The sequence below is a fragment of the Phoenix dactylifera genome, chromosome 6 (assembly GCF_009389715.1).
Source record: "Phoenix dactylifera cultivar Barhee BC4 chromosome 6, palm_55x_up_171113_PBpolish2nd_filt_p, whole genome shotgun sequence".
Classification (NCBI taxonomy): Eukaryota; Viridiplantae; Streptophyta; class Magnoliopsida; order Arecales; family Arecaceae; genus Phoenix; species Phoenix dactylifera.
Window position 1 is genome coordinate 5,435,621 of NC_052397.1, and position 122,584 is coordinate 5,558,204.

A 122,584-nucleotide genomic window follows, 5' to 3' on the forward strand; every position below is an offset into this window, starting at 1 on the left:
CAACATAAATAAGGAGCTGCGCAGCAGCTACAAAATAGAAATTCGATAGAATATAGAATAAAGATATACAAACAAAAACCAATCCCAATGAAAATGCAGATCAAAGTTGAAATTCTTTTCAAATCCATTTTTTTTATTTTATTCCAAAATTACTTAAATATAATTTAATTGACCTCCCCTACAGTATCGTCACCGTAGTAGAGTTTAACCACCAAGTTCGGGATGGATTGATGTGGTTCCTCTACGTCTAAAACATCAGAATATCAAACCATAAATGAAGAAAAGTATGAGAGAAAAGCATATTGGCTAGTGATTCTGGGGCCCCAATTCTTGACTGGAAGGGACACCAAAGGCCTCTGCCCTTCCATCCCTTGGATAGATAAAGGGGGAGGGCAGAGCTTTTGGTTTTTTCATGTTGAAGAACCTTTGGAATGATGCTATCTTGTTTCTGGATTGGAATTGAAACAACATATATTGCACGTTTGGTTGCACTGAATTTTATTTGACCATACTTTATGAAAGGCAAGAATAGAAGGAATGATGGGCCTAATGGGCCTACGGCAGAGGTTGAGGATGAGATATCCTAATTCTATGATTGATTGCTTTTCTTATAAAACCATAACATAAAACTTATACAGATCAGCGCGAGGACGACATTGACATTATGTTTTGTTATTAATTTGTCAATTTCTTAATTTTAAGCATCGCGCATGGTCCTTAAACCTGTGGTTGGAGTAAATGATGATGTCCAGTGTTCCAATTGAAGAAGACTAAGTAGATTCCTTGGTGTCAAGACCATAGAACATTAAGTTGCAGGAAAAATTAGGGAGACCAAAGTTTATCTTATAGTTGGTTGTTTTCTTGTAACACCATGACATGAAATTTATATAGACCAGTGGGAGGGTGACATTAACTTATTATATTTATTGTTCATTTTCTCAAGAACTTTTAGGCACCGCAATGGTCATTAAACTTGTTGTTGGAGTAAATGATGATGTCCCATGTTCTAGTTGAAGAATACTAAATAGATTTCTTGGTGTTAAGATCATGCATGGAACATAAAATTATGGGGAAAGTTAGGGAGACTGAAATTTATCTTATAGTTGATTGCTTTCCTAGTGGGAGGGTGACATTAACTTATTACATTTATTGTTCATTTTCTCAAGGACTTTTAAGCACCGCAATGGTCATCAAACTTCTTGTTGGAGTAAATGATGATGTCCCATGTTCTAGTTGAAGAATACTAAATAGATTCCTTAATGTTAAGCTTGTGAAACATTAAATTATGGGGAAAGTTAGGGAGACTGAAATTTATCCAAGTATCACAGTGATCAAATCAAGGCAATCGAATTAAGGTCGTTGTTTAGTTGTGAATTAGGCCTCTTACTCAACAGAAATGACCTAGGGCTACTCAAGGTAGTATGGTAACCAACAAAACATCATAGAATCCAATCCAGGAATTTCTTGTTCATCAACTTGCATGGGAGATAGATCTAGACACATGATGTAAAAATTTGTGAACTGAGCTATAATCCAAATGAGCGAAAAATGGACAGGACAAGCTACAGGTCCAGGCATGAAGTGAGGTTAGGAGAGGCCTTAACCTAACCCTCTCAAGTCCCCACATTTCTAACGGGCTTAACATTTAACTTAAGCAACAGGCTTAATGCACTAAAACTTTGAAGGTTTGCCAAACTTTAGAGTTCTCTAAGGTACAAAATACACGTCGATTTCAGAGCTTTCATGATTTCGATATTATCTTGACAAATGATCCATTGTGATATTTTCTTGGCATATCTGCAATCCTTGATAGCATGACCTATTAGGTTGCCGACAGAAACAGTTGGTAGCCGAAAAAATGGGCTTTATAGCCTTCAAAGAAAGATCTACTATGCCAGACAACTGTGGGTAAGTTCACAAACTATTAATTAATGCAATGACATGAATGAGATCTGTTGTTGTTAAGCATTAGATGTTGGAATTGGCAGTGCTTCCTCCTAAAACTAAGAAATTTCAAGATATATGCTGCAAAGTGTTACAAGCAACCACTATTAGTTTCTTTAAGCTTACAAATCAAAATTTGATGTCTTCATATATACCAAAATTTGATCATTACATTAGTTCTTCAAAGCCAATATATTAACATCGGATTAGTTACACCCCAAAACTAACGTGTTGCAACTTCGAATTTTTGATGTCTTCGTAGGTACTAAAACTAGGCAGCTTCCTGAGGTCCATAGAACTATGAAGAAAATAGGATCTTATGATTGTTTCGTATGCTAAAGGATGAAAAGAAATAGATGAAAGCGAAGCAATCCAATCAACAATTGTGATTCCCTACCAATCATGCCATTAGCCGATGATGTCAAAACAGTAGGATGGAATTCCATTGCAGCCAACTGACAGTGACAAAGAAGAGATCGTGTCCAAATTATCGATCCAGCATTGTCATCTTGTGACCAATCTCTTTAAGGGATAAGGAGGAAAGGGATAGACAGGTAAGTGCACAACCACTTTCGGCATACTTTGATTGGTTTAGGATAAGATCCTCTCACCTCTGCCAATCCTCAGCTCCAATCTCAACAGTCCTCACCATCCACCCTATAAGGAATCTTTGTGAAGAGTGTCGTTGCTTTAGGACAATGGGCATGAGTGCCACCAATCCATGACTGGAGGCATCAACAAGGAAGTGCACCACTTGGGTGGAATAGACTGTTTGAGATGGTTGTTTACTTGGTTTGATAGGCTGGCCAAGGTATCATTGCCTTTCTCCTTCACAAAGTGGCACTGTACCCCCATGTGTATGAACACTAGAAATATTCTCTCAGACACTTGAAAGAATTCTCACATTATTCACGATTTTTCGCTTGACCAAATGACTCGAGGAATTAATTAATCATGCGGTTATCGATGAACCAAGAATTTCTAATGATTTATGAGCTTTACAGCATTTGTAAACTTTTCATGATTTATATTAAAGACACTCATGGATTGCTTCTTTTTTTTTTTTTCCTCATTTCTTCTGAAAAAAGAGTATGTTGGCAGCCTCACATTCTTTAATTTGTTAGATTTTTTCTCTAATTTTTAGCTCGATCCAACTTATTTCTGAAGTTGTACTTAGAGGATTCTCCAAATTTCTGAACACCGAAATTGTGATTATGGTTATGAGGAGGAGCAGAAAAGGAGACTGATAGATGTGATTACAAAGTATCAAACACAGATATTCTTTCTCAATGCCATGCGCGCGACAACCCTCTACCTTTTAGCGGTTCTCCTTGATTGACCATTTATAGCCTAATAATTGGACCATGTCTTTTTAACACTAAGCAAGGGAGCTTTTCATAGTTCACCAGGATGGAGATCTTCTTCGAAATGGAGGTCCACTACTTTTCTATTGCACCGCCGATGTTGATATGAATAAACACCGAACCTGGTAGCATTTAGTTCATTGCTTCTACACCAAATTTATTATGTTCGAACTTTCATCATCTGAGGATATGTCCTCACTTGTTACTGTTTGTTTGCATTGGATCCTTTTCCCATACAATGCTTTAAATTGGATTGTCACCGACCTAAACGCATCATTAAGTAGTAGAACAGTAAACCATCTGCACCACTCTCACGAGGAATGAGGACAATGTTAATCATAATAAAGTTAGAGCAATGAGAAACATAGACTAGGATATATGTTTGCTATCTATAATTTTCTATGGTTGGATAGAGACACATAAACTAGCATATATGTTTGCTTTGTATTGTGCAAAAAGAATAGATCTACATATAGCAAAGCAAACAAAAAGAGAGGGAGAACACATGGATGATAGAACAAAGCTTCGCTAATAATAGAGAAGGTATAAACAAGAGAGATGAAAACCCCCAACCAAAACTTCCAGGCACCTGAAAAGCCCTAAAATACAGGTGTAATCCAAGGGTAGGCGAATCTTATTTGGGTATAGGCATCTCGAATATTCGGCCTGCTCCCACTCCCCCAAAACCCTCCACAAGCCCTTAAGGGAAATAAATTTGCCGCTGCAAATACCAATCAAGTCGAAGCAATGCTTACACTTAGCTATAAAGACAAGCTTAATCATCATATCTACCATATTCTCTACTTTAGAAATTTTCTTAACTGTTACATATCCATCTTATCTAGCATCAATATGCTTAGTTCTCTTATGATACATTTGATTTTTATAACTACATATTGTAACGACACCTTCTAACTAATAACAGAACCTAAGAGAGTGAAAAGATAGCCTGTTAAAGACATGCTATCAAGATCACAGAAAAATTTAAGCCTAAAAACCCATAACTGCATGACTACTATCATTGTTCCTAACACGTATCAAACATACATCTACAGGCCTATCGAATAGCAAAGACTATTCTTCAATGCATGCTAATGTGCCTTTTAGAGATGCTTCTTGTATCTACTAACTGCAATGACCACATGTAAATCGTTTGCATGTTGTAGCATACATAATGCTTCCAATTGCACTAGCAACCTATGGGTACGGAAATCTCTCCCTTCAACTGTTTAAAATTTAGGCTCGAATCGAGATCTCTGTAGATGATGAGGCTGTTGATGCGAAAAAGTTAGATGACTCGCTAAACTAGTTAGAGACATACTTTATTATCTGTGGAGACTCAAGTGTCCAGAAGGTAGCTTTTAACTGTCTCAAACTTTCTAGTAATGCTCTTACCTGGTGGAATTTGTACATGAGGAACAACGATATTTCAAATTTGACATAGAACAAATTTAAGAGCTTAATTAAGAAGCAGTTCTACTCAATTGGCCACGAGAAGGATCGATGGATCAAGTAGCAGACTAGCAGTACTTATAGTGGAAATATAATCAATCTGTCCAGAACTATATCACCAAGTTCCACAAGCATGCAATCTCACTCAGAAGTTTCATCGATAATCATGCAATTTTCATAAAGTATGTTGGACTTCTCCATGAGAGAACCCGAAAGAAGCTGAAACTCTTCAAAGTTGAAGGCATTAACAAAGCAAACGTGAAGGGCATGGGGATTGAGAGAAGAATCAGCCTAAGGAAGATAAAAAAGGGCGACAAGTTTAAGAAAGGCAGTAGAAAATCAAGTCAGAAAAAGAAGCAGGGCAAGAAGCAAGCTAACACGACTTACAGAAATTATTGCAATCATTGTAACTTTTGTGGACACACTCAGGAGAAGTGTTGGAAACTTCACCTTGAGTTGTGACCGAAGAGGAAGACGTAGAAGGATGAGGATTCCAAAAAAAAGAAAAAAGTGATTCTCAATGCTGTAAAAGTTGACGAGCTAGCTGAGCTTGCGAGTCCATTCCTTTGGGTTCGAGATGCAGGTAACACTGACTTTGCAACTGCTTTCTAAGCAAAGCGACTTGTTAATGCATGCAATAAGTTTGTGATGATGGTATGAGAACTCGATACCACTTATGAGAGGCAAAGCTCTCATCTCTTGGTTCCACTGACCGATCTTCCAAGATTAAGACGAGGATCATCGTAGTCATCATCAACGAGGAAAGATACCAAGAAACGTTTCTTCTATGAAATCCAGATGCAGAAGCAGAATAAGTGGTTTGCTAAGACTCGAGAGCAAAGAAGAGCTAGCCTAGAAACTATCTCCAAAAAGCTAGGTGGTTCAGCCATGAGACGGGGAAGCAAACATTTTTTCACCTTCAGTTCTAATTTAGTAGGAGCTAAATCTACTAAACAGGAGGAGCCCTAATCTAGAAAGATCCTCAAACTTAATGTAGAACACTTTTAGCACTTCAAGTATTCAGAAGGATCACTAGACTCAATATGAAATATTTTGGCCACTACGAGTATTTAGGAGGATCACTAGACTTGATGTGAAATACTTTGGCCACTACGAGTAGCGCTGGACAAGGTCTAGGAGCAAGATCGACTATATTGGAAAGCCGAGTCGTATGCCAAACTTCTGAAGGCTATAACTTGGTCATATGATGCCCAATTGAGACGATATTGTTTTTGAGATCTACAACTAGAAGGTTAAATTGGGACAAAATTCCACCGTAAAATTTAGGTCAAACCGAAAATTTTCTTTGTTGGTAAAACTTTAATCGGGTGTACCTCTCTATCCGAGGAAATTAGGTAGAGTGACAGAAGGCAAAGTTGATGTAAAAGTCGAGATCTACCTCTTAAAAAATTTTAGTTTTTCCTAGAATATTTCTAAATTTTAGCTTTTTAAAAAATATTTTTGTTAGTTATAATTGTTTTAGGATACCTAGTCCTATTCAAACTAAGAGAGGAGCCAATCCAAATTGTGAAAGTGAGGGCTTTGTTAGTATTATAAATAGGGGCCATGCACCTCAGTTTAAGAGATGTGGAGAATCATCAATGAAGGAAAAGAGGACTTAAATCCTACTTTCGCAATTCTTCCATTTTTCTTTTGAGAAATTCGAGTTGAAGAAAATTTTTCTTCTCTTCGATTGAATTAAATTCCGCATTATTGAACATGATCAATGGTTCCATTATCCGGCAACATTATGATATTTTGTGTTGGAAAATACATAAAAAGCCCTAAAATCAAGTTTTGTCGACCTTCAACCAATGTTGTGCGTTTGAACCACCAGGCTAAGGCCTAAGGGCTCGATTGAAGAGATTTTTTAAGTAGTCTATTGTCCCAAAACAAGATACCATAACACTTTACTTAGAAAAAGGATTATCAAACACTTCACACTGTTTGCAATCCGACAGGCTTTTGGTTCCTTCGCTCTCAACTTGCAATCTTTTTGTTGAAACAAGATTCAGGAGCACTCGTGCTCTTAAAACACAACATAAACGTCAGGAATTAAAAAAAAAATGCTTGAGGTACATGATAAAACTTGAAATAATCGAGCCAAGTAAATGTCCAGTATCGGTAATAAGGGTAACAGTAGTCATATTATCACAACCTAGGACCTTGCCCAAAAAACTAGCTGAAAGTTATTATTTGGGTTCCTTGCCCCTATATAAGTACCCAAGATGTACTTAATGCATAACCAATGTAAGACTAAATACATGCCCACACATATCCTCATACACTCCCTCCGTTTAAGCCCCGTCGTCTTCACTAAGCTAAATGTTCAAATTTATTCAAATTTAATCACAAATACCACAGTCGACCTGTGGTCCACCCCAATGGGTCTGTACTGCAGTATCCCTTAGTCCACACAGGCCATATACCGAGTTTGCTCTGATATCATTTGCCACATCTAGGATCTCGCCTAAAAAGGCTAACTGAAAGGTATTATTTAGGATCCTTAATATGTATAAGTACCTAAGATCTATCCATTGTATAGCTAATGTGGACTAAACATACGCCCGCAAGGATCCTCACACATATGCATCCTTACCCGTTATCCGACATGGTCTCTCAAACTACTGTGTTGGATTCTTTAATTAGGAACCTATGAGGACATGAACAAGTTTTACAAGGTGCCCTGATACATCAATTGACACCAACCCCCATGAAGTGTGCAAGAAGAGTGCAATTTATTCAAATAAATTTGAAAAAAAAAATTGAAAAGAAATTCCACTTTATAAAATGTTTAGCTTATTCCAATTAATCCACTTAACCAGAGTGAAGAATTTTTGCTTATAATCTGGAGTACTTCAACAGAAAAAAACACATGGAAAATAATCAAAAGAATTATGCAACCTGCACCCAGAAAAAACTAAAAAAACATTTTGGGACATGCAATAATGCATATAATAACAATTACATATCCAACCAAAAAGAAAAGAAAACAATTTCATATATTATGTTTTCCATCATGCCATTTTCCAAAAAAATAAAAACGATTCATGGTCCCATGTCCCTTATGTTTCACACATCGATTACTGCCATACTAATTAAGCAGGATCACAAACACCAGGAACTTAATTGGATGGAGAAGCTGATGCTCAAACCCAAGAGCAAGAATGATATGGTTTGAGTCCAGAGTAGCTTCCTCCATCTAATCGTTTTATTTATTTTGCTTATTGGGCGTGGAGGGTTAAGACTTATGTTTTATTTTAGCTTTTTGCAAAGCGATTTGAGTATGTAGTAGATTGGCTTCATGAAGGTTTCCAACTAAGGCCATCATGTGTTGGTGCAGAAAAATGCAACAATGGAAGCAAAAATACAATAGAAAATAAGAATTTTTCTTTCAGGTGGCAATACTAATCAAGTTGAGGTGCAGAAATCTTGCTTTTTTACACAAAATTCAAGTCCTCAACGGTTGGTAAAACCTACGAACCGATGTGGTAGACCTCTTTGGCTTGTCCCCTCCAAGATATAACAGCCCAACTACATTGTTGTATGTCTCAAGACGGACTCTGTGAAAAAGATTGAGCCCAAAGCTTTGGCAAAGCACAGCCCTAAGAGGATGATGAGCCAAATAAAACATTTTTCTTGCCTTCAGTTAGGCTACTAAAACTGTGCATGGCTATCACCATAACTAAACTCATCTTCTTCAAATATAGCCAAATTAGCTTGTTGTGGACTCCAAGCTTCGTATGTCATCTCCTACGTAAGATAGTTAAGGTAGTGCGTAACAACAAAGAATTCATGCACACAAATCCAGTTCCTCCCACTTTAAGGGAAAGGGTTTGGCATCATATAGGGATTGACATCACCTGCCAACCTCCTCATCCGAAACCCAAAGAAGATAAACTTAGAAACACCACCAGCAGTACAAAATAAGGATGGAGCTAGCAAAAAGGAACTTAAAGCCAAATGCCTTAAACAAACCCTGACCAAAGCAACCCCAAACAGGTGGTCAAGGAAAAGAAGAGAAAAAAAGGGCAAGTAAATCAAGTTTTTTATTGATTTATCTGACAATCACTGGATAACCTTTCTAATTATAGAAAGTTCCTAAATAATACTTTATTCTTGTTGGTTTGTTGATTTGAGAAAGTGGCAAGATAAGCATCTGTCTTTTCGAGGCTCTAATTAATAAACTTATCATGAGAGGAGATGTAATGAGAAAGGAGCAATTTTGAGGGTTAAGATATCACATGATCCCCACCAGCCCGACACAAAAATCTTAAAGATATATTTTTCCCACACACTATTGTGTACCAAAGAAATTAGGAGGACGGGAAGCAGCACAGTGAATGATGAAGCTCTAATAGGGAGCCAAAAGTAGCAGCTGAGCAAGGGGGCAGAAGGCATCATCACCAACACCTACGGAGGAAACAATGGAAAGCAATAAGCATGGTTTTTAACTCGATTAGCTTACTAGATTAAAAATTGAGCCACCATGACAAATGATATGTCACAACTCACAATCTCACCCAAAATAGGCGTACGGGTTTCTCCTATACTCTCTCCTTTTAACTCATGAGACTAAAAATTCAAATTCATTCAAATCTAACCACAAACACCACGATCGATCCACGATCAACCCCAATAAATTCATGCTGCAGTGTTTCATACCAACATAGGTTATGGATCGAATCCGCTCTGTTACCATTTGTAACAATTTAAGATGTCAGTCGGAAGATATTATTTGAATTTTCCGATCCAAAAAAAGTATCCAAAATCTATCCATCTTATAGAGCTAAACACAAGATTAGAAAGCCAAAACCACACAAAAGCATAAGGGATCAGAATTGCACGGCAGCATAGGCAAATAATTCAGGAAGGAACCACACATGCTGCTGCTGCCGCGTCACAAGAATCCCAATATCAAAAGCTTCAGCGCATGATTCCAGAAATGTCTAGAATAAAGCAAAACCTGCATGAACTCACATGAGCTGCTCTGCCCTTTCAACATCATTTCAGGGATCCAAGGCAAAAAATACCCTGCCAAACTCTCCCCACAATCCAAACCCGAGACGCAAGACCCCAACCACATGCCTTCAGCATTATCAAAAAGTAAAAAAAAAGGAAGAGAGAGAAAATCTAAGAAGGAATAAATAGCCCATAGAGTTCGCATTTTCTTTACTTCTTGCCTTCAGAACGTCTAAAACCACAAAGCCAAAATTCCGGTTCTGTAGCTTATTAGGTTCCATTCTAAGAAGTTTAAGCAAAATACCTATCAACAATAGTAATTATGCTGAATTAATTAATTGCGATGTCAAAAAAACGAAGAAAAAAAAGGGGCCGAAATATATAAAACCCAGTACCCCAAGAACTTAAAGCACCACAAAACTGGTGTCATTACAATAATTACGTACAATACCAAACGGCAAACAGATAACTTGATCATACTTAATTACTCGATCGATCGTTAAATATTCCAGAGACGACAAGCACTCCAAATTATGACTACATGTTGAAACTCGAAAGCCCCTCCGTGTCTACATATGTATATATCTCTATAAAGCTTTATTGGCAACGCAGCGTTGGTGTGTGCATGTGTGGTGGCATTAGGGTGTAAGCGAACTGCTCAAACTACAGTGCATCTATAGTAGCATTAGACTCGGCAAAGACTCATTAAAAGACCTTCGAAACTTTCGTGTCTAATCTCCGGATACTACGTCGCAATGGAACCATACTTTGGATTATGATCATAATCCAACCATATGCCAAAAACCAAGAATATTTTTTTAAGTCTCCTCCTAGGAAGTTCCCTTCCAGTTTCCATTGTTAAAAAAGCAGCAGCTTAAATCTAGTGGGTGCATTCATCTCCATCAGGATCAGGAGTTTTAAGACCAAAAACACCAGATTAACCATCAACACCAACTGAGACAACTAACAACAACAAAATAATTCTCCTCGACTCTCTCAAGGGGAAGGAGGAGGAGAACCATTCACCACTTGGTCGTTGCCAGCGCCGCCGCTGCCAGCGCTGCCATTGCCGGCCGCCTCAATCCCACCACTATCTCCACCACCGCCACCGCCATCGCCGCCGCCGCCGCCGCTTCCATTCCTAATTTCCGCCTGTCCTCTCCTTGCTGAACCCAAGAAGGTGTGCTTGTTGTTGTGCATCCACACCTTGAACACACCCTTTCCGACACCAATCTCCTTGCACCGTTCCTCCACCAAGCCTTCGTCCCTCTTCTGCATCCTCCACCCCAATCTCTCCGAGAGCTCGTGCATCCGCTTCTTCTGCTCCGGGCTGAACTTTGTCCGGAACCTCTTCCTTGGCAACACCGCCGCCGCCTGCGGCGCCGCCGCTGGCCTCCCCGGAGAGGGCGCCCCAGGGAGCCCGGAGCTGAGGGCGAGCAGCATGTGGGGGGCGGGGGAGAAGTAAGGCGGGGGAGAGGCGGAGCTCCGGCGGCGCCGATGGTAATCCGCGTTGCCGTTCTCCTCATCATCCCGGCCGTCGTTGTCCTCATCGCGGCTGCCGGCCATGTCGTCCTCGCCCTCCTGGCGGCCGGCGCCGTCGTCGAAGTGGTGGTGGAGGAGGAGGGGCTCCGGCAGGCGGCGGTGGAAGTTGCGGTGGCAGCCACAGGCGGCGCACTTGAGGGAGGTGGGGTCGGCCGGGTTAGCGGCCTGCGAGGGCATGAACTCCCCGCAACCGTCGAGGGCGTGGCCGCCGAGGCTGGCGGCGTGGTTCTTGAGGCATTCCCGGTACAGAAAGTCCGCCGCGTCGGCGGCCTCCGCCAGCGACGACAGCCCGCGGTGGTGGCGCTTCAGAGAGCCGTTGGGGAAGGAGAAGGGCTTGGACTTGGCGTCCGGGTCTAAGATTTTTGTGGCGGGGTCCATTCTTTAGAGGGCCAGGGGAAGCGCTCTTAGGTTAAGGGTTTTGAGTTAGATTGAACCATAGAGAGAAGAGCAGTGGAGGGAGAGAGGGCTAGAAAAAAAAAAAGAAGAGGTGGGCAGGTGAACAGGAGTGATGTTGGAGATAATAAGAGGGGGATAAAAATTAGAGAGAGAGAGGGTGGGGATTGGAATGACGGAATGATAAAAGCGAAAGGGCGAAGAGGTAAGGGAGTACAAGTGTCAAGGGCCCCAAACCACCCGTTTTGAACCGGGGGTTGGGTAATATAGCTAGGGTTAGGGTTTGGGAGGAAAGATTAGAAAGAAAAGTGCAATAAATATTATCCGGTGCTCGTTACTGTGGCGAGCATGTGGTTGTTGGAGGGTAATTATTGGAGAGGGGAGGGTGGGAGGAAGCACACCAAAGCCAAAACACAGTGGCTTCACTTGTAGCTTGGAAGAGAATTTCTATAGTAGTGACATTCCGAACTAGTCAATAATGCATGAAGGAGAATGGCATATTCGGCGGTCATCATCAATGATAGATGGGTATCAAATATACTCTGCGATGCAATAGGCAAATAGCACATTGTAGAGATTTCTAGATGTAGAACCACTACTATTTTTTTTTATTTTCTTTGCATGCGGACGTGGAAACTAATCTAACATTGCCATGTCATGGACACTGCTGAAGTTGTCATACCATGTCTGTTCGTGCTCGATTGGAAAACACCTGTTTACCATCGCTGCCATCCATATTTGATACAATTGTTATGATTGAGCTGATCTACTATAGCACATGAATGGCGAATCGTGTACGCATTGCTTATTCTCAAGTATTACACCAAACAAAGATGATCGTGATTGACTGACTAGCTTTCTTTGTTCCCAATTTCAAAGACGGCCTTCACATGGTAACACTAAGGTAGCAAGATAACCACAAGGTTTGAAATAAAATTGTCATAAAACAACACTTTGATCTCACTCTCTCGATATTTTTAAGCTATGCTTAGAAATAGAACTGACTGTAAATAAAGGAAATAAAGTACTTCAACGGCAGCTGTTGAGAGCTTTGGTAATAAAGCAATATTATAGCATCAATCCTATCCGGCTAGTGCAAGTATTCATATTTAAGAAGAGATTCATTTACAAGAAAGGCATAATAAATCAGATATATGGGAGCACTAGCAAGCATAAGCAAACATTTACGTATAGTTATAGTCAGCTAGTACATATAAATTGGATACATAGCAACCAATGAGAATAACATACCTCTGATTGGTTGTTCAGGCATGGCATATGTTACAACTTAAGATGTAGAGGATGCATGCTATGAAAAAAAAAAGGATATCATATGCAACCACACATTGCATTAACTTATTTTATTGTTTAACATAGTGTCAAAAAAAAAGGAAAAAAAAATCGGTTTCTTCCTTGTGAAACATTCATAAAGTGACTTCATTGACACATTATAAAAATCATGATTTATTTTCTACAATTCTTCTCCTCCTCTTTTTAAAAATATTTGCTCCAGATTCTCTCTTTTCAGCTTACATCAACTAAAAATATTTCATATAGTTAACTGCAACTGTTCACTTAGCTACTGCTAGGCTACAAGAATTGAGTTGGAGTGAATGAGTATTTCTTGAAGCCAAGTATAATTAAAGAAGTTTTAATTCTGTAGCTAACCTAAAGCCAAGTACACCATATAATCTTTTCTCCATCATCTTGTGAGTCTTCATGATCATTTTGCCTTTGCAATCTTTTGTATAACTTTTTTCCTTTACAAGTTCTACTAAAGAAATATATCAAAATATTAAAATTAATTTACAATACTAAATGAAAAATTTGAACTATAATGTCTAGCTCTTGATATTTTATTATGTGCTAATAGAATTGATTCAAGAAATATAAGGAACTATAAAATTACGGTTAAGCCATCCACTTATTCTTGTTCCGCCAAACAAATATTTTATAGAGTACTTTTAGAAATATTGTTAGCACAATTATACTTCAAGGACCTATCTGTATTATTTATATAAAGATAATTTAATTATAGAGAATATATAGTCGAAATATCTATGGAAGATACTAACAGCTATCTTCTTGTGTTAACATCCAACGGAACATAAAGTTATTACCTATGGACTTAGAGAAAAATGATGAGATTAAATATAGTTCTTAGGGATATTGCAAGTAAAGGATGCATATAAAGAATCTACAAAAAATAAGAAAATTGCTAATAAATGGCATGCATATATTACAAATAATGTTAAAAAATACTCCATGGGTGTTCTTGAAAAAAAAATATAATTATGGGACACTTTACGAATGCTAGGATACATCTCGATTACATACCAAGTCCACACTTAATATTTTATCATGACACAAAAGTTCTATGTACTTAACTTCTCAATCTTTTGAGTGATAGCCTACAGTTTTCACTCTCATAAGAGATGCCCCAACCTACCGCTTCCAAGCATACACAAGAAGGTAGAGGCAAGGGACAGCAGGGGTATTCTCCTAACGTTACTATAATTAGTCCATTTCTTTCCTTCCCTTATGGCAAAGTGCTTTCTCTATCTACTAAAGCAATAAGCGCAGACCTATCTTAAGCTAGCGTAGGCTTTTGCTTTCGTAATAAGGGCAAGTCAGGACTAAGAGCCCCCATTCATGCAATCCGAACATTTGAGGATGTGTGCAGACTTATTCATCATCAAGTAGTTCTGTAGTTGCACCCAGCAGATCATCCGCTGTGCTTGATTTACTAACGCTATTAATTTAACTCGGTGCTATTAATTTCAACTTTTTATATAAAGTAAACAGTTTTACTAACGCTATTAATTTAACTCAGTGCAAGTGTAGATTTTACAAATTATTAAATATAAGTATAATAAATATAAATTTCAGAGAAAATTTATAATTAAACCTTGTCCAGGTTTGACTTGGCCTATTTACACCTGATTTTTTCAATTACATATATCTATGAATAAAAATCCATACCATTGATTTTGATTCATAATCTATGAATAAGTATACCTGTTAAATTTAAGTATATTATGATGTCAGATTTTGTTTATATTTATTAAATGTCTATTGGTAGTTCTATGCGAGAAATGAAGATAGACTCATGCACTCTAAATTACTCAAGGCCAAAACACTTGAGAGGCACCAACAAAGACTGGTGCTAAAAAATCTTCTGTTTGTAAGGGGAGTGCAAAACTAGCCGACTTCACCACTTTTGGAGATAAATTGATATGTATTTATCAAGATATAGAAGATAGATGACATAACACATTTTTTTAAGAGAGCTAGAACTGAACTATCCGAGGTAATTTTCTACTATTTACGAATTAATTTAATATATATATATATATATATATAATTCCTTTCTTTTGAATTTTTAATTTACTTAGGGGTGCACCATGAGTCTAGTTAATTCAAGTTCCAGGTCAATCCAAAATCAAACTAATATCGGAGTTAGTTGTTAACTTTCGAATCCATCCCAAACTTATTAAGGTTAGAAGTGAAGTAAACCAAAGCAACTAAGACATGTTGGTTCAAGTTGACTCTTAGATTACCTAGAAATTCTTTTTTAAAAAAAAAATTCAATATAACAATTTATTGATTTTATCCAAGAAAATATATTTAAAATAAATAATATAAAAACATAGATCAATAAATAAACTCTCGTGTAATATTTTAAAATGACAAATTCAGAAAATGAAATACAAATTTATTCATATCATGTCACAACAAGAAAAAATCCAACATTTTATATAACAAAGTAGAAGTTAAAATAGACTATTACTCTATGATAAAATAGATCACAAGGTGATATATACACTGTTTTATTGATCCATCTACAAGACTAAATAATATGCATTGGTTAGATTTAGTTTGAATTACCTAGTTCTTGATCTGCAAGCAAACTAATCAAAATTGGGTTTCTGAAGGGCCAAACCAATCAAAACAAATGAGGCTAATTTGGTTTAGTTTCAGGTTGACTTGAAATCATGTGTACCCCTAATACAACAATTCGTGATCGATCCATTTAAAACTCAAAGGTAATTAGAAAATATTGGCTCATAAAGTAGCTACATTATTCTGCATACAGATGGGACATGTATGGATCTAACATATCCAAAAGCTGGGTACCTCAACACCCTAATAAGACCATAGAAACTTTATGCCTTCTTCATTGCTTTAAGATATTCCAATTCCACTTTTCAAGGGACACGTCGCAATTCCTCTAATGGCTTGAGATAAGAAAAATCACGGTATATAAAGCTCATGCCACTTTTGAGTCAGAGAAGGAACAAATGTACTAGCTTTCCTCCACATCCAAGAGATTGTTCCTATATTTTGAATCTATAGATTTTGATGGCTTACATATCTAAATTTCCAACTGATGGAAAAGTAGTTTTTTCAGATTCCTCATAGATTTTTTTTATAAAATATGAAAATCTTATTTTATGAAAATGCTACTCCCTTTTTTTTTGTGAAAAACTCCAGCGAAATAAGAGGTCTTTCTTCCATTTTTTTTATTAACTATACTTTTCTCTCCTCTCTTCCAGCGAATCAAATGAGTCCTAAATGAATTTAATCTTCTTTTTTTTTTTACAAAGAAGAGTATGAATATGTTACAGAGTCGGATAAATTCTTATTGATCGTGATTCTAGCCGACATCCAATTTACTAGGACAGAGTGGTTCTATGTGGAAAGCTAATCTCGTTTTTAGCCTTTCTTGGACTATAGAAAATCCCTTTTTCAGAAAAAGAGAAAAAAAGAAAAAAGCATGGTCCCTGTGATTTCTTTCTAAACTATACTCCCTAAATAATTATTACAGAGTATATAACTAATATGAAAAGCATATCTATTAAATCTTTGCAACCTAGGAGCATATCCATTGATCAAATGCCCCTTCATAATAAATAAGCCACATGATTCATGCTCGCCAAGAACTAGTAAAAGTGAAAGCTTATCCCAAACTTTTTTGAGTGGGCTGTACGAGATGCTTGTTCGTTGAACCTACCTCCTTTAGAATCTAGCAATATGATTTCAATGTATTCCCATCCATCACCATTAGCTTCCCAGTACAGCCACAATGTGGCAAACAGGTCAGGTTAGGCTGGATTGGATACGAGTTCAGTCGGATGCTGGTCAAATCAGAAAAAAATCTAACAACTCAAAGATCCACTTAATCCTTTCAAAACTCATTTAACCTATTGGAAATCTGCTTAACCTATTTAATACATCTAATCTAATTTGATCATTTTATCAAATAGGTTATAGAAATTGGGTCAGATTACTTATTTAATAAAAAGTTCGTGTTCGAGTCTAAATTTTTGACATGTTTAATAAATGAAGATCTAAACTTGTATCTGAATTTTTTTAACAAAAAAGTTTTGGTAAGTCACCTCATTTATGCCAAACATGAACTTATTTAAAACAAGTCAGTTGCAGGTTGCTAAGCCTGTACAATAAATTGCCACCCTTATATGGCACCCAAAGTAAAAATTTTGAATCTCTCATCATTAATTCATGCATACACCACATGTTTCTTTTGTAAAGCCAATCAAATTCTTTGGGTGATTTTGAAGTTCAAGTTGTATAAAAACACCCATACTTCGATGTTTTACATCTTCAAATTCATCCTCTATTTCATGTTTAAATAAAAAATTTCAACAAAAACAACTACTAAAGTGCAGGTTGTTATTGGATAGAACCATTGGCCAGGAAACCAATAGTTGGATTCATAAAAAGATTGACTAATTATAGTACAATCTTAAACTAAGTATCTAGTCTTAGTGGTAATTAAGAATAGTGTAATATATATATATATATATATATATATATATATATATATATATATATATATATATGTTGCTCTTCCAACATAGTTGATTGATTTCAATGTCTCTTTTTAAATAATTAATTTTAGCTTATCCAAACTATAAGCATATCAGCTCTTATCATTGTTATAAGATGCAATCTTGTGATATCTAACAAAAAATTTCGAAAACATACAAAATATCTTGAATTATTGTTCACAAAGATGTTCCAAATAATAAGTTGTTTCGATGAAGCAATGAGGGTGTTGTGTTGCCCTAGTTATTATGGCTGGCATGAATTGTTTGAGGTCATAGGTTGACATGGAAGAGCTGGATATTATATATATCCGGTTGTGATTAGTGCTAATTGATACAATTCATACTAAATGCTTTGGCCTGCTTCTATATAAAGCCAATGGTGAAGGGAGGTTGCTTTGATGAACTCATGAAGAATTCTCAACCAAGTGTGGCTTACAAGCAAGCGAGGTGTCTTCCTGCTTCTCCTTCATCCCTCAATTTTATTTTTCTCCAACTAGACCCAAATCTAATCCAATCCATAACCAATCCAAGCCCAACCCATAACCAATTCATGTCCGGCCCATATAAGCAACTCAACCCATCAACCCCACCTAGCCCAATATAAAGCTCGATTAGATTTAGTATGATTTATTCTACGTCAATTGGCTCTTAGAAGAATAAACTAAACTACCCCAACCATTAGCCACACAAACCTATTTCATTTTTACTCATTTCTCTTCTTTGCAAACGACTCCCATAGTTTCAAGCTCATGCTAGCTCTCTAGATTAAATAGATTAAAATTTATTTGGGACCTTAATGGCCATTAGCTCATGCGAAGCCGAATTTGTGTAAATAATCTCCATGTGTTAATCTCATGCTTCTGTTCAATTATTTGAACTTACTAGGGGAATTAACAAACTCCCACTACCTCTTTTCCTTGGCCATTTCAATGAATTCTAGCCCATTGTCCCATTCCCTCCAATCCAATCTTGCCACTTGGAAAACACAAGCAATGCTTACCAAATCACACATGCTTTTCATGTAGTGAGATAAAATCTTAACCATGTATCCTGATCCTCATAACTAAGCCTTCACATAAGTGCTGACTCTAATCCAAGATTATATATAAATCCCCCTATTCATGAAAAGAGCACCAAGCAAGAAAGCCACCAATTCTAGTCTTAACTCTTTCTCTTAGCCTCCTTCCTTTGTAGTTTTTAAAACCCTAAACTTTGTTCTCCAAAAAAATCTTGGCCTTAAACTAATCATCTAAATCTTAGAGTCTTAATATGCCCAACTTCTCCATCACCTCTTACAAACTAAATGATCCCAATGCATCCGGAAAGCATCTGTGAAGGAGAAAGACGCGGTCCACCTATTAAAGTCTGGCATGCAGAAGGCTTTTAGCCTTAAGGCTTGGGCTTCCTTCCAAGCCTAAGAGGGATCCTACTTGCACACCATAAACAACAAGGAAAGAACAAGAACTCCAGCATCTCTTCCCTCTCTCTTCTCTGTTTCTCTTCTTTTTTCTCATTTACCCTTTCCTTTTACTTGCTTGCTTACTACCTTGCCAACTAATTAACTCACTCACTTTTATTTACTTGTTGTTTTACTTCTTTATATTATTTTTATCTCATCACTTTATTTATTTGCTTGCTTTCGTTTTGTTTTTACTATTTGGCATCTCAGAAGAGCTAGCATCATGTATATCTATATATATTTTTAGTTTTATGTCTTTTACAAAAAACTCTCATTGCTATGTTGGTAAATTTAACATGTTAATATGCTTAGAAGTGACTCTAGTGATTGCAGAATTAATGAAGGAGGACATGATCGCAGAATTAATGAAGCCACTATCGTGGCATCTCTAGATGAATATGAAGTTATAGCAGTCAAGATATAAGAGATAGGTGCTGTACATGTATAAAGAATTAAATGCTGAGGTGAATGGGTATAAATATCTTCTATTATTGATGTTTATACTAACAGATCTGGACATGTGTATGATGACAAGTTGTCCGAATGGTGAAGGAAGACTTTCTTCAGTAGGGTTTGATGGGGTATTAGAAGAACTTCAACTGAGCATGGCTGATGAGAGAGGAGCCCATCAAACCAGCAATGGGGAAGCTTGAAGGAAGCTCGTGCACCGACTTTTCCAATCCAATGTTTAAAAATTGTTGTTGAAACAGTTGAATGCAATGAAGCAGTACGTACAAGACCTAAATGGCTTTACCATTTTTTTATGATTGAAGAAAAGATTATTGCGAGTGTTTTAATACACTTACAAGGGAAACAAGGATTGAAAGAAAAATGTCTCTAGTTACTATGCAAATTACAGTTTGTAAATAGATAACATGTTATATGGTTAGCTTATTAATTAACTAGATTGTGGTAGTCAACTTCTACTAAATATTTTTACCATTTTTGTTACGCATGATTCATCGCCATGTTACTGATTTTTCTTTCTTGTGTCCATCCAAAATGAGATGAGACATGCCTCTAAGCTATGCCTTCCATTGATTCATGAAAGCTCGCTTGCATTCGCAAAATATAGGAACTCTTGTGCCTCATCAAAATGCTTTGAGATACTTATTGCTCAATCCAATGGCCAGATTGTTTTAACTGTTTGACATACCTTTACCTCACCAAAAAAAAAAAAAAAACTCCTTTTGACATGCCTACATATTAATTAATTTGGATCCGAATGAAGTCATCAATTAAAAAGAGTTCAGACAAGAATAGGGCTGTTAATGAGCCGAGCTGCTCGGGCTCGGCTCGGTAAAAGCCCGGCTCGGGCTTGGCTCGTTAGTCAAACGAGCCCGAGCCCGAGCCCAATATGAGGCTCGTTTACACCCGAGCCCGAGCCCGAGCTCGAGCCCAAACGAGCTCTAGTCTCCCACTGAAAAATTTTATTTCAGCACTATAATTCATAAAAATCTGACCACATAGAGAAAAATAGCCTGTTATCAAGCCCGATTACGAGCTCGAGCCCGATTACGAGCCCGAGCTCGAGCTCGTTCTGGAGCTTGTAATTGAAACGAGCTTTACGAGCTCAAGCCCGAGCCTTTGCTTTGCCAAACGAGCCCGAGCTCGAGCCCAATATAGAGCTCGTTACCGAGCTCGAGCCCGAGCCCGAGCCCGAGCTTCTGTGAAACGAGCCGAGCCGAGCTCTCCTGAGCTCGGCTCGGCTCGTTAACAGCCCTAGACAAGAAGACATGAGTCATAATACCTACAACGTGAGCATGTTCTTGATGCATGTGGTGGTCTCAGCAGCTCCCATATGCTATCTGAGAGACTGAAAGCAGCACCTCATCTTTTTCGAGTAGTGTAGGCATCCTTGGACTCTTTTGATTCTCCCACATGGTAGCCCACAACCTTCACCACCTCATCCGATTGTAAAGGAAACCTACCTCGATCTCTTCATAAACAATACCATGTCACGCCTTGAATATATTCTCTTGTAGGGATAATATCCTACCAATCCTTAAGACCAGTTCACACTAAGATGCAACCAATGGCCTGGCCAGCTATAAGAGAACAAAAAAAGTTCTCTCAGATCCTTGTTTGTAAAGCTTGGATATAGGTTCATGTTTCTTTGATCCAATGTGATATATCAAGCTAATTGAATGAAGTCTAACTTGTATGATGACCCAAATTTGCTAGCTTGGTCTTGCCAGAGAGCCTACTTTGTTCTCGTCCTTAGGGAAGTAGAACGAGCATTTCGTTTCTTCGATTAATGGTTGTAAAGTCTTCACCCCCTCAAAAAACATTGAACAAACAAGATCGTATTTCGACACCAATTCAGCTCACTAGGTTTCAATATTAAGCCGGGCTTGCCTCAGGTTATGGATTTGGACTAAATTGACTCATGCTAATCATAATCAGAATTTAAGGGAATGAGAGATTTATTATCTCATGCTTTCTCTTCATGTCGTTTTTAGAAAACAATGTTTTTTTCCTTTAGACAACGTAGGGCTAACTCTTCGGTCGGATAATGTTTAGGATGATTCTCCTCTCCCACACGCTTCCACGCCAAAAGAATGGGTTTAATTATGATCTGAACCTACTTTTGATTCCTTGAGAAGGTGAGTTTTAGATCTAGCAAAAGTGGATTTAATGATGTTTAAACCTGACCCAACTTGTTAAAAGAAAAGCTCCAAGTTAACTCTATTTAATTTAGACTCAAAATTAATTTAAACTAAGTACTTAGCCCCCGCCCATTAGAACCCCTAATATATGATCCTACAGCTCATTACTAATCCAAATCTTGAATGGGTCCACCATCACCTTGGGTTCACCAACCCAATCAATGCAATGTGAAATGGGTCCCACTCTTACAGGATAGTGATCAAAAGGTCATGTGGATTTGGGATCATCTTTTTTGGTTAGGCCATGGCCCATGAATCCCTGTGAGATAGGATCTCTACCGCGTTGGGAAAGCAAACAAGGTGGAGTTTTTTTATATAACGGGCAGGGTCCACCATATAAGGTTATCATGCAGCCGCACCGCAGGCTAGCTGTGTACCGCGTGATGGATTGAGAGCACATGCACCGGCCTGCCACCCTCTTCCATGGACCCACCTTGGGCCCACACGCATTAGCTAATCTCATGACTACAAATGCCCCTCAATTTTTTCAATAATTTTTATAATAAATGTATAAATATAAGATATGTGAAACCGGCTCGAATCGAATAATGCAGGACATACTGTACTGCATCCATTCAGTATCGATATTCGGTACAGGAGGCTTTCCGACGCTCGTTACGCCACCGATAGTGTACTAGTGTGACACTGATATGAAGTTTGGTATTAAAACTGCGAATCTTGCATAAATACATTATGGGTAGTTATATTATATGGATATAATTCACTGTGCTGATGGCGCTGGTATGATCACATTCTTAATTAAATATTGATATTGTTAAAATAGCCACTATATAACTTTATTACTCTCATTTCAGTGCTCACCTACTTCAAGTGATAATTTTAGGCACGTCAATTCAACAAATATTTTTTTAATTCTAGAAACAATAATAATCAAAATGGCACTATTCTTTTGTCATTGTCAATGATTATTTCCATTACAACCTCTATATATGATGCAAAATGTTCTACAGTTGATTTGTATACCTAGTCTATAAGAAGTTCTGAATAAGACAACTTTCAATAGGTTTTCTGTACAAAAAGAGGTCAAATTCATACATCTTTTTCATTCTGGCTCTTGGCTCAAACCAAGATATTGTCGCATGCGCAATACTAGTAGTTGATAATGTTCATTATAATTAGAAAAATTTTATCTATTAAAAAATAAATAATATCTTGACTGGACATACACTGGCCACTATTTCATTGTATCATAAAATTACTTGAAAACGTATTTGTTATATATATATATATATAAAATGAGAACCTTGCTTTCTACCCAAGCCACCTTCATTTAGGTGCAAATAAGTTCAGTGGAGATAGATTTGGCTTGAGATTCGAAGATATGTATCAGCAACTTGCTAATTTGTAGAGACTAGCTCCGATTTCTTTTTTTTCCAATTAACTCGAGTAGGTTTTATGTGATCTCGATGGTTGGATTGGGTCAAGTTGGATTTAAATTTTACTAAAGCTTTAACCTACTTCAATTATACTTTAAGCAGAAGGTTCGAGGTCACTAGAACCACAGGTCCAATTTATCGATTTTGCTCAATTTGCAGCTATGATCCTAATTTATTTAGCCCATTAATCCTCGAAAAACTTATTTAACCCTCCCAGATAACTGTCTCCATTTGCTAGATTCTAGTCCTTGGTCCTTCCAATTTTGATGGAACAGTGTCACGGTTGAATCTGCTAACGGCTAATGGTGTAGTTTCACTGAAAGGCAAGGTTTAATGTTAGGAGATATTTTAACCATTTTTGCCATATTCTTTTACCTAGATTCTTCTTTTTACGGATTGCTGCCTGCCCATTCAGTCTATATATAAGCTCTGCTCTCCACCCCAACTCCCACCACTCGTACCATCCCCTTAGCCTGTCTCCTTCGTTCTCTCTTACCTTGAGCAGCATCGCAGCAATGGCCGTGGCTAAGCTACTTGTTCTGTTAGCCATTGCCCTCCTTTCCATTTTGATGGCTGACTCCAACTCTAAGGTGAGGATCTCCGTAGAAAGAGACACCAAGCTAGTGTACCAACAAATGCTCAAGCTTGAACAAGGGTCCCCTGATCCATTATTGCTTCTATTTGCTTTAGTATATCTATCTGATGAATATATTGCAAGTATAGGTCTTGCTTAGCTTCTCTCCTTTTGTGCTGCAGGTATTGGCCAAAGGAACTGATCACGCTGGAGGAGAATACCTCTTGGACAAGGTGTGAATCTTGTTTCTTTCTCCTTAGCTTTCTAACCATATATGGACAAATACTTCCAAGATTTTTCTATTCCATCGTTCTTATTTTCTTGTAAAACTCTCTTATTTCAGGCTTCATACGGACCAGGAAGCCTCAAAAGCAACCGTAATTCTCCGCAACGCTTGTCTCATTTTGAGTTATTTGGTTAACAATAACATAACCATAAGGCACAACCACCAAAGCCCTGCCCCAACTATCAAGAACCAGCATTATGGGTCCCCATCCTCCAAACTTTCCTGTGAAAGGCTGCCTTTATGGATCCAGCAACCGTAACAAAATGAATAGTTATGTACAATAAAAGTTCACTTTGTGGGTCATATAAAGTAACGAAACCAGTTGCTGAGAACCACAAACACAAAAGATGAGTAGTTTAAAGCACCAGAGGAGCCCATCAATTTCTTGGACCATACAAATTAGGCCATATGACTTAGGAGCAGTAAACTTTCCAAAATTTAGCTCTTGGATCAATTGTTTTGAAACTATTGTAGTTTTTTTTTTTTTTTTTTTTTTACCTTGTGTAACTTCTGAATTTCTGTAATCAGAATGCCCCTCTCAATGCTCAAGGAGATGCTCGAATACCCAATACCACAAGCCATGCATGTTCTTCTGCCAGAAATGCTGCATGAAGTGCCTCTGCGTGCCCCCAGGCTTCTATGGGAACAAAGGTGTCTGCCCCTGCTACAACAACTGGAAGACCAAGCGTGGAGGACCCAAGTGCCCCTGAATTTTAACCTTTCTTTACCATAACTTATTCACATTGATGCTTGTTTTGTTTTCTGTCACTAGATGTGGCATCTACTGCCCTTAATTACCCAACCAACCTTGAAATTGGCTGTACGGCTTGGTAGGAGGCACTCTATGATTTGTTTTCAATCATGTGGGTATTCCAATATATAATGTAGTTTATATTATGAACATATTTGGCATCTCAGCTACTTGAAATGCAATGCACATCACGAACTTTTAAGAGATTCTTCTGTGTGTAGACAAGCATGGATCCGGGCCCTTGTGCTCCAAGGTGCTCTCAGCTTGTAATTGAAGATAAGCATCAAATTCTCTGAAAACAAAAAAATAGCCAACAAATTTCAGGGAGGACTCTCATCAGATGTCACCTAGTTGTCCTGATGCACTCCTTCATGGTGAGACCCTCGGTATATATTGCAATTAGTTACTTGATCGCAGTAGATCTTGCTGAACTCCCTGTTTGAGCTTGTATTTGCCATCTCCCTGTGGGTGCCTTGCACTTGAAGCAGATCAAGTTTGCTACTTGCTTTGGTTTGACATTGGATGTCATAGAGATTCAGAACTGCAACTCCTTTAAAATCGATTTCAATGGAATACACAAGTTATCCTGTGTCTTACTCGACAGCCGATCAATGATGAGAAATCGGCAACCAAGAAAATACCTTTATGATTCTTCCAGATTTACTGAAACAGTTTAGCTATGTCTCCCAATCTTTACTTTGAGGTTAGCTCCAGAGTTGGTAAGAATCGGCCAGATAATTGCAGCAGCTGCTGGACCAAAATGAAGTAGGACATAAATACTTTGTCCTTTCACCGAACCTTCTTCCATCTGCAATCATCCGGAGAGAGAGTGAAATCCCGCCCCTGCTAGCTAAATACAGTGTTTCAGGTATTCAGTGTGTGCGCCATATGTTGTATAGTGGTAACTGGACCAAAGCATTTGCAGTAACGATAAACTCGCCTGATGAGCCAATTTCCACAAAGGCATTCACGAGCGACATGAGGAAGATGCTCGACAGATCTTCCTCCACTGAAACAATAACATACCGATGTAAAGCAATCACCCAGGAACACAATTTGTGAAATAGCCCAGCTGCAAATCCTAGGTTAGTAGGTTTCTACTGGATCACATTTTTAAAGAGAAGATATACCTGTTGTTGAGAGATGCATAGAATGTGATTCCAGATCGAGGCCCTTTACCCCATCGTTTACCGAAAAGATTCATCAGTCGCCACTTGACACACAAATTGGTATACTCAGGGATGGATGGAGGTTCAAAAACCATGGGCGCACACTGCAATTTAAATCACAACCTCCAATTGTATGAATTTGTGACCTTTCTTACCCTGCTCTCTACTTCAGGTGTGTCTCTCTTGCAGAGGCAGCTTACTTCAACATATAAGTCCCTTTGACCATTCATTGAACTTCTTAAGGACCTACTTGGAATTTCTTACAGAAATGGGCCAGTACAACCAGCAAGATCACAGGCTGCAGACTGGGCTAGGCAAAAATCCAAAGATAGCTTTGGAGTGGGCCAACCCAGACACAGGCCTAGCCAGCCTGTAGCCTATGATCTTGCTGGTTGTATACTATAGGATTTTTAGCCCAATCCTGTAGAAAAATCCAAACAGGCCCTAAGTTGGAAAGGAAATTAGAATTCTGCATTCCGTCTCTTCACATCAAAATTTGATGCTGCAATATAGTTCTCCACCTAGGGCAAAGATAATTACAGCATATACAGGATTCTTTACCAATAATCCCCACAAGAACAAACCCCATCACTGAAATGATGAAATCTATGAGAATCTCTAACCACAATCTCCCTCCCTGTAATTTTAGAGATGAACTTGGTGGCAGTATGACAATCCCCACAAACCCTCAGATTCTTACGGATCTGAATCACACATCCAGGTCCTGAGTTCAAAAGTCCAAAAACAATTGCAAGTTTCTCACTGTGCACATATAGTGACTTCTCTTTTGTCTCTTCCTCCACATCATGCAATGCAAAGTTGGTATTCGGCACATAACCTATCATGCGAATCCTATCCATCAATCTTTCTAGCTCTTTATAAATCAAATGCGATTGTGGATTCATCCGATCTCCAACAAAGAACTTGTAAACCTTGTTCTTCACTTCTATAATAGTGTAGCCAGCTATTTTTCTCACTCCTCTCCGTCTCATCAGAGCTCTGATTCGGTGAGCTTCTTCAATCTTTCCCAATGAAGTGTAGATATTCGACAATAAAATGTAACGGCCTGAGTTCTCTGGCTCCAATTCAAAAAGAGATTTTGCTGCCAATTCTGCAATTTCTGCATTTGGATGTATCCTACATGCACCAAGCAAGGATCCCCACACACTAGAATCTGGCTTTATTGGCATACGCTCTATAAACTCTCGAGCCTCTTTCAGCTGCCCAGCTCGGCCCAAGAGATCAACCATACATGCATAGTGCTCAGCTCGAGGAACGATGCCAAACTCTGCCACCATGGAATTAAAGCATTGCCATCCTTCATCAATTAATCCTGCATGGCTGCAAGCTGAGAGAACCGAGACAAACACAATATGGTCTGGTTTCACAGACCCCTTCATACAGATAAAGAGTTTGAGTGCATCCTCTCCCCTCCCATGCATTCCATACCCAGAGACCATTGTACTCCACGAAACCAAATTTTTCTGTTGCATCTGATCAAATATTCTACGAGCATTTCTTAGGCTCCCACGCTTCACATAGAGATCAATCAAAGCTGTTTGCACCATCAAATTTTGATCCAACAAGTTCCTGACAACAAATCCATGAATAAATTGAGCATGCTGAAGAGAAGCCAACAATGAATTCGAACAAGCACGAATGATGCCAAGAAGAATCACATGGTCCAGAAGAATTCCAGCTAGCTTCATTTTTCTAAATAGCTTCAAAGCTTCATCGAACATATCAGCTCGAGCATAACCTTCAATCATTGAGCTCCATGATGCCAAATCTTTCTCAAGGATCCTGTCAAACAAATGCCGAGCAAATTCAATCTTTCCACACCTTGAATACATTCCAACCATTGCATTCTGAACAAACATATCAGAATCAAGACCCTGTCTACCAATAAGCTTATACAAGTCATCAGCCTCTTCAGCTTTAAAGACACAGGGCATCACATTCAAGAACGTTGCTCTGTTGGGCCTAACTCTCCCATCCAGCATTGAATGAAATAAAGATAAAGCCTCCTCAGTATGCCCGTTTTGGGCTGACGCCCCGATCATGGCGGTCCAAGTGACGACATTTCTCTCGGACATTTCATCGAATACTCGTCTTGCGGTTTCTAAGGCGCCACCTTTTCCATACATGGCGATGAGAGAGTTCCCAACAAAGACATCATAACAGTAGCCGAACTCAACGGTGTCGCGGTGGACCTTAGCCCCGGTCTGGAGGTCGCGGAGGTGGCCACAGGCCTTGAGGACGGGGGGAAAGGTGAAGCGGTCGGGGCGGGCGCCGCCGCCGCTCGGGTCGCGCATCCGGCGGTAGACGGCGAGGGTGTGTTCGGGGGCGCCAGCATCGGCGAAGGCGCGGAGGAGAATATTCCATAGAAAGGGGTCGCTAGCGGAGGGAGGGGGAGGGGGCGCGGAGGAGAGGACGGAGAGGGCGTGGCGGGAAGAGCCGAGGAGGGCGTAGCGGGAGGCAAGGGTAGCGGAGAGGAAGAGGTCGTCGGGGTGGAGGCGAAGGACAGAGGCGTGGAGGGGTTTCAGGGCACGGAGGGAGGTGCAGCCATTGAGGAGGGAGGCGGAGGACCGGGGCTCCGGCAACCGCGGGAGCGGCGGCGGCGGCTCGTTTGGGATGGGGTGGACGGAGTGGAGGGCGCGCCGGAAGGCGGCGGCGTTCCGGAGGGTCATAGTAAAGTTGGCTGTCGGAAGCGGAGGTCGGCGCGACGTGGAACTGCCGACTTGGGAATACGTTGAGGTAAAATTATTACGACGTTCCAAGATTGATATATTATTACTTATCGGTCCCTATTTACAGGTCACACTAAATAATTATTTATCTACTACAGATCTTTCTGATTAATTTTTAAATTTTTTATTCTTTAATTTCCAGATCTACGTTTAAATGATTTAATTTATTCGGTTTACTAAAAATTTAATAAAAAATACAGAGATGCTGAACTGAGAAATATTTGCTTAGGGGCTCCTAATGAGATGGGAGAACTCGATTTCTCCTCCACTATTCTCAAACAAAGAAGAAAAGAATAAGTTTGAGACACAGTATTGTTTAAAGGAAGTGGATGGCGTGATTCGCTCTCTATGAATCCTTTTCAACTAAATATGGTTATTATTTACTGGTCACCTATTCACAGGGTACAGTGCATCCACCCGTTCGAGAAGGAAATTACTGAAAGGTCCCTAAATATGTGCAATATTTATTTAATAGTCCCTGGTTTGTAAATGATATATTCGTTGTTTTTTTTTTTTTTTTTTTGCTGTAACACCTTAACAGCCAAAATCGGCAACTCTATTGCCGTCTCAACCTTTAAAGTGGATAATAGTCCGGGGAAGCTCATATCAATTAAATCAACCACAAGAGATAACATTGCAATGCATGCTTGTGCTCTTTTTTTTTTATTTTTTTCTTTCTATGGGTAGCACCAAATGAGGAAAATTATGATTCTTTTATTTTTTTCTTTTACCTCATTATATAAAAGCTTAAGAATATTTTTGAAAAGAAAAATTACCTCAAATTCCAATCTATGAAAAAGTGATTTTTTTCATATCCTATATAATTTTTTCTTTTTCATAAAATATGAAAATCTTATTTTTTTAAAAAACTATTTTTTCATCTCTCTCATTTAAAAACTCTAATTAAATATGAAGTATTTCTTTATTTGACATTTTTTTCACTTCTTTTTCTTAGAAAGCACTCACTAAGTTAGTTACTGAATGAATTGAAGAACCAAGGACGTTTCCAATAATGATAGCCCACACTTTCCTCCTTCTCTTCCTATGAACTAAACAAGTTCTTAATATTTTTAATTAAGATAAAGGCCTCCTTCAAACTTTGGTACGAAGTTATTCTCAAAATCTTTGTCATTATATATTAGCACGCTCCAAAGATAGATATCTAAGACAAGCCAATGCATGGCCCAATATGACTAAACCAATTAAAGATATAAAAGAAATCTATAAGAGACCCAGATTAGTTCAGGATTTCGACATCCACCACTCAAGATGGCACCAAAAAGTGCTTTATATTCCTTCTCCACTCCGTCAATCACTTTAGAAAGTATGAAAGATAATGCCGAAATCGTCACCATGAGCTGTAATCACGGAGCTTTTAAAAGAGAGTCCCACCATGCCTCTCGCCAAGATCGGTCAAAGAATACTCATCTCGCCTCCATGAACGAGATAGAGACAGAAAGCATAATCTTCTTGACCGGACAGTCAAATCTAATTCCAAGTTGATGCTGCCCGTTGTCTTGGGAATGTGTTGAGAAAAGTTGGTACAAGTTTCCTAAAGATTATAATATCGAATCCGTCCCCTTGTTAAAAAAAAATAATTAATCATAATTCCTTGGGCTACTAGCTACAGGTCCTAAAAACTTTGGAATGGTTTATCTTACGAATCATAATTTATTCCACACTAAGGCAGCTTCCTTTCCCTACGTTGGGATCATGGTGAGAGAGAATTATTTATACGTGCGGTTGTAAGTGGATTTTTAGAAGTCTCTAATTCACACTTTTTATGTAAAATTAGTCAACCAACCAATGATAGAATATATTCTATACATACAGAGATTGGCCGGGATGCTTTTAAGAGTATTTAGCTCCATATCACTATCTCGATACCTATTAAATGGAAAGAAGAGAGGAAACTCAACCCATCTAAAAAATTAGACCCCAAAAATTATAAATTGGTTGTAATGTGCTCCAGCTATCCATCTCCATCAGGATCCGCAAGTATGTGATTGTCATATGAGATAAATTTAGACACAAAATACTAACAATATCGTCGTTGGCTAGATTAGAAGAAAAAATTGGTGTTTTGGCAGGAACAGAAGGAGATCATGTGGCGATCATCTGACTCTTTTCTTTCTTCTTTCTGAACAAGGGCTTCCCAATCCAGTTAAGTTTAGCTGAGAAGAAGAAGAGGAAAGGGCGAAGAAAGAAGAGAGAAAGAGAGAGGCGGAGGGATAAGAGAGGAACCTAAAAATCGTCCATGGCTCCAAGCATGAATAGTTATCTCCAAAGAGATCTCATTTTGTCGATGGCTATATTATCTGATCCGAAATTGACCACTCCCCTGATTTGTCAATCATACCAAGAGAATGATCTTCTTCTCATGGTCCGCTATAGAGTTTCGCTAAATTAAAACTTTGGAAAATCATCAATGTAGTAGATAAGCCAAGGTATTCTGGGATATATGAACTCTTTGGTCAAGTTGTACGAGTTTTGAATTTGTGGAAAAGAAAAGTTTTTCTTTCCTTCTAGCAGTAATCGAAGGCTGAAGCAATTAGACTGGCTCTGTTTAGAGGAATACACTAGTCTTGGTGTAGCGGGCATTCAACCATGGATCTTCCTCAACCCCCTTCGATTGCTGCCCACCCTCCACCTCCTCTCCAGGAACCCTCTGCTTTCATCTTCTCTGCTCGACCTTCTCCTCTAGCTCCGGCTTCTCTTCTTCTTAGCCCTCCACCTTCGACACTCTCTTCGCCAACTCCACCTTCACTCCCTCCGCCTCCTTCATCCCTCCCTCCGCTCCCACCTTCCTTTTCCCCCACCCACTCTAAGAGAGAGAACCTTTGAGGTTTAAACCAGCAAAATACTCTATTTGGAATTCTACGTTATTAGCTAGGATGTAGGCCCAGTATAGAAATTCCTATCAAAAGTCTCTTTTTGAGATGAAATTGTTGGGTTTTGACCCACATGACCACATCGTGGTCAGTTACAATCCCGTGAGAAGTGGACGCATTATCCTTGATGGTAGGATAACATAACGGGTCTCACCCTCTGCCTAGTAAGTGAACACAGAAAAAGGACTCCATCGCCTGGGTGTTCGAACAGGGGCCAAGAGGGAGATACGAACAAAGATTTGATCATCCAGAAAGAAAGGAAGCTTTAAGCAATCAGTCTATCAATGGATCCAGATATGCTTTGCTTCTTAAAGTTTGGTTCTATTATGATCCTCTATAAAGATGTTTTTACATGTGGTATCAGAGCCTGGTTCATCCTAGAACCAGATCACAGTAAATGGTAAAACCCCTATTTTGACAGTCCCATGGATAGTCTCCACGGCCGCAGGGATGGATCATCCCAATGTTGGATCTAGCCGGCCATGGCACCGAGAGCCGACACGGGATCCAGCGTCGACTCTCGGCCATGGATTCCATCCCAGGGCCGGATTCATGGATTTGAGAAACAACCAAAAAAAAAAAAAAAGGAAGAATCACCCTGCTGACGCCGGATCTGGCCGGCATATGCCACCGTGAGCCATCAGAAGATCCGGCGTAGCCGCCGGCCATGGTCTCCCTCCCACTCCATAAAAAAAAAAAAAAAGGGAGACGGGTCGGAAGATAAAACTCACCGGATGATCGCCGTCGGTCGGCGTATTCCTGCAGGTGACGCCGTCGGGCGGCGTTTCGTCCGGCGTCGGGCCCATTTCGGTGGCGCCGTCGGGCGGCACTTCGTCCGGCGGCATGATCGCCTCCCGCTGCTCCTAAGAGCCGACGGGTTGGGTTCGGCGGAACCCCAACCCGCCGGCGTTGCCTGCTGGCGTGCGACCGCCGGTGGGCTCGCCATCGGGCGGCGAGTCCACCGGAGGGAAGCGGCGCGCTCACCGCCCCGGCGACCGGAGGCTGGCGGGCTGGGTTCGGCGGAACCCTAGCCCGCCGCTAAAAGAGGAGGAAGACGGGTCGGGATCGACCCGTCTTCAGTTCTTTTAAAAAAAATAATAATAATAATTTATTCATAACGGGTTTTGGGCATGAGTTTCGACCCGAACCCGGAATAGATAACCCGTCTGGGGCATAACAGGCATAATGGGTTCGGGTTTTTGGGTTTCGATCCAAAACCCGAGTTTGTTTAGTCAATTGATGGGGAAATTTTCAGTTAAGCCCTTATGAAACATTTTATTGTTTCATACAGCCCTCCCGGGGATGATAAAAGAATGAAATGTTTCTGTTTAAGTCCCTGTGAAACATACCATTTATACTGAAGTCTTAGAGGGCTGTTACAAGTTGAAAATGTTTCTATTAAGTCCCTATAAAATATTTTATTTATTGTGAAGTCCTTAGAGGGCTGTTAAAGGATGAAATTGTTTCTGTTAAGCCCCTGTGAAACATTTTATTTATGCTGACATCCTTCTAGGGCTATAAGAAACAAAATATTTTAATTTAGTCCCTGTAAAGCATATCACTTGTTTAGAGGTCCTCAAAATATGTTAATTTAGTCCCTATAAAATATATTATTTATGCAGAGGTCCTTGTAGGGTAATGTGATAAAAATTTTGTCATTTATTTTACATTTTAGCATACTTGATAGCATGATATGACACATGTACTGATTGTGTAGATTAGTAAAATATTAAATATATGTTTTATTTTAATTTGTCATATTATGAATTGTCAATTATGTGCAATGTCATTATTTTAATTTGATGTCTATATTATGAAATAGTTTGGTAGTTGCCAAAGTAACCCAACTAGAATGTTTAATAGACATCAAGTCATCAAATACTCTAATCCCATGTATTAAGATAATGACTTTGCAAATTATGACTTACAGTTTTTCAATCATGAGATATTATGGATTGGCCCAAAGGTGCACCACTTTCAAATGATTGATTTGCTGAGTTAGGATAATTAATGAGTATCCTTGATTTAATAGGTTTTGGATGCTCAAAGGCAACAGACCTATTTGAATTTTGGACCTATATCATTAATTATTCCTAGGTGAATTGGGAATCACCATAATAGTAATTTAGTATTTCATGATTACTACCCAAAGGTGTATTATGGTAATACTATTTATGTTATTCATCATTATTGCTAACTCAAAGTGTTAATGTTGTAAGCATTTTCTTATTGTTAATTTTCTTATTGCAGTATCTATTCCTGTTTCGCTTCATTCGCAAGCTTCATCTGTTACGATCTTTAATGGAACTAATTTCTCAGAGTGGAATGAACAAGTCCAGTTTCACCTAGGTGTTCTGGATCTTGATTTAGCACTCCGATCTGAGAAACCGGCTGACATTACTGATTTGAGCAGCTCGGAAGAAAGGTCTTTTTATAAGACTTGGGAAAGATCGAACAGATTGAGCATTATGTTTATGCGGATGAGTATAGCGAATAATATCAAGTCAACGCTTCCTGAATGTGACAGTGCTCAAGCATTATTGAAAACTGTGGAAGAACGTTTCCGATCTGCTGATAAGTCTCTGGCTGGGACATTAATGGCTAAACTAACCACCATGAAATTTGATGGTACTTGTGGGATGCATGAGCATATCCTTGAAATGACAAATATAGCAGCTAAACTGAAGGCTCTAGGGATGGATGTGAATGAATCCTTTTTGGTTCAATTTATTTTGAACTCCTTGCCTCCTCAATTTGGATCATTTCAAATTCACTATAACACTATTAAGGATAAGTGGAATGTGAATGAATTGACCAGTATGCTTGTTCAAGAGGAGACAAGACTTAAGCAACAAGGATATCATTCTGTCAATCTTGTAAGTCATGGAGCCAGAAAGAAATGGAAGAAGCCAAGAAAGGGCATGAAGAGTGGACCATCCAAGGGTAAAGAGCCTCATCATGATACCGAGGTTCATAAGAAGAAACAAAACAAAGATAGATGCCATTTCTGCAAAAAATTGGGACACTATCAGAAGGACTGCCATAAACGCAAGGCATGGTTTGAAAAGAAAGGTAAGCCTTTGGCTTATGTATGTTTTGAATCAAACCTTACTGAAGTTCCTTCTAATACTTGGTGGTTTGACTCAGGTTCTAATGTTCATGTTTCTAATACGATGCAGGGATTCCTTACAACCCAGATGCAAGATCCAAATGAAAGTTTTATCTTTTTGGGGAATGGGGTTAGAGTTCCTGTAACAGCTGTTGGAACCTATCGTTTGCTTTTAAATACTGGTTGTCATTTAGATTTGCTTCAGACTCTTTATGTTCCTTCTATTTCTAGAAATTTAATTTCTGTTTCTAAACTTGATATTGAAGGATATTTCTTTAAAATTGGAAATGCTAGTTTGCGTCTTTTCAAAGACAATGTCTTTCTTGGTTCTGGTGTTTTGTGTGATGGATTATATAAAGTAAATCTTGATAATCATTTTGCTGAAACTCTTATGACCTTGCATCATAATGTTGGAATTAAACGAAACCTGATAAATGAAAAATCTTCTAACTTGTGGCATAAAAGATTGGGTCATATATCCAAAGAAAGATTAGAGAGATTAGTAAAGGATGGGATTTTGTCAAACTTAGACTTTACTGATCTCGGTATGTGTGTAGACTGCATTAAGGGAAAGCAAACCAAACACACAAAGAAAGTTGCCACAAGAAGTGAAGAACTTCTTGAAATTATCCATACAGACATTTGTGGGCCTTTTGACTCCCCATCATTTGGTGGAGAGAAGTATTTTATCACCTTTATTGATGATTTTTCACGTTATGGTTATGTCTATTTGTTGCATGAAAAATCTCAGGCAGTGGATGTCCTAGAGGTATACATTACTGAGGTTGAAAGACAATTAGATAGAAAGGTGAAAATTGTCAGGTCTGATAGAGGTGGTGAATATTATGGTAGGTATGATGAAATAGGACAACACCCTGGCCCATTTGCTAAACTCTTAGAAAAGCATGGCATACGTGCTCAATACACTATGCCGGGAACGCCACAGCAGAATGGAGTAGCTGAAAGGCGTAATCGTACTCTTATGGATATGGTTAGGAGTATGTTAAGTAATTTTCCGTTACCCATGTCGTTGTGGATGGAAGCCCTTAAGACCGCTGTATACATATTAAACCGGGTTCCTAGTAAGGCAGTTCCAAAAACTCCTTTTGAGTTATGGACAGGAAGGAAACCGAGTTTAAGACACCTGCATGTTTGGGGTTGTCCGGCGGAGGCCAGAATTTATAATCCACATGAAAAGAAATTGGATTTTAGAACGATTAGTGGATACTTTATAGGTTATCCCGAAAAATCCAAAGGGTATAGGATTTACTGTCCTAACCATAGTACAAGAATTATAGAGACCGGTAATGTCAAATTCATTGAGAATGGTGAAACCAGTGGGAGTGATAAACCACAAAATGTGAAAATTCAAGAAGTTAGGGTGCAAGTCCCTTTACCCATGACTTCTAAGAAAATTGTTGTTCCTACAGTTGTCACACAGTTTAATAACAATGAACAACAAATTAATGATCAAACACTCCATAATGAAGTTATCACCACTGAACAAGTTGTAGAAGAACCACAAGGGATGACATTAAGGAGATCTCAAAGAGAAAGGAGATCTGCCATTCCGAATGATTATATGGTTTATCTACAAGAATTTGATTTTGATATAGGGACAAGAAAAGATCCGGTTTCTTTTAAACAAGCCATAGAAAGTATTGATTCTATTAAATGGATTGATGCCATGAAAGATGAGTTGAAATCAATGGATCAGAATGAAGTCTGGGATGTCGTTGATTTGCCCGAAGGTTGTAAGACAGTTGGGTGTAAGTGGGTCTTTAAGACTAAGCTCGACTCAAAGGGTAATGTTGAACGACATAAAGCCAGACTGGTGGCCAAAGGTTTCACTCAGAAAGGAGGCATTGATTATAAAGAGACCTTTTCTCCTGTATCTAAAAAGGACTCATTTAGAATTATTATGGCTTTGGTTGCACATTATGATTTAGAGTTGCACCAAATGGATGTAAAAACTGCTTTTCTGAATGGGAGTTTAGATGAAGAAGTCTATATGGACCAGCCCGAAGGTTTTCCATTAAAGGGAAAAGAACACATGGTTTGCAAATTAAAGAAGTCAATATATGGTCTTAAACAAGCTTCCCGACAATGGTATCGCAAGTTCAATGATACCATCATTTCCTTCGGTTTTAAGGAAAACACTGTTGATCGGTGTATATACCTGAAGGTCAGTGGGAGCAAGTTTATCTTTTTGGTCCTATATGTTGATGACATATTGCTTGCCAGTAGTGATCTTGGCTTATTGTATGAAACTAAGGTTTTTCTCTCAAAGAACTTTGAAATGAAAGATATGAATGAGGCAACCTACGTGATAGGCATTGAAATATTTCGTGATCGATCACGTGGATTGTTAGGGTTGTCTCAAAAGGCATATATAGACAGAGTTCTAGAGAGATTTGGTATGGAGAATTGTTCAGCCAGTGTTGTTCCAATTCAGAAAGGGGATAAATTTAGTCTCATGCAATGCCCACAGAATGAATTGGAACGTAAGCAGATGGAAAATATACCTTATGCTTCTGCAGTTGGTAGCTTGATGTACGCTCAGACCTGTACCAGACCGGACATCAGTTTTGCAGTTGGAATGCTAGGAAGATACCAAAGTAATCCAGGGATGGATCACTGGAAAGCTGCAAAGAAGGTGATGAGATACTTGCAAGGAACAAAGAATTACATGCTTACATATAGAAAGTCAGATAGCCTTGAGGTGATTGGCTATTCGGATTCAGACTTTGCTGGATGTGTGGATAGTAGAAAGTCAACGTTTGGCTATTTGTTCCTATTAGCTGGAGGAGCAATCTCATGGAAAAGTGCCAAACAGACAAGCACTGCTTCGTCCACCATGGAAGCAGAATTTGTGGCATGCTTTGAGGCCACGGTTCATAGTTTGTGGCTGCGTAACTTTATCTCGGGACTTGGGGTTGTCGACTCTATTGCCAGGCCGCTGAGAATCTTTTGTGACAATACTGCAGCCGTCCATTTCTCCAGAAACGACAAATATTCTAATGGTGCCAAGCACATTGAGCTTAAATATTTTGTTGTCAAGGAGGAAGTTCAGAAACAAAATGTGTCTATAGAAAATATGAGGACAGAGCTCATGATTGCAGATCCTTTAACAAAAGGTTTACAACCGAAGACTTTTAAAGAGCATGTTGAAAGAATGGGTCTTAGTTGTAATCCATGATATTAGTTGAGGATTGTATTATGTTTATTTCTTTGACACTTAGATATAATTGATTATGTTTCTGTTTTTCCTGTTCTTCAAATATATGTACATGTATGGGTTTGAATGTATGATTACAGGAATTGTCTTTGACAAAGACATAATGTTTGACCATTAAAGATACTTCTCATTTATGGACTATGGTTAAATAATTTGCTAGTGTTGTGGTACTTGGAAGGAACTGTGTCATTATATTGATGTGGAACCGCCTTGACTCGCATTAGTAAGTTGTTTAATTATGGTATTATGATGACCCAAGTGACTATATATGGATTAGAATGATGCGCGCCTAATGTTTATATCATTTCTAACTAAAGTATGGTCATATGGGTCAAGTGGGAGAATGTTGGGTTTTGACCCACATGACCACATCGTGGTCAGTTACAATCCCGTGAGAAGTGGACGCATTATCCTTGATGGTAGGATAACATAACGGGTCTCACCCTCTGCCTAGTAAGTGAACACAGAAAAAGGACTCCATCGCCTGGGTGTTCGAACAGGGGCCAAGAGGGAGATACGAACAAAGATTTGATCATCCAGAAAGAAAGGAAGCTTTAAGCAATCAGTCTATCAATGGATCCAGGTATGCTTTGCTTCTTAAAGTTTGGTTCTATTATGATCCTCTATAAAGATGTTTTTACAGAAATCCCTATCAAAACTCAAAAACAAAAGAGAGGAAGAAGACAGTGATAACAAAGAGGAGAGAGCGAAGGGAGAAGAGAGGAGGAGAGAGCAGAGGGAGAAGAGAGGAACACGGAAATTATTCATAGATTCAAGCATGAATAGTTAATCTCTAAAAATTCTCTATTGAAGCCGGTTGGATGAATACGTCAAGCATGAATAGCTATCTCTAAAAATCCATCATCAACACCAACTTCCTCCCATAGCCCCTCCCCACCACGTACAGGTCGTAGCTTCTCCCCATCTCCTACAACGCCGCCACCATTTTCCGCCATTGCTGACCACCTTCTTCGTGAACACCACCAACTCATCACGCGCGAGCTGGACCCGGAACTCGTTCATCGACTCCTCATCCTGCTCCTCGTCCAACTCAGCGTCAGCACTCTCAAACGATAAAACTTGAGATCAGTGGGTATTTGGCAGTTCTTCTCCCACACTCGATTTTAAAATGAGAGGGTAAATTCATAATTTCATAGCCATCGTTAACGGTGTTAGACCTCTGGTAGGCACCTTGCAATCAATTGGTAATTTTTGGAGTCTAATTGAAATATATATATATATATATATATATATATATAAAAGAACAAATAATGAAAAGTTAAAGAGGTATTTTTATTTTTTTATTTTTTATATCATTTACGGGGTTCTTTGACATATATGTTTTTTTTTCTTACGCTGGCAGTTCATATCATTCGGGTACGAACACATCCAATAAAACCAAAAAACAAAATATTCCGAAGTATCCTAAGCAACTCTTCCTCAGTAGTCAACAATGTACCTTCCATGTGGTTGGCCGCATAAGCAGCAACTTAGTCTGCGGTCTTATTTGTCTTTCTATATACATATTTGGTCTGGAAGGCCACCCCATCACTTTCTATCTCCCAAATATCTCGAGTGAGGAGTTGGTCCAACCCCATCCCGGTCAGGCTCCCTGGATCCAGACATATATGTGTTTTCCCGAGTAAAGATTGTAAGGGAGTTGGGGATGCACGTACGAACATGAGAAGCTGGTAAGTCATACATAGACATGTGAGGCTTTTTTTTTATTGTACTTCCATGACTTTTTATCATCCAAACACTAATCTATTGTATACCGTGCAGCAGCACACAATCAAAAATATTGGAATTAGAACTTGGATATGTCAATTATGAAGTCCCACACCAGCCCGCTTGCATTGATGGAAGCTATAGACGCTATTATGAGTCTGATCAATTGAAGAATTAAGACACTCAACTGAAAAAAAAAACACTAATATAGTTTAATATATATTATTACATAGAGATAAAATTAAACTTGTCCCAACATCAGAAATAAGCTTAGTTCGAATGCTCTCTAGTCGAAAGGTTAAACTGGTGAGACCAAATCTCCCAATCACAGCGACCATGATTAAATCAGGCTAAGGGTGGCAAAATATGACCTAACCCGCCAACCCGATCCGTATTCGACCCGCCATAAACATGTTTGGGTTTGGCCTAAATAGGTTCGGGTCGTAAATAGGTCGATCCGTTTAACCTGTTTATTAATTGGGTCGGATACGGATTTTAGATGTCTGACCCGTTTAAACCATTTAACCTGTTTAACTGTTGGGCAGATTTAACAGGTCTAAACGGGTTAAACAGGTTAAATAGGTCTAAACAGGTTAAACGGGTCTAAACAAGTCTAAACAGGTCGGGTTGGGCAAGTTAAACAGATTAGGTTGGGCAGATTAAACAAGTCTAAACAGGTTAAACGGATCGGGTTGGACAAACAGATTAAACAGGTCGAGTCGGGTTGGGCAAACAAGTTACCTATTTATTAAACAGGTTAAACGGGTCGGGTCGGGTTATCTGTTTATTAAACAGGTTAAACGGGTCGGGTTGGGTTATCTGTTTATTAAACATGACAAGTTTAGGTTGTAATTTCTGACCTATTTAATAAATATGTCGGGTTCATATTTATGATTTTCTGATCTGACCTGCATATAATCCGACCTATTTATGACCCGACCTGATCCGATTGGTATCTCTAAATGAGGCTCATAGGTTAGTTTCCTGTAAAGCATAGTTTACGGTAAGTGCATTGCCTTTCCATGTTGAGTAAAGAGTTGGAAATTTTTCGACCAGACAAATCGGACAGTGCCGGCGGTGGGACACCTAATCTTCCGAGATTCGCAGGGATCTACACTCCAAATGACCTTCCAAACTACCCCCTACCATGCCAAAGTCGCCTTCCCAAATTTCTCATTTCAAGCATTATTATTATTATATATTAAAACTATAATATCGATAAACGAAATGGAATAGACTGATCCAAGAGTCCAAGACCCTTTGGCGACGAATACTGCAGTCCTCCTCCTCTGCCAGCTTCGCCTTGGAAGCCCTGCTCACTCCATCAGGTATTTATCACCCACCATCCCTTGCTGGCTCCATAGGAAGTGCCACCAAAGATCAGAATCACACCAACCTCCCAAGTTCACCATCAGTTCCTTAACCTCAAATATCTTATGTTCTAGAATTGGTTTTTTTCTCCCCTTGAAAGTATAATTAGAGATCTATCTTTTACTTAGGACTTTAATGTTTTGTATGTTTTTGTGTCTTTCTCAAGTGTTTTGGAGGATGAATGTTTTTTTTTTTTTCAGTATATCTAAAAATAACTGATTAGAACAAAAGGTTATGAAAAAGAGCTTATTTTAGTGGGAGATTTGAGGTTTTAGGGTCTTGTCCTCTATGGAATTCTAAGGGGTTTTGTTGCTTTCTACTTTGAAGTCAAATTTAGTAGTAGATGCTAGTTGCAAACGCTACTTGTTTTGGGCAGCGCTGCAACTCTGCAAGTGATTGATTCCCTAATAGATCTAGAACTCTTCTTTCATTAGTTCAATTATACCTCAATAGGGTGCTCTGTTTTGATGACGGAGAGGAAGATGCAGCCTTTGTCCTTTGTGACCAAGAGATTCCTCTTCTTTGTCGTCTCTCTGTCCATCTTCCTCTTGGTTTTCTCTTGCTCCACTCTTCTAAGGTCGAGCAGTGGGTACCTCATACCTGAATCAGTTCTTATGCTAGTGCTTGCCAATAAGACATCAGAGCTCAGCACCCAATTCAGGGATCATAGCTATCATCATCTTGAGTTATTGCCTCCTCCTCCTCCTCCTCCTATGAAATATCGAATCAGTGTTCGACGAAATTCCAATTCTAAGAAGGATGCGAGGGTCTCAGGTGAAGGAAAAAGGAAACGATGTGACTCGAATCAGGCTTTGCTCAAGGTTTATATGTACGACTTACCTCCTGAGTTTCATTTTGGACTGTTGGGTTGGAAGGGGAGAAAAGATCAGATATGGCCGGAAGTTCGTAATCGCATCCCGACCTACCCGGGTGGCTTAAATTTGCAGCACAGTGTAGAATACTGGCTTACATTGGATCTTCTCTCTTCAAATTCTCCGGGTGTCGTCAGGCCTTGCTCGGCAATTAGAGTGATGGATTCGAGCCATGCAGATGCGATCTTTGTGCCATTCTTCTCATCATTGAGCTACAACAGGCATTCTAAGCTCCATGGGAAGGGAAAGGTTGGTCAGAATAAGCTTTTGCAGAAGAAATTGGTGGACTACTTGATGAGCCGTGAGGAGTGGAGGAGAGCGGGTGGAAAGGATCATGTGATTGTAGCCCATCATCCGAACAGCATGTTGGAGGCTCGGAGGAAGCTTGGGTCGGCTATGTTTCTGCTCGCAGATTTTGGGAGATACCCGGTTGAGATTGCGAATCTCAAGAAGGATGTCATTGCTCCTTACATGCATGTAGTGCCTTCAGTTGGCAATGATTCAGCCCCATTTGAAGACCGCCCTATATTGGCCTATTTCCAGGGAGCAATCCTCAGGAAGGATGTAAGTTTCTTTGGAAATAAATTACCTTCTGATCTATTAAGTTTTTTAGAGGCTGTTTTGAACTCTGCCACTGCTCTTTGTTGGTGTTCAATTAGGAGCGTGAGCTTTTTTTATTGATATATAGTAAGAGTAATATAAGATTACTGATTGAAATGATAAGTTGGGTTTGCTAGCCTAGCCCCTTTTGTAACCACATTATAACTGCAACACCATTGATTTTTTTTCATGCTTATTATGTTTGGTTGTCCGCTTTTGTTTATTTCTATCCATTGCTGATCGTGTAAATAATTTCATTTGGATGGGTGTTGCAGGGTGGCATGATCCGCCAGAAACTCTACAAACTTTTAAAGGATGAGAAAGATGTCCACTTTGCCTACGGAAGTGTTCGGGAGAATGGAATCAGACATGCAGGTCGGGGAATGGCTTCATCAAGATTCTGTCTTAATATAGCAGGAGACACCCCTTCGTCGAATCGCCTCTTTGATGCAATTGTGAGTCAGTGTGTCCCCGTGGTTATAAGCGATGACATCGAGCTGCCTTTTGAGGATGTCCTAGACTATTCGGAGTTCTGCATCTTTGTACGGGCTTCAGATGCTGTCCAGAAAGGTTTTCTGTTGAATCTACTTAGGGGAATCAAACGAGATGAATGGACTAAAATGTGGGAAAGATTAAAGCAAATTGCACATCATTTTGAGTATCAGTATCCATCCAAGCAGGGAGATGCTGTTCAGATGATCTGGGAGGCACTTGCTCGCAAGATCTCATATGTTCATTTGGAACTTCACAAGGAGAACAGACTCCATCGAGCAGAGCTCATGAACTAAGGAAAATTGGATGAAATTCAGAAGTCCTATACCGCAGCCTTAGGATTAGTCTTTAGAAGGAAAATATACTGATTGGAACCCTTTTGCTGCAGAACTTTCTCTTAGTTAGTCGATAAAGACCTGTAAGAATTTGTGGATAGGTCATAGATTTTCAGTTATAAATTTCAATGCATACCATTGGAACTTACCAAGTAGATTTTTTTCAGCCTCCTGGTGAAAATATACCTTAGATGATAAAAAAATGGAATAGTAAGAAATGTAGCTTGATGGGACAGTGTAATTCTTATCTAGGCGATTAGTTAAAGAATCTTTGGTAGTGAGAATTTCAGTTACCTCAACAGAGCTAACTGGAAAACAAAAGGCAGCTAGCTGAAAAACTTGCAAAAGGTTAATCAATCACTAAACAAACACCCTATAATGACGAACTTCAATTCACATTTAATATATAAACCAAATAAACATTTATGTAAGATAACTACAGATGAGCAGAATAATAAATCATCATGCTATCAAATTCTTTCAAGGCCAACTCTGAAACTGATTGACATCTAGTTTTAGCATTGTATGTCCAAAGAAAATCAGAGAAGATGCATGACAAGATTTTCAGAATTTCACTATGATTTGCAAAAGTAAAGCTGTAATTGTTTGACATACTAAAAGTAATTTTTCATGTTTGTTTCTAAAGAAAATAATCCTTTGGATGAGTAGGATCCAATGTCATCGCTCGCAACCTTCTTCTCATTAATTTGCTTGGACCTCAATAACAAAACATAGATGTTGGCTTATGTGGTCCTTGAAGCATCCTTTCCTTTAATAGCTCTGTACAAATATCTCTATAATAAAACCATTGAATTATGAAACAAGATAGCAAAGACCGACCGACCCACATGAGAAAAGAAAGCAAACTCTGAATGCAATAAAACCTAGCAGATTCTTCACATCATGGATACTTCCAAGTTGTCGTTGCTTTGTCCATGGAACTCATGACAAGAAGGAGCTCTGTCAACACCTATTGTGGATGGGATCAGATCCTCTTCGAACTCTTCTTTTGCTGGTTCGATTAGGATCGAAAGTAAAAGGTGGCGTTGCAGATTTCTTCTTGGCATCATGGCTAACAACATCAATGTTGGCAAGGATGCGTGGCTTCTTTCCTGCTAGCCAATGTTCTTCCTTCCACCTGAGGAAAAGATCTATGTTTCTCATACCGTAGACCTTCTCTACTTGGAAAGCTAAGAAACCAATACAAATAAGGAGAATAAGAAGCTTTGGAGTGTGAAGGCCCATTGTTCCACCACCTAACCAGAGAGATGAAGTATTTCTTCTTAAACTTGGAAAAAAATACACCGCTCTGAGACTCCGATCCTTGTCTTGATATGCTCCATTCCCTGTAGATATAGGCCTAGTGTTTATCACCTGTTGGGTTCTAAGTCTAAAAGCATAAAGCTAAGTGACTTAAAAACACCTAGAGAATTTTGATTCACTTCAATCATATGCCTGCAAGCCAAGCAAAATTTAAGGCTGTTTTAGAAGGTTCTGACAGGTATAAATAAAGAGATTGGAACACAATTCTTGGGAAGCTAAGTATCTTTCCACTGGTTCCCTAATCTCCCTCCCTCCCTCTCTCCCTCTCTCAGAAAAGCCTTAAAGGAGCGATGTGGGGAATAGGACCCCAGCATACGAAACACTTGCTTTATGCCCCCCTTCCCTTTGATCTTCCTATGCTTTAGAAAATTCCTCTTTGAACCAAGAAGCACTCGTATCCATGCAGCAAAAAACAATAGTACTTAGTTTCTTGTGCTAAATGAGTTTCTTTATGCTTTTCTTTGTTAATCCTGCAACCAAACCTACCTCTTTTTCCTTGTGTTTGTTGGCTCTCAGGCCCCCATTCAAAGTTTCAAAGAGAACCACAGCAAGCTTTCCTCTAATTCTTCCATGTAATTCCCTTGCCCTTTAATTTTCTCCTTTCTCTATGCAGATCATATTCCCCTTTAACTGTTTCTTTATATTTATATTTGTTGCACGTAATCGCATGCAGCTTGAAGGATTCCTAAAGCGCAAGTTCTCTAACTTTATCAGAAACTAAGGAGCTTCCATTGAGCTAAGATGGCTGACTGGTCATGGTCCGAACCAACAGGTAGGTTTGTACTTTTTTAACTTTGTATCAAAGCAAAAGAGCAACAGCGGCTGTTGCTGCTTTCCAAGGCTTGCTCTGTGCCACTAAACCTTATCTGGGAAGGTATACTTGTACCATTGGAAATATATGGAGTAGAGAATGCCAAAAAAAATACCTACTGAAAATTTATCACCTCAATAAAAACTTAGGCTTGCACCAAAAAACTTTGAAGGCTTGACAGAAATTTTATACATTGTGCATTTTTAAGTAAAATGTATGTCTGTGCTAAATTTTCGAATACAAGCTTGATGTCATGCATCAGGTCTAATTGAGTTGGAGATGAGTAAGACTATCTGCAAAGAGAGTAATTGAAATTACCATATGTACAAAATTTGCATCAACACTCGATATTCAGTATGCACAACTCATATGCACTTCATAAATTCTTTGATAGAAGGAAAGAGGTGGGTCTATCATGTACGATAACATTCTCTACGTACTTATTAGACAAGCATGCAGATTTCCAGAAATTAAATAGAATGAGTGTGCAAATCCAAATCCTGCAGGTGCACATGTGTGTGAGAGAGAGAGAGTTTAAGAAAACAGGTGATTGCATACGGCTGCTTTACTTTTTATGTGTTTTGGTACTTGACATTTACTTCTATTAAGGTTCAAGGAAGCCCAGAAGATTGTGATCATTGTAGGAGGGTTAGTAAAATAAAGATGGATGAAGGAACAAAAATAAAACAGAGGGGCTACCAAGGAATTTTCATGATTCGGCCTTCTCTTTGGAGCAGTTCTTTTTGAATTAGGAGGAATTTTTCTAACACTTCTTCAAAGCAATCTCCTTCCCCTTTGGACCAGACTAGCAAAGAACTTTAGGGCTCCAGTTCGATATTTTTGAATTAAAACCTGGAGGAAAAGAAGTGAGCAACCCAAGTTTAAGTTGATATCAGCTAAGCCAGTCTAGAGGTGGTTAAAACTTTGGGAACAGAATAAAGTTCATACAGACAGGAAGCTGGCATTGGAATTCAGTCTAGGGTTTTAGAAAACATACAACATCCAAAAGGCTCCATGCATGCCTTGAGCTGTTGCCTGTACGTAAATCACCATAATCTCATCTTTGAATTTCCAAAACTTGTAAGGTTTGCAATAAAAGAATATATAATAAAGTCTACAAATTATCCTCCGAACTATGGATTACTTTCAATGAATCAACTCATCCAGAAAAAAAAGCCCTTAATATGAAAGCCATTTTTCTGAAACTACAAGGGCAACTCATAAGAGCCATATTTATTTGAATCTGTGAAGCCATGCAATTTGCCAAGATTACATTGAACCATGCAATTTCCCTAGAATAATGTCTTATATTACAACTGTTTGTCCAATCTGTTGTGCAAAGTTGGGAAGTTCCTTCTGCAGAAATATGTGCACCTCTCCCTTTTCACCAATTTGATCCATCTGCCACGAGGCACATAAGCATATGTTACAATAGAAAATATTGAAAGATCAAAAAAACTCATAAAATGGCATTCAAATGCCATGGTATTCCACCTGTAAACTCTACTTATAAATTGTCATCCATACAAGTAATCAATCACCCAAATCATGAAGATAGTGAGTAATAATAATTCATGAAGAGAAGGACATGATTGATTTAGAGCACAAGAATTGAGCTTTTTTCTCCTTGCATCGTAAGATTTGGAGCTGCAGAAAAAGACAGAAGGTGAAGAACAGTTTAAGAAGCCGATGCATTTGTTAATTACTCAAGTTACAGTGTTATCAACAGATTCACTTCTCAATAGCATCAGGCATTTCCTTACAACAAATGAAGTTCTTAATGAATAAATAAATTAAAGGAAAACAGAGATAATAGCAACAAAAATTTCTGTGAATTTTTTGAGAGAATCTCAAGAGCAACTTCCATAATAACGAAGATCACAAATCCAGGCGACTCCAGATCAAATTTAATGCTGCAACTTCTCGAGGATAAAATACACAGATGGAATGCAAGTGCTGCCCTATTTCTTTTAAGTAATATCTCCCGTTCCATTTAGAACTTTGAGAATGCATAACTGCAGCTTCCCACCATGTGTCATGACACCTGTGCCCAAGGAATGTTTACTTTCAGAATTCAGAGCTGAAGCATTGCTCATCAGAGCCATTGCAAGATTTAATTTCACAATAGAGCTCTATATCCCCTGCTATGAGTATCTCAAATATCCAAGAGGATGCAATGGAGACTAATTGAACACATGTTCGTGCATCTTGCCTAAAAAGCTAATGTGACAGATCTTTGCAGATTACTTTTTTTTCTGGAAAGTTTGTCACCCATAATAGGATGTTCTCATGTTAATGCTATGTGCTCCAAACCAAAAAAAAAAAAATCTTACCCTAAAAGAATTTCATTTTTAATCAAGTTGGAACTCCCGCATCAACAAAGATCAACCCTGCTTATCGGCATATTTAACACTGAGAAGTACAGAAAAGAAAAGCTGACATGCAAAAACAAGATTCTTATCATTTTGTGGTGCAATAGAAATTGAACTTTTCAGTATACTTGTTGTCCCCCCTTATTTTGCTCCATCAGCCTTCCCACCAGCAACATATCATCCTACTTCCCTGCTACAGCAAGATATCCTAAATGAATGCTTCCACGTGTAATATTTCAGATTTCTGTCCTGCTAAACAGAAACAGGCTCTTTTTTGGCCTGTTAAGGACAAAAGAGGTTGATGAAGTTTGTTTTAGATAAAAGTTATGTATATGAAGTTTGCTTTACATAAAAGTTATGTATATGGAGTGTACAAGATCAAATCAATAGTTACAGGTGAGATATTATAACATGGTAGGTTTTTCAGTTAAACATCAATTCTAAATCTATGCATTATCATCTGTTATTTTCTTTTAGCCTATTGTTAAATTTCAGCAGATATTAATGTAGATTATAAGAAATCTTTGGTGTATTGTTAGGAATAAACTAAATATTCGTAAATGCATACACGTTACAACTTACATTGAAAATTTTCTTGTGTATCCCATATTTTTGTATTCATTATGAAACATTTTCTTGATAGCCTCTCCTTTTCTATCATTAAATCTAAATTATTATTTTTCAGAATTTAACCGAACCAGCCAACAATATGAAACAAAACAGCCAGAAAAGTCGATTTGTGACTATCTGAAGTAAACATATTAAACTCGGTTGGAGTTGGAAGACAAAAAGCTTCAAGATCACAAAGACTCCTCCGGCTCCATATACCTAACCAGAAAACTGACTTAAAGACCGATCCTCCCTTGAACTCTACAAGCAACCATAAGCATCCTCCAAACCACTAGACTGGGTTTTAAAGGCATTTTATACATAAAGGCCTTTCTCTGGCAAAACTTCATATGTGGAAATAGCACTTTAGATTTAATATGCACAATCTCCCGATTGATGATATAATTGCACTGCATGATTCCATACAGTGTCTACCCACATCAAATAAACTAGTTAAACAAAATATGATCTAGTCCAGCACAAAAGAAGGCGAATCCACAAGATTTCTAGAGCTTACCTTCCCTGATAACTAACGGCATGCCCAAAAATCACTGGATTTCAAACACAGCGCCTCCTTTACACATTTCAAATATGCTTTTGCTCTATCCAAACACCTAGTTCCACATATATATATCTACATAAGAACATTGGACAACAAATATTCCAAGGCTTTTATTCGAATGCTGGCATGGCACTGGCATACAAAATTGTAATTAAAGGTCATATTCCTACTAACGTCCTCTAGAACGATCCAGGCTACATTTTAGGGAAATTTGGATGCCCATTTTGCTACACACAGACTGAATGCTGGGTCAGAGGCTTCTAAGTAAATTAAAAAACAATGACTGGTGAACTCACAAGGTTTGAGAGAAGGATATAACAGTGGGATAAAACAGAGAGATCAGGGACGCCAAAAATACAAAAATCCCAAAAATAAATGAATACAATAAGACCGTTTCTGATAATCAGCATAAGTCACCTTTCAAGTTGATCATGGCATCAGAATGGTTTCCATTTAGCCTAAACGATTTACCACCCCAGCCAACAACTTTACTGTATTATCAGATACCCTGAGAATATCATCCTCATACAGCATAACAGGTATATCCAAATAATATCGAATCCAGATTCTTTATCTAGCTCGAAACAAGTTGATCAGATCGCTTTGTCAGTCTCAGAATTTCTGCTTTTTAAATGACTTTATGCTGTTGCACATAGAAAGGGTAAGAGAAAGAAGACCCCTGTGCATCCCAAACAACTTACAGATATTGCTTCAAGATGCACATCCATAAAACAAGAACAAAATACATGGAGATAACTAATTGCTCAATACTATCAAACATCAGAGTTAAATGGTCCAGCAGGGATATTTTGAAAAAGAAATGGCAGATTTTTAGGACTAGTTATTTGTCATCACAGAATCTAGCCATAATAAGCTGCAAGCTTAGTAGCAGGAATCTTCTGCTTAGCTAGCGCATCTGCTTCTGAATCTCCCCAGAAACCTGTTCCCACACCTGCAACCTAAGTGTTTTCTTACTAAAAATATTCTCAAGAGGCCCACTTCCCCATATCTGCACCTGAATCTGCACCAGCACCAGCACTTACTCCTGGTAAATAAGGATACAAGTGGTTCAGAGGTGTTACTGTATAAGAAGAAGCATCCTTATGGAGAACATCAACTAATCTCTGTTTTAAGGATGAATAATCAAGTTCACTGATACAATTGATTCTAACAATCTCTCCCTTGAACTGAAGTAAATGAAAGGACTTCTTTTGAGAAGACAAGTTTGACAAGGCCCAACTCACATTCATAAAGTAAATGAAAAGCAAGTACAAAGAGAAGCCCAAGGCCAAGAAAAAACAAAAAAAAAATAGAAACTAAGGAGAGCACTAATAAGGAGAATGCAGGGAGAAGTTAAGCGAATAAAGTCTAGCCAAAAATGCAAAACCTAACATTATCAACACCTGAGAACATAACATCCTTTTCTTGGAAAGGACTAGATTTCTAAGCCTGGTGATCAAAGAGACCACCACCAGGGCAATGTGCAAACCTGAAAGCCAGTCTTTTATGACATACAACAGTCTCGAAGAAGCCCAAGATTCACCGAAGAGCTTGGGAGAGGCAGGAGTTTAAGAGGAAGACAATGTTTCCAGACTGACTGAAAAAGGACAAGGAACAAATGGTTGGTGGTCTCATCTTGGAGAGAAAAGCAGGCAAGATGAAGGTTTCTTTTCTGCAGGTAGCAGTGCGGATCTTGTTATTGATGGGTAGCCACAATATGACCTTTGTTTCCTCAGGGGTGATGCAGCCCACAGAGCCTTGGCAAAGAGTTAAAAAACACCAACGGAACAGAACCTTATAAAAAGCAGTTAACAAACAAGCCGGAACAAATAAGGAATTTATATTGCATGATCCTACAAACTATTTGAACATATTTGTTTCCATGCTATAGTGTTTTTGTTTGAAATATCATTCTAAATATCTATACATCATTTCTTAGAACCATTATATTCAATTGTTTGCAATGTGTGACAAAGAACAAGGGATTATATATGATGTTTGGACAGCTGCACAAAAAGAATCACAAGGGTTACGTCAATGCATTTCATTAGCGTCATAAGGTTCATTGATCTTACCCTCCCAATAAAAAATTTCAATGGGGAACAGATATCTAGCAATCTGCTGGACAGAACGGTCTCAAATTTTTCCCCTACAGAAACTATGTTGTGCTGGTTGGTGTCATCTAAACTGTAACTATTGTCTATTAAGAACCATCATAAGTATAATAGACAAGAGAAGATAAAACAGTTTATAATCAAGTCCTTAGGAGAGGAAAAGAAACAGACTGAAGAATAATAACAATATGAATCAATGAGGAAATATTAAAAGCTGATAGCCAATGTCTGTTAACATAAACCGAGCAATTTGGTTGCCCTATTTGGCACATTTTATTCTTTTCCCTTTTCAAAGGGAACAAATAGTGAAAGAATGGAGAAAATAGTGAAAGAATGAATCACCTATTAATTTCACAAGCTTGGATATGCACAAATAGACAGATGGAGGATTTTGGGTGCTCATCGAATGCTTGTCTCCTCTAAGACCAAAGGCAGCTCCAAGCTCTGATTACCTCTTTGGACCTTCAGCACAACTTTATCTCCAACATTATAGTCATCCAGAATCTTTGATAGATCTGCTTTACTTCTAATCTGCCCGGGTAAATGTTGTTAAATTTTTGTCAGAAAGTTATATCCCATCTTTTCTAATATCTGAAAAACAGTATTACTGCCATAAATTCCCTGAAAAAAGCTGATCTGGAAGAACAAATACTTACAGGCTTATCATCTACTGCAACGATGACATCCCCGAGAATTATGTTACCAGCAAAACCTCTTGTAGTAGGAAGCAAACCTACTTTGGCTGCAACACTGTTCCCCATAACCTAGCATACAGTATTGAAATGGTGCAACAGAATGACTATCTAATTTGACAAAGTAGATTGATTATCTAATTAAGAAACCTGTTAATTTCTCCTTTCAGATTATTAATGGTGTCTCAGTATACGTCAGTGAAACAGCATAGAGCCATTCAACTCACTATACCTGCAGTACAAGGGCTCCTTTCTGAACATTTAGTTGATTAGCGACCAGATTTGAAGCTATTTCCACATTCAAACCAGCACGCACAACCTTAAAAGAAGAGGAAGCAAAGAGAGCATAAGAAAATAATAAATCAAAATGTCCTTGATATCAGATTTGATACAATAGATTGTAAACCCCAAAAAACCAGGATGTTAGTTAAGTGAATGGTGCTTCTGGGGAGATAGTCCTATCCTTCTCAGGTAAGTCTTACTTCATAACTGGTTCTTAAACAAAAATAATAATTATGAACTGGAAAGCATCTTTGAGATCTTTAACTATATCTCTATCCAAGTATCCTTCAGTTTCCTCCCACCTCTTTTCCAGCTTCAATCTGAATCCAAGACCCTCATCACTAGGTTGATCCCTCAACTAGTTAAACCTTACAAAAATTTCCTCTTTCTTATCATCAACCACTGCCACTCTTGCACTTCTTCCAACATAATCATATTCTTAGACAGTTATACAACACTTCAAAGTTCAAACAAATGGTATCAAAAAAAAGAAGAATGAGTGAATAAATGAAAGAAACATATGCTTGTAAATCTGAGCCTGAAAGGATCAGGAGTTGGTATAGTAACAATAAAAGGTTCAAGATTTAAACTAAATTTCCCCACATAAAGTCAGCTTGAATTTTCAAACTGACTGCTCAAAACAGAGTACCGAGCATGTATAAGCAACTGATATGAAATTTATGTTTTGCTAAAAACCTTGTTTGATTTCTAAATTCTCTGAGCCATTCAAGTTGGCAAATCCCAATATTCTGTCAAATCAAATTGATCCTCAGTAGTTTGATGTTTCTTAGATGGATGAATTTTGCCATATGTATGACTATATTCCTCTAAGAAAGAAAGGGCATCTACTCAAGTCCAAAATCAATAATAGGGCATCCAAATCAAAAATCCACACCATTGATCATAACCTATACTAAATCATAGAAGTCAAATATTACATGTTTTGATAGTCTCTAACGGACCAAGGTCCGCTGTATCGACCATACCGACGTACCGGTGGGCACCGGTACCATACCGAACCGAACCGGTACTGTACCGGTTCGGCTAGTTCGGGCCAAAAGCCAAAAAAAATTTGAGGTCGATACAAGCCGGTCGGTACGGCCGGTATCGGTTCGGTATGGGCCGGTACGGGCCGGTACTAGGCCGGTACCGATCAGTACGAGTTGCAAATAGTCGGAACCGAAAAATATAGCTGTACCGTACCGGTACGTACCGGCTCATACCGATCCGTACCGATCGGTACGGCAGACCATGCTCTAACCTATGCATCATGTGGATACAAAAATGAACGGTTTTCATTGTGCTACAGTGCTAAAATACATAATATAGACATTTAAATTGGCAATCCATCTTATGGATATGATCTACACATGATAAAATATATAGATTGAAAATCAATATATTTTAATGCTTAGATCACAGAGAAATAGGATCTCACATCATTTTAACCATTCATGTTTGCACCCATTTGATGCGGAGATTAGAGATTATCAAAACACGTGATTTTTTGCCTCTAGGCATTTTTAAAGATGTAGATCATGATCAACAGAGTAGATCTTTCATTTAGATGCCCCACTATTGATTTTGTACTCGAGAGAAGTGGACACCCTCTCTTCCAAAGAGGAGCATAGTCCATCTCTCTCTATCTATATATTCATATACATACGCATACATTATAATATATATACATACACATATACATACATAGAGAGAGAGAGAGAGAAAGAGAGAGAATTAGTCCAGGATACAATCAAGTGCATTTGGCCCCAAATGCTTCCAGACGATTGACCTTTCAAAATAAAAATCAACATCACTGAACATGATCTATGGTGCATAAAATGCCTAGAAACAAAAGAAACACAGTTTTGGTATCTTTTACCTATTTATCAAATCGATGAAAAATGAACAATTTTAATGGTATATGATGCCATGCTTTATTTGATCTATAGTCTAAAAGCATCCAAATCAGCTGAAATTGACCTGCATATATTTTAAAGTATTTAGATTAAGATCAATGGTTTAGATTCGTAAATAGTGTATAACATACTTCAGTTCACTAGCTATATTGCTGCCATTCATTTGTGCTTGCTTGATTCATAGGCAAGAGACCTCCAAAATAAATATTTTTAATCCCTAGGAAAAATTATACCATGTACCATGATCAACGATGTCGATTGTTATTTTGAGAGGTGCTCATTGATTTCTACTAGGAAACATTAGAGCCCACATACACTCAAGTACATCCTAGTCTAACTCCATACTACATACATATACATATACAGATATATATGCACATATATGCATAAACATATAAATACATATATGTCCATATCTAAGGATGTTGCAAGAAACCAAGGTTTCAAATTCTCCCTATCAAGGTTCGCCGTACCGATACCAAACCCCGTACTGGTGCCGCACTAGTATAGGCGTACCGAGTGTCGGTACAGTATGGTATGCGGTACGCCAGGCGTACCGATATTGGCGTACCGATACCGATACCCATCGGTACGGATACGATACGCTCGGTACCGATCAGTACCGACCGGTACAGCATACCATGCTCCCTATACTCATGCACTATTCACATACATGTATGTTATGAGACATTGTACGCCCCCCCATAACTACTCATCGTTTGCCAAGCTAGTTAATACACCCAAGCTGATATGGGTTGATAGCATGTGATACAAGGTCAGTATGGTATGGTCGAAATTTGATAGCTTGTGAGATGTTAATCAGTAGAAACACAAGGACATGAAATCAATTGAGAAAAAAATGATAAGATACATAAGTTAAACATACTTTGCCAAACTGAATTAACTGAGGTACTATCTTAAGTACAGTTGAAGATGGGATGGCAAAGCCAACACCAGCAGATGTGCCTGTAACAATAAAGTAATTTTATTATAATGATCTTTAGCAAGTTGACAAGATAATGGTTAGAGGAAAACTGTAAATGTATGACAAATAGTATTTTACGCAAATAAGATCAAGCATGCACCATATTAGAATATTTTTGCTTCAAACTCCTCATATATCATTATATTACATATAAAGCTTTTATGCTAACAAACCAGACACTAGCTATAAACCTTGAAAATGAAGAGATCAGGATTCAATCAAGTACTTGGAAATAAAAAAATAAGGAGAATGAACGTACACATGGAAAACTATATAGCAGGCGAAGTTCTAAACTGTACTCTTTCCATCAGATATGCAGGCAAACTACCTTTATCTCTGATCTTTTTTTGGAAGAAAAAAAAATAAATATTCAATCAACCGGGACCAGTTGCACCCAAGTGCAAACCCTAACTTGATGTCTACAATTGTTCAAAGTGGTTACAAAGTGCTTACATCTGATGACAACTGCTGAAAGTTTCAAGGAGAAAAGACAGTGATCCTGGCTAAAAAATCAAAATACAGGGCGCAGCAAGCTATGGATGTGACTGATTACTTTAAGATGAAAAGAAAATACTACACCAAACCTAATAAAAAACAACAATGGGGGCTAATGTTCTACGGACATTACATATCTGAGAGCAAATACATTTTCATGTAATTCACTGTGAACAAAAAAGTGAAAGAATAACTTTGTCACTTAACTAGCACATCTGATGGTGGAATAGTTTGTAGTTTTCTTTTCTGGATGCATTTAATGCACTAATAAATGACAAAAGTACTCTTTAGCCTTTTCCATACTATGTGGACAAGGTCCAAACTGCTCTGATCAGTCACCTCCATGTTTGGAACTCAAAATACACCAAATGTGCATGTGTGCTTACATGCATGTGCATCATATGCAGGTGTATGTGCCCGCACATCTGTGTGAGAAAAAGAAATTTGCTTAGGTTTCTCCATGGAACTCCATAAAAGGCATTAGGGACTTCGGACAACATAAGAAGATAGTCAGATCTGTGAAAACATTGCACCAGCCATCTGACAGTTCTGCACAGGTTCGTACTACTAATATCTTCAGGAGAACTTTTTCCTTACCATACAGATTGCAAGCAATGAATTTTCTGTTCGAAAACTTCCATTTTATGTAAACTGAGAATTTTCAAAGGTACATTTACAATTGCTCATAAGGACAATATGCTTAATCATATAGTTCTCACAGCTTAAAATGAACAGCAAGAAATACATAATCTTAAATGCAGGATGCACTGTTTGCCTTTTTATAATTGAAACCATACAGAAATGATGCAAAAAATAATGAAGTTTACCTGTCTGCGTAAATATTGCTGTGTTAATTCCAATCAGATTTCCTTTGGAGTCTAGCAAAGGACCACCGCTGCCAAATGTCCAATTCAATATAAGAAAGTGTCTTTGATGGCATAATATTTCCTTTTCTACATGCTAGCATGGGATCTATTTTTCTCCTTCAAAATATAATGATCAATGTCTTCAAAATATAACGGCATCTGGTCTTCTTCAAAATATCTGATCTTTCCAATCCATCTATTTTTGTTAGTGTTGCAATACCTTTATCATGCCTCCTACAGATGTTTCCTTTTTCCAAAAAAAAAGACATAGATGTCTTTTCTAGAAAGGACAAAAATGGCACATTTCTTTTTTAGAAAGTCTGTAATCAGAAAATAGTTTGACATCAAGCATCTCACCATGACTATGAGGGTCATAGAAAGCAATCATGTCACACTTTTTAACACAACATGCAGTCTGGTTAGCATGTCCATGGAGATACCACTGATTTTTAAAAACAAATAAAATGGCATGATTTTTTATTTTTCAAAGGAGGAGTTTTTGAATGGACTAAAGTGAATATTAAAAGAGTTGTTCACTGGATATATAAATTCATTGGCATTATGATTCTTCAGAGGTTAATCGTGATTGGCACCATTACTCAGTGCACTTATTCAGAAGGTTTTTATGACGACACAACAATAGGTCCATAGTAACACTTCATTTTTCCCGAGTGAAAATAGTAACACATTGTTAGTCCATGTAGTACATGCATAACGGGCCACCTCAGTTATTTATTTCACTAAATAATGGTCACGAGTTTCTGATAATATTTTTTAAGATAGAACATCTAATAATGATAATGACACAGTGTGGGAATTATACTTATGAAACCAGATGGTAAATTAAGCTAGATTTGCACAACACTTAAATGGAAAGAAGCATTTGAATTCTAATTCACACATTCAGTCATTCACTCATGTAAAACAATTACACTAAAATTGTCATAAAAAAAGGAACATTTTAAGGCACCACATCATATCATTTGCTTAAAACTCCTTTCCTAGGTTTAACAGTCGCATGGTGATTTAAAAATCCAAGATGGTCACATGGTAGCTATTTGAAAACTCACTCCATAATGAAGCCAGATCTCACAAAAATAAATAAATAAATAGTAAACTGCCGTTGAAATCTTAAAAGGCCATTGCTGGAATTGATGGATAGTAGCACACTTTGATGATCATTCCATGATTCAATGGAAAATTAGCAGCTTAGTTTCCTAAGATATTTTCGACAAATGCATAACCATTGAACAGTGCAAATCGGTACAACACTCCAATTTAGTACAATACTCATTCAATTCAAACCACTGAACCTTTAATCCAATCCTGGATACCTACTACGACGATGACAGATCTATGACCTTATCAATGGCAAACAAACTGATATTTTTCCTAAATACAGAACCAGACATGTAAAAAGTGGATCAAGTCGAGCAACATCAACAATCAGATTTCACAAACATAAAAGAAGCAATTGACAATTAATCAGCAGTATGAACTAAAAAGTTGCAAAAGAGTAGTTTTGTCTCACTATTTTAACTAATAAGGATCAGAAATCTAAGTAAAAATCTAGAGAATCTTTCTTGGCAATAAATCCTTTTAAATGTAATCTACAATAAGACAACTTTACTACAAGGACTGAGAAAGCTGGTGAACAAACCTATTCCCAGGATTAATGGCTGCATCAGTCTGAATACCACCTCCAATTGTTACTCCAGTTTGACTGAAAATATCTCGATTTAATCCACTAATAACCCCAACAGTTAAAGTATGATCAAAGCCAAAGGGATTTCCAATTGCTAAACATTGCTGGCCAACTTTTAGAGCAGATGATTGCCCCACTTTAATTGACTTCAGAAGGTCTGCAGAAGCTTCCACCTATTACATAATTATGGCATCACATGATAGACAAATTATGTCAATCAAAGATGTTACTCTTATTGCCGAAGCAGGAAATGGGAAAAAAAGACTGGATTCTACTTAGATGATTACAAAGTAACCCAGTAAAACGTCATAAGAATCATCAATTTTAATAGTAAGAAGAATAGGAATTTTTCTGACTTTGGAACAGAACATGGCCGACATTAACTGAAACTACGGTGAAAAAAAATATCTCATAAACGTCATTATATGGATGTTTTACAAGTTCATTGCAGTTAGTAATAATTATCTAGATTGTGTAAGCATAGCAGAAGACTACACATACATTGAAGCCTGCAAAGCATATTGGTCATCTTGTAACTACTAAATAAAAATTGTTTAATTCCCACCAAATGATATGGATAAGTACTATTGCACTGTTGAGCATACAGATGCGCAAGTCATACTTAATTATTTCAGAAAATTGTTTATATCTTTTCAAGTGATATGAATGAATAAAAAAAATCGTTATTGAACATAATGCATAAGTCATACAGAATATTGCAATATTTTTTACATCCTATCAAGTGGTATGAACGAATAACAATTTCATTATTGAACATATAGAAGAGTATAGTTCACCATCAGCAAAGATAGCATCCGCAAAGACAAAGCGAAATAAATTGTTACAATAGTATGGAAGGTAAAAATTTGGTTAAAACACACGAGCAAGAATTGTGCAGGAAGCTGGCTTTGTTTGGATGAATTAATAGACTAGGATATTTGCAATCCTGAAGTCTTGATAATAGACAAAGCCTACAGAACTTGGATTAGCATAGAATTGTGAGGAAAAAAAAAGAAGGATGACTAGGAAAAAAATCTACCTTCAACACAGCAAGATCCTTAGCACGGTCTGCACCGATCAACTTACCCTCAAAATTTTTTTGTACCCTTTCAAATATCATAAACCATGAGAAAACAGATGTCAAATTTTAATATTACATGCATACAATAACTTGAGATGATAATCACCCATCAGAAGCCAGGATGTTCACACGTGCAACAACTTGACCAGGGCTTGGATTCTTCGAAAGAGCATTTCCAACCACTAGAAAGAAAAATGATAACAAGCAGAATTAAACTAACAGATCAAATAAAAAGACATCCAATTTTTTTGGAAAAAAGTTATAGTAAAATTAACCATTTGACATAATATAAGATGTCAATTCGAAAATAACCCACTCATCCACACACATCAAATGCAAGTAGCAGCTTAAAAAAGAAATATGGAATCGCTCAGATAGAGATATATGGTGTCAAGTTAGATATATTTCATATGGCCAAACACACACTTAACCTGTCAGCTCTTACCATGGTAATTTGTCACAATGTGTCCATCATTATCCCAAACTACACCAGAACCATTTCCTTCAGGAACCTGCGTATTATATGTTCAGAGAATAATTTCCATCATAGAAGGCACTGAACATAAGAATATGGAAAATTATGTCTCCACTTGATGATGAAACATGTTTTCAAGGGTCAACACTGTTAATGAAGCCCTAAGCATCTATCAATTTGTAGTAACTTTATATTTATTCTGGTGATGCATTTTTCGATAGTTCATTAAATATTCAACAAGTAATATGAGAAAATCGTATCGCATACCTCGACAACACCAGTTACGTTAAGCTGAGGGCGTAATGTTACATCAAAGATGTTGACAACAGAGTAAGTGTTTCTCTCAAAAAGTTCTACAATCCTTTCCTGCCAAGTGGACATTGAGCAATATTTTTGCTAAATAGATACAAAGCAAGAACATAGCGAACTGCTCATCGAACACCAAACAACCTAGGGAGATACGAATGATACAAACCTCAGAAGGAAAGAGTGGCCCTGAGGGCAAAATGCGAGGAGTTACATCTTGGACTGTGACAGATGGGTCACCCAAAGCAACAGCTGTAAATGCAAAATTTTTGAAAATGATCAAAAACAGTGTTGCAAGCACTGAATGCGTTGAACTTCAGTGTGCAATGCGCATGGCTTCAAACTCGTGCATGTTCCATGAAACTACATGGTCAGGTTTTTAACATTAGGTGGATTCGCGTGCAAAGGTAAAATCAAATATTGAGACAACAATACAAAAAAGAAGAATTTGAGCATTAAGTTTACCATAACCTAAATAATCTAGAGTACCATACTTAATAAACAAAAGTATGATCCATCAAAATATAATAACTTAAGTAATGATGTACTTTAGAAAGGAAGATTTTTAATAATGAAGTTGCTGAAGTTAAAGAAATGCAACTCATAATTATATTATCCCTTACAACCCCACAGCACCAATTACCCAACCACTCCAGAAAGCTGGAAAAGTCATCAAAAAACAGGAAAGGCAAATGCTGGATAATAACTTGAAAGAAGATATATTTGACACTCTCGTTACAAAAAGGAGTTAATGTGACAAATAGGAAGATGAATGAAGAGATTCCCACTTTAATTGAGACTGCACTGGAACTTAATAAAACACAAGTGCACATGCATGTGCATACATGCAACTTCTTTTCTCCATTTTTTTTTTTTTTGGTGGGGGGGGTGGGGTGTAGGTTTTTAAGACATTGAACCAGTAAAATCAGTTTCTAGCCTACAAAAATTTCATTGGTTAAAGAAAAAAAGTGCCAAACAGTCCGAACCTGTGAAGTACCTTGAAGAATGGAAGCAGAGACATATGGCTGGACTAGCAAACAGCATACGCCTTGTTGTCCAAGGAATGATCTGGCTCAGCATTTTTCCTAAGTTAATAGTCTGGTTACCAACTGGCCTAGCACATACAAAAAATTTTATATAACAAAATATATCAGTGAGGACATAGAATGGATAAAAAATAGAATACTCTTACCTATGGAAATCCCAACCAGGCACAAACAATTAAACAGACTTTGATATGTGCATGAACATGCTTGCATTTGTGAAATTTTAACTGCTTGCTCATGTACTTACTTACATGAGTAACCATATATCAATATTAGATGGCATAATGAGAAGGTTGTTTAAATTGTAATTATGTTGTATATTTATGATGTTATTGCACGGTACTGCATTTTGACATGATAAGATTGTGATAGATTTCTAATAACCCACTGGCTTATTTGCTCTTAGCTGACCCAAGTCAAACAAGATAAACCTTGTTGGTTGTGGATTTTATTTATCTTAAATACTGTTGGTGAGTGAAAGTTGAACCCATGAACAATAGAAGAGACTGAAAATCTATATGAGCAATCCAGAGCCTTAATTTATCAACCAACAAGACTCATGTGAGTATCCAGTATCTGAGAACAGGCGCATTTGTGAACAAATCAACCAACTGAAATGAGAGGTGCATCATGGTAAAATAATCAATTTAGCACCTTATTTTCTAAGATGAACTCAATTTTTGAAACAATTTATACCTTATATTTACTAATGTATCATCTACTTCTTGTCTAATCTAAGAGAAAGATGACATTTGCACCAAATGGTGAGCACTAACAGGAGGGAATAACAACTGATAAAAAATTCGAATCGCCTTTAAGTTAATCCGGAACAGAACTCAAGACCAAAAGATTAAAAGCTCTTTTTTTTTGACTGAAAGGGAAGCAAAAGCCACCCGCTTTTATTGCCTTAGGAAAAATTGATTAAAAGCAAATTCAAATCTAATCTCTAAAACTTTGAAAAGAGATGACCTTGGAAGTGATTGGGAGTCGCAAGAAGTTTCATCGACGCTAGAATCAAAGGAAGTGCTTCTCTGAGAGCAGATTGACGAGATGCTATCCGAGAAGATCTTTCGGCGGCCGAAATGGCTCGGAGCTCGGCGGCCCTGAGGTTGCGGCGAAGGATTACAAGCCAAGACGTGCATTTCTTGAGGAAATCCAGCTCGGTTACAGGAGCGGAGAGAAAAGGAAGAATCGGAGATAAGGGTTAGGGTTTCGAGAGGATCCGGTGAGTGATTGGAGGGGAAGCTCTCGGCGCGGGAGAGTAGAGCGTGCGTGTGGCCTCGGAGAGGCTGGTGGGGAATAAGATATGTTGAGGGCTTCTTCGTATAATTAAACTATCGAGGGAGGTTGGTTAATTTTTTCACTCATACTCGTGGAGGGAAATATATATTGTTAAGGGCTTTTTCGTATAAATCAATTAAGGAGGGCGAGACCCAAGGGAGAGTGGGGGGATTTTTTTTTTTTTCGCATTTAGCCTCCTGGAGGCAGCGGTTGGAAACAAACAAAAAAAAGGTTTTCTCGTCTACATAAACGAGAAAAGGATATACTTCTTTTTTTAATTTTATTTGGCGCACTCCCCCAATCCCTATAGTAATTGCAGCAAAGTTTTGCATACATTGTATATTTAGGAATAAATAATGGACTTAAAAAATAATATATAATTAAGCCCTTATTTTGCATGTTTTGTGTAGAGAGTAGAGACGAGCGGCAGCCGCGGAGCATGAAGGCTGAATTGTTTGTATTTCTCTATTTATATTATTAATAATATATAGATTTATTAAACTAAAAAAATATTTATAAGTTCATCTACTCTGATAAATAAAAGTGTAGTTGTGGTCTTCCTGTGTGATTGAAATTTTTATGAGTCATATGATATGATGAATGCCCCACTAAATCCAAGGTGGAGAAAATTCATTCCTCTTGTCTCTCACTGAAGTTTAAAAAAAAAGATGTAGCATTTATATTTAAAGCAAATTGTGTGTAGTATGATAATATACCAGATTATTATTTTAAAATCAATATTTAAAAAAAAGGGCAAGGTCAGTTAAAACTCATTGAAATCATGATGTACAATAAATATCAAATTCAAATAGAGGTCACTAGTTCTCAACCCTCCAATAATTTCACTAATTGAGTCTGCTAGTATTCTTGATCTTTTTAGCTTTTGTTCTTGGATTTTTATGTTATTGGACAGCTAACAATTAAGTAAAACAAACCTGGATGGTTGTTACATGTATATTAATATATATTTTTAAACTAACATCCATAATGCCTCGAGAATTAGACGATGCTACAATTATCACATTTTTTTGCTTGGAGGAGGTTCTTCGATTTGATTTTTCGACGGCGCATCTCTAAGTATCTAGATTTGGTTGAGTTGCTCTTCCTTCGTTATTTTTAATACCTAATTTTTGTATATAATAGAAAGTATAAAATGGCTATTGGCTTTGATTTTTCAATGATGCATCTCCAAGTATATTGGTTTAGTTGTTCTTACTTCCATGCTTTTAATACCTAAGTTTTGTGTATAATAGCAAGCATAAAGTGCTTCACCTGCTATAGTTGCGGCCTAAAGTGTCTTAGATTTACATTACAGACCTTAAGATAGACAGAAGCTAGATCATAGGATTTGCACGCACCACTAGTGGCATACATCTTGATATATATCAAACGGCATCCTAATGCAATGAAAGAACCAATCAGCCTTGTACATACTGAGTCCTAAATTTCTAGAAGCTATGCACATCTCCTAATGAATTGAATTTGTTGCCCAATATAAGTCTTCAGGTTTTCTTAATCAAGGATAAAAAGATAATTGTTAGTGTGACATAGATTTCTTGCTCATCTTTAGCAAAATCGAAACAATACTACTAGTAATAATTTGGAAATATAAACAAACCTAATACTTAACTGACAAGATATACAAAAATTATTGCTATATTGTGGCTTCATACATCAAATTAGATGAAACCAAGGCCTACAATATACTCAAATCTTGATACACTACACAATTCTTGAAAATATGCAGTGTTATTCACTTCATAAAATCAAACATTATGGGCACATTTGACATTGTTGTTGCTTTTGTATTTTATTTTTTCATGAGTTAGTGAAATATGACATGGAGATTGATGTTGAAATTGCATTTGCACAAAATTTATGCTATTCATTGTTTTTACTTTCTTTCATGTTTGAAAGTCAAAGTTTTTGCTTCCAACTCTCAAAATTTTTAAGAATAATGAAAAACAAAAGTTAGCCTTATCCACTCTTCTTCTTAAGTTTTTCACAAAAAAAAAAAAAAGAAGCAAGGGCAACACTGATCGGGTCTTATGTCCAAAGCAAATTTTATTTTCATAGTTTGTACTTTAAAACAAAAGTTGAAAAAGAAAAAAAAAATTGCATATATTTGGATCACTTAATTGTGGCATTTTATAATACTAGCCAAGTGAAAAAGTATTTTTTATTGAGCAAAACTTTATAATAAATCATTTGAACAAAAGTCACCTAATATATAACCAAAGCTGCAAATGGGTCGAGTCTGCCTATGAACCAACCTCATCCTAAACCAATTAGATCCAACCTAATTTGTATTTGAAGATCTATAGGTTGGATCGAGTTGACAATTTGAACATTACCTAAATTATACATTAGGTATGGATTTTATATTTTTCAACCCATCTCGACCCAACCTATATATCGTTCAAGTCTAATTTGGATTAACAAAGATGCACTGGACCTAAAGCGAGCATGATCCAACCCAAGCCAAAAATGAGGATTATATAAATCCTTTTCTCCTTCATTTAAAATATATTTTTAATTCATCGAATGAACTCTCATTGAGACTAATTCTTCTTTTCCATCTCAACTATCACATCTCCTCTTATCTATTTTCACTCATTTTATAATTAAACATTCATGTCTCATTGTTTGTTTTGGAGAATTCTTATTTATAATACCTTTAAGTACATAAATAAATATAGTTTAAAAGGTAGTTTATAGACTTAGGAACGATCATTATTTGGATAATTTTTTTAAAAAAATTGAATTAAAATTCAATTTAAATTAGCTACTTTCAGCTTTGTTTAACTTTTAAATAATTTTATAATTAATAATTATTATATTTTATCTATGAAAAATAATAGCTAGATGCTCGATTCGAACCGTAAGTTGGACTTGATGCCGTTGGGCCACCCGAATGGTCTGTTGGGTCAGAATCATTTTCATGGATCCAACTCGACCTAACTCAGTCAGTTAAGTCTGGTCCAAAATTACGATTCAATTGTAAAATCGGGTGGAATTGGGATCAAGTATGCTCCGATTCCGGCCCATTTGGAGCCACATCGAATTATCGATTTTCGGATGACGGTTGAGATTTTTCCTCTTTCCGTTGCCGCCAAACCGCGCCCGCCCCATCTCCCAGCATCATCGCATCATCCAGCCCCAAAATTATACCCTTGGCCATGGTCCCCTAATCAACCGAGGAAGCGGATAACTGATTATTATATCTTGATCCAATAAACCAACGACACGCTTCCAAATCCATTACCCGGCAACCTACACGACGTGCGCGTGCCACCTAATTTGTGGCAAAGCACCGTCTTTCCTGTTCCACATCCTCTTCACGATCAACCCCTTTTTCTCCACCGGAGTCCACAATTTGACCACCAATTGAACGAGATCAGAACACCTTGTAATCACGAGCCCTCCGTACCTCATCGGACGGTTGATGGAGAACTTTACCTTTATTCATCGCTTTGTTAAATGATATTTTATTCGCTGTTCCCGATTTGGCCGTACAGAGATCGCCGTAGCGAGACGCGTTGCTTAAAGAAAGAGAAGAATTCGGCAATTGAGAATCCGATAAAAGGGCCCGACTCCTTTCCCAATCGCCACAGTCCCTTTCTCCCTCGCTTAGATCCAGGGCTTGTTGCTACTGTTGAAGTAGAAGAAGAGGTCTCGACGGAGCTCGCGGGATCTGAGATCCGCTCTGCTAATCTTTTCCACATTTACTTCCACAATTTTTAAGGTTCCAATACTCCAACTTTGTTTAAATCTCTGTGTTCTCTCTTTTCTTCCTCAATTTTTCTCATATTTTTTCAGCTAAATCGGGTTATTTTCTTGGAATAGTTGCTTCTAGCAGTTTTCTCCCTCTATTTGGTTTGAACCGATCGGTTATGTATCAATTTGTTAGACGTTAGGACCTTGGGGAAATCAGATATTTATTTATTTTTCGCCTAACTATATGTTTTTTCTGCTATTCTGATGTGGACGACTGGATTTGTCGCGTGCACCCTTGTGAAGTACTTGGATTTGACCTGGAAATTGGTAAGAGCCTCTTAAAGACACTGTTTTTTACGGTGGATCTGGGGCTTTCGCCTTGGAGGTTGTGGTTCGCAGGTTAATGTAAGCTTGCTTTTGGTGGGAACTGTAAGGGAAAGTGGTTTGATCTTTTGTTTTACACTAATAATAAATTGGAAGTTTAATTCGTTAGGTATGACCTTGCATGGTCCCGCCACTGTAAAACTGACTATGAAGGTAAACAATAAAACAAAGGGGGGACTTTGCAGCAAATTTATCATTTCCAGGTTTCAATATCCTGGCTTATCAGTAGACAGAATTGAAGTAAATAATTTGGTGACTTATCGGTTGGAAATTAACCTGTAAATAGGCCAGATTCCATTTGTTTCTCGTTGTTTTTGTGGTACATCTGTTTCGACTATATATTGTTTTTTGAATTTGTGTTTTGCAAATGAGGTGCATGTACAGTTGTAAGAAATAATCTTTTGGTTACTTGTGTCATTTCTTTTTATTTGGTACTTACAATGTAAGTTTTGCTAGGGAAAAAAATCAGTATAAAGTTTTTTTCCCCCAACCTGTTTAATATTGAAGCTGCAGTATACTAAAGCAATTGTTGATATGTTATCAGGTGCATCATGGCGATGAAAGGGAATGCAGCAGATAATAGAACCCGGAGCTCGATATCTATATTTATTGTAATTGGCATGTGTGGCTTCTTCTATGTTCTCGGAGCATGGCAAAGGAGTGGTTTTGGAAAGGGGGACAGCATAGCTGTTGAGATCACTAAGCAAACAGATTGCACCGTCTTGCCCAATCTTAGTTACGATACTCATCATGATCGAGCAAGCAATCTTGAGGAACTTGGTTCAAAAGCTGAGAATTTTGAGCCATGTGATGATCGCTACATTGATTACACTCCCTGCCAAGATCAAAAACGGGCAATGACCTTTCCAAGAGCAAACATGAAATACCGAGAGAGACATTGTCCGCCGGAAGAAGAAAAGTTGCACTGCCTTATACCAGCACCCAAAGGATATGTTGCGCCGTTCCCATGGCCAAAAAGCCGTGACTATGTCCCCTATGCAAATGTCCCCTATAAGAGTTTGACAGTTGAGAAGGCTATTCAGAACTGGGTTCAATATGAGGGCAATGTGTTCAGATTCCCTGGTGGAGGAACACAGTTTCCTCAAGGCGCAGATGCATATATCGGCCAACTTGCTTCTGTTATCCCGATTGCTAATGGGACAGTCAGAACTGCTCTGGATACTGGCTGCGGGGTATGCCAAATTTCTCTCTAATTCCTACAATACATATTGTACCATCACACATGCTCCTCAAACATCTCCAACATCATTTTTTCAGTTAACAGGCATCAATTTATGTCTGGCATGGTTGTACATTTTTAGGAGATGTTGGATTGTCCTCAGATGTTGATCACTTTATTTGCAACTTACCGCTGATTGTGGAATTATTCAGGTTGCAAGCTGGGGAGCTTACCTGTTGAAAAGGAATGTGCTGGCCATGTCATTTGCACCAAGGGACTCACATGAAGCACAGGTTCAGTTTGCTCTGGAAAGAGGTGTGCCTGCGGTTATTGGTGTCCTTGGGACTATAAGGCTCCCATATCCATCTAGAGCCTTTGATATGGCCCATTGTTCAAGGTGCTTGATTCCATGGGGATCAAATGGTAAGGTTCAATAATGAAGCTGCTCTTTGTTTTGTTCATTGACTTGGCAGTCCTGGCTTTCATTGCCAGTTCTTAGACTCTGGCAAATCTTTCTCATGATATTCCTTTGATTCTTTCTTTGCAGATGGAATGTACATGATGGAGGTGGATCGGGTTCTTAGGCCTGGTGGGTACTGGGTGCTTTCAGGCCCTCCAATCAATTGGAAGATGAATTATAGGGCATGGCAACGTACAAAGGAGGATCTTGAGGAGGAACAAAGAAAGATCGAAGAAATTGCTGAACTTCTTTGTTGGGAAAAGGTCTCTGAGGAGGGTGAAATTGCTGTCTGGAGGAAGAGAATAAATACTGATTCTTGTCCTGTGAGGCAAGATGAACCCCGTGTTAAAATTTGTGAATCAACAAATGCAGATGATGTCTGGTATTATTCTATACTTACATTTGCTTATCTAAAATTTCCGAAAATAAAGGCATGATTCATGACATGTTCACAGTTATTAGGACACATATAATGAGCATCAGAAGTTAAATATTCTTCTATGTAGCTGTCTCGGCACTATATTAAAATTTGATGGGAAAATCAGGGTGCAAAGTCCAGACAAAATAAATTTGTCAGTCTCGCTCTCTCTTTCTCTCTTAAAGTCTTGTCAGCAACTGTAACTATATGATTCACCCATTCTACCCAATCTAGTCTATTGTGACAGGATGCCTCTCTTTCATCTTTTGCATGCATATATTTTCACATACAATTAAAGGCTTAGTAGTCTAAGAGAAAGCACATACACTCACTGTGCTCACTCCTACTGAAGCTCCTGCAAGGTCCATGTTGTCAAGTTGCTTGTCTGTCTTGACAACAAGATATGTTGTATGCCACTAAACTATTTGCATGCCTATATGGAGCCTCAGTTATGAACATGACATGTCATTTTTTATTGTTCAAAACCACACTGGGACATATGTGGTATTATGTTAAGCTCATTTTATGCTCATACTTGTATTTTTGTATACAGGCACGTCTGCTCACTATATATAGCCATGCCCTCGAATCAGTCATTGATATCCATATTTCAATATCTTAAACAGTATCTGACATGAATGTTCGTATGGGTATCCCCTTAATGCATGCAGCAATCAGTGTATCATACAAGGAGATATGCTTATATATTAATATATTAGTAAAGTACTATGGCATATGAACTAAGTTTTGGCATTTAAAACACTTAACCTTACAGAGCTAAGGTGGCAGAAATTTGCTGGTCCTATTCACTGCTCTTAACTAGGGCATCAGCTTGACTACTGGCTGCTCTAAGTGTGTGGATAGAATTAATTGTGACAATAGTAGTCCAATCTGCTACTTAATCAGAAAGGTCACTAACTCCAAGGCCAATATCTATGATACCACCTTATGACATTTGCCAGTTCCTAGTGTAATCGATCTGTGCAACTTCCCTTATCCTTAGACTAGTTCACAGTGACACTGGTCGACACTTCCTCCTCCCCTCTTTATTGAGTTTGAATTTCAGGATTAAAACAAAGAACACAGTTTCTTTGTAGCACCAGCAGTGCAGCATCAGATTATCAGAACCTTCTGATCAGTTTTTATCTATATATGCATCTATATGAACTTGATAGACCAAATATTGCATTCTAATCTCTATATAATCAGATGTTTCGTGATATTATTCTGGTACTAAAATAATCAAACGCCAATTTACATATCCTGATGATGGTATCTAACTTTTTATGGTGATTTTGGCACAATGACATTCAAATGCCTGCACGTCTTTCTCATCTATTATAGTTTTCATTTCTAATTTATTTTCTGATTATCCTTTACCCTGTCTTGGTGACACTAGGTACAAGAAGATGGAGGCATGCGTAACACCTTTTCCTGAGGTTAACAGTCCTGAAGAGGTTGCTGGAGGAGAACTGAAGACATTTCCAGACAGGCTAAATGCTGTTCCCCCTAGAATAACTAGTGGTTCAGTTCCTGGATTCTCAGTCCAGAAATATCAGGAAGATGACAAATTGTGGAAGAAACATGTTAAATCTTATAAAAAGATCAATAGGTATCTTGACACAGGACGATATCGCAATATAATGGACATGAATGCAGGTTTGGGCAGTTTTGCTGCAGCAATTGAATCTCCAAAATTATGGGTGATGAACGTAGTGCCTACTATAGCTGAGAAATCTACTTTGGGTGTCGTGTATGAACGAGGCTTGATTGGCATATATCATGACTGGTATGGGTTTTTTCTTTTTATATTTTGAGATTTAGTTCAATCTCTTACTGTTGACAAAGTTTGTTGGGTCCTCCTTTACCAGTAAGTCTTTATTTCATTATATGTTTATCACATAATAATATCTGATCCATGAAATGGTGCAAAATGTTTGTACCAGTGAACTTGTTTGTATAGCCTAATTATCATCTTTAACATTTTGCTATAACATTCTTAAGTGAGTCAAGTATTCTACATATCTACTTATTCGTTTTCTGGATGTTTGAATTATAGTGATCCCTTAGCTAGCATTTATTTTGGGATAGCTGTCACGATAAGTCTGGATATTTTTTTTACTTGCTCATGATTGGGCGGGTGTTTTAATCCGATACATGGTTACACCTGATATAAAATGGAAAATGAATCCCTGGAGTTACTTTTAGATTAGTGTAATTTGAGCGGACAGGAGGTTCAAAAGCATTTCTTAATAATGCTTCTTTCACTGATTTTAGATTATATCTCAGAAGAGATTTCTCCTGTATATAATTGGATCATTAAGGTTTTTACCTAGTTTTGTTTAATTATGGAGATTTCTTATTATTGCAATGTGATGATATGGATGCTGGACAAGCCTTCGTTTGATGCTGTCTGATATGTTTCATTCCACTGGCTAGGACATGGTCTTGGCTGTATAAGAGAGTTTGGTCATTCATTGGCTGTGATTGCCACCATTACGCTGTTTGTATTACATTTCTGTGTTCTAGGGTATCTGAATTTACCACTTGTCTAATTTGGATTCTAAGAAAACTCTGATTTGGTCAACTATTCATCAAGAGTGGGACTTCTCTTCGTACTTCTTGTCACATATATCTCATGGAAACGTATGAAGTCTGTGGCAATTTCAGAACAATTTACTTTTGAAGCTTTATTGTCTCTCTTGTCAAGATATCAGATTTGCTTTTACCGGGCATGATGTGAAATTGTGAAATGTATCTTTGGAAGCTTTCATGTTTCACAATTTGTTGATATGTAATGTTGTTTCATCATGCGTAGCCATAAGATATGAATAATATGTAGTATTGAAGATCTTTTCCTCACTCGACTTCTTCTTGGTCTCTTTTTGTTTCTTGGTGTGCATTTTAAATAGAAATTGGGTTGTAGTATCACTGTTTTTCCTCAAAAATAAAAATCTACTTGTTTTTTGTTGTTTAAATATCATGGGTGAGATTACATTTGTCTGTCTTTTTTAAATAATTCCACATCATTTTTATGTGCCATCTTCCATCATTGTTTAACATGCTTTTTTTTTGATATGGTTCAGGTGTGAAGCTTTCTCCACTTATCCAAGGACATATGACCTTATTCATGCCAATGGTGTTTTCAGTTTGTACCAGGACAGGTAAGCTACTGCAATGTTAAAGGCTCCTATACCATATTTGACATGATATGTTCTATGGCAGCAATAGATATTAAGACATGAACTTAGAAAACATTTCATGAGATGGGATTGAAGATTTTGAAGAATTTCTGAACTATCTATCTTATTTACCATAAATTCTAATATGCTTATGAAATTGAAGCAGGTGCAAAATGGAGGACATCCTTTTAGAGATGGACCGTATCTTAAGGCCAGAAGGTGCAGTAATATTCCGTGACCAAGTTGATGTCCTGACAAAGGTGAAGCAGATGGTTAGTGGCATGAGATGGAATACTAAGATGGCAGATCATGAGGATGGCCCTCTTGTGCCTGAAAAAATATTGGTTGCTGTGAAACAGTATTGGGTTAGTGGTGACAACAACCAAACAGCTGTTGCATGAAAAAGGATACCATTTTGATGAACCGAGTCACCATCTGCACATGGTAGTGAATTTCTGGAACCAGTTGGACAGGATTGACCACTTAGGCTTTGCCCACTTTTGATAGGGAAAGCTCAAAAGCATTCACTAATTGAAATTCAAGCTCGTTTTCGTTGTTGAATGGTCGTAGTATTTATTTTTCTTGCGTGATTTTGCTTCATAATCCCTTGTATTATCTTAATTTAACCTTTCCTGCCAATGTTCCTGAAAGATTATAGGCATTGAATTTTGGGATTGTAAATCAAGGCCTGCTAAAGATGTAATCTAAATTTACAAGAGATGAATGTTTGAATTCCCAACCTCCAGTTGAATGAATATTGGCATATCACTTGGTGCAGACACTTCCATCAGCAGTACTTACCATTCTAATAATGAGCTTTTTACCAGTGATTATGATTTTTTTTTCAAATTTTTTAAAAAAGAGTATTCAATGCACAAATTCCTCGCAAAACAATGCCCTTTGGGAGCTTGTATGTTTTAACAGTTCTGCTATCAGACTTACAAGGGGGGTGATCATCAAAGCTAGTGATTTTAGACATTCATCATATCTCCCAGGGAACTGCCCTGCAGGAGAACTGAAGAATAAAAAGTGATCAAAAGGGCTGATGATCTCATGATCTCGACAGTTTTCTCCATATCATTGTTTCTTTTTTTTAAAAGCAATTTTCTTGATACTGTAGTTAGTTACTTTTTTGAAGAACTGTGAAGCCTTGTCTTAATATGGTTGAAGAGCTGTAACTTGATAATCATACATCTCGATATTACCATTTCAAGTGTGCCTTCCTGCAAATGTAAGCTCGTATATATTATTTCTGGGCATCTCAACTGCTCCTTTGACCTGAATACAGCATTACAGAATTTTCCCTATTATGCTCTGAAATTGCTCACCTCCTCTCTGTCTCTCTCTCTCTCCCTTCAGCATTTCAGAATTTACCCTACTATGCTCTGAAATTGCTCGCCTCCTCTCTGTCTCTCTCTCTCTCTCTCTACAGGAACCAAATCCGAGCACGCTAATCTCATCTTGCGGACAATAGATAATCATAATATCTCCTGTTATAATGCAAATAATAGCGAGTTTTCTGTGCTTCATCCCAGTCTTCCTTGGTTTAAAAAAAGTGCTCCCCCTCTCGAGACCCTTCTTTATTCATTCTCCTTCAGTGTTGCTCATGCCTTAAGGTAGACGAATTAGAAAAGTACAGCAATTAAAAAATTAAGTATCTTAATGCGATACCTACTAGGTGGTGCATGCGTTCTGGAAGACGAATTAAGCTGCTGATTGGTTACCTCTTTTGCCTGCTTTATATCTGTTCTTCCATTTCTATAGAGTATTTTGTTCCTTGACTTTGATAGCAATGCTCACGCGAAACTAATGTGAGCTGCCGATGTATCAAAAAAAATAATTAAGTACTAGATCATGAGAAGAGGGTCACAATCATCAATAATTCCTCTCATGCTATCAAGATTAGCAATACTTTCTCTCACGTTGATGCACATGTCCATCACTAATCAAGCTAACTAGACCAGCTCATGTCTCAATGTAAGTTCAGTTTTACAATCCAACAAACCCTCCATGACCCTCATGATGGCACATTCTAGGAGTTCAGGTGTCGATCGAACCTAGGGCTGCAAATGGGTCGGGTTGGGTCGGGTCCTAGGTGACCCCGATCCGACCCGGTTGCATGTTCGGGTCCTAATTTTGGACCCAGACCCGACCCGGTTGAAAAACGGATCGGGTCGGGTCGGGTCCATACCTACCCTGATGGGTCATTCGGGTCGGGTCGGGTCCGGATCTGGTCGGGTCCGGATCGGGTTCGGGTCGGGTCCGGATCGGGTCCGGGTCCAAATTATGCGAAAGTTCAGTGCACGAGCCGTTTTCAAATCTGAATCGACCATTAGATGCAGTTCTTAGTGGAGTTCGATCTGACGCGATCAAAAACAGAGGCCCGTGGGATCAAAAACATTTTTTTTGTTTTAAGAATCAAAAAAAAAAATCTAAACCAAATCTACAGGACGGTTCTGCAGGTCAGCAGCTGTCAGTCATGATGTATTTTTTTAATATTTTTGATGAAAATGGCAATAGTACAATTTGTCAAATCAAAAAAAAGTAAAAAAAAAAAAGATCGGCCGTGGCGCTTGCTTCCAACTAATGCTTAAAAAAAGAAAAACGTCTCCTCTAATCGTTGTCATTACGTATCAAAAGTTATTGCTTATAGGAGCAGAAGATCAGCATTGGAGCTTCGTCCATCCTGCCATGGCCACTTATCCCCCTCGCTCTTGTGCCCCCATTCCGTTCAAGGTTATAGAAGAACAGGAGGACCACCCTTCTCCACGGCGTATTGAAGATTACGATGACTTCATCTCAACTCTCCCTCTGGAGAAAGGATGGGTTCCTTCCAGAAAATACCAAGGCTTCTGGTACCCGGAGGGCTTTCTCCTGGGCGCCATGGCCATCCAGCAGCGCTTGAAGGCACAGCCGCTGCGCCGCACGGGAGAGAAAAAGGGAGGAAGGGGTCCAACAGGTGAAGGCGTGAAGCGGATGATTTATATATCATCCGTTGCGGGCTGCGGGCAAAGCACAGAGCACAGTAGTCAGTAGCACTGCGGGCCTGCGGCCCAATGGGCTGCATGTCTTAAAAAAATGATCTAAAAAATTGGATCGGGTCGGGTCGGGGTGCGGGTCGAAATTGGGCAGACCCGACCCGACCCGAAAAATAGAACGGGTCCAAATTTAGGACCCGACCCGGCCCCGCGGGTCCTAAAATGCGGGTCGGGTCGGGTCTTAAGCGGGTTGGGTCGGGTCGGGTCACGGGTCGACCCAACCCATTTGCAGCCCTAATCGAACCTATATTCATAATCTTATCAACCTTTCTAAATAACGCATGGATGAGAAAATGCATAGACCGGTATATACGGTCCACCACAGCCCATCTAGAGGAAAAACTCTTGCCCTGATACCGCTCTCTCTCTCGTTGTTCCATTCTGAACTCCATTAATGGCAGCCTCTCTACTTCGCTCCCACTCCTCCTCCCGCCTCGCCCTCGCTAGGGTTAGGGCTTGTCTCTCCTCCCTCCCCCTTCTCCACTCCCTGCCCGACCCCAATCCCCCAATCCTCCGCTCTCAATTAGGGCCCGGTTTCTCACCACAAAATCCCTCCCTTCCCCCCTTCCCCCCGTGGGCGAAGCCCCGCTTCTTCTGCTCCCCCTCCTCCTGCCCCGCCGCCCCCGCCCCCGCCACCGCCCAAGATTCCGATTGTTCCACCGCCGCTGCCTACACTGGCGATAAGGCCGCCGTCAGCGAAGAATCCGCCTCCCCATCCCTCGACCCCCTCGACGTCTACCGCGAGCTCCGCCGCGCCGACGAGAGCTCCACCAGGCTCAAACGCTCCGAGTGGAACTCCCTCGTCAAGGTATTCCGCGGCTTCGCCAAGTCCCGCTGGGCCTCCGACCAGGCCCTCGCCGTCTACATCCCCGCCTCCTTCTTCCCCCACGCCGCCCGCCGCTTCCGCGAGTTCTTCCTCCGCCGCTGCCCCCCGCACGTCTTTGGCCACCTCGCCGCGCTCGGCCCCTCCCCCGAGGCCGACCGCTTCCTCTTCCCCATCTTCGTCGAGTTCTGCCTCGCGGAATTCCCTGACGAAATCCGCCAGTTCCAGACCCTCATCGACTCCGCCGACCTCACCAGGCCCCACACCTGGTTCCCCTTCGCCCGGGCGATGAAGCGCCGCATTGTGTACCACTGCGGCCCCACCAACAGCGGCAAGACCTACAACGCGCTCCAGCGGTTCATGGAGGCCGGCAGTGGGGTCTATTGCAGCCCGCTCCGGCTCCTCGCCATGGAGGTGTTCGACAAGGTGAACTCTTTGGGTGTCTACTGTAGTCTCCAAACCGGCCAGGAAAAAAAGCTGGTGCCTTTCTCCAACCACGTTGCCTGCACCATCGAGATGGTGACGACCGAGCAGCTCTACGATGTCGCCGTCATCGATGAGATTCAGATGATGGCTGACCCAACCCGAGGTTATGCTTGGACAAGGGCGCTGCTTGGACTCAAGGCTGATGAGATACATTTGTGTGGAGACCCGAGTGTTTTGAAGATGGTGAAGAAGATATGTAAAGAAACAGGCGATGAGTTGGAGGTGAACCACTATGAGAGGTTCAAGCCTCTGGTGGTGGAGGCTAAGACTCTTTTAGGGAATTTTAAGAATGTTCGATCGGGGGACTGCATTGTGGCCTTCTCAAGAAGAGAGATTTTTGAGGTGAAATTGGCTATCGAGAAGTTTACCAAGCATAAGTGCTGCGTCATCTATGGTGCATTGCCGCCAGAAACCAGGCGGCAGCAGGCTAGCTTGTTCAATGATCAGGGCAATGAGTATGATGTTCTGGTGGCGAGTGACGCAGTTGGGATGGGCTTGAATCTTAATATTAGGAGGGTTGTTTTCTATTCGCTGTCGAAGTATAATGGTGATAAGATGGTGCTAGTTGCTCCCTCCCAGGTGAAACAGATAGCTGGGCGAGCTGGCCGGAGAGGTAGTGCATATCCAGACGGGCTCGTGACCACCTTCCTTTTGGATGATTTGGACTATCTGATCGAGTGTTTGCAGCAGCCATTCGAAGAGGTGACAAAAGTTGGTCTTTTTCCCTTCTTTGAGCAAGTGGAGTTGTTTGCTGCACAGTTTCCAATTGCAACTTTCTGTGAGTTATTGGATAAGTTTCGTGAGAACTGCCGGCTTGATGGGAACTATTTCTTGTGTCGGCATGATGGTGTGAAGAAAGTGGCAAACATGTTGGAGAAGGTACAGGGGTTATCTCTTGAAGAACGATTCAACTTCTGTTTTGCACCGGTCAATATTAGGGACCCAAAGGCAATGTACCATCTCTTGAGATTTGCTACGCACTATAGCCAGAACCGTCCTGTTGGTATAGCAATGGGGATGCCAAAGGGTTCTGCTAGAAATGATGCAGAGTTGTTGGATCTTGAGACAAAGCATCAGGTTTTATCTATGTATCTGTGGTTATCACATCATTTCAAGGAGGATACATTTCCTTATGTGCAGAAGGCTGAGACAATGGCGTTCAGCATTGCTGATTTGCTTGGTCAGTCTCTTGCCAAAGCTTGCTGGAAGCCTGAATCAAGATCACAGGGGAAGCCAAGACGTATAGAAGAGGAGAATAGCCAGGACGAGCTAAAGCCAGTTGCTGAAGAAAGTTATGACAGGCCAAGATCACTCATAAAAGCATACAAAATGTAAGTCTTATTTACTTATTAAAGCTTTGCAATTTTGTAAGGACGAAATCAGCTTCCTGTTTTCTAATTTTCTTTGTATGATCTGTTGACATAGTTCCTATTTTATGTATATTTTTTATTAGATATTCGGTATTTGGATTGATTTAAATACTCGATGCCATTGTTTGCTTTCCGAAAGGAGTTGTATGAGTTAAGTATACTTTTGATTTTAGGCTTAGATTTGGTTTGGAGGCAATTTTTGAATAAGTTTCAGAGTGATGAGTGAATAGGGAGAGTAAGTTGGAGGAAACTTTTTTCCCTGCTGTGTATGATGCAAAATGTGTATGTTTTTGTGGGTTTCTTGAGGAGGTTAGCATGGAGACTGATCCTTGTAAAACTCTTTATAGGAACTAATGGTGTATGTAGGTTATGCTATCATAGGAAGAGGACAATTAGTGCTTACCAATGTTTTTATAATCGGATTGACCAGCCAGTTTGACTGGTTGAATCGGGAAACGATCACCTGTCTGGTCCGGTTCAAAGGACATTTTAAAAGAAGTCAAAACTCAAATCAAACCTAGAAGAACCGGATGAACTGATTAGATTGGCTAGGCCAGTTTGTTTCTCGCAGAGTTGATTTTTTTTTTTTTTTTTTGAGTTTGCTGCTCCGATCTCATTCTCGAACCCAACATGCCCCCAAACCCCACAGTCGATCTCTATCCGCTGATGTCGGCAGCCATGGAGGTGATAGAGGGTGGCAGTGAGAGGCCGGGTGCGGCACCGATGACAAAGAGAGTTGCGGTGGCAGCGGAGGAGGAGGTGATCATGGCGGATAAGGGGCGGCGGAGGAGAGGAGGGAGGAGGTGGCAGAACTAAAGAGGATTAGGCGCCAGAAGCGAGCAATGTGGTTGAGGTCGGGGCGACGACCAATGAGGTTCCTATGATTGCACTTGGTGGTGCAATCGACGGAGAATCTCCACCATTATACTCTCCAACTGTCAGAGCACATCCACTTGGAGATCGTTGCCACTGAGAGGCTCCAGCAGTCAGTGAGCTACGTCGCATTCCCGACTACCAAGGAAGGGAGCTCGCGACAGGGTTACCGTGGTGGTGAAGGGGGTGGATGGGAGGAGAGTAGCCGTATGGGGAGGAACATCCGGCTGGCGGTTAGGTGAGGCACGCTATCTCCCCCTAAGCCCTAATTCATCCTCCCTCCTCTACTGGTTCGAGCCACCATGGCTGTCCTCATCCCAAATCTCTCTCTCTATCTCTCCTCCATCATCGAAATCCACCGCCCAATCGGTGGCTGAAATCAGCCTCAAACTTTCCCCAAATTCTAGCATCTAAGGCTCCTAAATGACCGCTCAGTGATAAAGGAGGTAGAGGGGCAGAGATAGCCAGAAGGTTTTCCTAGAAGTAGCCACCCTCGAAAGAGTGCGTAATAGCTCATTGATTGAGCGCTTTTGCATCGAAGATGAACGAGGCTAAGCGATCTATCGAACCTGTGGAATGCAAAATTGCATCGGATGGGGAGTGTTCTGCTTTAGAGGGAAGCACTCACGCAAGCAGGTGTGGACAAACCCATATGTGCTCTCTATCTTTCCCACCTCTGTTTTTCTTTCCATGCGTCATCCCCTGCCCAGGGTCTCGACTACCCTGTTCATAGTAGTCCTAACCACCTCGTCTCCTCTCCGTCGCCCCTCCTCCTTTGTTTCGTATTTTTTAGATTTTTTTGAAAACAATAGAAATATAATTATGACATCATAATGATGTTTTGCTAATGTCACCAGTCGAACCGATCCGACAGGTTGTCCTGGAAACCAGACTGTTTGCTAGTTTGTTGGCCAGTCCTATTTTAAAAGCATTACACTTGCATCCTAGCGTTCACTTGTCTGGTTGCTATGTAGAGGATTTTATCCTGTGACTCAATAGGTGAAGCATTGAGGTGGATATCATATAGTGGCTTGGTGAGACCTGTTAGTCCGGCTCCACATGGTATATTTCTTGGTGGCGGGTCTTGTATAATAATCTATACCTTCAACTTATTCTTTTCTGGTGGTTTAATTGTGTCATTGTTCTTTTGATAGCTAGGTATTGACCTCTCCTTTTTTATAATTCCATTTGGATTTGACAGTTGTTCTTTTGATTCCTTGTTTTTTTAACCTTGACATGCATCAGATGCCATTGTTCTAGATGCCAAGGTTGGTAACAAAGGCGGGCACAATGCTGCTAATTATCTATCAGGACTGCTTATGCAAGTAAATATCATTACTGAATCCAGTTACTGACCAGTGATCTTTTAGCATTAGGCAATATTGAAGCTGAGCGTAAGACATTTCCTACAAGGTGCTGATGTAGGTATGTCTTTGGTAGCTAGAGTCTTTTGGTCTAGAATTTGGACCTCAATCCAAACATTTATTCAACAGGTTTAGGTTAGATCTTCTCATATTTATGGTTTTTTCTTTCTTTCTTTCTTTAAGTTTCATATGAAATCCACCTGAAGGATCAACTCCACACCCAAACATGACATGTAGGTACAGATTCATGTTTCCTAATGAGTATTGAGTTGTATCTTTCTTAATGTTTGGTTTACCTAACCTAGATGCACACAAGTCATAACTTTGGCAGGTCTTTTGGAAGACCAGGGCACTGGATTTTGAAATTTTGTTGATCAGATGGTGGCATAGAAAAGACCCATGCAAGGGTCATAGAGTTATAGTCGTTCATGCTGTGCAATGCATCTTAAGCATGATTGCTATGTTATAGCTATAACAGTTAGGTGTGATACATTATCAGAAGAAAAGCTTTATCATTTGTCTGCCTCTTCATAGGAGTAATAACGACCCTTAACATGGTGTTTTATGTTTATTGCACCTGCGAAGTGGTGTCTATTAGATGGCTTCCAAATTTTATCCATTTGTTTCTTTGAAATAATTTGCAGGGCTTGAAAGAGCCCAAATTTACCTGGCTCGAAAGCTTATGAGTATCTGAGTATAATAGCGGGAAGTGGTACGTTGGGAGAAATTAGGGAATCTAGGAAGTATATCAATAGAATGATATTTTTTTTTAAAAAAAATATGATTATTTTCTTGGTTAACTTCTGCATTTTGGATAAATGTAATGATACTTGGTTTTACAAATGATAATTAATAAATAGTATATTTCTTAATAATCTAGGATTAATTTCAATTAAATGATGCTAGCAATCAAAGATACTTATTATATGATGGGATGCAAGAGATGCAAAGCAGGCATGGAAAGGGAGTGAAATACTAAAGTGGGTGTGGCAGCTTTCGTAAAAGATTCAAGCTGCAAAGATCCACAGATAGATAGTAACCTGCTGCTCTCATTGGCGAGGGATCCTTTCTACTATATTACTATGATTTTGACACAAGAAGCTTTTAAGAAGTGCGATAGTGTTAGAAGTTCTTTGATAAGTCCTAATTGCGTAAGAAAGGCAAATTAGGTTCTTCTTGTAAAGGAAGATGTATAGCTTTGGGGTTGAACTTTTTGTGGCTCTTCCAGTGCACAGAGGCTGTGTATATCTGATATTCTGATTTTATGGAATTTTGAGGCCCTCATATTGATTAATGTAGATTTCTATCATGTGATAAGCCTAGTTGCAAACTTTATGTTAGATCTAAATAAACGTCTACATTTAAGAATGAGAAATTTCTGCATCAAATCAAGTCCACAATCTTAAGCAACCCATGAAGCCCTGAAGTTAAAGAAGAGCAGAAAAAGAAGCAAGTGGAGGAAATTGTGGCTAAACTTAATTCACTGATTCACCTGAAATTCTGAAAACATGTATGCATAGAGTTTTATTTCTTAGATATATGGCCATCAAATAATTATAATCCTTAAGAGAATGACTCAAAGCTTCTTAGATTCTATAATTTTAGTGATATGGAGCCATCCATAAAATAAAAGTGACTGAAAAAAAAAATAAACCTACAACAAAGTAGGCTTTATGTGGCTGGCACTTTAGTCGTCAGCCATTTCCTGCTCATCTTTCCTCCATATTTTTCCTCCTTTATTTCTTTCTCTCTCCTTTTTCTCTTCCAATTTCTTTTCTTTCCCAATTTTAGCCTCCTATTTATCTTTCCTTTATTTTATTTTCTCCCCCCTTTTCCTCCTCTTTTCTTACTCTTCTTGGTTGGTGACTGATTCAGGACATCGCTATGACCCTCTAGTCTCTGGCCATGGCCTCTATTTTCTGCTGAAATATTAGCCAAATGCTCAGTTCTTGGTTCTCTGAAGTGGAGGTGCTCACATAGCTTTAAGCCCTTAAAACATCTTTAGCCATGGCCACCTATCATACCTTTTCAGCAAGTCTAAGAAGGGGGGAAATTGTTGGAAAGAAAATGAAAAATTAAAAATTAAAATAATTAAATTTAAGCAACAACTAACCCTAGGATATTAGTTAAAGCCTTAGAGACATAATGGTTGCACCATTATTCATCTTTGTTCCAATAGGATTTGTCATTAGCTGACCTGGTAACGTAATCACTTTATGGAACATCAGTTCATTGTTGAGTGCCGGCAAACCACCATGTACTAGTCTATATGTTATATTAGGGTATTAAAAAGATAGAAAATGACCTCTTGCATTTGCGCTCATTTTCTATAAGTAATAAAGGTGCTTTCCGTGTTTCCATGAAATATTAGAGTTTTCTTTGTTGATTTGAAAGATCATTTTGGGAGCTTTTCTAAGCAGTTTTGGTGTGCGTCAATAGTTATGGAGTTATGGGATATAATCATAACCATAAAGCATCATTCTAACTATTTGGAGTTGACATATGAATTTCTATTCACCAATCTTTAGGCTTTTGATGTTATTGAAAACTTAAACTAATTAATTTTCACAAATTCCATTCATGTTACTTTTGGTCTGACCTTCCTCTTCCCAAATCCTTCAGATAAAGATTTGGACTTCCCTCCTGATCAGGGCCACATCAATATCTGTTTTTAAATGCCCATTTACATGCCCATACCATCTTAATCAATAGTCAATTACTTTGTCCTTTATTTATGTAACTCCTACCTCTCTCTGATATGTACTCTGCCCTTCTTAGTTTTATTGTTATTTTATTACATATATCTTGTTTTCATGGGACCCTTCAATCGCCTAACATCTGAGCCATCCAACAACAGCTTTCTTTGTAGTTTTATAGATTTTTCCTCGACTCACCAAAATATGCATCAGTGACACTTCTAGAACATTTATCACACCATCCATCTGGCCTTAATCAGATACCTGCATTTTCATTTTTCTCTCAGTTTTCTTGTCTAATAGATTTTAGATGAACTGATTACTTTTTAATATCCCTTTCCCATCCGTCTTGATGGGTGCTTGGTACTTGGTATGTGGGATTATTTCCATATCTTGACATGTTTTTGCAACTAGTTGTCAACCTAACATCAACTCTCCACTGTTTTCATCTAAAATTTGGGACTGACAGGTATATATTGGAGGAAATAAGGAAGTTTGAAGACATATCCAAACCTCTTGACATTGTTATAGTGGGACTGGAGCAATATTGCAATTTGTCTTTTGATGTCCTTAGTGGATGCATTTTTATTTTATTTTATCAGCATTTAATAGTAGGATCCTGTGACAAAAAAAAAAGAATAGTTTTGTGCCACTTGGATATTTTTTCTCTGGGGGTCAAACATTTGATATCTATAAGTGGGTGAGGGACCACCATGATCTTATGTTGTGATATTTGAGATGATTAGGATTTCCGCGAAGCAAATGCAGTAGTTATATTCTTGAGGAGAACCAGCACACAATTCAATGAATATCTTAAAAATGTCTTAGGATGTAAATTTACTCGGGAAATGTAATTTCATGATCCAAAGCAGAGGCTTCCTGGAAGGTTGCCCCGTCTGTAATGTCTTTTTGGGTATTGCTGTGGATGGTTATTATTAATTCATATTCCTAGAAGTGGCAATGAATTGTTGGAATACTAAATTCTTGGTGGAGTATAGGAGAGTGAATATCTGTGTTGAACTTCGTTATTAGAATGAACTTCATTATTAGAATGTCTTATGCTTGAACCTTCTTTGGTTTGGCTTCTCTCTCATTGTTTCTGAAAACCTTAAATTATCAGTGACTATAATTGTAAGGGACCATTGTGCTTTAGGATTATACCATTCGCTTGAATGGATATAACTACCAACGAATGTGGTTCGTAATTTGAAGAGCTTATGATGATAGTGCTAATAAAATGTTGCTGCAAAATATGTGTAATCCCACAATATTTGAATTGTATTTGCATTGACAACTAATTAAATAAAAGGCTATAGCTAGATTCTGGTAGTATTTGTTCATGGTTTATTGTATATCTTGAACTATAATTATTGTCAAATTTTTATGTGTATCTACCACATTGGCCAGGAGGGTTGCAAGGGTTCCGGTGATAATTTATGATTTTATGCTGGCATAATATATGCATCATGTTTTTACTGCACATAAGTCCATTTGAACTCAAAGTTGAACACCTTACTTGAATGGGTTTAATTATCATAATTTCTTTCCACTTAAAACTGCCGGTCCCTTTAATGCCTGTTTTGTTTCTATTTGTTAAATTTACGCTAGTTTGTGGTCAAACCTTTTTATTAAGAAAAAAAGAAAATTAAATAAACATGTCTTGATGACAAGCTTGTTATTACTTGAATGGTCAAAGCACATCCACTTTTTTTCATGCCAATGTATGCTAGTACTTTTGGTATTTGATACTATGTGCTGATGTCTGCTGTACAAGCTGACCTTAACCAGGACAGGCGTGATACATGATAATTCATCACATTCTTTATAAATTATATGAATGTTTTTAAGTTCATAATTAATGTGCTGCTTCACTAAGCAACAATTGCAAAACTATTTAGTACAATTTTGTGAGTTTTTGTTTCATATTTTTGTTTTTTTTTCCTTTTCTTTTTTTTCTTCTTTACTGCGGTGTCATATCCCGACATCATTGTGGTCTTTTGAGCATATTAGATTTGGATTTATCAGCCTAATTATCCAAATTCTAATGCTTTTGTTTTTTGTTAGTCTAATGCTAATGCCTTTTTATTAACAGGAAAGGACAGGATCAGCCTGGCCAGCATCATCCTGCCGGGAATTTTGTGGTATGACCTTTTGTCAGATGCATCCGTTTATGGAGCCAGCCCTGTCGCTGTTGTATCACTAGAATTCAATCACTTCTGATCATATTCATCCACCTAGTGATGTGCCACTTTCACTAAAAGAGCACGGTGATATCGCGATCCACCAAAAGCTTCTCTTCCAGACAAGGATCTTGGTCCTTGAAACAATGTATTTCTGCTAACGCGATCAAATGCTTCATGTGCCTATTTACATGCAGACTAAGCAAGCTTAGAACTAACAAAGAAAGGGCTAAGGGAAGCAGGTTGATACCAAAGCATAAAATCGAAGGCATTTTTTTCTATTATTTATTTGTAAGCTGCTAATCTGAAACAGTATTGAGCTTTAGGCCTCATTAATTTTGTCATAGTCCAAGTCAGCTGTTGCTTCTGTAATCTGTAAAGGTAAAACTTGGATGATTTCATAAATTAGTAACTTGTCTTTGCGATGGATGATGCTTGCTGGTTGAATTGAAAAAGTCATTGAGCATTGGATTGATTGGCCAACAAAATTATATAAAAAATTTGTAGTATTATGATTTTCCTTGAGAGAGTGTTCGTATCAAGTTGTATATGGTGCTGTTACTGCATGGAATTGTATCTGATCATGTCGAAGTTGGTCTCCTTCAATGCATCTGGGTTGGCTTCTGTAAGTAACGATACGACCCTACTTGAATTATTTACACATTGAATTATTATACATTCAACATAAATTTCGACGGATGTGTACTGAATGGTGGGAGTAGAAAGAAGGGCTGACTTCATTATCAAAGGTCTGGATTTCAGAGTGATTGTAGTTGGGGCTGTCAAATCTTTGACATCTTGGCTTCTGAGGCAGAATTATGAGCAGCCTAAACTGGCATGTGCTATGCATGGCGCGAGCTGCGAGCTTGTGTTGTTGTGCTCGAGGACAATTCAGCTACAGTTATTGGTTGAATTCGGCAGTGTGAAGAGGGTGGGCGAGCACTACCCGCTGCTCAGGATCTCTAGAATATGATCAGTGGTGGGATGGCCTTGCAAGCAAAGCACGTGTATCACGAAGCAGATTGGGTAGTCTCGTATGTGGCTAACCATTTTAGAGAGATCGTATGGTTAGGAGATGGGAAATTATTTGGTATACTTCGGAACTTGTTATTTTTTAAAAATTTTTTAATGTATTTGTATTCGGCGTGTATGACACATCCGCTTAAAATAATAATAATAATAAAAGTATACAGTGATAAGGAGTATCATGGTGGAAAAAAAAAAAAAAACAAGTAATTATGCGGATCAGGTTTGATTACATGTTGTTTCCTACCCAACTCATGGAACCCAATAGTCTGGCTGTCGGCTATCTGTCACGTTCCGAAGGAGCAACCCAATAGTCTGACGTTGATCAGGTCAGTTCTATGTTCCATGCCTCTTTATCTGATGGCTCATACAGTAGTGCCGAAGACTGTGCTGATGGGGATTGAGCGACTCATGCGGAGCTTTCTTTGGGGCTCCTATGGGGGGGCATGGGATACATTTGGTGGCCTGGGAGAGGGTGTGTCTACCACTGCGGGAGGGTGGGCTGGGGGTGCAGTCACCCCTGGTGCGACGTGAGGCCCTCTTGGCACGGAGGGCGGCACAGTTTGTCTTGGAGCCGCATGGTTACTGGAGCCAGGTTATGATAGCCAGGTACGGCCGAGCGGGCCTCGAGGGCCAGGGGACAGCCCGGCGGAGGAGATCCTTCATGTGGCGAGAGATTGAGAGGCATGTGCCTATGGCCTTGGCGCATTCGAGGTGGCTGATCGGTGACGGACGGAGTATTGATGTGATGGCGGACCCATGGGTGGATGCACTTCCCTTGAGACTATGGCCGACGACTCTCAGCACTGAGGCGGGGGAGGGTCTCCGAGTTTCCGATCTGCTCCGACCAGGAGGGGCCGAGTGGGATAGCGACAGGCTGGGCGAGCTGTTTGGAGAGCATCTAGTAGAGCGGGTTTGGTCGATTCCCCTTCCGGGGTCTGGAGGTCCAGATGTCAGAGTCTGGAGCACCACCAGTAGAGCGAGTATTGGGGTCGGTGATGTTGCCCGGATTGTTCAGCCAGGTACACAGCCGGGGCTAGACTGTGGCTGGGTGTGGAGGTTTGGGCTACACCAGAGGGTTGCTCTCTTCCTCTGGAAGGTGGCCTGGGCGCGATTGCCGACATGCACAGAGCTGTGTAGACGCGGTATGGGCCTTTCCCCCTCATGCCTGGACTGTGGGGTGGATGAGTCGGTGGATCATGTTCTATTCCACTGCGTATGGGCGAGAGGTGTTTGGAGCCTGACTGGGATCCCGGAGGATACCTGGAGGAGTAGGGAGGTTTATTTGGAGGAGGTTCGGCTTTGGGCCGGTTCTGCTCGGATGCGGGGATTGGCTATTAGGGCGTCCTGCACAGCGTATCAGATATGGTTAGCCAGGAACGCCCGGGTGTTTGGTGAGCGTCGGCTGTCCCTACGGTTCGTGATGGAGCGGGCCTGTTCTCAGGCGACAGAGATGATCCAGGCAGAGCCAGCTCATAGACCTTTGATAGCTCGGGACATCTGGGGATCCCACAGTGTTTCGGCAGCTCCACATAGGGTATTCTTTACTTGGGAGCCCCCACCCCCGAGTTTCCTCAAGCTCAATTTTGATGGCTCTGTCTTGGACGGTGGTAGGAGGGGAGGGGCCGGTTTTGTTGTTAGGGGCCCGACGTCGGATGTGGTGGCAGCAGGGGGCCGTCAGATTTTTGATACTTCGGTCCCAGGGGCAGAGTTGCGAGCGGCCTGGATGGGCTTGTCCTATGTGCGGCGTGTACTTCGAGCGAGTTCGGTTCTTCTGGAGGGCGACTCGGCTACGGTGATTAGCTGGATTCGCAGGGGCCCGGTTGGTCACGGAGATGCCCAACCTCTGCTTCGTGACATTTGGATGATGGTGAGAGAGGGTGTTACGCTACAGGCTATGCATGTATATCGTGAGGCCAATGGGGCGACCGATTGGGTGGCCGCGTTTGTTGCGAGCCACTCTGGAGGCACCCTATGGGCTGGGGAGAGAGAGATGCCCGGAGCACTTCGGGACATTTTGTATTCTGACTCTTTAGGGTGTATTCGTACCCGTGATGTATGAAATGCCCGTTTAAGCCAAAAAAAAAAAAAAAAAAAAAAAAAAAAAAAAAAAAGAAAAGAAAAGAAAAGAAGAAGAAGAAGAAGAAAAAAGAAAAGAGAGAAAAAAAAAAAAAAAGAGGAGCAATCCTCGCCCAGGAATTGGCGGGTTCGGTCAGCATCCACCGACCTGGCTCGCTTCCCTAACCATCAGATGCCACGCGGAGCCGGCGCAGCAGCAGACGCGTTGCTTTCGTCATCATCACCGCACGCATGATCACAAAATAGTGAAATACGAAAAAGCAAAGTACACTGTATCATCAACACATAAATCGATCGGACGGTCCAGATCTAACCAAACCGTCGGCAGGGCGTAATGGACGGTCGACGTCACTCCTCCGTGCACTTCCCCTGCTCCACCGCCACTCCCTTCCACCACCTTGAATTTGATCGACCTCAGCGCGGCCTAGAAGATGGCCGCTTATTAGTTAGATACTAGATATCAGATTGGATTTGATCCGGTGCAAAGGGCGGCATACGAGTGATAGGTGATGGCGGGAGGCCGGTCTGTCCGTCCGGCGGCGACTGGCATCCGCGGGCTGTGCAGCTACCGGGTGTTCGTGTCGGCGATGTTCACCCTACTCTTCTTGGCGGCCCTCTCGGTGCTGCTCTCCACCAACCCCTCCTCCACCGCGGCCACCTCCGCTGCCGGCGACCCTTCTGTCGCCGGCGACGTCCTCCGGCCCTACCTCGGCCGCACCTTTCTGGCCCTCAAGTCCGACCCCCTCCGCACCCGCCTCCACCTCCTCCTCCGCCAGGCGGCCGACCACTCCGCCCTCGTCCACGCCTACGCCGCCTACGCCCGCCGCCTCAAACTCGATAACTCCCGCCAGCTCCGCGCCTTCGAAGACCTCACGGCCTCCCTCTCCTCCCTCGCCGCCCGCCTCGACTCCGACCTCCCCTCCGACGAGGACTCCCTCCGCCCCCTCGAGAAGGAGGCTAAAGACCGCATCAAGTTCGCCCGCGCCCTCATCTCCGAATCCAAGGAGTCCTTCGACACCCAGCTCAAGATCCAGAAGCTCCGCGACACCATCTTCGCGGTCCAGGAGCAGCTCCACCGCGCCAAGAAGCTCGGCGCTCTCACCAACCGCATCGCCGCAGGATCCACCCCCAAAAGCCTCCACTGCCTCGCCATGCGCCTCATGGAGGACCGCATCGCCCACCCGGACTCCTACCGCCGCCCCGGCCCCGACCCGCCGGAGCTCGCCGACCCGAATCTCTACCACTCCATTCTCATCTCCGACAACATCATCGCCGTCTCCACCGTTATCAACTCCGCTATCCGCAACGCGGCCGACCCCTGGAAGCACGTCTTCCATGTCGTCACCGACCCCATGTACCTCAACGCGATGCAGGTCTGGTTCACCCGCCGCCCGCCCACCGGCGGCGCGCGGGTGGAGATCAAGTCGGTAGCCGACTTCGGCTTCTTGAATTCCTCCTACTCGCCGGTCGTGCGACAGATCGAGGGCGGGCGGCGGGACTTGTCGCTACTCCACTACCTGCGGTTCTACTTGCCGGAGATGTACCCGAGCCTGCAGCGGGTGGTGTTCTTGGAGGATGATGTGGTGGTGCAGAAGGATCTGGCGGGGCTATGGAGGGTGGATTTGGATGGGAAGGCGAACGGGGCGGTGGAGATGTGCTTTGGGGGGTTCAGGAGGTACAGCAGGTACATGAACTTCTCCCACCCGGTGATCCGGGAGCGGTTCAGCCCGAGGGCATGCGCATGGGCCTATGGAGTAAATGTCTTTGATCTCGATGCGTGGAGGAGGGAGAGGTCCACTGAAAAATTCCATGAGTACCAGGATTTGGTGAGCACTTTCAAATTTCATGTTCTTATTTATTTTTCCTTGTTTTATGGATCATTTCTTAATGAATGAATGAATGAATGATCTTATTTGCCCAACTTGTCGAATATTTAGTAAATAATTTTAGTTGATATCATGTTGCGACAATTGGGGCAAATAGACATAAAGTTGTAAATGATTTTATTACTAATTTTGTTTCCCCAGTTCTTGATATTTAACTATCAAAGATTGTTTTATGTGATCTCCTATATATTATGAATGATTAGTGATTGATTTGCTGTCAAATGCCAAATTGTTGGAATTTTTTTTTCGGTGAAATACTACTCTATTCTAATTCAGTATGTCCTTCTGCCTCATAATTAAAACTTTTGCTTATTTTTTTCTGTTCATGCATCACTCTTCAAGATTTATTGTACCCATTCTATTAAAGAATCTTTAATTTTTTTCTATTTACTTTGAAAATTTCATTACTAACTGTGAGGACAATAGAGGCAACTGGCCTTTACATAAATTATATAACGTTATTTACTAACTTTTAGTTTTAACCCAACTACTTAGTTTCTAAACATTTTAAAGCATATTTAGCAGGTGTTTTAGTAATTACAGTTATTTTCTTATGTGAAGGATGCTAGTTAGGGGTATGCAAGTCTCTGCCGCAATTTGTGCATTGTGAGGATTTTCTCCAATCAAGCAAACCGTACACATCTCCAGGTTGTCTGTTCTTAGGCATCAAAGAAATCTTCTCTTTGTTCACAGGTTGTAGGACTTTGACCCAGAATCTTCAAGAAAAACCAAATTCTAATGTTGACACATCTTTCATCCAGTTTAAAACCAGTCAACTTATTCCTTAAATTCAGCTCAACCGAGTTCTCATTTTAGAGCACTGCACGGTCCCTTCTCTTGCAGTACTCTACCTGTTTACTGGTGCCCTTCTTAGCCGTTGAGAGGAGGGCATTTATAAATTGTTTAAGATATGCTCTGCCCTTTGCTGCTTTATTTCCATTCCAACCTTTTTATGGGTCTTTTCAACATTTTAAAATTGATCTTTAAGGCAGTTAAGCATTCCTGTAGAATTTTCTGTAATCAACCATGTTGTTATTGGTCTTCTTGCCACTTTATTAACTTCCATCTGCCTATGAAGCATGCTAAATCATTAATTTCACTAAATGGCATATTTATGCCTTGCATCTGAACTCGTGTTTACTGATGCAAACCTGAACTCCATTTTGGGTGACAAAAATTACTAATCCTCTTTACTGCTAGAAGAAACTGCCTGTTACATTTTTGTCTAACTATTTTTTGATCTTTTATATATCATTGTGGTCCTGACTGTTTGTACCAAAATATTCATGATTTGTTGCGGTGAAATGTTTTTCTTTGATTTATTCTATGTCTTCCTTTTGCCTTTTGGTTTTTATCATCTTCTTATATGTTACCAGATTTGCATTTGACATATTTCATCTTGTAGTCTAGTTTAGGACAGGCCACTTGAAGAAGCTAGATTTCTGTACCAAAAAAATAAAAATAGAAAGAGAGAGAGAGAAACTAAATTCAGCATCTGAACTAGTGCTGTGATTTTGACAGAATGAGGATGGAATAATCTGGAACCCAGGCACTGTGCTTCCAGCAGGATTGATGACGTTCTACACCACTACTAAACCACTAGAGAAGTCATGGCATGTAACAGGGCTTGGTTATAATCCAAGTATTAGCTTGGATGAGATCCGCAATGCTGCCGTCATACACTTTAATGGGCACATGAAGCCATGGCTCGATGTTGCCTTGAACCAGTACAAGCACCTATGGACCAAATATGTAGATACTGAAATGGAATTCCTCCCACTCTGCAACTTCGGCCTCTAATTTGGAATTCAAGAGAACTTAGTCCATGGGAGGTTACTACTTCAAATCTCCTCATTATCTAGAGCTAGTAGAGATTGCCAGGCAAAAGTGCCTGAGCAAAATTGCCTTTTTATTGCTATTTGTTGTGACAGAGATTGCCTTCTCCACTATCCCATTTTGTCGCTAGTTCTTTCTTTTGCTTTATGTTTATTTAAGATGTACTAGTTGTTGTTTCTTGTGTAGTTCAAATGTACTGAATGGTTTTGATATACAAATGTATCAAGTGAGTTTACTTGGTAGTAATTTTTAGGCAGTTCTTTTGCATTGGGAATATACTGCAGCGAGTGATGTTTTGGGATATGATGTGTGTAGTTTATGAAGTTCTATTATATGTGTCAATCCTTCATATATCCAGGAATGATGATGGCACCAATTCTAAAAGTAAATATAGCAAGAATCTGTCTCTAACTCTGAGGACCTGTAATACAAGGTCAGATATGGATCTCTTAGAGATTGATTTGCATGCTTCTATTGAATCTGGGATGCAATATAAGATATGGACATACATGATCTTATGTAGCATACTGGTTTGTGATCCCCCCTAAACAATAAAATATGTTGACATGAGGAGGAACATATTTACTAGTTATATCATCTGCAATCGCCTGAATCTCGAGACGTTCCTCAAACCAATCATATACCTTATTGAGATAGGTAATCCAAAAGAATTCCCCCTCTGAGAACCGTATATGAGAATTTCATCTCGTACGGCTCAAGCAGAAACACACAAATACTGATTTCAACGGTACGCGCTTTTTTGCAAAGATTAGGTTCGGGATTATTAGAAGAATTTTTTATGAAAGAAGAACAAGTTGTTTCTTTGATCTTCCCAAAAACAACTTCTTTTTCTTTACATGAATCGCATATAGAACGTATTTGGTATTTGGATATTATCCATATCAATGACCTGGTGAATTATTCATAATTGGTTTGTTGACGTGATGAGACTTATGAATAGAATAGAAATGATCTATAAATGATCAAGAGAGAAAAAAATTCATGAATTTTCATTCTGAAATGCTCATTGCAGTAGTGTAGTGGTTGAATCAACTGAGTAGTCAAAATTATTATACTTGCGATATGACATGTAGAATGGATATTCTATGCAACATATTGATGCCTTATGACATGCATGTCTTGAACCTTCAAGGATGCTGTTTAACATGTTCGACTATTATCCCGCAGGCATTCTTATTTATGATATATATATATATATATTTCCAAATGTTATCTGTTGGGTCCGTTGGCTCGAAAGGAACCAAACAATTACTTATATTCTGAGGGTTACCTCGGGGGCTGCCCTACTCTTGCCAGAGCATAGGTGTATGCCTGAGAGTAGTGTTGAAATTTGGTGGTGCTCTTTCTTTAATATAAGTACTCATTTGTTTTTGTCTTCTTGATTTTTTTGGCTTACCTCTTCGCCAGATTTATTTTCTGTATTTCCTTCACTCTTAGGCGAAGCTGGTAACTTACCTACTCATCTGCCAAAGAGAGAAAGTCTGCTTCTTGTTGGAAGCTATGGTTTTTATGCTGTTCCAAATGGTTGTATCATTTCATGCTTTCGAATGATTAGCATGCTCTTTGATATTACTCTTTTTTACGTGTTTAGTTAAAATAGGATCCGAACAAGCATGCTCCTATGAGCTGGCCATTGAATCATTTTATGTCCATTTGACTTTTTCCTAGTTATGTCTTACTCTTTTAAGAAACTAGTGGTCATGGTCTTTTCCAGCTCCGTTATTACCTCTTTAGCACCTTAATTGTTTTAATTTTAGTTACTAGAGCTCTGGTGGATATTGGAATATGCAAAATAAATCATGCTTATGGGTGCCAATACATTTGTCAAAGAGCTATGCCTAAAACATTAAGCTGAAATGGAAATATTTTGACATGACAGTTTGGCTGCGAGCTAGCTAAGCATTGTATTTTCTGAGAAGCTATCTTCATTTTTATGTCAAAAAATATATGCTGTGAAACTATGTCGTCAAGATATTCCAAGCAATGCCAGAACCTATCTGTAGTTCAAATTTCCCTTAAAAACAAAATTTGTCATTAATCTCATTTTTATGACCTTATATTTGTTGTATACGGGATAACATTTAACTTCTCTGCCTTGATCTATGACTTGTGTGGTTTATAAACCACACATTGATTGACCTAGCTTAGTATGTGGTTATGCATGCCAAAACACTTAACACGCCTGGCTTGATCATCTGAAGAGCGATTACTTATTGCCATATGCCTTAAGCATCATGTCTTTTGTTTTCTTGCTTTGTTGCATGTTTATTGTTCTAGATTGATGAACTGGACCAACTGGTACAACTTGAAGACTGTAGTACCATCAAAAACACTTTGCAGACGAATTATGGCCAAATTTATTAGCTGACTTGGTAATTTGTTTTTTTAGTAAATTACTTAGTATTTATTACACAATGCTTATTTGTAAGTCTGTTAATTCTTTTCATTGAGTCTATATTATGTGTTCCATGCATATATGTGTATTTGGTTTATCTTTGACTGTCACATGCTTATGCTAAATTTACTCTGTGGTTTCTCTTTACTGTGCTTTCGAATATTCACATTTCAAGTTTTTTCGTTTGATTTCTTCCACTGCTTACAGACAATCCTGCACCTAGTCCCATGATTCAGGATGAACTTTTTGATGCTGGATTTGTCTCTTATTTCAAGTCCACATTTGGCTCTTTTTTTTAATTACTACCTTTGATTCTTTTAGAGTCAGTAGGCTCAATCCTGCGGAATTTGGCTTTACTGTGTGCATCTGCATCCTGCTTTGAAATCTTTTTCATATTTGGCACTAATTTTATTTATATATTGTTGATTTTGTTTCATCATGTTTGACACCTTAATATCTGAAGATTTTTCTATTTTCTAGCCTACTTTTGTATGAAGTTAAACTGTTGTGTCCCCTAAAGACATCAAAGCTCGCATGGCAGGATTCTCACAAACTTAAAATGTTGATATGATAATTATCCTCTGAGCATATCACCATTCTTTTACTTATCCATCAACTCCTAACATCATTGGTCATCCATTAGTGAGTGTGTCTCGAACCCACCTTAGAAACATTACTGGACGGTTAATCAAATATCAGAGATCATTTTGCGGATCTTTCAAATATTAGTTACAGTGGCAAGTTAAGGACTTGCCGATTTTTTGTAATGTTGGTGGAATTAGAGATTAACCTGGGTCTGAATACAAGGCCTTCAAAAAGTGATGGATATTTTCCTTTGGCCAATCTGTAATGTTTTCTCGTTATATGTATATATTTTTTAAAATTCTAATTATGTGATTTATCTGACTTTTCATGGCTATTTGTGGAAAAGACAGGATGATTAGTCATTCCCATGTATATGCTTTGTACAGATGTTGGCAAAAAAAATTAAGCAGAGGTACTGTAGCATGATGATCCCTCTCATCAAATGTTATTGAGCCAGAGAGAAACTGGTTAGGATTACCAAGAGGACTGCTCCAACATTATGTCGGCTTCTGATGATCTACATGGTCAACTATGTTAGAAGTCTTAAATTCAGAAAGCTACATCACATAGCCTTTTCTGTTTCTAAGGACTGATAGTTATAACATTCATGCTTTGAGCGGACATCATAGAGCTGATACAAAGAAGCAGTATCATTATTGTGTACATAATTGGAGAGTCCACAAACATATCTCCGAAGTGACTGGAAGATAATGCTACAAACAACTTTATGACTCTGGCTGGTACTCACAAAGAAAGCTTTCTTTGTCATTTGACTCCTAATCTTTGACTGGCTTTGCTTCCAGGCCTCCATCCTTTCTTTTTACCAGGGAATAAGGCATGTATGTTCCAAGGATTTTGTCCCACATAACAAAGAATGGCTGTGAGAAGTTGTATTTTCCACCATAGAGCTGATGGTGAACATCATGGTAAGCACTGTTGTTGCTAAAGAAAACATGGAGGGGATTCCCAGGAAGCCACAGCCCACAATGATCATCAACTGTTTTAATGGTTGCAAAGGAGAAGAAGAAGATGGCAGTACGAGGGGTCATGCCAGAGATGAGGAAAGACATGGCACCGCCAACTGTGTCGAGAAGCAGCCCCTCAAGTGGGTGGTTGTATAGAGCTCCATATGCGTAAGGCACAACAAGGCTGTGATGCTTATAGTGGATGTGGCGATACAAGCACTTGTTAACATGCATGTATCTATGGACAAAGTACTGCCATGTGTCCAAGACAAGCATTGCGACCACAAATTGTCTCGCCACCACGAAGAAGGAAGGTTGCAAGTTTGTACCAGTCCTTTCATCTTTGCTTATCACCTGCACATGCTTCAGAAATGAGTATGGGAAAAGAAATTCTTGTCAATTAATTCTTTGCATAACTCTCTGATATATGATAGTATTGTTTTACCGTGAATAGGATGATAGCTACAGCAATCTGAAATGCCTGTTGAACGAGAACACCTCTGACAACAGTTCCTTTCGAGGGCAAATTCTTGGTTTCTTCCTCCTTCCTGGAGTGCAGCCGGTACTTGTCGAAGCAACCCAGCAGCATGTAAAGGCCAGAGTACACCCAGTAAACTAGAACAGGTACAAAGGTTCCTAACATCTCATCAGATACCTTGTAAGCCATTCCGTTGTTTCTGAAAATTCTGAAGAGTACTTGAGAAGCAAAGGATGGTTATTTCTTTAAGCTTCAGAAAGAAAACTCTCTTCTGTTCTATTTCTTTCTCTCTCCTGATGATTTCTGATGCAGAATGACCGTCTTGAAGGGCTGCTATTTATACAGGACCCAAAGCTGGCAAAACGGAAATATGCCAATAGTTTTTTCCATGGGTTCGCTGCTTCAACTGTACCGTCAAAACGAAGGAAACTAGAGATTGGCTAGAGGTGAGTTTTTAATCTATGGAGAAAGTTCACTTGACTGGTGAGATTACATGGAAATAATGGATATGATGATTAGAAACTATTCTTTGTTAGAGAGAAAACAGGTGGCTGTATCTTCCACATATGGCTTGACCGGCTGGACCCACTGGATTCTTAAGTCTGTGGGCCAACATCCTGTGGGCAGGGCAGTCAACTGAGGTAGTTTTCCTTGGTAGATAGATTCTGTAAGTTGGAACTACTTTCCAAGTTATGAGAGGCTACTGTTCCTTCTGACGACACCTTTAGTTGATCTGTAATTCCCACAAAGTCCAACTTTCTATAACCTCAATGCATGAGATTTAGGGGTGTCATCCAGTGCTGCGATGTAGCATTTTTTATTAAAAATGGAAAATGCCACAGGGAACCTTGGCATATCCCCTGCTGCATGGGTTAATGCTATTTTACAGTAATCAATAATTAATGCATCTAATTGCCATCTTTGCACCTGCCAAGCCTGCTTGCACCGGACCTGCCAAGCCTGCTTGCACCCAGCACAAAAGGAAATTGCATTTGGTATAATTGGGTTCAGGTTATATGGAATGCACATGAACCAGCCTACTTATTAAATAATCTGGTTCATGTTTAGAATCTTGGCCCCCTTAATCTGTATTTATCTTATATGAAATAGCAGGGCACATCAAAAGAATGTAAACTCCAAACCTGAAAATTGATCCAATATCTAAATTTCTTATGTGTATGGACCTAACTATATTCTAGTTTAAATTGGTATGGAATGGCATGCAGAACATTGGGTTAATAGAAATATTAATGCTTGTTAACAAATTCATGCTGCCAGGATCTAGTTAACTAAGATTGGAGCTTCGCTATGTCAGGTTAGATTAATATGTTGATTGTATTGAATTACCAAGTCAACTGAGTCATCTTGGAGATGATTTGATTCACCAAGCAAACTAAACGGGTTAATGGTATGCCATCGTCTACACGGTTATCATGTCATGCTTATCCTCTGAGCTATCTATTCAATATGATGAATTTGACTTGACTTTTTATCCAGGTTTTCTTTTGCATATATATGCCTCTCAAAAGGTTTTATTTTGCTGCATGATTTTATGATTTTGCACGTTTTCCAAATACCCTTTCATTTTTGTGTTTACGGACGGTCAACCAGACATTGAGACACTGCTACATCTTCTTTTTTTTGACAAAATTATATGAATATTGTTGGGGGAGCCCTTAATTGGCTTCCAGTGATGGACTGAAAGGTCGTTTTGTTATTTTTGTTGAAGATTATTTTATGATCAGGATAAAATAACTTTGACCATGGATTGGTTGGACTACAAATGGTAGCTAACAAAGGACATTGGTGTACAAAAAAGTTATTTAATAACAAAATACAAATTTAGCATATGTATATAAAATAAAAAAATGGGAGATATACATACATTTGTGTGTGTGTGTATATAGCCAAAATAAATAATAGAAAATGAGTTCTAGTATAAAGATTCATATTGTTGTGCAATTCATATTACTTTTTTTTCCATTTTCTCCTCTTCCTTCAGGCTTTCAGATATCTTTTGAAAGTAGTCTGTGGATTTATTCGTCCAAAGACTTTTAATGGGATCTTCTATGTAAAGGATTAAACCATTCTATGTGAATCATTGTTTTTTATTGCTCCACAGCTTGGTCCACTCATTAAAAAATTATTAAAGAACATCCAATAGTTTATTAGGCATTGTGAGAAGTATTTGAAATACAAAGAAGTATTAACCGGGTAATATTTTTAAAGTGTTGCAGATAAACCAGCCAGTTCATCCCATCATTGACCAATCTACTTCTTAGACTCATTCATGGTCATTGGCACTTTGCTTGTTCTCTATTTATAAAATATCTTTTAATAAAATATAGCACCATTATCCTTCCAAAGAAATTTGACAGGTTATTCCAACGTTTGACTCCGGAATACGAGAAACATATTAAGGAGTCTGGCTGTACTTTGGACATTTTGTGGTCCGTTCTAAAGTCCATAATGGACGATGATGCATGCCAAGTAACTGGTCTTGGGTCTAAGGAAAAAAAAAACACCAAAAAAAAAAAAACTCAGGCATTGAATTAGATCAAATTGATTGACTTGAGTGGTCGCACTGACCCGTTAGGGTTCCTGCGGCTTTGAGACTTGGAAAGTAGCCTCTAAATTTTGTTACGGTTCGTCCCTTTTGGAACACAGTCGGGACCCTTGACTGGCCACAGCACGAGAGGCTTTTTTTATTTTATTTTATTTTGTTTTATTTTAAAGAAGACGGGCTTTTCAAGTCATACATTATAGACTGCGGGAATTGCTTTCTAACTCCTGTTTGTAGAGCCACCTAACAACCATTCCTGATGACCAAAACTTGAGGCCTTTGGTAATGTCATTGTTTCTTATTTTTATTTTTGAAAGTTTCCTATTTGGGAGAGTTTTTGGAAGACCAAAAAGTACTTTCTGGTTCTTTAAAAGCACTTTTAGGTAAAATAGGAGTGTTTGGTAAAAATTTCGAAAAGTTATTTTAACTTTTTCAGGAAGCTAAAAATAGCTTTATGGGAGAAGCTTCATTTGGAGTTTTTCGAAAAAGCACTTTTAGGCTCAGTTGGAAAGCTATTTTTTTAACCAAAATATTCGTAATAAAATATAACAATTATACAAAATGTCCTTTAATAATTATTTAACCAATTTTATCACCTAGCTAGAAAATTTGTTATATTATGAAAATTAATTTACATTAATAATTATAATATTTTATATATTTAATATTGTATTATATCAATGTATTAGGGTATAACGTAATATAATATTATTTATAGTTTAATACAATAATAAAGATATAAAATATTATAGTTATTATTATATATATTATAAATCAAAATAGCTTTTCAACGCATGCTAAAAATGTTTTTTCGAAGAAATTTTATTTTGGAGCTTCTCCAGAAAAGCTGTTTTAGCTTTCCGATTTTTTTACCAAATACTCCTATTTAATCTAAAAGTACTTTTGGTACAAAATGCTTTCTAGCTCACCAAAACCTCTGACAAATGGGGCTTAGACCGATAAAGTCATTCTATTCTTTCAAATTATTTGATTTTTTTTAATTTTTTAAATTATGAGACTGGAAATATTTGATAGGCATCATGATATCGAGTATCGCATGTGAGGCTTAGTGGGAGGTAGATGATTTGATGCGGACAAATGAGTTCAAAATCTAATGACTTTTTACTTGTAAGTTGAATTGGATTCAGACTTGTATATTAAAGCTTTCTCTTGGTTGGATTAAGAACTCGACGTTTCTCTCCAGCTTGTGCATGTGGACCTATAATCTAAAGAAAGCTACAAAAATTATAGATGCAAATGGACCAAGTCAGGGCCAAGATCTTTTATACTTTTCAATAGAAGTTGGCTGACGACCCCATTCTAGCACTATAAAAAAATCTGGCACCCGAGTCAGCCTATTGGGCCGGCATGCCCACTGCCGGGTGAAGGCCGTTATAGACACCGGCTAAAAACAAATCATCTGATTGATATGCTCTTCTGACAATGACTCATAAATAAACTTCTAAATTTCAATGATGTCACGGGTTTGTTAGGATGGACATTGACTTGGAAATACAAGAATATGGAGAAGTACCACATGTTGAAGCTAGGTTCTCATCAAAATAATCTGTGTACAAGGAAGCTTCCTTGGAAAATTTTTAATGGATTTTACTCTAGAATTCCAAAAGCACCTATCTTTGAACAGATAATTATTAGCTCAGTGGGAGAGAGCTTGGTAAGACAAAAAGACACTAAGGACAGCTCGGGAATAGTTGATGGTGAGATTTTTGAATCTTGTGTCCCAACCGTGTGGCCTCGGTGAGATTGTGGAGGTCCATGAACAAGGAGATTGGAGGAACCTTGCAGGGTACTTCCTCTTTGCAACTTGTCTAACCCTTCGTATAGGATATGTTGCAATTGTAGAACAGACCTTCTACGATTCAAACCTGATCTCAAAAGGATCTAGGGTTAAATTTGAATAAGAGGATGTCCTTCTAATTAAAGAGTACAATAATTAGAGAGGATATAGGGTAGGGTTAAATTTGAACAAGAGTATGTCCTTCCAATTAAAGAGTACAATAATTAGAGAGGATATAGGGTAGGGTTAGATTTGGATAAGAGGATGTCCTTCCAATTAAAGAGTACAATAATTAGAGAGGATATAAGGTTTTGATATATCAATCATAAAACCTCATTCAATGAAAGATGATGCGATTGTTGCTAAACCTATATTAATGCCCAACTCAAGTCGCTACCATTTTTTTCTCTCCCCTTGGCCAAGGTATTTGAATATAAAGTCAAAATAAAATTATTTTTTATAACTAGGTTAAGAGAAAGTTTAGCCAAATCCTACATGGGTGTAGGCTTAAACAAAAGCCGCTAATATCGAAGAGCTAGTGATTTTACCAAGCCCATAAGTTGGCACCCTCAAAAATAATTATAACTATTACTTGTGCTAGAGATTTGAAGTAATACTATTATTTCAATAAGATGAACAGTGACATCAAATAATTTTTGTTATTTTATTAATAAGTTGACCTTATTGTAAAGGTTGTTTTGTCAAACCTTGAAATAGGATATCTCCATGCTTACTCATGAAGCAAAGAAATGAAGGAAAGAGAAGCAACATCTAGGATTTCCAAATTAGAAATGATGTCTTCAAATTAGAAAAATGAAGATCTATAGAATAAAGTTATACAGTAAAATATTTAGATAATACAAAAAATAAAATTGATGAAATAGTTGCATTTATAAATTAATGACTAAAGGAATTGGTACTCATATAAAAAATTCATAAAAAAATAATAAAGTTAAAAGAGAAAGGAGACAGCAATAGGAATTTGAACTAAAGTAATATTAAGAAAGTAAGATCTTTTCTTTTGAGAGAGAGAATGATTGAAACCACCACACATTCATTAAGGTATAGAAACAAAATTATAGAAGAGAGAAGACTCCGAATAGAGGTAGCGGAAGAGAAGGGTCAGAAAGAAGGGACGAGGAAAGATCAAAAAGGAACCTGGAGTTCAGAAAAAAATAGCCAGCCTTTCTACATGATTTGCATAGAATCTTTAGAAACAAAGCATTGCGCAGAATCCAAGAGATTAGAAATTGTAGCTATATATGATTGAACAGATGTCGAACTCATTGCAACCTTAACATCAAAAGTTGCAGGTCCGAGAAAATTAACCTAACAGGTCGCAGGTCCGAGCCACTAAATGCATAACCAATATCAAACGAGTAATTTTGATAGTGCAAGCGTGCAATAGGATTATTATTTAGAACATAATCCAAACCCGAAGCCTTTATTTCTAAACACAATATGCAATAACCCAATTTGGGATTATGCGGAAAAAAATAAAATAAAATTGGAGTCGCACGCGAGACTTCTAAACCCATTGATGACGGCTTTACGATGCCAATCACGAAGGATATTGTTAAAAAATCGAATACTATAAAATATTTTTTTTATTATATTTTTTTAAAAAAATTGCAACAGTTTATTAGCATTCACCAATACCATGAGGTCAATGTGGGATAGTTTCGTATGTGCCTAATTATTCTAAAAAAATTTGATGGCTAAGAGAGATGGAATTATTTGATGTATTTTGAAATTTATTATTTTTTAAAGTTTTTTTGGGATGTATTCGTATTCAAGACATCTGCTTCAAGGAAAAAAAAAAAAAAGGGTGGCCGGCCGAGGCCGTCGAAAAATATCAGGCAATAAAAAAATAAAAAATAAGGAAAAAGGAAAAGTAGAGGTAAATGGCCGCCGGAATCGTCAACGAGGCTTCTTATTCTTCTCAGCAACCGGCCGACTTCAGCGACTCGGTCCCCTCTCCATCCCTCCCCAATAAGAAGACGACCCTCCGCGAGTCCTGGCGACATCCAAAGCCAACGGCGGAGAAGTAGTATAAGGAAGAAGCCCCTTCATCGTCCAATATTTGGCTTCTTTTCTGGATAAATTTCTTCGAGAGAGGTTAGTGTATTGAAACTGTTAAATCCTGTAGATGGATTCTTTTTCTATTTCCTCTAGAAAAAAGAAGTCTAGAGTCCTCTGTTTCTGTTGGATTTCTTCTTCTTTTCCTGTTTAATTTCTTTTGCTTCTTAGATTGGAGCTTTGCTGATATTCAAATAACCGATGCAATATATTGTTGCATATTTTTTAAAAAAAGTGTTATTTTTTTTTCTTTTTTGTTTCTTTCAGAGGTAGTTCTATTTTCCTTCTTTTGTTTCTTTTTCTTCTTATTTTTTTTGGAGTGGGGAAGGAGGAAGTGAAATACTTCCCCCGGACCCCCAGCATTTATTAATTATGGTTTGTATTTGCTTCTTTTGTTTCATTAGTTGGGTCTTTATTCGTCTTGGTTTTTATGAATTACTGGAGTATCAGAAATCACTTCTACCTTATATTTCTGTTTCTTCTAGGAAATTATTCCAGTTTGGATCATGTCCTAGAATTTTGCAATTTGAGCCTCCAGAAACCAGAATTTATGAAAAGGAATGAGTAGAATCAGACAGATGTAGTCTCAGCTAGGTCTGTAGAGATTTCCTGCTTCTCAGATTGAACTCTTCGTGTTGCTTTGAAGTGAAAAGTGGTTCTTTTGGGTGCCTTTAATGATATAGATTTTTAGTAATATCTGTTTTAACTGGTGTTTTGGCTTCCAAGTTCTCTATCAGCAGATTATTTCTTGGATATTTTCTGGGTAAGCTCTTTTTTTTTTCTTCCTTCATCTTTTTTTTTTTGGTACAACGGCGGCTCACATGTAACTTCAGTTTGAAATTATGGCTGTCCTATTGCAGAATGTTTTAAGCTTAAAAATGATCGAATCATTAAGTGATTAAAACTTTAACAACTAATGGATGCATAACTTGAGTTTTTCTTTTTCCTTCGTAATAATGAAGTGAAATTCTGAGATCCCTATTTTCCTAGTGATTGTCTTTGCCTGATCAGTTCCTGCAAACTTGCAGTTCAAATTTGTTTCTTTCTCCATATGCCTTCTCTTTTCTGTTACTTAAGATTGTGCTCTCAGGTTTTCTTTTCTTCAGAAGTTAAAGGCGTGCACCAGCCAAGCCTGACCTGCAGTTCTCAGCATTTCAATTGTTTACAAGATACGCCATGGCTTTTGCCGTGTCGGATGAGTTGCTGGGAACCTTCGTGCCGGTCGCTGTCTACTGGATTTACTCGGGAATATATATGCTGCTGGGTGGTTTGGAGAATTACCGGTTACATCCAAAGGGCGAGGAGGATGTGAAGAACATTGTCTCTAAAGGAACAGTTGTTCAAGGGGTACTAGTTCAGCAGACATTTCAAATTGCTGTCTCCCTGCTTCTGTTCATGGTATGAGAAACCAATATCACTTTCTTTTACATTCAGATAGTAGGATAAAATATAAATATGAATGCAAGAAGTATACTAGCTGACGTCCTCTGAGAATTGCATTGTCTTTCAGTGTTGGAAATAATGCTTGGCTCAGATGGATCTACTTATATTGGGTTTTATTTGATATTTTCTTCATCTCTGATCTTTCCAATCAGAGAGGAAAAAGATGAGCCTCCCAATCACAACCCTGTAGCGTACTCTGATTCATTTGCCTATAAATTAATTTCCATGCATTATGAGTGACAAACAAACAACTGAAAACTCATTAGCCTTTAATCATATTATGATCGATTCGTAGTTTATGTTGTTTGTGTTAATGCTGAAGCTTTGTGTGACAACAAATTATGCATTTGGATTTCCTCATGAATCAATTCACCAAAGATCCTTTATTACTATGCATATGCTTTGGTTGCTTGTAATAACATAACTTTATCTCTACTATTATAAGTGCAAGTACTCAACCGCTCCACTCCTGAGAGGCTTCACTTCTCGGATATTTCCCTTCACAGCCAATGTGCAGTTTGGACTCTTAATCCTACAGCTGTCGAGTTTAAGAGACGTTTTTCCCTCTCTCTATTAGGAATATATTTGTTTTGCCTCTAACATAATAAATCCTAATGTAGAATTTTGCACACCAGTCTTTCAGGACTTTTTCTGATTACATGCATCAATGACCGTCTACATAAAAATAAACATTTTTTTTTGAATTCTAAGAGTAGGAAATCATCATTAGACAGTCGTCCATCTGAACTAATGTTCCCAGGAGCCAACAGCAGAAATTAGTGCTATGCACTTCTAGGAGCATATATCCATAAACATTACCCTTTTCCCATCTAGTTAGGGTCATCTTAACCTTTTGAAAACAGATAGTGAACTCACCTTAGGGCTGCTTTTTTTATAAAATTTCTTTTTTTGTCAAAAAACTTTCTATTTTGTTATTTGTATTTCATTTTCATAGGGAATTGGTAATACTGTATTATATTTTTCTCTTGTAGCCTGATATCAATAGAAGTGTTCCAATGAGATGAGAAACTAAAGCTCTTTGATGGCCCAATAATTCATCGATCCCCTCGTACTTTCTTGTCTCTTTTCTCTATAAGTGGATCATTGTCTGTAACTTTTTTTCAAGAACTAAGTATTTCATCTAAACCTACCAAATTTCGGATGTAAAACATAACATATTCAACTGAGTTTGTTTCATTATATGCAGGTCGTAAGCGATGACAGTGGGGTCACACCGCCACAGCCTTCTCCCCTTGTGATAGTGGTGCAGTTCATCATCGCAATGGTGGTTATGGATACATGGCAGTATTTCATGCACAGATACATGCACTTGAACAAGTTCTTATACAAGCACATCCATTCCAAGCACCACAGTCTCGTTGTCCCCTATGCCTTTGGAGCTCTCTACAACCACCCCCTTGAGGGTCTGATACTAGATACAATTGGTGGCGCCCTGTCTTTCCTTGTCTCTGGCATGACACCCCGGACTGCCATCTCCTTCTTCTCTTTTGCCACCATCAAGACTGTGGATGACCACTGTGGGTTATGGCTTCCAGGGAACCTGTTCCATGTGTTCTTTAATAACAACAGCGCTTATCATGACATCCACCACCAGCTCTATGGCAACAAATACAACTTCTCCCAGCCCTTCTTTGTTATATGGGACAAAATTCTTGGAACCCACATGCCTTACTCTCTTGTGGAGAGAAAAGAAGGGGGATTTGAGGCGCGGCCAATCAAAAAGGATTAAGATTTCGCTGCTATCATCTCTAAGTTGTCTATGCCGCATTTTTTAAATGAAAGCCTCATCACCTAGCTGCTTCATTTCTCCAATAGTTAATCATAGAATCTTTTTGGAGAAATTAAGCATAGATTATATACCTCACCTTTTGTTCATAGTTTTGAAGTGAGAGCCAGAGGATAGTGTCCATTTAATGTAGTCTCCATGTTTGTACAAAATTATTGATTACTCCTAAATAAGACTTTGTATCATTTACTTATTATTATTATATTTTGGCCCGTTTAGTCTTTTGCTGATGATGCATCCCATTCAGAGTTCAATAAGTAAAAAAATCTGAGATTTATAATGTCAATATGTCACAAATTTCCCTTATATTTGTGAAAGAAACCATGCTAACAGGAAAGGACATGGTTTATGTGATGAAAGCCAGTATTATATCCATAAGATCCGGCAGCAGGTAAACTATGTTTGCAAGAACTAAGAAGAAAATAACTATAACATGGAGGACTCTTTTATCCCACAATGCTAAGAGGATTAAGAAAAGATAATGCAAAGATGAGCATTAATTCAAGCAGGGCAGAATATAATCATGATGCTCAACTCTTAACTTAAATCATCTAAGATGATGATAAGTGATTCAGCTTGACAGCCATAGACAGTATGCAGTTTAGTAAATTGGAGAGCTTAAAGGCTAAGGCCTCATCAAAGAGTGGTTAGTAGGTTGGATGCAAACATATTGAAAATTATGGTGGCAATAGGTTTAACAGGGAGTCTCCACCCTTTTCCTTGTGTTGGAACCGCAATCTTTCATGACTTTGTTATCCCTTTCCTGCTTCTCTTGTGCTTGATATTTTGCTTTAATGACTGTTGCTGCTGTGAATGAAAGCTCCATAGGCAGGGTGGTATGGGCAGACTGCTTTCAGTGCCCTGTAGCTCTCCTGTTGTTTCCTCTGTTTTACTTACCCTTTCTTTGTATCATCTCTAATATTTCTGATATATTCCTAATGATTGGTGGTGGCTTGTCAAATTGCAATATCTGCTATATTTGAGATGGCAAGAGCTCAAACTTGTATTGCAAACCCAACCACCCCCAAAACCACCCAAAATAATAATATAATAAAAAATAAAAAAATCCTTTTTCTTATTAGGTGCACCTTTGTCCAGCTTAAAATACTTCTTTTTCACTCTTTTTTATGTCTCTGTATGGCTTTTTACATGTGTGCATGCACACAAACACATATCTTCCAATATATGGAGGAATATTTCTATAAAAAAAATATATAGAGTCATAAACTACACATGGCACCTGTCAGGTTCAAACCCAAATTACAAAGCTCCCTCTCTCTCTTTCTTTCTTCTTTTTTTCTTTCTTTTTTTCAACTTTCTCATGCTAGTGCAATCCAAGAAATCCCTTGAATCATAATGTATCATTTTAGCAGCAAATCAAACATGTGAACCATGCATATCAGTAGGACCACTTAACATTTTTCAGTGGAATAGTACAATGAATGATTGATCATGGCAATGATGGGATTCTTATGAGTGCTGTTATGAAGTGCCATGCACTATATTTGCCAAGATTTTTTAATACTAGCACTATAAAAAAAACCTGGCATATGCGTCAGCCCATTTAGTCGGCATCGCCACTGCCGGGTGCAGACCGTTGTAGACAGGCTAAAAACGATCATCTGATTGATATGCTCTTCTGATAATGATTCATAAACAAACTTCTGACTTTCAATGATGGATCACTGGTTTGTTAGGATGGACATTGACTTGGAAATACAAGAATATGGAGAGGTAGCACATGTTGAAGCTAGATTCTCATCAAAATTATGTGTGTATAAGGAAGCTTCCTTTCAAAATTTTTAATGGATTTTACTGTAGAATTCCAAAAGCAGCTATCTTTGAACCGATAAGCTCAGTGGGAGAGATCTTGGTAAGACAAAAAGACATCAAGGACAGCTCGGAAATAGTTGATGGTGAGAATTTTGAATAAGGAGATTGGAGGAACTTTGCAGGTACTTCTTCTTTGCAACTTGTCTAACCCTTCTTACAGGACACGTTGCAATTGTAGAACAGTCCTTCTTCGATTCAAACCCGATCTCAAAAGGTTCTAGAGTTAAATTTGGATAAAAGGATGTCCTTCCAATTAAATAGTATAATAATTAAAGAGGATCTAAGGGTTTTGAGATATTAATCATAAAACCTCCATCAATGAAAGATGATGTGATTGTTGCTAAACCTATATTGTTGCTAACCCTTTATTTTTTTTTCAGTATATTTTTTTCATGGAATTTCAACATATATATATATTTTTAATTTTACACCCTTGCCACGTTAGCATTACATTGATTATGCCATGAAAAGATTGTTCCATGGCTTTTTTACTTCAAGTTAATAAATAAATTACAAATATGCTGAGGCACACGCTCCCAACAGTTCATGTTGGACGTTGGCTTAGCACCTGGCGATTGGTTAACCTTGAAACAATTTAATATTAAATACATGAAATGATTAATTTGGTGATGGAATGATTTAGATCATAGTCAACAGAGAGAGACTCAGTGGGTTAGCGGGGAGAAAATGTTTAATTCCCATGTTTCTGAAAGGTAGTTTTCATTTTTTAAGTCAGGCTTTTTATGTTCTAGTTATTTAAGCACATTTACTAGCTTTACGGTTAGAGTGCATTTGTGACCGCGACCAAAATCGGAATTGAAATTAGAATAGATTGGAATGGAATCAAAATAGCCATATCTTTTAGCATGTTTAATTAGTGATCAGAATTAGAATCGGAATCGAAATTGAATTTGAATACTAGGAGAAAATAGGAATTAGGTTTTGGAGGATTGGGACAGTTCATGTTCTCCTAAACTTAGAATGGCTCAACTAAACAATTGAAATGGGAGTCACTTATTTCCATTTCTATTCCAGAGTCCAACTCTTCTCTAACCAGACATGCCTTTAGTATATCCACTAACCCCACCATCTTCCTACCACCGTCGCACTTAATTGGGCCAAAATTAGATTTGGAATTGGAATAGATTGGAATGGAATCAAAATAGCCATATATCTTAGCATGTTTAATTCATGATCAGAATTGGAATCGAAATCGAAATTGAATTTGAATAGCAGGAAAGAGTAGGAATTAGGTTTTGGGGGATTAGGATATTTCATGTCCTCCTAAAATTGGAATGCCTCAACTAAACAACTGGAATGAGAGTCACTTATTTCCATTCTTATTTCAGATTCCAACTCTCCTCCAACCAAATATACCTTTAGTATATCCACTAACCCCACCATCTTCCCACCACCGTCGCACTTAATTGGGCCTTCAATTCATTTAGGCCCGAATGGCCTATGAGCCCAGTCATTAAACATACACTACCAACCAACAAAAAGAGACCCATTCACTCTCAAACACTTGAGAATTTCTGGCCCAAAAAAAAGGGTGTTTCTCATCTCCTCCCTCCTATCATCTATTCCACCATGCTTGTATGATTATTTAAATTTGAGAGGCTCTGTAGATCCCAACCTACCTCATACATAAATGGACCTGGCATATCTCCAATAATGAGTAGTGATCCGAATAAAATTATCACTATTGTTATACCATTAACCATTATTTTACATTGCAAAATCGTTATAGTGGTCAATATTTTAATAGTAAGTACTCTAAAAACATGCAGCTTAAGGCAGATAATGATCAATCTAACTGTTTTAATGGTTACAAATGATTTTGATAAGGGTCCAGCATAACGAAATAACACCATTGTTAATATCTTGATCCAAACAGCAAACCCCCCTACAAAACGTTTACTCCAATGGAATTAAATTTTCTTTTCTTTTATTTTTGGTGAAATACCTATGGATAGTTACACTACAGCAAATGTGAGTTTTTCCGACTATGTTTTTCCGATGCTAGAGGGAAGCGTTGGAAAAGTTTGGCTCAGCGCCAACCTTTGTCGACGTTTCCACCTAGCGTCGGTAAAGCTCCAGAAACGACGACGCTTTAAAGCGTCGTTAAAAAAACATAAAATCCTTTCAACCGCTCGCCCGGCTCCTCTCCTTATCCTCTCTCGGTCGATGCCGTAGCTGCGCGCTGACATCAAACTGATCTCACCTCCATCTCGAGCCCCGATCGGTGATCGAAGATTCCACTTCCCCGCCGCCGTCGACCTCGCCCTCGTCTAAGGTAAGCCTCCTCCTCCTCTTCCTCCTCCTCTTTGTTTTCTTCTTGTTTTTAACGCTTGCCCGACCCGCTCTCCTCCTCCCTCCTCTCCAGCGCCGAGCGACCGCGCGTCCGCAACCTCTTCTCCTCCTCCCTCCTCTGCAGCGCCGACCGGGAGAGCTCTAGAGGTATTATGTTCTTCCCCTTTTTCGATTTCCATCTTCTCTCCTTCCTCAATTGAGGCGTCGAATTGAGCTTAGTAACCCTAAGCGAGCTTTGTTCTGGCACATGGTTGGAGGATGGTTGGCTATGGCGGTCGCCTATGGAGTTCTTAGACTCTTTGGGCTTGTTTTCAAGATGCATATCTCCTCAACTTAGGTTGCTTTTTGCTTAAGGAATTTAGATTCTCATATATGCTTGGCGAAGTTTATATTCTTAGGTTTGATTCTCCTAGAAGTGGATGGGGGAAAGCTGTACTTGAATTTTGGCATCTTTTGTTAGCTTTTTTTAGATACACAAAATGGCTCTAAATGGGCACATGGAGGTGTATTCTGTTTTGCATCTATACTTTCATTTGTATTATTAACTGGGGTTTGTTATGGATGCATTGTTGGGCACAGTCTTCATTTGATTAGGTCCTCCCACAACAACAATTAATACTTTTTTAAGGTATATGCTGTGTCAACTAGAGCAATGTCCACTAACCAAGATAGCCACTTCTTGTTTGTGCCAATTATATATTATAAAGCAAACCAAATTTTCTACGAGTGAGGAGAAAGAACCTTTCATTTTTTTGTTTAAAAACATAGAAAATTTGAGGCCTTAAAATCTCTGATCATATAAGCAAAATTTGCTTTTCAATTCCATGTTTTCTATTTAGTTTGTTACAGGTCATCTCCATAAATATCAGCAAAAGAATAGAACATCCCAGAAAAGATCAAAGGAAAACTCAGTTATTGATTTTACACTTGTATATCCTGTCAATTGTAAAGTCACAATGCTTGGTAGTAATTAATAGCTCTTATAAAATTGTCATGGTTCCTCGTCACAAGCTCTTGTTTATAGATTTTTAAGCTGTGGGTTAGGATTATAGGAATGCATTGGAATGAGGTAGATGCTTTCATAGCATTTCTAATTCAAAGTCGATATTTTTTGGATATTAAACAGACTAACTCACTTCAGACTTATGGTGGAAGTAGTTGCTCTGTTAGAGTCATGCTTGAGACACCTTATTAGATGCTTTCTGTATGCTAGCTTCAATTGTCAAATTCAGCATCTGAATAAAAGCTTCCACCATGAGTTATGTGACATAAAGCAAATCTTTCTGAATGCTAGCTTCCACCATGAGTTATGTGTTCCACTATGGCTTAATTTTTCTTTTTTTTAATTTTTTTAATAGTTGTTTGAAAAGATTATTTAAAATAGCCTACAAGATAATTTGATTTACAGTTTATATATTAATTTCTCTTACAATCTAATTATTTTAAATCATTTGTCTTTAATGAACTTCTTAATTTATAAAAGGTCTGGAGAGAGTGAGGAGAACACGAGGGCCCACTCAGCCGTTATAATCGCTAGCTATTATTGCTCATCGCTCATATAATGAAATTTTGGACTATAACAGTCAACTAACAGCCCTGTTCATTGATCTTGTTTTTTTTCTTTTCTTACTTAGACTGTATAGAAATTGTTGTTTTGATTGAATAAATACAAAAATATTAAATAATGTTTAATAGTAGCTAAACTAATAATTGTCATCCACGTCGCACATAGGCTATATATAACGATCCTCGAAGCCATTACAATAATTTTAGAGGATGGCACAAATGAGACAACCTAAGGATATTGGTGTAACTCAAGAGAGAATCAATGGATGTATTCATACTAGATGGATATATATATATAAGCCATCTATTTGATCCAACAAAAAAAAGAATGATATTGATATACATGGGAGGAATATTACTTTGGATATTTACTAATTGCGAAGCCAGTATGAAGCAACCTAAAGTATTTCCCTGCGTAAAGTCTTCCTCGCATCACGCTCAACGACTGACGTGGGCCCGTCCTTAAACGGCTTCCACTGGCGCCGTGGTCCAAGTCACGGCGTATGGAAAATTAGAAACCGATCGAAGAAAAGTAACTCCTCTTATTAAATTGGAAAACGTGGACGAACTTAATAGACCGAGAAAAACCACCAAAGAACTTCACAGAGACGACCACAAGGGATCAAATAATAAAATCTTACTTTGACTAGATCTTTCAGATAGACCATATGAGGCCATGCTAGCCGGCTTGGTGGACTTGAACTCAACCAAGACACCCCTCGCCCAAGTATAAATAGCTCCAATCCATTGCTTTGTAGAAGTACAAGAGGGGGCAGTTCTCCCAAAACCCAAGCACAACAGAAAGAGAGGAAACTTTTCTCTCTCCTTTTGGCAGCAGTCTGGGCTTTGGTTGGTAACCTTGGTGCTCTCCTTTTGTCTCTGTAGAATTGAAGCCTCAAACCCCGTCCAGATAGTTATAATTAGAATTAATCTGTTCCCAACCTAGTACTTATACCATGGCTTTTGGAGTATCAGATGAGTTGTTGAGCACTTTTATCCCGATCGTAGTTTATTGGATATACTCTGGAGTCTGTGTGTTGTTTAGTTCCTTGGAGGAGTACCGGTTGCACCCAAAGGGTGAAGAAGACACCAAGAATATCGTCTCCAAATGGACTGTTGTCAAAGGTGTTCTCGTCCAGCAAGCATTCCAAGTTGCCATCTCCCTCATCTTGTTCACTGTAAGCCCCTCCTTACCAATTACTACATATATCTTCCATCATCTCTTGGATTAAACTCAGCTAATAGTATTGATTTATCACTAATATAATTATCATGAAATTAATGCAGGTGATCGATAGTGGCAGCGAAGCCGCCGCAGAGTCTCAACCTTCTCTCTTCGTGATAGCAATGCAATTCTTGGTTGCGATGTTTGTCGTCGACACATGGCAGTACTTCATGCACCGATACATGCACATGAACAAGTTCTTGTACAAGCACATCCACTCGAAGCACCACCGGTTAATCGTCCCTTACTCCTATGGAGCCCTTTACAACCACCCACTGGAAGGCCTTCTTCTTGATACCACCGGGGGCGCCCTCTCCTTCCTCATCTCTGGGATGACACCCCGGACGAGTATTTTCTTCTTCTCTTTTGCCACCATCAAGAGCATAAATGACCACTGCGGTCTGTGGCTCCCTGGGAATCCTCTCAACATGTTCTTCGACAACAACAGTGCCTACCACGACATCCACCACCAGCTCTATGGAAACAAGTATAACTTCTCGCAGCCGTTCTTTGTTGTCTGGGACAGAATTCTGGGGACGTACATGCCTTACTCTCTTGAAAAGAGAAAGGAAGGAGGGCTTGAAGCTAGGATCATAAAGGATTGAGGCCTATTTACCATGGTATAATTAATGTGGTTGTGCTTTCTCTAATTATTCGTGAAGAGGATTTGTACCCCGGCCCAAGTCTGTAATATTCTTATAATTCCTAGTGCGAAATAAAAGTCATGAATACAACAAAGCTTGTTTGACAGAAAACAGCTTGATGTAATGATCTTATAGAGAGATATATATATATATATATATATATATATATTTTGGAGAAACAGAAATAATAGTAAGGTTGACCAAAGTGCAGTTTATGGCATTGGAGCCTCTTTCATGTTTGATGGACTGTTTACGGAAGGAGTGTTCAAATTGAGATGTGTGAGACAATGTGAAAGCGAAATATGGTTACGGGTTGTGTTGATTGTTTTGTTTTGTTTTTTTGAGAAATATTATCTTAACTGGTTGGACGATGAAGACGACTTAAGCTTTACGTTAAGAAACGACAGTTAAGACTTTTTAAATTGTCAATGAAGTTTTAAGAAACTATCTTTTGGCCGATTAGGCGCACACCATGCATTTTTTGATCTTAGATCGAATAGCCGTCAAATTTGAATATAGCACTCCACAGTATTTCTTTGAAACACCAAAAAAAAAGAAAAAAGGGACAAAAAGGAATAGATCAAACTTGAAAACCAGTGCAAGCTAGTATTGCATAGATTGGAATAGAATTACCAGCAAAATTAGGAAAGCATTCAACACATTGCAAAAATAGTTGTCATGATATTTTAGCTGATAATCATTACCTAGCATCAAACATCATGAGCTTCACAATCTAGGTGGAGATTGATTCAATTGGGGAGAAGTAAGATTTTTTTTAACCTGCTCAATTCAAATCTCTCAAAAAAAAACTAGAAGAAGATGGAAGAATTGGAAAAGTATAGCTTAAGTTCCTTTTCTTTGATTGATCATTTGTCGTCCTCCTAAACTGTGGTACTTAGTCCCTATTTATAATACTAGTGAGATACCCTCTTTTACAGTTTCAGTTAGATTCCGCTCCTAGTTCAAATATGATTAGGTATCCTAAAATAAATGTAACTAATAGAAATACTAGATAATGCTAAAATTTAAAAATATTCTAAAAAAGCTAAAATTTTTGAGTAGATAGATCTCGACTTCTATATCAACTCTATCTTCTGTCACTTTATCTAATTCTTCTCGGATAGAGAGCTATGCTCGATCCAAGTCTTACTCGGAAAAAAAAAAGTTTGACTAGCCCATTTTGGGTTCTAAATGGTGAAATTTTATCCCAATTCAACTCACAGTTGTAGATCTCAAAAATATACCCATTTTTTTAAAAAAAATTATCTCAATCGGGCATTGTATGATCAAGTTATGACCTTTGAAAGTTTGGCCTGCAACTTAGCTTTCCGATTTGGCAAATCTCGCCGCCAGATCCTATCCATCTTTGTTCATAGTAGCCAAAGTATTACACATTGAGTTTGATGATCCTCTTTGATAATGATACTGGCCAAAGTGATGTACATTGAGTATGGTGATCATTCTAAATATTCATAGTGGCCATAGTAGTCCACATCAAATTAGGAGATTCTTCCAAATATTCGTAGTAGACAAAATATTCTACATCGGGTTTGGTGATTTCCTTGGATATTTATAATGGTCAAAGTGATCTACATCGATTTTGGTGATCCTTCTAAATACTCATAATTGTCAAAGTGGTCCATATCGAGTCTGGTTATCTTCGTAGATTAGAGAATGCTATTTCAGAGAACTTTGGAAGCCAAATTCTCAATAATTAGAGTGGCTTAGATAGCAATTGTGCTTGTTAACCAAAAGATGATTAGTTTTCATTTCTTGATTATTTATGGACACTTGATTCTTATTTATTGCCATGTGACTTGCTATTGGAACTCCCATCTTTTACATCAAGAGAGAGAGAGGGGGAGAAAGAGAGAGATTGTACAAAATAAACGTAGATGTGTGCAAAGTGAGGCATAAATGTATATAAAATCTCACTACGAGCTATTAAAGGCCAAGCCCTAACACTAAAAGGAGATCAAACCAATGACTTGAAATCAATTTACTTGCCAAGGTTATCGAGGGGGTGGTGAGCGTACACTCTTATTTTATATTTTTTTTCAAAAACTACTTTTTTTATTACTAACATTGAGCACATGTAATGTATATTTGGAGAAGACATTGATCGCTTTAAATGGATGGGGAAAAAAAACTCAGTGTGAGTTTAATTATGAAGGGGTTATGACCCATATTAGCTAATGTAATCCGGATCCATGTAACCACGAAAAAAATTTTCTTGAAACTTTCTCAAACTTCTCCAATCCATTGGAAGTTGGGACCCAAAACAAACACAGCCACGTCTAAAAATTAAAGAATCATTGACTGGCTACTTATCAACTTAATGGCTACAAAAAAAAGTCCAGCCATAAGTTTTCTTTTTAAAATAAAATTTATCTTTCTTTTAGAAAAACAAATACTTCGGTTACATCTAAATTAAACCTCCCTTAGAACCAAATGGCACGGTAGAAGGCGAGAAAATGTACGTGCGGTCCGAAGATTCTCCGTAAGAAGAGAACTAAGAAAGAACAAGCTGCCCTTTGACGACTGGCTCGCATATATAGGATATTGCTGTCCTCTATTTCCCTGGTCATCTAATAACGAGGGCACGTGCTTTGTTTTCTCGCGCATGAGGACAAAAATAGGGTTTTCCTCTCCTTAATCTGTGTCAAAAAGATATAAGTTTTTTTTTTACAATACCTAGACCAGGTCAGTCAACATGCAACTTGTATAATTACCTTCTTAGGTAAACCTGCATGGGTTTATTATAGTCATGCACATCCAGAAGTCCACGGGAGAACTTGAAGCGTCCCTATAACCAAGTTTTCCATGCCATTGCGTAAAGAAAAGTCCTCCGTCTTCGATGCCGCCTTTCTAGAATTGAATTTGAAGCCCGACAGCTATAAATGCCTCCCTTCCAGGCTCCAATACTTGCAAGAACAAAAGTGATAAGGGTTTCCCAGTGTTTCCAAACATCAAAACTCCAAACTTGGTGATCAGTTCTGTTATTTAGAACTCAAGACCAACAGCTAGCCATCATCCGGTTGAGTATCTCGTTGGATTGTTTCCGATAAAACCATGATGGCTTTCGAGCTCTCCGACGAAGTGTTGGGCACCTTCGTGCCGATCGTTGTGTATTGGGTGTTCTCGGGGATATATGGCTTGTTGGGCTACTTGGAGAACTACCGTCTCCACCCAAAGGGTGCAGAAGAGGAGAAGAACCTCGCCTCAAAAGGGGCTGTGCTTAAGGGTGTTCTCCTGCAGCAGGCCGTTCAGATCGCCGTCGTCTTCCTCATGCTGAAGGTACTCTAGATTTAGTAGTTCGTGAATCCTCCATTTTTATTCCTATTTTGGTCGAACAGTCCTACTAGCCAAAAGCCCAACCAACCACTTCCTTGGCTCTGTAGGTGAAATTTAGCCAAGCCTAAATCATCAACTTTTATACGAGCTGTTTTTTTTTTTCCATCCTCCGTCGCAACTTTTGTTCGTTCATTCAGCTTTACATATATTAGCCCTTCATGCACAAACTAGTTGGATCAACAGCAATTCATGCATGAAACTTTCATTTGATGTCTAAGTTCTCTAATCAGCATCATCTTCTATAAAATGATGCAGTTCATCAGCGACGAAAGTGGGGTTCCGAAGCCGCAACCTTCGCTCCTCGTGATGGCATGGCAGTTCTTGATCGCCATGGTGGTGTTGGACTCATGGCAGTACTTCGGCCATCGATACATGCACGTCAACAAGTTCTTGTACAAGCACATCCACTCCACCCACCATGCACTTATCGTCCCCTACGCCTATGGAGCTCTATACAACAACCCGCTCGAAGGCCTGATTCTCGACACCATCGGTGGCTCGCTAGCCTTCCTTCTCTCCGGCATGACTCCCCGCACCGGCATCTACTTCTTCTCCTTCGCCACCATCAAAACTGTCGACGTGCATTGTGGATTATGGTTTCCATGGAATCCACTCCAGTGGTTCTTCAACAACAACTGCGCCTATCATGACATTCACCACCAACTTAGAGGAAATAAGTACAACTTTGCGCAGCCCTTCTTCGTTGCTTGGGATAAGATTCTGGGCACCCACATGCCTTTTGTGGTTGAGGAGCGCAAGGGAGGGGGTTTCGAGGCCCGGCCGGTGAAATATTAATTAATTTAAGCCGTTGATCCATGCATGGCATCCTCTGTTGCCATTCGTCGAGTTTGGGAGTTCATAGTACTAAAAGACTCTGCTTGCACCTCTCAGATTTTTCCTTATGTATCTTGTGATGATTCAGTAATAATATGCGAATGTTCATGTAATCCAAAGTCCAAATTAACTCACATGATATTGATTAGATCTGAAAATTTTATTACTTATGGAAAATGAAGGAAATATTTTGTGCTTAAGCTTCCACTTAAAAAATGGTACGTTCTCCTGCTTGGAAATAGGCTTCCGGTGTCCCTTTCTTCATGCCAAGTCGCTCGTGTGGCTCTGCATTAAAGGTCAGGAGAGATATATTGGTAGTACTGATGTACCAGTCTGGAAGAATATTCAAAGGCTGATGAGGCAGTGAATGCGCAATAAAATGCACCGAATCAATCACCATAAGTTGCTGTCAAATGAAGCTTGAATCTGACAGGACGAAGCAGAGCGAACAATCTTGATCAAATTGGAATTTTAATGGCAATAGATTGAGTGAAGATCACTAGAATAAATATGAACTATTTCAACTATTAAAAAAAAAGGATTAGATAGGATTGAGAAATGAAATTCTTCGTATCAGAAAGTCGAATCCCATGCTAAATTTTTAGAAGCCATAACTTATCCATTGAAATTCTCTTCTATTTTGAAATATTATAATTCTTCGAACCATATGATGCGGCACCACCTTGTAAGTATGGGGCGCATTAAGCGATCAAGGCTAAATCTCATTGCTTTTGCTTGGGTTCTGAAACAGGCTGGTCGAAGCAATTTTTTTTTTTTTGGAAAAGATTTTAACTATGTACAACTCTCAATCTGAGAAAAATTAGTTGGAGTGGTTGAGGATAAAGTTGATGTAGAAGTTGAGATATATTTTTTATAGAATTTTATCTTTTTATGATTATTTTCTCTAACCATATCTATTTCGAAAAAGTTGTATTATCTTTCAACTAGATGATGACTTCGGTTGAATTTTGTGAGGATAAACCTCACTAGTATAAATAGGACTATATAACTTAGTTTATGATGGATTAATGAAAGAATAAAGGATGTAGACCATACTTTCGCCAATTTTTCTTATTTTTTTATAAATTTTTTTAAGAGATTCGAGTTGAACAGATTAAAGGAATTATTTTCTTCTTTCCGATCGGCTCATTTAGCTAATTATCAAGTACCATATTGGATTGGTTTTGTGATGGAGTGACCTAGAACCTAAGCTCACAGTTTTTGGATGGTTTCTTCTTATCATTAACAAACTCTCTAGCTAATTCTAGTTGTGGAATCCAACTTCTGTATTTTGTTCAAAGTTGTCCTCCTCCTTTCCGTAAAAACATCCTTGCTAGTGTTCACAAATATAAACAAATTAGAAGTTAGCTATTTCTAATTGCAGGATCCTAGACCTCACGCTCAGTTCAAAGTTTTCTCCTCCTTTTTCATAAACACCCTCACTAATGTTTATAATTTTAAAAAGAATAGAACCTTAGCCAATCCTAATTGTGGGGTCCTAGATCCCCTATTTAGTTCGACAATTGTTGAATAATTCCGATGACAATTGTTGACTAAATTTGATGAATCTAATTCCAATTTAGTATAAGGTGTTTCTTTTTTTTCTCTCTTCCTTCTCACTTGAGAGTTTATATGGAGTTTATTTTTTTCAAAAAAAGGAAATAACATGGAGTTTTATTCAAGTTCGAGTTTAATCAGTACCAAAGACTGATCTTTTTTCGGTTTGACCAAGGCATAGACAGCTAGACAAACAAACACAAGTTACGTACAGCCATACAGGGATTAATTAATTAGTTCCCTGGTGCAGCTATCAAACTCTATCTGCGAGGTCCTGAAGGACAAGTATGATCAATGTATTAACTGATCACTACCCATTGCCTATTTGTTTGTTGGTGTAGTTTGTTTCCAATACATTTTCAGATGCTTATTGTTCAAGAGATCACTTATGATCTCTGATGTTATCTTATTTGTTTACGTGGAGCACCCTCGTTGAGATTTGATGAAGTCATTAGTAGTTCTCAAGTCCTCATGCTATCGTTTCCTTAAAGGTCACGAATCTGAACCCGGCCTGTTGAATGTTTTCTTTCAGAATAAGCATACGATTATGGGAACTGGGACTAGATCGAATTCCGGAAAACTGCGGGTTTTGTTGACTGCCCCATACAATGTATCAGTTCGCATGCAACGACCGAGTCCCTTTCACAAGGAGGACTAATAAAGGGGCGTCTTGGAGCCATGTGTGTGTGTGTGTGTGTGTGTGTCTCTATATATATATATATATATATATATATATATATATATATATATATATATATCATTGGCTATAAGGCGAAATGCAGAATGTAGATCGTGTTCACACGATGGAAAAGTCTTCCAAGAGAGCGCATCTGCATGCCAACCTTCCTATACATACATACATACATACATACACACACACACACACACACACACACACACACACACACATATATATATATGGACGTATACAGACATGTATGTATGTATAGAGTCAAACATACATAGATATAACTTTGAAACTGAAAAATATATATTCTGACTGTTGATAATTGACCAACATGTAAAGGGCTTGTTTAGAGCCTATTTTTTCAAATATAATTTTCTCAGGCTATGCATGATTGACCCATATAATCAAGGACTCACAGACCAACATCAATTAGAAAGAATGCGATAAATTTTGAAATCAAATCAAAGCTCATTAAAAGCGTCACCATCTAAAAAAAATGATGCGAACCAAAAATATCGTAACATTATTTTTCTGTGCTTGCATTATAGATGCATCTTCAATACTTTCTAAAGTGTTGGGGCATTTTCCTACGATGCATTTAAGCATTTGCAAGTGACCTAAAAAGTGCTGGCAATGTCAAAAAAATTTCTAATTATTATTATTATTATTATTGAACAAAAAGATATTAACCTAGGAAGTTGACAAATGCATGGATAAAATGTCTCTCAACCTACTAAAAAAATAACAAGACATTGACAAAGTCATCGTTAAATATCATATGAAGTCATGGTCAAATATTGTTAGCGGTCTGCATGGTCTGCTTCCCAGCCTATCTCACATCGCTGTTATCATTGTCCACATGATTTTTACTTTGATCCGGGGACTTGACAATATCTCAAGATGCTTAGATGATACTTTTGAATGTTTAGGATATGGATATGCGTTGAAGGTCAGCTTTGCATGGAAAATGCTACAAACTAGGTTGAAAAATTATCATAACAGATATGGTATGGATGCCAATTAGTCATTGAGTTGAAATCAACTTTATCCTCACAATTTTCTTAAAAAGGTATCTTGATTAAACAATCCTAGTTGCAGTAGCTTCTTTCATCTTGTTCATGTCATCATGTGGAAATTTATCATTTGTGGAACTTTGCAATTCTATGAGGTCTCATTCAACAAACCATGTGGTTTGAATCTAGAGTCAAGCTCATTTTTTTAAACAAAAATGAAGAGGAATATCGGGAGCATCATTGATGATTTCAAACAAATTAATAATAAAAAACCATCCAATTCAAATGCTAGAAAAAAGAACATAAAACATGTAACGCATTAGGGTTAGCTGTTCGCATTTTTCATGGTGCAAGAGTTGCTACATTTACACATCTCGTCAGCCAAGCAAAATTTTTTGGCCACCAATTAAGTCACGGTCAAACATAGTTAGCCGCGTTATCGGACGTCTTGTTCCCTTCCTAGCTATCTCATGAAGTTGAAGTCATAGTCCGCTGACTTGATTGATTGGCCAGATTTGCTACACAATATATTCACCAACCCAGTTTGAATTTTGAAAGCCGCGGTCATTGTTAACATGATGTGCATCGTTCGGTTCCAGTCCTATCTCATGCATGCATGCAGATCGACGCTGTAATAATTGAAATCATGAGAACCTATTGCCACCAAAAGACCTCAGTTTGGCTGATAATGCAATACTAGTTTTTAATGATTATTTGATTGGAAATAATGATACTGGCATAGGCTAGAGGCTACCTATTTTGTTCGAAAGGCTAAGAGGATGACTGCATTTGCAAACAAGTTTACTGGTTTTCTTATTTGTGCTAAAAGATCGCTGATATTGATAGCAAAGTTAACCATGGAGTTTAATCTATCCTCTAAAAACTGCAATAATGGAAAATTTCCTACATCCCGCGTAAATGGAGGGTAGTAGACGACGGTAATGTAGCATAGCTCCTGATTTTTATCAGATTAGACTAGAAATAAATTGGCCATCGGAGAAAAAAAAGAGAGATGATGATATGTTAATGTCTCGTATGGGTTGTAAGTAATGGTCATGGATGAAAAATATTTCAGGGTGCTCACAACTACTGATTTGGCGATTTCATGATCAACTAACCCTCTTGTTCGCAACAAATCCCTCGAGTTGCACCGATCCTTCTTGTCGCATTGCAAAAAGGTTGTACATGTGCAGAAGCCTCATAGCACTAATCATTATGGATAATTTGCTGTATGTAATTCATTACAACTAAGCAAATGCTAAATTTAAATATCCAACCATCATCAAAACTGAGCATGGGCTCTCTCCTCTTAGGCTAACACAACTTGGTCCCTGTGTTCTTAGTCAGGCCACCAATTGCTCCAATTAAGAATTAAAATTTTGTCATTGTTGTGGTCACGCTTATAGTTTCCCTTAGATAGGTCACTATATGTCATTTTACTATTCAAATGAGGAAATAGCGGTGTAATCGTAACCACACGGAGGACATTCCGGGGTCCAAGTCTAACGAGGCTCGACACCGACACTTACGTCAAAAACTGATGGCGTTTGACGAGGAACCTGCTCAATAATTATTACGAGTCCTTGCTCTTTCGAGCTGCTCAATGGCCTCCTCTACCTAATTCTTCCGAATTTCGAATTTAAAACTTAACGAACTGGTCCACTTTAACCAAGCAAGTCGACGAGATACAGCGTTGCATGAGTGCTTCCTTTTAATTATATTTTAAACTTCGGTTTTCTTCAGAATCCTTTTTTCTTGTAAATATCGGACATTGCGTAACTTAGCATTATATGGTCGGAACGTGTTTCCTCCACCACGTGGAAATGTATTCGTCATTACTCCACAAAAAATTATTTTTGATTGCAAATGTTCTTTAATGGCTGTTTTATTTCATGAAATGGTTGCAAGGGTCCATGGTGTTGCATTGCCCAGATGGAGAAAAGGATGGGATGTCATTGCTGCTGCGAATTATGGTTTGGTGTTTATGGATTGAAATAAATACAAGAAATTTCAGGTGCAATCTATTCAGCAGTCTGCAGCCCAGGGCATTCTAATAGGTGTTCTTTCAAAACAAAACAAAAAAAAAAAGAAGAAGAAGAAGAAAAAAGAATTTTCAGAAACAGAAGTTAATTCTATTTAACTCAGTCAAATGAAGAGACAAGTTTTGAACCGTTGTTTGGATCTTCCTCGACAGAAGTTTTTTGTCTTTTTTGAAATGACAATGCACGGTTATTGCTGCCTTTGTTTGCCAAACTTGGAATCTCTCGATTGTAAATTTCCCTTTATACTTCCTCAAGAAAAAAA

General features: G+C 38.6%; 12 protein-coding genes and 2 long non-coding RNA genes across 20 annotated transcripts; 10 read left to right on the forward strand and 4 right to left on the reverse strand.

The window, feature by feature from the left end:
* Positions 1 to 10,517: 10,517 nt before the first annotated feature.
* Positions 10,518 to 12,000, reverse strand: LOC120110999 (zinc-finger homeodomain protein 9-like). Its single transcript, XM_039127245.1, has one exon. It carries the CDS (start codon positions 11,640 to 11,642, stop codon positions 10,719 to 10,721), a length of 924 nt encoding a protein of 307 aa, XP_038983173.1. The 5' UTR covers positions 11,643 to 12,000; the 3' UTR covers positions 10,518 to 10,718.
* An 11,477-nt stretch (positions 12,001 to 23,477) lies between these two features.
* LOC103703224 (gibberellin-regulated protein 6) lies at positions 23,478 to 24,818 on the forward strand. Its single transcript, XM_008786010.4, has 4 exons — positions 23,478 to 23,624; positions 23,791 to 23,841; positions 23,952 to 23,985; positions 24,423 to 24,818. The coding sequence occupies exons 1-4, from the start codon at positions 23,550 to 23,552 to the stop codon at positions 24,602 to 24,604; spliced, it is 342 nt and encodes a 113-aa protein (XP_008784232.2). The 5' UTR covers positions 23,478 to 23,549; the 3' UTR covers positions 24,605 to 24,818.
* LOC103705305 (pentatricopeptide repeat-containing protein At3g26782, mitochondrial-like) lies at positions 24,369 to 29,063 on the reverse strand. Of its 2 annotated transcripts, XM_039127246.1 has the most exons (3): positions 25,776 to 29,063; positions 25,287 to 25,654; positions 24,369 to 25,195 (listed from the first exon to the last, which is right to left on the reverse strand). In XM_039127246.1, the coding sequence occupies exon 1, from the start codon at positions 28,502 to 28,504 to the stop codon at positions 26,372 to 26,374; it is 2,133 nt and encodes a 710-aa protein (XP_038983174.1). In that variant the 5' UTR covers positions 28,505 to 29,063; the 3' UTR covers positions 24,369 to 25,195; positions 25,287 to 25,654; positions 25,776 to 26,371. The 2 variants fall into 2 exon arrangements, with proteins under 2 accessions (XP_038983174.1, XP_008787192.2); XM_008788970.3 differs by having other exon boundaries at positions 24,369 to 25,654.
* Positions 29,064 to 40,604: 11,541 nt separating this feature from the next.
* LOC120111001 lies at positions 40,605 to 45,626 on the forward strand. The gene is made up of 3 exons (XR_005512147.1): positions 40,605 to 40,858; positions 45,040 to 45,095; positions 45,197 to 45,626. It is a non-coding gene; the product is annotated as an uncharacterized LOC120111001 (long non-coding RNA).
* Positions 41,131 to 43,300, forward strand: LOC120111000 (probable arabinosyltransferase ARAD1). The gene is made up of 2 exons (XM_039127247.1): positions 41,131 to 42,337; positions 42,649 to 43,300. The coding sequence occupies exons 1-2, from the start codon at positions 41,369 to 41,371 to the stop codon at positions 43,159 to 43,161; spliced, it is 1,482 nt and encodes a 493-aa protein (XP_038983175.1). The 5' UTR covers positions 41,131 to 41,368; the 3' UTR covers positions 43,162 to 43,300.
* Positions 45,627 to 46,420: 794 nt separating the features above from the next.
* LOC103703251 (protease Do-like 8, chloroplastic) lies at positions 46,421 to 62,146 on the reverse strand. 4 transcript variants are annotated; one of them, XM_008786042.4, is made up of 15 exons: positions 61,810 to 62,146; positions 60,781 to 60,908; positions 59,964 to 60,046; positions 59,756 to 59,854; positions 59,459 to 59,525; positions 59,120 to 59,195; positions 58,972 to 59,038; positions 57,888 to 58,105; positions 56,189 to 56,256; positions 54,768 to 54,847; positions 51,916 to 52,002; positions 51,648 to 51,755; positions 51,334 to 51,522; positions 46,829 to 47,378; positions 46,421 to 46,735 (listed from the first exon to the last, which is right to left on the reverse strand). In XM_008786042.4, the coding sequence occupies exons 1-13, from the start codon at positions 61,980 to 61,982 to the stop codon at positions 51,391 to 51,393; spliced, it is 1,386 nt and encodes a 461-aa protein (XP_008784264.2). In that variant the 5' UTR covers positions 61,983 to 62,146; the 3' UTR covers positions 46,421 to 46,735; positions 46,829 to 47,378; positions 51,334 to 51,390. The 4 variants fall into 4 exon arrangements, with proteins under 4 accessions (XP_008784264.2, XP_008784276.2, XP_008784256.2 ...); XM_008786054.4 differs by lacking the exon at positions 46,829 to 47,378 and having other exon boundaries at positions 60,781 to 60,903; XM_008786034.4 differs by lacking the exon at positions 46,829 to 47,378.
* Positions 62,147 to 65,681: 3,535 nt separating this feature from the next.
* Positions 65,682 to 72,191, forward strand: LOC120111002 (probable methyltransferase PMT2). 2 transcript variants are annotated; one of them, XM_039127249.1, is made up of 7 exons: positions 65,682 to 65,866; positions 66,767 to 67,415; positions 67,615 to 67,825; positions 67,950 to 68,244; positions 69,680 to 70,069; positions 71,367 to 71,444; positions 71,626 to 72,191. In XM_039127249.1, the coding sequence occupies exons 2-7, from the start codon at positions 66,774 to 66,776 to the stop codon at positions 71,861 to 71,863; spliced, it is 1,854 nt and encodes a 617-aa protein (XP_038983177.1). In that variant the 5' UTR covers positions 65,682 to 65,866; positions 66,767 to 66,773; the 3' UTR covers positions 71,864 to 72,191. The 2 variants fall into 2 exon arrangements, with proteins under 2 accessions (XP_038983177.1, XP_038983178.1); XM_039127250.1 differs by having other exon boundaries at positions 65,683 to 65,866; positions 71,629 to 72,191.
* A 2,649-nt stretch (positions 72,192 to 74,840) lies between these two features.
* LOC120111003 (ATP-dependent RNA helicase SUV3L, mitochondrial-like) lies at positions 74,841 to 84,736 on the forward strand. Its single transcript, XM_039127251.1, has 2 exons — positions 74,841 to 77,140; positions 84,205 to 84,736. Exons 1-2 carry the CDS (start codon positions 74,895 to 74,897, stop codon positions 84,257 to 84,259), a joined length of 2,301 nt encoding a protein of 766 aa, XP_038983179.1. The 5' UTR covers positions 74,841 to 74,894; the 3' UTR covers positions 84,260 to 84,736.
* A 3,061-nt stretch (positions 84,737 to 87,797) lies between these two features.
* Positions 87,798 to 91,422, forward strand: LOC103703274 (probable galacturonosyltransferase 9). Its single transcript, XM_008786070.4, has 2 exons — positions 87,798 to 89,223; positions 90,805 to 91,422. The coding sequence occupies exons 1-2, from the start codon at positions 87,907 to 87,909 to the stop codon at positions 91,081 to 91,083; spliced, it is 1,596 nt and encodes a 531-aa protein (XP_008784292.1). The 5' UTR covers positions 87,798 to 87,906; the 3' UTR covers positions 91,084 to 91,422.
* A 557-nt stretch (positions 91,423 to 91,979) lies between these two features.
* Positions 91,980 to 95,789, reverse strand: LOC103703695 (sphinganine C4-monooxygenase 2-like). Its single transcript, XM_008786642.4, has 2 exons — positions 95,531 to 95,789; positions 91,980 to 95,439 (listed from the first exon to the last, which is right to left on the reverse strand). The coding sequence occupies exons 1-2, from the start codon at positions 95,750 to 95,752 to the stop codon at positions 94,897 to 94,899; spliced, it is 765 nt and encodes a 254-aa protein (XP_008784864.1). The 5' UTR covers positions 95,753 to 95,789; the 3' UTR covers positions 91,980 to 94,896.
* LOC113462533 lies at positions 95,338 to 96,360 on the forward strand. The gene is made up of 2 exons (XR_005512148.1): positions 95,338 to 95,460; positions 95,540 to 96,360. It is a non-coding gene; the product is annotated as an uncharacterized LOC113462533 (long non-coding RNA).
* Positions 96,361 to 101,844: 5,484 nt separating this feature from the next.
* LOC103703686 (sphinganine C4-monooxygenase 2-like) lies at positions 101,845 to 105,483 on the forward strand. 2 transcript variants are annotated; one of them, XM_008786622.4, is made up of 3 exons: positions 101,845 to 102,042; positions 103,094 to 103,401; positions 104,654 to 105,483. In XM_008786622.4, exons 2-3 carry the CDS (start codon positions 103,180 to 103,182, stop codon positions 105,194 to 105,196), a joined length of 765 nt encoding a protein of 254 aa, XP_008784844.2. In that variant the 5' UTR covers positions 101,845 to 102,042; positions 103,094 to 103,179; the 3' UTR covers positions 105,197 to 105,483. The 2 variants fall into 2 exon arrangements, with proteins under 2 accessions (XP_008784844.2, XP_008784854.2); XM_008786632.4 differs by having other exon boundaries at positions 103,110 to 103,401.
* Positions 105,484 to 111,694: 6,211 nt separating this feature from the next.
* On the forward strand, positions 111,695 to 112,972 carry LOC103703673 (sphinganine C4-monooxygenase 1-like). The gene is made up of 2 exons (XM_008786603.4): positions 111,695 to 112,143; positions 112,253 to 112,972. Exons 1-2 carry the CDS (start codon positions 111,922 to 111,924, stop codon positions 112,793 to 112,795), a joined length of 765 nt encoding a protein of 254 aa, XP_008784825.1. The 5' UTR covers positions 111,695 to 111,921; the 3' UTR covers positions 112,796 to 112,972.
* A 2,805-nt stretch (positions 112,973 to 115,777) lies between these two features.
* Positions 115,778 to 117,135, forward strand: LOC120111005 (sphinganine C4-monooxygenase 2-like). Its single transcript, XM_039127252.1, has 2 exons — positions 115,778 to 116,131; positions 116,444 to 117,135. Exons 1-2 carry the CDS (start codon positions 115,907 to 115,909, stop codon positions 116,981 to 116,983), a joined length of 765 nt encoding a protein of 254 aa, XP_038983180.1. The 5' UTR covers positions 115,778 to 115,906; the 3' UTR covers positions 116,984 to 117,135.
* The last annotated feature ends 5,449 nt before the right edge of the window (positions 117,136 to 122,584 follow it).

Bases quoted from the DNA above. Each gene is read 5' to 3' on its own strand.
- LOC120111003 (XM_039127251.1), top strand. From the start codon at position 74,895: ATGGCAGCCTCTCTACTTCGCTCCCACTCCTCCTCCCGCCTCGCCCTC. The intron at 77,141-84,204 runs GTAAGTCTTATT...TTTTATTAACAG, and splicing joins CTCATAAAAGCATACAAAAT to GAAAGGACAGGATCAGCCTG.
- LOC103703686 (XM_008786622.4), top strand. From the start codon at position 103,180: ATGGCTTTTGCCGTGTCGGATGAGTTGCTGGGAACCTTCGTGCCGGTC. The intron at 103,402-104,653 runs GTATGAGAAACC...CATTATATGCAG, and splicing joins TCTCCCTGCTTCTGTTCATG to GTCGTAAGCGATGACAGTGG.
- LOC103703673 (XM_008786603.4), top strand. From the start codon at position 111,922: ATGGCTTTTGGAGTATCAGATGAGTTGTTGAGCACTTTTATCCCGATC. The intron at 112,144-112,252 runs GTAAGCCCCTCC...AAATTAATGCAG, and splicing joins TCTCCCTCATCTTGTTCACT to GTGATCGATAGTGGCAGCGA.
- LOC103703224 (XM_008786010.4), top strand. From the start codon at position 23,550: ATGGCCGTGGCTAAGCTACTTGTTCTGTTAGCCATTGCCCTCCTTTCC. The intron at 23,625-23,790 runs GTGAGGATCTCC...TTTGTGCTGCAG, and splicing joins TGGCTGACTCCAACTCTAAG to GTATTGGCCAAAGGAACTGA. The intron at 23,986-24,422 runs GTAATTCTCCGC...TTCTGTAATCAG, and splicing joins AGGAAGCCTCAAAAGCAACC to AATGCCCCTCTCAATGCTCA.
- LOC103703274 (XM_008786070.4), top strand. From the start codon at position 87,907: ATGGCGGGAGGCCGGTCTGTCCGTCCGGCGGCGACTGGCATCCGCGGG. The intron at 89,224-90,804 runs GTGAGCACTTTC...TGATTTTGACAG, and splicing joins TCCATGAGTACCAGGATTTG to AATGAGGATGGAATAATCTG.
- LOC103705305 (XM_039127246.1), bottom strand. From the start codon at position 28,504: ATGACCCTCCGGAACGCCGCCGCCTTCCGGCGCGCCCTCCACTCCGTC.
- LOC120110999 (XM_039127245.1), bottom strand. From the start codon at position 11,642: ATGGACCCCGCCACAAAAATCTTAGACCCGGACGCCAAGTCCAAGCCC.
- LOC103703695 (XM_008786642.4), bottom strand. From the start codon at position 95,752: ATGGCTTACAAGGTATCTGATGAGATGTTAGGAACCTTTGTACCTGTT. The intron at 95,440-95,530 runs GTAAAACAATAC...AAGCATGTGCAG, and splicing joins TAGCTATCATCCTATTCACG to GTGATAAGCAAAGATGAAAG.
- LOC103703251 (XM_008786034.4), bottom strand. From the start codon at position 61,982: ATGCACGTCTTGGCTTGTAATCCTTCGCCGCAACCTCAGGGCCGCCGA. The intron at 59,196-59,458 runs GTAAGAGCTGAC...TTTTCTTTCTAG, and splicing joins CATTGTGACAAATTACCATG to TGGTTGGAAATGCTCTTTCG. The intron at 52,003-54,767 runs GTATGTTTAACT...TCTTCTTTTAAG, and splicing joins AGTTAATTCAGTTTGGCAAA to GTTGTGCGTGCTGGTTTGAA.
- LOC120111005 (XM_039127252.1), top strand. From the start codon at position 115,907: ATGATGGCTTTCGAGCTCTCCGACGAAGTGTTGGGCACCTTCGTGCCG. The intron at 116,132-116,443 runs GTACTCTAGATT...AAAATGATGCAG, and splicing joins TCGTCTTCCTCATGCTGAAG to TTCATCAGCGACGAAAGTGG.
- LOC120111000 (XM_039127247.1), top strand. From the start codon at position 41,369: ATGACGGAGAGGAAGATGCAGCCTTTGTCCTTTGTGACCAAGAGATTC. The intron at 42,338-42,648 runs GTAAGTTTCTTT...TGGGTGTTGCAG, and splicing joins GAGCAATCCTCAGGAAGGAT to GGTGGCATGATCCGCCAGAA.
- LOC120111002 (XM_039127249.1), top strand. From the start codon at position 66,774: ATGGCGATGAAAGGGAATGCAGCAGATAATAGAACCCGGAGCTCGATA. The intron at 67,826-67,949 runs GTAAGGTTCAAT...CTTTCTTTGCAG, and splicing joins GATTCCATGGGGATCAAATG to ATGGAATGTACATGATGGAG. The intron at 71,445-71,625 runs GTAAGCTACTGC...ATGAAATTGAAG, and splicing joins TTCAGTTTGTACCAGGACAG to CAGGTGCAAAATGGAGGACA.